Here is a 144,179-nt window from a genome sequence, read left to right on the forward strand (position 1 = left end):
AATATTGTGCTCAAGAAAGTATTGCTCAGTGAAAATAATTATGTATGCACTTTTACATATGTTAAACAGAAACAGACATGTGATAGCAAGAAGAAGAAATAATTAGAAATCACGATCTTTTTATATTTAGTATATATTTTTTGCACAAAGAAAAAAAAAAGAGCTAATTTTCGCGCACATCCATAAGAGAAAAAAATCACACATTTCTCCTTATTCACTCTTTGCGATATTTGAGATTCGTCGTTGATAATAATTCGATATATTTATGCGAAAATTAAATAAATTTTTATCAAAAATGCATATGTAACCTTCAATTTTCTTTAATAGTTGATGTATCTATTGCTCAAAATAAGTAATACCTTTCTTGATTTTATTCAGTTGGCTTTGGAACTTACTTCTCAATGTGTTAATATTTAATTGCTTATTTGTTTAAATTAAAGATTCTTATTAAATGAAAGATTAAACGAAAAATTACCATAAAGTTCACATAAATCAGAAGAAAAGGTTGTTTCTTTGAATAATATGCCTTCATTAACAGTAAATATTTAAATATATCAGTCAAAATATTTTATTCATGGCTAATGCATATTTATCTGGAATAATATTAAGCATATAATTGATTTAAAAATTATTTCGGGAGATAGATTTCGAATAAATAAATGTTCATTAAACATGAATAGCTTTTAAAGAGTATAATAAACTTGTTTATGCTCTAAATATATTTGACATACATGTAAATTTCAATTAAATTTCAGAAAAATGTCCGTAAGAAAATGTTTTAGAATTTCTTAAGCTACTTGGCTCACATTTCGAAGAAAATGTTTAGAAAAAAAAATTAATATCTGAAATATATATTCTCTAGAAAATATAAAGAATATTATATAATATTGAAAATCTGAAGAATATTTTAAGTTATTTGGCTCACATAAACCTATATTTCAAAAAAATCTTCATATTATATTTTGAAGATTTTCTTCAGAATATCTTCTTAAAATTTTCTTCAGACCATATTCTTAATAAAATCTTAAGAATAAGTTGTTCCAATAACTTGAGCTATTCTCAAGATTTTCTTAAAGAAATTTTTGAGATTATTTTTAACAGGGTACATAATACGCCAGGTTAATTGGCCAGCATAAAGTAAGTCTGTTAGATAGCCTAGCCTTAATATGCTGAAATCTAATATATACCTTAGTAGGTGCATGAAACTAATTCGAAGTTGTTGCTATGAGCCATATAATTTGTATAGAGAGCAATGGCAAAACGGTTCAAGATTAGTTTAGCAATTATTAGCTACTGAAAACTATGAAAAATTCTTATGTAACTGAAAATTATATTTACCAAGCATTCTATAATTTTTTTCACGCGTAGAAGTGATTCAGAGTACGAGAATTTGTTTCATTCTTAATACATTGCTCTTATGAAATCTTTTTAATAAGCCCTTCAATTCTCATTAAAAATTACCAAGTTCTTATAGAATATTCTGGGCATATAGAATCTGCTATTTTATATAAATAAAGAATATACTACTTTTTTTAAACATACTAGGTTCTGATTAGCCTTTAGATAGCTGGGCTCATTTCCTCAAAAATATAATTACTGGAGACAATTGTGCTCTACCGATAAACCATTATTTTGTGTGAAACCCTTGATTTTATTTATGAAATTGAGTAGAAAATTAGTAATATGATCCAATATTTGTTTTGGTAAAGTACGAGTGAGTCAACAAATGTCTATCTAAGTCACAGAATCGGGGGTCGACCCCTTAATGAGGCAGTGACCTAGACGAAGTAAAGGTTATCTATAAAGTGGCGTCAGTCTTTCCTCTACCAAATATAAAATTTGCACATCTTGCAAATACTTATTAAAATAATTAAAACTTCATAGAATACTTACTTTTGGGACCGAATATATGCTAAAAAAAATTTTTTCGCACAGGAATGGAATAATTTAATAAAAATTAATAAGTTGAGATTTCATACGTGAATTATTATAAAGAATATATTTTTCTTAAAGTCTTAATACTAGTTTTTTCAATAGTCTAAAAATCAGAACTGTTAGTTTAAATATTTAACTAACACTGTACGGAATTCCGGATGAAATTACGGTAGCTCAGGGTGGCTTTTTACCATATAATTTTACGGCTTAGAAAATCTGATGTATCGTAATTTTTACAGTAAAAATACTGAATCACTGTAATTAAGTAAACATTGAAGTTAAAACTAGAGAAATTAAGTATTAATCTAGAAATTAAGGTATAAAACTGAATGTTAAAAATGGATTTTACGGATGCTGCGTTTAGGGTGCCTTCTGACCGTAATTTAATCCGGAATTTTTTGCAGTTTTCAAATTTTATCTGGATCCTCTAAAAAATTTAAAAGTAATGTTAAATAAATATTAATTTAAAATTGTGTAATTGTATTTTGGAATTAAATTATTTTTGCTTAAAATTACATCACAATTGTTAAAAAAAATAAAAATGCACATGTTCAAAATATTGTGTAAAACAAATCAAACGTTTAAAAACATCTTATGAGAGATTTTTCTGGAACTATTCCTTAAAAAAATTTTTTTTGAAGTTTATAAACTTCAAATGTGATAATTTAAATTAGTTTGGTGTTGAGGCACAATTTTTACAGGCCATGTGATCTTTTTCACTGCTCATTTACTAATATTTTTCTTATGTTTGTTTATTGATGATTCATGTGCATTAGAATCAAATTAAAAGCAAAAGCATTTCGTTTAGAAAGAAACACATTTTTAATAATATACGCACATCAATTTTTTCAAACAATTTTAATATTTTTTCAATTTTATATTATTGTTTGCAAGGTAACTTGACACGTTCGTTGCCTAAAATAGTAACGAAAATGTAAAATTGTTACTAATACATTCCCAAATGTAGAATTGTTACAAATGCATTTTTAAGTACTGATCTGTAATTATAGTGAGAAAAATAATATAAAATTGACAAAATAAAAATTGTTTGAAAGAATTACAGCAAAACTGTAAAAACTGTAATATAACACCTATCCATATTTGTTGTTGAAAAATTGTGTGAATGATTATTTTATTTCAAGTTAATACCGAATTGATCGGTCTTTAAAGAGTGTAGTTAAATCTTAAATTGATAAAGCTTGCAGCAATCTGCATCTCCTTGGTAAAGAATGCTGTGTTTTGCGGAGATCCGTAAATTAGGCCAATAATTCATGTATATTCAAACTATTTAACTCAATTTCAGCTTGAATTGATGGTAAAACATGTTTTAAATGTATAACAAATGCTTTTGGGCTATTATTGGAAGTTAAAGGAACAATAGTGCAATTTCAAGACAGTGACAATATGGCGGCCACGATGGCGGTTCTGACCATCAAAATGATGGCACACCTAGAATGCTCTTTTACGCTACTTAGTGTAAAGTAGCAGCCAATAGTACTAAAATTTATAATTACAGTCAGTTAGATATGATAAACGTAAGAACCAGTTAAGGTTTTTTTACGATACAAGCTAAAGCAAGAATCATTAATTTAAGATGCACATATGCAATATTTTTTAAAATAGTTATTTTGATAATTAAACATACACTCAGTACAGGCAGAATATTAATATGAATTCTAACTGAACTGAAGTAAATAGAAATTAAATATTATTAAAGCATTTCATAATATTGACAGATGTATATAAGTCTTATGAGAATATCTTTTATAAAACTAAAAACATACAAACGTACATGATTTTTATAGAATAACTTTCTCAAATCAAAAGTTAAGAATATTGATATCACTTAGCAAATAATCGACCACAGTTAATATTTTTTATCAAACAGTAAATAGGATTGATTTGATATTAAATACGCTATGAAAATTTTGTCAACCAAATCCAATAAAAGAAAAAAACTCACCAGACCAGGTTTCACCTGAACACTTCCTTGGTTTTTGTGTAATGGAACTCTTAGTTAAATATCACTTGGGTGTAAAATAGTTTTTGATGTTCAGATCCGCCATCTTAGCCGCTATATTGTCATTATCTCGAAATTGCACAATAATTTGTCTTTATAATTTTACAAAAATGATGAAAGCATCTGTTAAAATATGCATTATTTCAAATAGGAATTTGGTTAAGTGCTTGAAATATGCATTAATTGTTTGGCAAATTTATGGAGCTCAGAAAAACTTCTTCGCCAACGAATTGGTGTAAGCTTTATCAACTATTAGTTTTTAGATTTAACCCTATGAAGTGTATTTCCCAGTGGAATGAAACATCACGAATATACTTTTACACGAGTTGGTGCAAAGTAGTTATCACCACCTATTTATTCTGCAACACTAAAATTTATAATTACAGTAAAATATGATGAAGAACCAGTAAAGTTAATTTTTACTTGTTCATGAGCCAGTAAAGTTAATTTATACCATAAAATATAAAGCCAGAAGAATTATTAATTCAGGATGTACAGTCCATGGCCAAATTATTAAACGCACTGTAAGATTTGATGTAAAATCTTAATTACCACGTGATACTATACAGTTTTATTCTCTTTACGCAACTGAAACCAGTTTGCGCTTGTTTACCATCGTGTATCAGTTGGTTAACACTGCAATGAAATATGTTAAAAATAAATACAAATAGAAAGTATATAAAAAAATCTCCTGAATAAAAACCCATTATGTTTAAATAAAAAACCATTGCATGTAAACGCGGGCAAAGCATGTAATTATTAAAACACAACAGTACGTCTAATAATTTGGTCTAACTATTATAATGTACAATATAATACCTGATATAATAAATATTCTATACTTATATAATATATGGTCTAATTTATCCGATCGTCGAATTTATATTATATATCGCCTAACTTAACCAATTGATACACGAACGCGAACTAGGGCAAACCGGTTTCAGTCCCGTAAAAACAAGAAAGTTGTATAGTATCACGTGATAATTAAGATTTTACATAGAATCTTATAGTGCGTCTAATAATTTAGCTTGGGACTGTATATATACATAGATTTTTAAAATGAAATTAGTAAACATAATAGGGATTATTACGATGAATTTGAACTAGGCTTAATAGAGTAGACTCGTTAAGAACAAATATTTAAAAACAAATATTTAATTAACAAATATTTAAAAAACAAATATTTAAAAATTAAAATGCAATTGTCCTTATGACATAATTAAGAACAACTAAATTTCCTTTATTTACAAATTTACTTTACGATTCTCACCATCACTTAGTACATATGTGTGTCTGATACAATACTCTCATTTGAAACAGAAATCGTAAGGTATTTACGATTTCTGTTACCAGAAACTAAAAAGGTTGAAAGTGAAACTAATAAAACAAGATGTATTTTATTATGTTTGTTTTTTTCACAACAGCTTTCAATATTCAAATTCAATAATTAAAAATATCTGGCAGGAAAATATGATATTTTGAACTTTAAAATTTTAAGTAAAAGGTAACTTCATAATTACAATATTGATACCGCGTTTTTTTTTCTCTCTTTAGAGGATGAAGAAACTTTGCTTCAATAATAAAATACGCTACAACGAGAACAAGAACATCTAGATTCATTTACTTCCTACTATACGACATATTTCAATAGACTTAATATTTTATACTTTTTTTTCTTATTAGTTATGAATTACTCAAGCTACATAATTTAGTGCATGCATGCAGAGGGGGTTGAAAAGAGTTTAGATATAAGGAGCTTCCAATCAACCTCTAGGGACAATAAAACTTTTTTTCCATTATTATTTATGTCTAATATTATTTTTAAAATGGAATTAAATGTTTAGACAGGCAAATATTTGGCTGAAAGAAAACAATTTATAAAGAATAAAATATAATTTTTTTGAAAAAGTGGAAGTTTTAGATCATTGCAATTTTAATATACTTTACATTTAAGAAAAAAAAGAGTACTTTGTTAGAAATATTAAATTTATAACAATGGAATATTTACCGATTACATTTGCATAAAAAGGAATTTTAAATATTGCTTTGGATTTTTATAAATCTGTGTCAAAAATGTAGTCAAAAAGTGTACACATAAATAGGGTTACTAATCTATATTTGAGTAAGGATCAAAATCATATACCAAATTGAAATTTAACCGATCAACTCTGAGCGATTTCTGAACTGAAAACATCAATTAAAAATGTGAATTTGTGTTCATAATTTCAGCCAAAAAGTATGTTAAAAATTGCTAAACATGCTAATTGCATCTATAAATAAAGCTAAAAATGTCTTAATATATCTTATTCTAGTAGAAAAAAAAATCTGAAGTATGAAAGAAAAATTATGTATATATGTATGTATGTAAAATTGACACTATATCTCGGAGATATTGTGTCGATAGCTTTGGCTGGAGAGCAATTGGAACCCCTTAATATTAATTTCACTTTTTGCGTACTTTGCCACCTCAAGGAAGTCGCATTTTCAAGTTTTTATTTTTCAAAAGCTATTCAACCAATTTCCTTTAAATTCAGGATTTTTGTCATTTAAAATTGCATGCATGAAATTGGTATAAAAGTTTTATACCTTAAAATTCTAAATTTTTTCAATTCTAATAAATAATAACTATTTTTTTGCATGGAATTATTTTTTATTAAATTGTTTTATTATAGTGTGCAAAAAAAGTTTTGATTCAGTTTATTAGTTATTAGTGCCGATTGAGACTTTATACGTGAAAATCCGATCATTAGATCCGAAGTTTTTCAGCTTATTCCCTTTTTTATTTTACGGGCTAATGACTGACCTCACCACCTAATCAAAACTGCTTAGCAAAAGCATCATTCGTCTTAACAAAAGGTTTGAAAACTATCAATAATTCTATATTCACAGTCAATATAGAGAAAAAGCCAGAAACTACAAACTACAATAAAAAAAAGATTGTTGGGTTCTTACTAATTAGATTTACTCTCAGGAAGTTAGGTCAAAGAGGGAGCATCAAAAAAGATGACAGACCCTAATGAGGCTTTTTCTTTTGGCATCTGTGGGAAGAGAGGAAGTTAAAAAGGGATAAATTTACAAAGAATTTTTTTATTCCCTCGATTGAATTATGTCTTATTTTTATGGTGCTCATCACAGTATTGTATTGATATATTTTGCTTTGAATATACACTGTTAGAATTCTAAAATTATGGTAAAATAACCGGCAGCTGTCTGTCTATCCGATTTACCGTATAGTTTACTGTAAAGAATATTTTTCACCTTTATGGTTCTGAAACCGTTTACAACTAGCATGGTTGTAAAATCATAAATACAAAACTATACGGTTTTTTTAACCATTTAGAGCTATCATGGTTTCAGAACTGTAAAAAAATGAAATTTAATTGGACATAGCAGTTATGTTTCCCGTTAGATTACGGGCATTGGATAGTGCCGGACACTGCAAATTCTTCATGTGTGTTAAATGGAATGGAGGTGTCAAAGCTGGGATTCGAACCCCCGTTCTGTCTGTCATGAGATTGACAGATTAGCTCCCTCGGCAATAATATATTCGCAGTTGCAAGGAACTAAGTTACTTCATTAGGTGGGCTTAGTTGGTGCAGTAAATTCTTGTTGTTTAGGAAAAAATAGTTAGTAAATGATTTTTTTCCCCTGTTAGTAGATTCATTACTATCTTATTTATGGTTATTTGACTGTTTTGCTTAAATATGGTAAACTAACAATTAAATAGATTGTTATTTAGCCATTTTTTATGGGAAATTTCTAACGGTGTATTTATGCAATAGCAAAAAGCACTAAATTTTACAGATATAATCGTGTGAGTTATAAAGAGATTACATGTTTTCATTACTAATTTGAAATTAATTAATCTTCTTTTAATTTTGTATAATTTTTATACTTTTTTTTAATAATAAACCTTTTAAATATTTTTTACCTTACTGTTTTCTGTGTTATTTTCGTATTTTTATTTGTAAAAAAACATATCTATACATTAAAAAGTTATCTTCTGATGATATATGCATCGAATTAAGAATTTTTACGTAGATATTGATTGTCTGTTGATTGTCATCGACAAAACAATTTCTCGAAGCTACATTTTGCAAGTTAGCCGAACTAGTAACATAACCGAAATGAATCATTTCACTTTAAAAAATTACGCAGGATATTTAAAACCGTAAAAACGCTGGATAATTTCATTTTATTTTTCAATAACAAAGTGCTAAAAAATAGTAAAACAATGGCTCATTTCTCAAATTGGTATCAGAATGTATATCAGAAAATGTGACAAACTCTATATATCGTAATATAAAACAGCTATTCTATGGTTAAATATTTATACTTCTTTAAAAAACATTGCATTTATACTATTTTCACGCTAGAAGATATGTCTCATTTTGCAAAATTAGGCTCTAAGTTTGACAAACAGATAAGAATTTTAAAAAAAGTTTTCTGGAATTAAATTTTTATTATTGATGCAGTCTTTGCTAAAATCACTCTTATATTAAAAGATGAACAAAATGCCATTATTTTGCCACAGAGCATTGCTACACCCTTAAGATTTGCACTTGACAATTTGAACTTTTTGAAAGAACTCGTCTCTTCAAAATCTACTCATTATTTTAACTTCAACTAAATTAGATTTGTCATTTGTTTTCATGCCTTCTCATCGTACCGTGTATTATCCATCCATAGTTTGACCTTAAAAGTGCAGTAAACTGAATATTAAAAAAAAAAAAAAAAAAAAAAAAAAAAAAAAAAAAAAAAAAAAAAAAACATTTCGTATAAAAGGGACACATAATAGTTCAGGTTTTTATGTTTTTTAATGAAAAAACTATAAGCGCAATAAATTTGCGCATTCCACTTATTCCACAGTCTGAAAATTTTGTATAATATTATTGTATCGAAATCCTCGAGATTTTAAAAACCATGTCGAAATAGGTAACAATAACTGCCGAAAAAGCGTTTTACAAAACCACATGAATTTACAAGAAATAGTGGCAAACATCAAGCATTTGTAACTCGAAAGCGAAATTCATCGGTAAAAATTATATCGTTTTTAAAATACGGAGATTTTTCTAATGATGTGAAAATGATCGAAAAAAGCTTACTGGCTGTAATAACTGCCAAAAGAATGATTCCTAAGTGATGTTGATTTAAGACGGCATCGTTGCCAATTCAGCTCATCAAAATGCGATTGCTCAAACTTGAAATTTGCGTATCTTAATAACATCGTATTAAAAAATTGGAACAATCGTGTAAAAGGGCTGTAAAACGATAAATAACTCTTGAGAAAACGATTATAAACCGATGCACATTTACAACGGAATCGTCAGGAACCGAGCGCGTTAAAAAGTGATTACCTGAATTAGAAATTCACATGTCTTCAAATTTTTTAAATACCGAAATTTAAAAAATCACATGAGAACAGGCGAAAAAGTCACAAATAACTGTTTAAAAAAAACGATCGGAAAGTGAAGGAATCGTCACGAAATGAGCGATTCAAAAACTATTTATTTAAATTTAGAATTCGCATGCCGCAATTGCATAATATTAAAAATATCGGAATTTGAAAAACGACGAAAACAAGATGGAAAAATTGCCAAGGAAACGATCTATAGCTACATATCACAGCATAGCTAGTAGTAATAGTATAGCTAGTGGATATATAATATAATAGTCACGAATTAATTGCGTTAAAAATGATCATTCAAAATTGAACTTCGGATATCACAAAAAAAAAGTATTAAAACTATTGAAGTCTGAAAAACCTCCAGGAGATATCTCAGATAATGATAAATAACTGTAAAAAAAATGATCGCGAAATGTCGTGGATTTAAGACAAAATTGTTTCAAATCGAGACTGATTACTTAAATTTGAAATTTGCGAGTCACAATAACGTTGCATTAGAATTATTGAAATTTGAAAAACTGCGTGGAAAGGGACGAAAAAAGGTTAAAAAACCAGACACGTTACTAGAAATTTTTGCTACTGCGTTTTCTGTAACTATCACTTTGCTACTAGTTAATCGACGAAATTGTGCCCTGATATCATTTTCTTGTGAAATTTATTGATTTGTAATAAGCGATTTTCTATCAAATTTTGAAATTAAATAAAAAATATATACCATTTTTGAAAAAAAAAAACAGTATGTTAAAAAAAGAAAAGAAATTTATGTCTTTCTACAGCTATTCGCGTAAATAACTGGGGGGGAAAAAACAGGTATTTTTTTTTAATCCGAAGTTAAAAAATGGAAATGCTGGTAGTTGTGCCCTCCTGAGGGAAATGCTTAGTAAAATATCGAGTTGGCAATTAGGTTCCAGCCATTTTGTTAACACTCCGCATTTTAAATACATTTGGATTGATGTCCTCAATCATTCGAAAGAGGATGTTCTATTGGAAACAATATTTTTATGCCTATATTCAAATCATTAAAAATGAAGCGTATCTGAAAAACGAGTATTTTCGATACTTTCTTTATGCTTTTTATATTGGTTCCAAATACATATAAGTAGCACGTGTCATTTTGCAGTCCAGTTGAATTCTATTAAGAGTGATACAACGAACTTTTTTTTGCGTCAAACATCAAGGTAACTAGAAGCGAAAATGAAATGCTCCCATACTTTAAGTAAGAATTAAGCTGCTAACTCAATACATGTTTGTTCTGTTAAATTGTGAGTCTCTTTAAATGAGAAGAGGTGTGTCCCACCCTCGCACGGAGGAATGTTTCTAAAAACATACCACAATCATCCCGACACGTTGTAAAGAGGCTCTCGTGTGAATATCATATGATTGAAGGGAAAATGTTGTTTTTGCTAAGAGGGAAAAATATGTTCGTTTTGACAGGCTAATAGACGCGCTGAAGAGTCGTAAGTTTTGCGGAAGCAGAGAGGAGGGGGAATTTCCTACGCTTGTCTATCAACGCTTGACTGACTTCCCCATTTTGTGGAGAGAGTTTATTTTAGAAGAAAATCAGATTAATGTCTAATAGCTTCCCTTGTATATTTTATTGTCCTAAACTGCCAACTCAATTACGAGTAGGGGTTGAATGAAGTTACTTGTTAGTGGCACAGAAATAAATAGAAGAATCTTGTTTTTAAAATAGGGCGTAATTAGGCAGAAGTGTTTTTATTTCAGGTTAAAGGATACCAATTAAAAGATTCTAGGCTATTGTCGTATCACACGTTCATTTAAAAAACCTAATTTATAATTGATTTTTACTTTCAATATTGACAGTTAAATTACTTTAATTCGGTTTTGGGGTTGTATATATAAGCGAGAAAAAAACTCAGAAAATATAAAAAGATTTTAAAAAAAATTAGAAAAAAGTAATTAATTTATTAATTTAATTCTTTTACATATTAATCTTTTTTTTTTACTTTTGTTAAACTTTTTGTTCTTTTCTTTTTGGTATTCTGAGATTTTTTCTTGTTTTCTTTGTGTCATTATGTCACAAGTTCTACGTACTTGCAATTTATACAACTTATTTATAACCTTTTTAAATTTTTTCTCTTAATTTTCCGTCTTAATGCTCTCTGTCTTTATGTGTGTATACATTTATATGGAAAACAATAACATTAAGTTTAATCTGAAGTAAATAGAAGTTGAAGTAAACATTATAAAAAGCAGAAAAGCACTTTCATACTCAACGAAATTTATTTTAGTATACATTTGGTTTTAGCTATTGCTATTTCGGATAGAATTTTTCNCCAACGAGCTGCTTTTAGAGAAACTCCTCAGTTTAAGGAAAAGGCTCGGAGGATGCCAAGCCAGGCTGCTGCGGAGAGCTCAGTGTTTCTCTCACACCCAGAGGTGCTTTCCCCATATCTGTCCTAAGGCTGTTACAATATATATATATATGTATATATATAATATATATATATATAATATATGTCATCAGCTCACTCGATTATATCCGCAAAAAGAAGTGCTTTCTAGACTTCTAATATAATATTAATATAACCAAGGCAAAATATATCAATACAATACTGTGAGGAGCACCAAAGTAATTGAAACGAAAATAGAACATATTAAGTAAAAAATACGAAACAAAATATATCAAGCAAAAAATACAAAATAAATATTCAAGAAAAATACAAAATAAAACGCGAAAAGTAACATATAAAGCAAGTAGCGAATTCAAACGTACTTCCACTTACCGGCGTCTTTCAAAAATGCTTTAAAATATTTTAGTAACAAGTTTGCCAGACTATAAAATATGAAAATAAAAGCGTCAATTTAGGATAGTGGGAGGCATTTTATGGCACCTTCTTACTGAAGTACAGAAGCATATTTGATTTGTTAATTTCCCTGGATTGACTCGAAACTGGTTTTGCGCAAAGTAATAATATTATACTGGATAATTCAAGTTAATAATTAATAAGGTTGAATTTGAATAATAAAAATTTTAATTTTGAGGTTTTTTACAGAGACTAACATTTATTGTGAGAAAAATATTGAAACAAATCTTTATTAAATATTAGAAGTTTTGTAGCCACAGATTTACCCGAATTGAATTTGTACAAGATAAAAATATAAATTTATTTAACTGAGAAATTTTTAACAATTTATTAATAATTATAACATACAATTAACTTAATTATTTTATATATAATTTAATTACATTATTTGAATATTTATTGCTTTTTTCCGAAACTTCTGAAGAGTTATCCAGTCAATTTGGTTTTTAGATAAATAAGCATTACTACAAATTCTTTTAGTTTTATTCATTTGATTGAAAATAGTATTTAAATTAATGTTTTTCGAAACATTAGAATTTCATGTAATTAGTTCATTTATATTAAATTTAATTTTTTGTCGAAGTCAAGAATGCAGATATTTTTTTTTTCTTTTTTAATACTTAAATTCAAAAAATTTAAATTAATACTATCAGCATGATTACGAAGTCATTTTAGCGCTGCGTGCCAAAAATATGAAAGTATCACAAAGTTTCATTTATATTTTTCATAACAATGTCACATTAAGCTTCCACCACTAATACTAGGCTTCTGTTTAAGTTATATATTCAAAAGACATTCCATAACTGAGTAGCAGTTTAGTGAAACTAAAGTGATGTGCATACTATACAAATTAAAAATTCCATAATGTAAAGGTAGAGTTCCTCAGAATTAAAAAAAAAAAAAAACATTTCTTCAAAGCTTATGCTTTAAATATCGCTGTTCGATGGTTTACAGACTTATAATTCACAAGTAAACATATGTCATTAGCCCTCTGGTGGGGAGATTTCAAAATTAAACGTACCCCACCTGATAATTTTATTAATGCTCCTCATCCACCACTCAATCTACCCACCATGGGAAAATCTCAATAATAAATTTCCACGTATTGCTTTCAGAAGAAATAAAATTTTGAAATTCTTCTCTAATAACAGAAAACCTTACGTCTTTTGAAACAGTCATCAGAATAAATAGTTCTACAATTATTTCTTCTTGTCATGAAAGCTAAGATAAAGTTATTCGTAAACAAATCAGTTCCAGATGCGCAGCTAGTGCAACTGCAAAAGTAAGCTCAGATTGCAAAAGTAAGCCCAGATTTCACAAAAAACAAAATTTCTACGAAAAAGTGATATTAACTCCACTATGTTATGTCCACTCCACTTCAATGTCCTATGTTTTTCAATGATCAAAAATTCAGGAAATTAGTAGTAGTTCTTGGTAGTAATATAGGATTAATTGCTTCAAGACCCTCTTCAGATTGAAACAATTTACTATAAATTCTTAACATCTGTTTCTTGAGTGTTATAACAAACATTCATATATTCTGAATATATGTTTATAATATCTTCATATAATTCTTAATAATCTTTAATGTTTGCATGAAAAAATATGGAGTTATTTTTTATATATTCCTTCTTCATCAAAATTTTACTTTCTTCTTGACACTTTGCACATTCTCTATCAAAATATCTTCGTTTGATTCTTTAAATGAACTTGATGCTTGTCAGAAGTTATGAATAAATCTCTTTGACCAAGCAAATATTCTTTTCACTTTTAACAAAAAAACTATAGATTTCTAAAATCACAGAAAGATCCTTAGAATCTGTGAGGCAACGGTGTTTCTAAGTTCTAAATCAACTGAATTTTGATTAACTTAAGTATTTTCTCGGGACCATTTACTTTTATCCTCTATGAGCCAATAGGGTCCGAATTTCCACGAATTATCATCTACAAGGCTTTTTAATGAATTAATTTATCGGCAGGATTCGAACTTCCTGGACAATTTTGCCAAAGCTTAAGATTTGTCCCAGCTTAAATTTCAGACACTCTGTTTTCAAAGAGTTATTATTTTTTTTCCAAAAATGTGTATTCTTTCCATTTGTCCACAAATAAAATGTTTGCAAATATTACTCAACAATTTATGCGCATAATCATATATTCTAGTTCCCATAACTATCGCCATAAGCATTAAGTGAAGCAATGTTAAGGTCTTGATTAGTGCTGGTACTCTTGATTAGTACTCTGCGAAAATCAGATGACAGTCGATAAGCATCATTAACCATATCAGAACATATCGTCCAGGTACAACGAAGAAATTAGCACAATCGGGTTCATTGTTGGCATGTTTTTCAATGTGGTACTAAATGGTAACTCTGTATGGAAACTCTGAATCATCTATCACTAGAAACACCTTTTCAATATCACCTGAAAACCAAAAATTTCGTATGACATAATCAGTTTCGACCTGACAATAACAAAAAATTTCGAAACAATGACCTACAGACCAGCATTCAAACTAGATGTTTCTTTATCGGATCAGCTGTATACAACATGAAATAACAAGAAGTAACCCATTTATCCTTACACTGTTTAACGAACGATTTCCTTCCTTACCTGATCCTCAATAATTTATGCACATTCGCTAAAAATAATTTTATCTTTATTTAATTTTATTATTAAATAATCAAAGCACTTTTTGGCAGTAGTAAAATTATTATCAATATCGTTGGGATTGGAATTCCAAAGTTATCCAGTTTTATACAGATTGTTTTCATATTTTAAATTGCTTTCAAAATTATCAATAATTTCTTCATCTTTTAGAGATTTATGGCCATACCCTGTATGTTTCCCCCAATTCACTCTCAGTTGTAATCGAGTGACCGAAATTGTCTTAAATCTCACATATCACCTGAATCATTTACATTTTTCAAAACCACAATATTTTGCACTAATGCAACAAGATAATCACTAATGCACAATGCATGACAAGAGCTCTAATTTTAATTCTAAAATTCGTGCTTTCATTGTAAATTTCAAATCAAACAGCAGGATAAGATTTTTCAGTAGTATTCCAAACGAATGAAACCTCTTAAGCAAATTCTTTCCAACCCGTTCCAGAAAAAATGAACATTATCTAAAAGAATTCTTGTCAATTGTGATGAGAAATCAGATTTAACTTTAGCAGTTTGCGATTAAATCATTTTACAATATATTTATTATTACATTGGAAACTTATTTATTGGATGGGGGATTTTCATTAAAAACTGCAACCAAATTACAAGATTTATTTAACTTTTTCATTAACTTTAGAATTGCTTAGACTTTTATTACCTCCTAAACAAACAGACTCATAATCCTTCACAGTTATAACAAGGAAATTTATTTACACGGCAATTTAAGTTTGCATTAGGCAATTTAAATATTTGAAACAATGATTTGAATTTCTCAACAATTTTAACTTGTTTTGGGGATACATTTGTACACGTCATAGGGTTCAGTACAAAAAGAGCATTTAGACTACGTCATCTGTACATTAAGCACAGTGGATGAGAGTGTGCTTTTATTAAAATTTCTGTTTATATACTTATCTTGCTCTCTACGCAGATTATCTCGAGGATTATAGTTAGTCTTTCTAACATTTAAAAACGCAACCGATTCACGACATTCTGTTTCATTCTTTAAAAACAGTAATAATTCATTAACACCGATTTCATTTTCCGATTTCCATTTACGTTGAAAATCCAAAACAAAATATTCAGGTAATAACTGTAAAATTATTTGTATCCGAAGTATACCATAAGATTCAGAATAAACTTTCATTGAATCTATATTTTTAACTGTGATATCTAAATCATCATACAATTTGCTTAATGACGTAGATTGAAGGGTTACCTTGTAAGTAAATAAATAAACAAAAAATAAAATAAAAAACGGCGTAAAGATTATTTTCAATTTGAAACACAGATAGCACAATTTCACGAAAGACAACACAAATATTCATTAAGTGTTATAGCGGGATTTGAATCCACTATATCGAAACTTCACAACGGTTTGTGGAACAGCAATACTGCACCGTGAGTTACAAGTAAAACAAACCTATATTATTGGGGACTCCATTGCCGTGGGGTGTTGTCCTTCCTTAAACCGAATTTATTCATTTACTGATGCGCTTTCATTGTTATGCTTTGATTTGAATTCCAAAGTACGATTTATTACAAGAGCTCTTTTTAAGATGGAACAGAATTGCTCAAATTAGAAGAAAAAAAACATTACAATTTAACGATGAGGTAACGGTTTTGAATCCCATCATGTTCCAGGATGTGCATTTGTACTTCCTTTCTCGATCTTGTCCTATCTGCATTTCGACTTGACAAGGACATATAAACCAAGGTTTATGTGTGCGTAACAATAAATAAATATAAATAAATAAGTATAAATAAGTAAATAGATATAAATAAATAAATATAAATAAATAAATAAAAATAAATAAATATAAATAAATAAATATAAATAAATAAATATAAATACATAAATATAAATACATAAATATAAATAAATAAATATAAATAAATAAATATAAATAAATAAATATCAATAAATAAATATCAGTAAATAAATATCAATAAATAAATATCAATAAATAAATATTAGTGACTAAATATGAATAAATAAACATAAATAAATAGTTAAATCCAGGGTTACGGTGGAATTCGTATTCGACACCCCTACGATTCCATATTAGAATATTGGAAAAGCTTTTCTGATTTAGTTTAGCCCTTTACAGGCATTTGTACGCGTTTTTATAGTTTTTTATATTCTTTTTTCTAATGGCAGGCACTGAACTTTGACGTCCTTCGCCTAGTAAGATGCCATAAGTATTACCCATTTAACGTTATCCAGTGAGCACCTGTGAACCTAAGTCACGGAGGCGAGCAGCATTACCCACGCCATACTGCCACAGATACCCGTTTATTGGGTGGGCCACATTCACACATCACACAATAGAGAACAACACACACAGAGAGAAACATCTATGCCCTGAGCGGGATTCGTACCCGCTCAGTGCTTCGCAGTCAGGTCCGCTAACCGCTCGACCGTTTGGCCGACCTATCTTATAGCTTATGAAGGAAGAAAAAAAAACAATTTACCGAGGAGATACAAACTCAACTAATGTTTGCTAATTAAAACAGAAGTTATCAAACTGAACCTTTTTGCGTCACCTCAAACTGTACTAGTACTGTTAAAATTACCAAATATTACCACTAAACAACATGGTAATGAAACCATATTTTATTGCTAACTTTACCAAAAAGTTATTACCAAATTGCTTGGGAAAAAATTACCGCGCTTTTCGATGATTTCATAGAGCCAGAACCACGGTAAATTTGACCATATTCTGACAGTTTTGACCATAATTTTTTTCTCGGTGAAAAATGCAAGTAAATCCTATTTCCACTTAAATATTCAGCCTGAAAGAATGTAAACTTATAAAGGCGATAAAAAAGTTTTTTTTTAAAATCAATTAATATAAGTTTTTTTAATTTTTATTAATTACTTAAAAAATTCTAGGAGTTTTTGTATTGCGTAGAATATTTGCACTTCTTTACATTTTGTTCATGAAGCAAAACTCAAGTAATAACATATCATACGCCATAAAACTATCGGTTATTTGAATCGATTTAATATAGAGCACAGTGACAAAACATATCAGAGAAACAAAGAAGTGAAATTTCCTGATCATCATCAACAAATATTTTTACGATTTTTTGATCAAAACAATTTTTTTTAATTGAAAAATAACATAGCACATTAGATTTAATTGGAAATAAGGATTCATCACTGTGCGCAAAAGGATTTAAATTAAAGTGATGCTTTAAAACAAGCCAAACCAAATTTCACTTGATAACTTTTAAAGACTGGATAACTTGAAAAACTATATTGATGAAATTTTTTTCTCGATTTCTCGACTAAATTAATATGCTTTTCTATTTTATTTCTTCACTAAGGAAAAAACAAATTCCTTTTAATAGCACATTAGGCAAATAATGCTTCAGCACAACGTGCAAAATAATAATTTCTCGACGATTTCTCGACTAAATTAATATGCTTTTCTATTTTATTTCTTCACTAATGAAAAAACAAATTCCTTTTAATTTTATTATAATATATTTTATTATATTTACTTTCCTTTTAATTATTTTAACAGCAGATTAGACAAATAATGCTTCAGCACAACGTGCAAAATAATAATTTCTCGACTGTTTCTCGACGATTTCTCGACTAAATTGATATGCTTTCCTATTTTATTTCTTCACTAATGAAAAAACAAATTCCTTTTAATAGCACATTAGACAAATAATGCTTCATCACAACGTGCAAAATAATCATAAAAAACTAAATAAAATGAATTAATTTCCCTCTGCTTCAGCTCAATAAACAAGAATAAAAGATCTGTTTATCTTAAATAGTATCATAATTCTTTCGAAAAAAGAAAGGTGTGTAGTGTGGAGGCGATAGCCCCAATTAACCCTCGAGCGGTTATTATCTGAGACGGAACTCTTTAGAAACAAGCAGAGGACAGCAGCTTTCATCATCAATCAGTCAATTACCGAAACATTCTGTCCAATTCTTTAAGGCTAATCATTGAAAACTGTAAACATGAACATCACGGCCGCATTTGGGAAAATACATAAATGATAAATTTGTAAACGCCATGCTCTCTTCTTTTAAAAATAAACTGTCGATAAAATTCTCTTATTACTTTAACTATAAACAACCGAATTTTCTCATAAATTTTTCGTACAAATAAAGATAAATTTATCGATATCAATATTAAACTTATTTTCATGTAAAAATTATATTAAGAGGGTATTATTCGTTTCTTTTAGTAGTAAACATTTCATAAAAACCATCGAAATATTTGGATAACTTCTAGAAACCCTTTCACAAATAACCTGGAACAGTTTTAAAAGGAAAATTTCTGCCTTTACGAAGCTGTGTAAAATATTTCTTTGTTCTAAATAACTTTTTTGATAAATTCATTAATTTCCGTATTTATTAATTAAAAATAACTAAAAAGTTAATTAAGTGTAATTATTTAAAAGCTATTTTATTGAGTTTCTAAACTACTTATTTCTTAATAAAAATCCCTCCTTCTGCTACAATTTAAAGCTCGTATTGCAGGAGGTTAAAAGCTGCAATTTTCTTGTTTGAAAATTCTTGTTTGAAAATTTTCTGCATTTTGCTTCTTGTTTGAAAATTTTCTAGCATTTATCGTATTTATAAAAAAAAGATTTAACTGACATAGTCACCCCGTTTCTTAAATTAAAGAAATTAAGAAAACAATTCAAACTATAAGAAGAAAAAACGATTATTTTTTCAAAAAGATAAATAAATTAAACTTATGAAAATTAGGAAATTTATTTATTGTGTTAACTACTCTATTTATTTACTCACATTAGCGCTATTCTACGCTATTTTATGTATTTTTATGCGGGGGATGAGACCCCGATTGTGCCGAAATACTGTATTATACACTCAAGCAACTGTATTGACACTATATTATATACTCAAGGTATCGACAGATAAATTTGATTTACTCTAAGACAGCTCTCTAATGTTTTTTAAAATATTCGCATTTTTTGGTCATTACAGTCACAAAAATTATTTTTAGCTGTACTTCTTATACGTTTACTAAAGATTCATGGATATAATAAGGATAAGGAGTCTATGCTGGGATGTCCTCAAAGTTTAGAAGATTTTATTTTTGTATTTTGTAGAATCATTGAAGACTCTTTATACAAAATTGTAGCTTTTATATAAATATCAATAATAGCACTGTTCGTTTTGATAGTCTCCAAATTTAAGAGATTTTATTTTTGTATTATGTAGAATTGTTGAAGACTCTTTCTACAAAATTGCAGCTTTTATATAAACATCAATAATAGCACTGCTCGTTTTGATAGCCTCTAAGTTTAAAAGATTTTATTTTTGTATTTCGTAGAATTGTTGAAGACTCTTTATACAAAATTGCAGCTTTCATATAAATATCAAGAAATTATTTGCAATTTTCTTTTTAAAAAATTAAATAATAAACGCTAGGTTTTTTGTACGAAATTTTGTTCGGGCCCTTTATAGTCCTAGACCCCGGGACAATTGACCTTCTCTCCCCTCTTGAGTATGACCTTGACTACATCACATGTAAAATACATGCATATTGTTCCTTCTCATAATGTCATCGTTGTGTATTCTCATATTGTCACAAAAAATAGAATTGTCTGCTACTTTTTCACTAAAATTCTAATATTTCTAAATTCATCCTGGTACCCAGTGATTTGACTATTTCTATAAAAAAGTTATTTATAAAAAGACTAGTATATCTACAACTTTTCAGAAATTGTACAAAACTAAACAATGAATATCTTGATTAAATGTATCAGTTTCTAGGTCAAATGTTGCATCTTAACATTGTGACCGTATAAATTTAGAATTAAAATACATTTACGACTTTTCAGGAAAGGTATATTGTACAAAACTAAACAATGAATATCTTGATCAAATTTGTCAGTTTCTAGGTCAAATGTTGCATGTTTACATTGGGACCGTATAGATTTAGAATTAAAATACATCTATGACTTTTCAGAAATGGTGTCGTACAGTACTGCTTGAAAGAAAAGTAACTATTTAAAATAAATTTAACTTAGTCAATGATCGCAAATTTTTAGTGTAAAATGGATGTTCACCACAATAACCCAAAAAAAGGATCATAATACAAATCTAAAAAACACAATACATAATACCTCTTCCATTTTACTTGAAAAAGATAACCCAAAGTCATGACAATCATTAAGCAGCCAGTCGATTAGTAAAAAGATCTTTATTTTGTTCTGGTGAACGTCTTTAGGCCCAACAATAAAGGTGGTGAAGGTGATCTGGCACGAGAACAACAACAACAGGGCACACTTGGAGATCTCCTCAGAAAAAAACATTCTAACCCAAACATTCTACGAAGCTATTCAGGAATTGAATCGTAAAAATTGCATCCATCAGTAGCACAATGGCGGGTTTGAAAATGTGAAATCATTTCGGTGAAATAGCCGTTACGACATCATCTCGTCAAAAAAACTCAATTAACAAAACCGTACAGGAATCGCATATTTTATCGTCAGCACAATGGCTGGTGCGCTGCTGCAAAAATCATTTTGATGAAAAGGCCGACGCAACACTATGTGCTATTATTCTTCCCAGCACTCTTAAATGGGAAGGGTAAAACGGAGAAAACGGTCCGAATAAAACGGAGCCATGAGATGTACTTCTAGCTAATACAAAAATCAAATGTCCCGAATTCCTAATCCTAATCCTGTCGGTTGGTCGGGGTGCCTGAGGTTGAGATGACCCTTTACTTTTTCATCATAGGATGCGGATCCTTGAGGTCCTTGAAGATAAATGTTTTGATTAAATGTGCAAATGAATATCATTTGAAATAGTTTCTTAGCTTGCAAATAAGCAATCATTAAGATGTTTGAGTGTGTAATATTGATATCTAGCTCTTTTCTTGAAATGGTTTTGCCCTCCCTCAATATTTTATACAAATTTATTTTTCAAAAATCATTTCATAAATGGTGAACATTTTAAAAAATTATAAATTTCTGAATAGTCTAACATCCACAGCTTTACACACACAGCATCCACAGCAATTAGGATTTCTTCTGATTTGTACTGCCTTCTATTTCGTTATGAAACTGATCTGCATTGTCAAAATTCTGAAAAATTTCCTTCGTTTTTGACGAAACTATTTTCTGGGAAAGGCTCCGAGATCAAATCTCGTATGAAAGTTTAATGCTACGCAATTGATTAAAAATTACCTTGAATAGCACAAATTTTTCATTGTCACAAAAATCTTCCCTACATATTTGCTAATAGAAAATATCTCTTTTAGACGAATACGGTAACTTCCCGAAATATTTTCTTTAAAGAATTTAAAATGCTTTTTTGAATCCCATTTTTTAAGAATTTATGACTCATTTCATAAAAACCGAAATAGAAATATTTGAAACGACTGCATTGTGCATTCACTGTGAAAAATTTGAGTGCATCTTAACACCAAAAATTGTGGTTTAGATGAAAGCGATGTTCCACAACACTAAGAACCAAGAGTAAACATTTAGCAGCCATCATTTTCAGTATCATTCAGTAGCCATCATTCAGTAACACTAAAATTTATAATTAGAGTACGATAAGTTACACACCAGAATCAGTAAGGGGGAATTAATATAAAGCAAGAATTAGAATTTTCGAAATAAAATTAGTTTTGAACTCAAACATATGCTTAGTGCAGAGAAAATATTAAGACGAACTAGGCTTAACTGAACGGAAAGAAATTATAAATTATACTTAAATTTTATTTCTAAAATTATACTTAATTATATAATTTAATGTATACTTAAGTTTATATTAATACTATTTCTGTTGACCTGTGCTCTAGTATACATGACATATTTTTAAAGGTGTAGATGAAATATTCACCTTAAACTTCAATACGGCCCAACATTCGTGTGTTCGAAAATAATTATAAGTGATTTTAATTACACTCCTTTAAGCTCGATTTAGTGTTAAACTGCAGAATTGTTTTTGTTTAACGTTAAATTTGGAGAGTTTTTACAGATATGCTTGAAATATAATTACTGTGACGAATAACAGTATTCGGGGGAAAAAAAGAGAAGAAAACGATGGAAGAGTATTATTATTTTGGCAGAATTGTTAAAAAATATCACCAATTTTCGATATCACGAAATTTTTAGTGTACTCCATCGAGTTTTTAAAATTAAGCTTCACTGTAATTGAGTTTTAGTGAATATAAATTCAAATTTGCGTATATATTTTTAAAAAGGAACATGACTCACTGAGTTAATTATTTTATGAATTAACTTTTCGAGTTAACTTAAAATTAACATTTTGAGCTATAAAGAGAGGTTTTTAATTATAAATATGTCGCTTCGAAAAAACTCGTTAATGCTATAAAATATCTTTGAAAAAAAGTTTTAAACATCAAAGTTTGTTTAATAACATTTGTTTCGTCATTATTACATAATAAATTTTAATATTGTGAGAATTTTTAAACAAGCCTCAATTAATAAGATATGCCATAAAACTGTCCAAAAAGTTTTGAGTCTCTTCTGGAGTCACTTAGTAGAGGAAATATAAAATATTATAAATCTCCAGAAGATATGTCATAAACAGATGATACATTTAGATTTCATGTGTTGGTCTTTTCAAGACATTTGTTAACGACCCTCTTCACATCTGGGTAAAATACAATTTGTTAGAAAAATAATGAGGTCTCCGGAATCTCGAAAGAAAAAGCATAAAAATAAACTTTCAGAGAGATTCCTCTTTCATAGTCTTGCAAAGACATTTTTACTAGAGAGGAACGGTATATTTATCATTTTCATCAAAATGTGCTTTAAAACGCAATTATTTCAGTTTAATTGAATTATTTGTAAATCATGCAATTAAATAAGCCAAACACGTTTAACTTTATAACAAAATATTCTTCTAAATAGTTTTAAACGATCCTAATGTACATTAGGATCGTTAACTCTTCTTTAGAATTAATACTATAATTTTTTTTAATATTGTAAATAGGATTTTACGCATGTGAAACACTTACATTTCTAAATATTACACTAAATATGGTATGATGCCTTAAAGTCGTATTATCTAAATAGAGATTTTATTTTAACTTTACAAGATACGACCTGTTTAAATAATTACTAAGTGCTTCAAATTTTTTAAAAAAAAATTACGGAAAATTTCGATTAATTTTAACACGTGAAGTAAATAAAATTATTCCATTCGAAGGAAGTTTGATAGAATTGAAAAATCTTGTGCGTAAAGTAAAAAAAATTGGATTTAAAATAAAGACAAACACAAAACTTTGAATAACTATTTTTTAACAAAATACTTAAGTTTGCAGGTAGTTCAGGAAATGTTATTTTCATCGAGTGGTTTTCAGTATTTTTGCTTTGAACATTTTTTGAGTATTACTTGATGTCAAATTGTTAAAAAAAAGGGTCTCAACATAACTATTTCAAAAAAATCGAACATTTTGTTAGAAAAAATCACGATAAGGTTTAGTAAATACATCATTTAAATGTTGCTTCTTTGCCGTTGTTTGAACAACACTTTGTATTAAATAGTAGCCTAAAAGAATGAAATATTAAATTTGTTTTCTAATAGATCCAAAAAAGGCACATTAAAATTTTATGAATTCATTTTGAGTCTAACTACCGCCTCATTTTATTTGAGTACTAAGAAATCACTCGAAAAATTCCACTTTAAACTATATTTTTTTCAGAAACATTTTTAACATTGCTAAAGACAAAAATACTCATACACATTTTATAACAGGTTATCAAATCTTTAAAGATGCTGAGAATGTTGGATGTAAGGAACTAAAGAAAGAAATACCTGTTCTAAAACTGCCTCTCACAGGCAGTTGAATGCTCGATTCAGACATAAAACTAAGGTCAAAACGAAAGCATGTGATAAAATGTCAAGAGAATGCCAAGCGAAAGACTTCAAGCGAGATTTTCGTCGATAAATATTATGTTTTATATTTCAAATAAATGTTTTGAGTTTTTAAGGTATATTTTTAGTTCCATTTTGTTCCTTTATTTATCTAAAATAAAGTTAAATTTGTGAGTCTGTCTGAGTGCCTCATCTATAACTCCAGAACCGTTGCGCTAGCGTCCTGAAATTGACTATTTTTACGATCAGTGGCAAATTTAGTCACCTGAGAATTTTTTTCCTAAAATCGTTAAAAAAATTCAAATGAAGAAGAAGAGCAGTGGTGGGTCAGGAAATAGAGGGTTCGCTTCACAATGAGGTGAACCGAGTTCGGTCCCGGCGATGGCTGGTTGATTTGAATTCCACACCCGGCTCGCACCGATCAAAGTGCTGACGTAAAATATTCTCAGCAGTAGATGGATCAGGGGTTAGAGTGCCCTTGCCGTTAGGCTAACCGTGGAAGGTTTTCGTGGTTTTCCTCCCCATGCGAAGCAACTTCGGGTTAGTTCCATCAAAAAGTCCTCCACGAAGACTAATTTCTTCAGATCCAGGAGTTCCCTAGTCCTCTGGATTGGGTTCAAAATTACAAGGCTACGCAGTGGAACATCTGTAAATCTAAATAACATTAAGCAAACGGTAATAAAACATAAGTAATGATTATCGTAAAGTTAATTGAAATATTATATTGAAAAATTTATTCATTGAGCTTAATTTTAACTATGATGCTATAAGTGTTATAAATAATATTTTTTGGGGGGCTGAATGTTACTAAGTAAAAGTTAACTTTTCGTAATAACATTCAGCCTCAATTTTAAGAATTAAATTTTCTCCTCATATAATGTATAATGTAAAGTCACGGAAAAGGGTAACAATTGATTTACTTTTTATTTTCGTTTATTCTTTTTTTCATTCCTAATTCAGAACGGGTATTAAACTAGTTATTATGAATAATAATTTTTTATGGAAATTAATTTTTTATGAATAATATTTTTTGATGAATAATATTTTTTTATTTTTATAGAAAGAACAAGAATTAACAACAAAGAAAATATCTTTGTTGAAGTTTTATCTACAGAGCAGCAAAAATGTAAATACATGCGCAGCAAAATGAGAATTTTAATAAAATATTTTATAAGCATTTTAGAATACTCAAAGGAAGGGTCAAAAACTTTTTACTTTTAGCGATGGAAACTAACGGAAAGAAATTTAACATGGGAGAGTCTTTCACACTTAGAATCCGTTTTCTTATAACACAATATATGCTCCAGAATTTACCTGCTTTGAATTAAAGAAATTATTCTTAAAAATTCTTATTAATATTTTTAAATATTTATAAGTATTTTTGAAATATTTCATGCTGACAGTTTAATATGAAATGAGATTAAAATTGGGCCTTTGTAGAAAAGAAATTATTAAAATTCGTTAATTGTCTATTATAATCTATGCTCCAGAAAAAACTTGTTTTGGACTAAAAAATATGTTTCAAAAATGTTTATTTTATCGCCAAGCATTTATGGATATTTTCAGAAAATTTAACATGCTCGGTTTAATGCGAAATATGTTTCAAAAAGATCCCTCGTACAATTTTGTTTTTTAACAAGAAAAAGAAATTATAAAAATATGCTCAAAAATTATGTTATTTTTGACTAAAGAATATGTTTTGAAATATTTTGTAAATATTTCTAAATATTTATTATCATTTGCTGAAAATTTGACGTGTAAAATATACATTCTCGCACAACACAATGCACGCTTCAGAATAAAACTGTTTTGGGCTAAAAAAATATTTTTTTAAAAGATTTCTATAAGAACTTGTAATCGTGTATGAGTATTTTCGGAAACTTCGTCACCCACATTTTAGTAGGTCACCGTTCAAATTGATCAAAAAAGCAAAAAAAGTTTTTAAAAAAATATGCTTAAAATGTCCATACTCATGGAATACAAGAAATGGTCCAGAATGAAGTTGTTTTAGACGGAAGAATATTTTTTCTAAGATATTTCTATAAACATTTCCAATCCAGTTTCTTTTTGAAAATTTCAACAGACGCATTTTAATATGGAGCCAGTATATAATTGATCACTAGTAGCAAAAAAGTTTAAAAAAAATACGCTTAAAATGTCCATGCGCAAGGAACACAAGAAATGGTCCAGAATAAGCTGTTTTTGTCTTAAAGATAATTTTCAAAAAGTTTTTTATAAACATTTCTTATCACATGTGATTATTTTTGGAAACTTCGACACACATTCTAATATGGAAATAGTAACAAATTAATCCATAGCGGAAAAATATATGTACATAAAAAATCTGTAATATGTTCATTTCCAAATAATATATCGCACGTACCAGAATTAAGTTTTTTTGGACTAATGAATATTTTTTAAAAGATTTCTATAAATTTTTTTAATTACATGTGAGTGTTTTCGGTATCACGTATTTTAATATTGAACCAGTTTCAAATTGAATACTTGCAGCAAAAGAGAATAAAAAATAAAACGTAAGATCTCCATTCTCCTATAACATAATTCATTAAGCAGTTATTGACTAAAGAATATCTTCTAAAAATATTTATATAAATACTCTTTATCATATATGGGTAGGTTTGAATGCTTCTATCACACTTTTTAATATGGAATTAGCTAAAAATTGATTCCTATCAGAAAAAAAGTGTTAAAAAATTTATAAAATTTCCATTTTCAGATAATACAATACTTGCTTCACAAGTAGGCTGTTTTGTACTAAAGAATATTCTTTAAAAAGGTTTTTATAAATTCTTCTAATTATATATGGATATTTTTGGAAACTTCGACTCACATATTTTTTATATGGAACCACCCGTTTTTAACTAAAGAATATTTTTTTAAAAATTTCTATAAATATTTCCAATTATATATAGGTATTTTTGGATACTTTAACTCACACATTTTAATAAGGATGAATTTTATGAGTTTTTATAAGGATTTTTTTAATGAGTTTTAATACTAAAAAATGAACTTGGTTTAAGTTTTAGCGATCGATACTAAAAATCATTCACTAAGAGATGTTAGAAATTGTTCTCGTATGTTTACTCTTTGTCAAAAGAATATTTTGCTTTTTCAATTACTTAAAAGACAAAATCTTATTGAATTAATAGCAAGTTGATTCCACGCTGTTCTATCAAGCAACGTGAAGTGATCGAGATTTTAAAACTTTCTGAAACATTTTATTTTGTTGATAGTTACGCTTTCAAAAAGTATTTTCATGAATTTAAATAACGTGAAGTAATATAATAATATGTACTTTAATCGTAAAGTTAAGTTTATCAGAAAAATTGTTTGATTGTTGTTAAACTTTAAAACTATGTATAAGGGCGTCATTCGGTTCGAATGATAGTTAACATAAAGTTTTTCAAATAATTTTCTTAATCATATAATGTAACGCCATGGGTCAGAGTTACAAATTATAATGTATAAATCTAAAATGATTTAAATTACAGGTTATGCTTTTCAGTTTAATGCATAATTGCTTTAAGCAATGCAGATTTATTTAATCTTTCTGTGTTCCTTTTTTTCACCTCGCATCAAGAGAAGGTATTCTACAGGTTAGTCATATTAGGAATACATATTTTTGCAGAATTTCCGGAAAGAAAAAAAAAAGTTATTCGTTTAATTTGAGCAATAAAAATGTATATTTTCGAGAAATGTGTCTTACAAAGTATTTTTTACTTTCTCTTTTGGGTACTTAAAGGGTGGGTCAAACTATTTTCACAATTCAACATGAAAAGGAAAGAAATTCCATCTTAGTCAAAATCGAACCAGAACAATTTAGGATCACTTCTGTCATTTTACAAGCCTTTTAAACTGTACTAAACCTACCACCCGTCGAAAAGATTCTCATCCAATATAATCCCGCGACTTGTAATAAACAAATTGAACTCTACTGGTGCGTTTTTTAGAAGAAATTGACTCTGACGAGATCCAGAAAAGTGATAAGTTGTCAAGTTATAATCTAGTAATTACATTGGTAAAGAATGTGAAGCTTCCATCGAACCTATTTTTAAAACCTAACAAACGGTTATTTAAAACAGGAAAAATCTCTAGTAACTGAAAGATATAGTTATAAGATGAAAATAAGAGTCAACTTGCTTCTCAAAAATAAGCGCTCATTCTGAAGACTCACGAGACGTAAATAAAGAAAACGTTTATAACAGAACACGTTAAATTGCCGATGAAAAATGGAGAAAGCTGTTGAAAAGAGTGGAATAGAAATTAAAAGGCTAACCATGGGAGTTCTTCGTGCTTTTCCTCTTCATGTAACGCAAATGCGGGTTAATTCTATCAAAGAGTCCTCCACGAAAGCAAATTTCTCCCAATATTTGATCCAAGAGTTTCCTTGTCTTCAGCATTGGGATCAAAATCTGAATTTCAGTTTATTTAATCTTTCTATCTTTAAATCACTTCCAAATTAAATTAATTGTAATTGTTTTTAGAAAATTAGTATACTAAAAGCAATTAACATACAGAAAAATTTGGAATTTTTACACTGATAACCAGTTAGATAGTAAATTAATGTTTAGAGTTTCATTTTTTTATGTGAATAAGTAATAAAATTCTTTTTAATTAGTTTAAAGTTTTGATATTCTCATTTTGAAAGCTCGTTTTGCGTCGTTTAGTTTTAATGATGTTTGAAATGATTTACATATATGAGGCAAAATGAATTTTTAGTCTTGTGTTATCAAGATCTGTAGGTTATCTCACATATCCCCCCTTTCTTAACCACTTCTCTTACCAATTATTTTGAGAGAAAAATCAACAGATTTTTTTTTATTTTATTAAAAATACAAGGAACTAAAACAAAACATAATGCGCAAGTTTCAAGTTGAAATTTGAATTTTTTTATGTATAAGAAACCTTTAATTTAAATCCAGAGTTATTTCGGGCAAATGAAAAAAGTCAAATATTAGTCTTTGTATACAAGTTCTTAAAACAAGGGACAACACAAACTGATACTTTTCAAGCGTCAGAGAAGGAATACGAAATTTTTTTTTACTCCTATTGTTATGTAAATTCAGCAACCATATACAATAGCACAAAACACATGTGCAATCCCGCAATCCAAAATTTAAACTCCCAAATAAAATTTGGCAAACTTCCAATCACAGCAGATTGTGTTTTTTTGATTCAACCCGAGTAAAAACGTGATAAAACAAAATGTACTGACAAATTCTGCTAAGCCCAAGTTTTCTTGGGATGATAAATATTTGCAATATATACGTACCCGACTTAACTCGGGATGATCAGGGAAGCGGTTAATTTATCAAGCTGATTAACAGTAATAAAATATCAAAGCTAATATTATTCATTTTGATAGGAACCATTGATGAGACACCAAGAACTGTCAATTTCATGACCACTACAACGGGGGTTGGAATCCCAGCGTTGGCGTCACAATATTTTCTCCGTTTCCTTCAACACATGAAGAGCTTCAAGTGTTCCCAATTTGGGACTTTAGGATATTAGAATTCGATACCCTCCTTCAGGCATAGATGGCAGTACTATAAGACTGCTAAACTATCTCTAATGTCCAGTTAAACTTATATTTTTTGGTTTTGAAACCATGCTAGTAGTAAATGGTTGAAAATCGTATAGTTTTGTTTTCACGGTCTCATAACCATACTAGTTGTAAACGGTTTCAAAACCATTCAAATAAAAATTTTCTTTACCGTAAACTTTACTGTTAATTGGATGGACAGACCGCTGCCGGTTATTTTACCATAATTTTAGAATGAAAATTCTAGTAGTGAGATATTTTTAATACGCCTTACATACTGAAACTGCGCTGTGTAATTTTTCAGTTTAACAGGATAAACCTCGTACAATAAATTCTGTCAATTTAGCAGGATGAACCTGGTAAGAGAAAGTTTATCAATTTAAAAGGATTTGCCTGTCCATACTACAAAGAAAGTAAATATAATTTTATCAGGATTCCTCTGTCTGTTCGCCATTGCAATAAAAGACATACCAAATGCAATAAAATACACTGGATTTTCATTCCGCTAACTTTTAAATAAGTTGTGAGTCAGAATGTTATTTATCCTTCATTTATGTTGATGAGATTCTAACAAAAAAGAATCTTCTATGCATTACTATTTTTTTTTAAAACTACAAGTATTGCCAACATTTCATATAATTAGTAAAAGCGTAGTTAAATATTTTTTCTCATTTCAGGTAAGAAAGTGTTAATATATAAAAGTGTTCAATGGATACTGCTTTTATTATTCGGAATAACTTCCTAAATATGAACTTAAATTAATCTGACCATGTTTTGAAGTTGATTCGAATAAAATATCACTCAATCCAATAATCACTAAATATCATAAAATTTTGTCACTTTTTCTATTTTGACTAAAATAAAATAAAAGTTAAAAAAAGCATAAGGAATTTATTGTTTTTTAGAACTTTATCTAAATAATTTTATTATGGTTAAGGATAAATAAAATTCACCCCAGTGATTAATAACTTATTTAGAATATGATAAAGAATTTCTGAGTTTCTTTAATTGCATTTTAACTGCCGTATTATGGAAATTTCGCGATGTCCGTATTAGTCAACTGGTTTCTCCTGTCTGTACTACAGAGAAATTCTGTTTTTTTACAGAAAAAGTCTGTATGGCTAACAAGATTCCTACGACTTTACTACAGAGAAATTCAGTTTCCTATATTTCTTACAGACAAAGTCTGTATTGGTTAACAGGATTCCTCTCTCTGTTCAACAGTAAAACTCTATTTTTGTTATTTTTTAGAGCAAAAATCTGCATTGGTCAACAGGATTCCACTGTCTATAGTACAGAGAAAGTCTGAGCTGAATAACATTAGAGTGCCTAGGCACTCTAATGTTATTACAGGCACTCTAAATAACATGTTTCATCTGTCTATACAACGAGAAATTTTGTTGCATGCAGATAAAAATCTGTATCAATTTAAAAGAATTTCTCTGTTCAAGCTATAACGGAAAGCTGGAAGGAGAGCTGACAGTCCAATTTTTTTTTTCAGATTATACACTGACATTTTAAAAGTCGTAAAGCAAGTATTTATAGTAAAAATCGTTCATTTCAAGCAATTAATTTCACTTTTTGCTGAAACATTATTGTTATATCATCTTTTTATCTCTCATGTGTATCCTAAATCAATGTGTACCCAGAGAACAAATGGGTACAAAATAGTATTTTTAATACATAAAGTATTATTATATCTTGTAAACTTCTGGTCTTATCAATTTGGGATCGTTTGTATTCAAATCAGCGAATAAAAAATATATTAGAAACAGTACCTCATTTGTCTAAAGCGGAATATTTTAGTTTCTTTATTTGAATAAGAGAAAATTAAAATCTAACAAAAAGAAATCTACACTTGGTTTTTATTTTAATTCATTCACAACACAGAATAGCTTAAGCTCTTCAACACGACTTTAGTGTATCACAATTTGATTTGATTTGTGGCTATGAAAACTTTCAATTTGTAAAAAATTAGTACATGATACAATTTTTCGTAAAATCAGCATTCAAAAACCAACTCGAATCAAAGTATTGGTTTGCATTTGCTGTGATTAAAAATGATTTATTACGAATTATATTACTATAAAACAAACCATTGTGAAATATAGTCATATTTGTATGACGTTTGAAATTCTTTCAACGTTCTATGTTATAAGTCGACAATTTATGTCACAGTTAGGAATTACCTAAGTATATATTTTATAGTAATGAAAAGCTTTTGTGTGTAGTTAAAATGATAAATTGCAGTTTAACACGAAACTTATTTTAAATGAAAGAACAATTTCTTTTCTAAATCATTTATGATTTAATAGAATTTATTATTTGAGCATGAACGAAATACATGTTTCACTTTCAAATCATATTTAGTATTTTTAAAACTCGTATTTTAGCTGTCTATAAAAGATGTCGTACAATCTCTCAAGTCACGTTAGATTACATAAACATGTACTAGCAGTATATTCTTTTAATAGTGTTTGTGAGCGTAACAATAAATGTTATATGTTTGTTATAAAAATTGTGATATTTAATTTTCTGATTATTTTTACTTAAATCAAAATGTCATACTTCTTGATACCCTTCTTAAAATGTCCCATTTTTAGGAACCCTCTAAATGTGTCTGAAATTCTAATAACCTTAATTCATAATATAATTTTGTCTACAGTCAAGTTTATTTTGGGCAATAATCAGTTTAAAATAAGGGGAAGTTATCCAACCAATTAAATTCAGTTATCAACCGAGTTATTCAAATCTGATACATTGTATTTTAAAACCAAAAATCATCAAAAATTGTGAATCAAACTCTAAATATAGAAACAATTCTTTTAGCCGCCATTTTTGGAAACTACTGAAGATCTCCATTTATTTCTGTGATAGTAAGCAATGATTCTTGAAATAAAATTCAACCAGAACGAGTGCATTGTTTGAAACTGTACATTTTCTAATAAGAATATATTTATTGCCCTACTATAAATTTCGTATCAATTAATGTCTGTTTTTGTTTAACAGCTTTCAAAATGTTTTCAATTTACGAAAACTGGCATCTAATACAATTGAGAGTGACCTTTTCTAATAAGATTTAACTACACCAAATTGATGGTACCATGCAATATTTAAACACCAAATTCCACAGTATCGATGTTTTTAGGAGATTTAAGCTGTCATTTTCCCTTATTTTAAAGTTCAACGTTTTGTTTTTAACAAACAAAACTCTCTTGCAACTTTTGAGTTACAAAAAAATTTTTTCATTTATGAACTATAATTTTAATTTATAAATAATAATTGTATCATACGTCATCTAACAAAACGAAAGTTTAATCATAAATCTTTAAAATAAAAATAAAATGTTGCTTTAATTTTCCATACGTTTTAATAAAGATTGAGTGGTGTTTGAGGGACAAGTCAAATACTGGAAGCAAAAGAATGTTTTTGATAACTCTATACATGATTTTTTGAAGTCCAAATACTTTTAAATGTACATTGTGATGTAACCCTATCATTACTGAAGGTCACCTTAAAATATAATACAGTGCATGCCTATAATTCCAATTTATTAATTGGTTCTAGTTATTTATTAATTTTTTTCAATCTTTATCTCTTCACGAACTTTAGATTCGTTGTTTTGTGGTTTTCCTTTTTCGCAAATAAATTAATACAATACAGTTTAACATNCTTTTCTTTCTCCTACAGTTACGTCAGTCCTGGAAATTAATAGCCAGACCTTGTACAATACTCAAATCTGTGATATTTCATCTGAAGGATTAATTCAGTCAAATACATTTGCTTCGATTTTCAGGAGTATATTGCCTTCATCTTTTATTTCTCATTCCTTCCCGGGGGAATGTGTCACAGAAACAACACTGTTAATGAGGTCATGATGTTAGTACTTTTTACTTTGTAAATATGTTTTTGATTTAATATTACTTTAATTTACTATCACTTCGACTTTTATTAAAAAATAGTTTTCTCATGGGAATATATTTGTATCAACGAATTGTATGCGGACATTTTTTGATTCACATAAAAATATGTCGAGGAAAAAGTGAAATTAAGGACTCGATCACTCTGACTAAACTATCGGGAGAATATTTTCCGGCTACCTTTCATATTTTGACTGAAAAAAATTTATAAATAGAAAGTACATTTTTATGTCTAATTCTGTAATTTAATTAATAGTTATTAATGATTAATTAGTATGTCTCCTTTAAACTATTATTTTAGTTCGTGAAAATCTAGAACATATGTTATTCAGGGCAATACCATTTTTATTTCACGCATTGTATAAAGACTTTATTTAAAATTATTCTTCATCACAAAAAATATTAATAGGATCACTTTTAAAATATCAAGGATCTCATATTATTTCATGCTTAACTATAAACATGAAGTCTATTAAGCAACTTAATTAAGACAAGAATAAAACGATGCTATGTCATAATAATACAATATTAGCATATTTTCAATTGAAACGAAGCTAATATTTTTGGTAGCACAAGCGGCAAAGTTATTTTTACGGTTAATGGAAAAATTATAAATTAAACACAGTAATCCATAAAATCGTAACACGCTCATCACCGAGAGAATGAATATTAATACCAATTCAAATTAGGCTGAATGGAACAAAACCGAAATCAAGCAATATTATTCAGAGGTAATTATAAATTTAAAATATCTGTATTTCCCTGTTGAAATACCTAACGTAGCAATAAAGTTTTAAAAATATTTTGAATTATTGCGGAAAACAACTATCACTTTTTTGTGCTTAATTATGAATAATTTAAAATTGGCATTTTTCCAAACACTCGCAAAAATAGGAGTGAATGAGGATGAACTTGGTGTAAAATATTTCTCATTTCATTCAATTACTCTATAATGTATATGAACGCTTGATTCGATGTTAATTTTAACCATTGCTCAATTTTTTGGGTTGTTTAGCGGTTATTAAACCACAGTTTTTACTGTGGTGAAATCAAAGTTCATCACTATTTGATATAATTTTTAAAACTAACTAAAAATGAAAAACAATTGAATGTCTTATCGCATTTATAAGATTACTTTTTTCCCTGTTATTTATTTCTAAATAAAAACAATATGCAATTGTAACAGAAAATGCAATTGAAACTTCAATATTCAGAAAGTCATAAATAGGATAACATATTTTTTTTAAGTATAAAATGCAACTAATTAAATCTAATTAGTTTGTTTAATTACTTTTAATTTTTGTAAGAAAAAAAAACAATAAATTTTATTTGTAACATTTTTTGCATTGTGTGGAATATTTTTAAAGTGCATTTTTTTTTCACTTTTAGGTCCAAATCCACCAGACTCAAATAATGAGATACACTGTCCGATCCAATCATTTTTGACTATCATACAAACAGCAAAATACCAAGTGATAAAATTGTACCAAATCTTGTCCATTGTATTCAAGAGGATCTGTTATTCATTTCACGAGTAAACTTTTTATTGTGCGTAAATCACGCTAAGTAAAAGAAAAGCCCATAAATATTCGCTTTTTTCCACCGGATTTTATCGCCTCAAACCCTGAATAATGGCAGCAAATGTGATTTTTACTATGTCGTTTAAAAGAATTCTTTTATTTTAATTCTTTTTAATTAATATAAAAAGCTTCATTGTGTAGGATATTTTTACAGCGTATTTTTTCACATTTAAGTCATGAAACAAAATCCACGAATCTCAAGGAATAAAATATTTATAAACCATTAAACTATCCAAATGGTTACTTGAATCTAATTTTTAACTTTTAATACCAAATGTATTTTTATGAAGACGATCGCTTTGTGAAGGAAAAACAAATCTTAAACTAACAATCCTTAGGTGACAAAATTATGTGTCCTATATATTGGGTCTCAGGAGGTAAAATTAAAAATAATAAATTAAGATAAATAATTCAAAAGGAGAAAGTTTTTTTTTTTGGCATACCTAACCTTAACTGAATAAAAAAAGATATAGTAGAAGTTCATTGCGTAAAGGGTGCACACTATGTTTACTGTTTTACGTATAGCATAATTATTTATTCTTTTTAGCTCACTCGAAAAAAAACAGTTATTAGATTTCTATTTTATTTCATTATTTTGTTTAGCTTCATGCATGATAGTTTGCTTACATTGGAAAGTGGTTAGCATTCCTATTGATGAATCAAATGAATCAATTTATTCGATTCCCATCCACTTGCCCTTGATCTTTCTAGTAGGATCTTTCGATTGGTCGAACTTAAATTATGCCAAATTTATTTGGACAATGTTTCACCGTCAAGCAAAAAAAAGAAAGAAAAAAAAGAAAAAAAAGAAAAACGAAAACATTATTTATACACACACATATAAACACAAAAATATATACATAACATGACAACACAAAGAAGAATGGAAGTAATTATAGAACATAATAAAACTTAAATAAACCTTTAAATAAAACTGAATTATGTTTTGCAACTTTCTCAATTATGTCTCCCGTCATATTTTGGTCAATTCCTCACTCTTCAACGCATTATGTATTCTAAAATTCGATGATTTTTTTAACAAGTTTAAAAAATTAAACAATTAAAGCATAGAAAATTTTAATAGAACTATTTTATAACTTTTTACCTATATTTTTTTCTTTATCGAAATCTATTATTAGTGCAGACAAAATAGAGAATGCTCTTTCCAGCGGATTCTTTTTTTAGTTCTTTGAAGGGAAAGTTCTTAATAAATGAAACGATAAAAATTGAGTGTATCCAGATTGACCTCTTTTAATTCTTTTTCTCGCGTAATATTGAAATTTCCATTTACTTTTTGAATCTTAATTCACAATTTTTAGTTAAATATTGATTCATATGTTTTAAAATATTACAACAGATGATACAGTTGCGGGTTAAGTAGAATTTAGATTAAATTGTTCAAGTAGTTTTCGAGAAATCAAATCTTAACTATACGAGTTTTTAAACTTGGATAAATCAGAAACTATTCGACCGATTTCATTCAAATTTTGCAATCTATCAATTAAAATTACATACTTTAAAGTGATGTAAACCTTTTAATTCCAGTTTTTTTGCAAATATTGCTAAATAAAATAAGAAAGTCTATAGATAATGATTGGAAAATATTTTTACGTGAAATTATCTTTGTACATGGAAATTTTATGATTACGTGTAATTTTTTTTAAGAGAAATGTTCGAGATATAGCAAAAACTTAAATTAATAATAAAGAGTAAAAGTTTCAATTGCTCTCCTGTCTGAACTATTGGAATCCTATTATCTAGATTCCCAATATTTTGAGGGTCATGAATTCTGATCCGTCGAAAATAAAAGAGTAAGTTTATTCTGAGACATATTTGTGTACGTTTTATACAAAACATAAGTAACCCTAGAATGCGAAAAAAAACATTTTTCTGTCTGATTTCTTTACCAAAAATGTCACGCGCCCTTATTAATTAGCATATTTAAGATTAAGTCTCGAACTATTCAGACTGAATTTTACTACGAGAAAATACAATCATTAGATCAAAAATTATTCAGCTCACGATCAGTACAGCAATTGATTTTGTTTAAAACAATGATTAAAAGGAAACTAAATGTTTTGAATTGGCTTAAAAAAAGATGCAGACAGATTAATTTTATCGATAAAAATAGTCTGTGTGTGGCTTTGTATTAAGGAGAGTGAAGTCTTTTTTATTGGATGATAATTATAAAAAAAAAAAATTGTTTTTTCATATGTAGCAAAAATAGGATCGTTAAATGTCAAAAAGGTGTTATTCCAATATTAAACAATAATTCTCAAGAATAACAAAAAGGGATTTTTACTGAAGTATTTGGGATCAATTTTACACCCAATCGGTCTTAACTTTTAAAGGTTCACGATCTCGTTAGCGCAGCAAAGGTAACCATAAAAATTCTCCCATAAAAGGGACATGAGATATCGTTGGTGTTAGGGGGTGAACTCAATATCTTTACAAAAAAAGACATTTTTCAGTCTGCTTTTTCCACCGAAAGATAATATCTTTTCCACATTTCACGACACCAAGTGTTACTATCATTTGTGGGGTTAAGAGAAGTGACATCTCGCGTGCTCTGGAAGAAAAGCAATTATATAAATTTAACGATCGATTCGCGATTTGCACCGTTAAAATTTAATTAAATCCAATTAAATAATAGTTCGAACTAATAATAAAATATTATTTTTAACGTAATTAGATATTTTTTAAAATACTAATTAGTAAACAAAGTCTAATTTGAAAGTGACAAAAAGGAACCTTAAATATTTGGTATTTTGCTTTTCACTGTAAATACAATTGTAGAAAGTGAAATAAAATTCTTATGAATAATGCATCAATAAACAATAATTTCTCTTCCAATACTATGATAGCTTAAAAATATTAAAATATATCAACTTAATGTAATTTTTTTTTTAAAATCACTAGTTGAAAAAATATTATTTGCAATCATAGCACAATGTATAATCATTGAAAATTTTTAGAACCGTTTTTGAATTATCGTTAAATATTATGATATGCAACAAGTTCCTATTCATAAACTTTAAATTAATCCTTAAATAATTTTTCAAAAAATTATTAATTAGGGCAAACCAACCAGGGAAGGAACACTACCCAGTGAAGGAACATTTCATATATATTGATTAAAAATAAGAATTTGAAAGTTTTTCTTTAGATTGATTGGTAACAATAGCTTACCTGCCAAACAATAGGAAGTCATCTAGCAATGTTTTGGATTACCTGGTAAAATAGACTTCTCTGGAAAAATTTTTGAATTTGTTATTATCTCTGCAACACCTTGTTTCTTTGAAAAAATTATAAGGTGAGTGTTTGTATTTATATGTTTCAAGTGGAATTAATTGCATGTAATAGTTTTATTTTACTCACTGTGAAAAAGAGAATTCAAAATATAGTTATTGAAGTTGCGTTTTATTTTTTTAAGCATAATAAAGTACTGGTGTTTATTCACTGGATCACCGAACGATGAAAAACCAGTGAAGGAACAAGTGTTCCTTTACTGGTTTTTTTCTAAGTTAATGAAAATTAAAGATAAACTTTAATTTTCTTGTACCTTTAGTGATGTTCCGCATTAAAAGTATGTTAAAAAATACGAAAAACAACTTCTAAATAGTGAGGCAACAGGCATGTTCCTTTACTGAGTATAGATTTCCCAGTGAATGAACAGTATGTGTTAATATGTTGACACTTTAATTTTCAATTCATGATGACAAAAAAAAGTTAACATTTTCCAAGTATTTATACGTTATATTTCAAGAATAGGCTTGTTTTAAAATATTTGTATGGCTTATAAATTCATAAAGAGCATTAAAAAGTAACCGAAATTAAGTGTTCCTTTATTGGATGTTCATTCACTGGTAAGAGCTGTTCCTTCACTTGGTCTTCTTACCACTTGTTATTTGAACCTCCAAAACTTTAAAACAATATTAATCTCTACAATTTTTTTACATAATTTGCAATTCGTAACAAATATATTGACGCTGTCATTTAACTAAATTTACGAATTATGAAATTAATATGATTTTTTAAAAGGCAAGCGAAGCTTAACTTAACTTTACTTCTTGCATATTTCGTTATGTCTCCAAAACCAAAACAGTGATTAAAAAAAGACTTTTTCCACACGAATAAGAAATTTATTTATCCGAAGATAAATCAATACAAAAAATATTTTAGTAGTTATTTATAATTTGTTATTGTTTTATTCAATAATAATCGAAAATGCTCGACTTTTTAAAAATTTGATAACTCAGAAACTATTCGATCGATTTTTTTCAAGTTTCGTATTTTCCCATATAAAATGACTTTCTTTCAAATGATGCATAAATCTGTATACATTGCAGGATTAAATTTTTTGACTATTCTAAAATTAAATAATGTAAAAAAATAATGACAAAAATACTTTATAAAAATAATTTTGTGCATGGAATTACCTTTAGATAAACGAATTTTATAATTATATGCATAAATTTTTCAATTCACTTAAAAAGGTTTCATGAAATGGCGACATGCGCAAAAAAGAAAATTAACATAAACATTTACACATTACGAAAGGAAAATTATCATTTTGATGTAACTTTTAAGTTTGAATTTTCGACTGCTCACCTGAACAAACAATTGTTACCCGATTTTCAGAAGTCCGACGAGAAAATTTTGTGCATGGAATTATCTTTAGATAAACGAATTTTATAATTATATGCAAAAAATTTTCAATTCGCTTAAGAAAGTTTCATGAAATGGCGACATACGCAAAAAAAAATATTAACACACAATTATTATTATTAATATTAAAAATATAATTGCTACCCGATTTTCAGAAGTTCGACGAGAAAAAGGCATGTTTACTCACAGAAAGTATAGTTTTCTCTGATTTCGTAACTTAAAAAATCGTGTGCTTTTAAGAGCATTTAAGGCGAGGATTTTGAACCATTAAACTTGATTCCTAGGATTTTTGATCGTCTAATAAGAAGGTATTTAGTGTATTCTTTTTTTATTACACACTGTACTTGTTAGTTTGTGGAAGAAAATAATTTTAACAACAATCCTTCATCAACACTTTAAAGTAAATAGAATTATTATTTGATGAAAGCATTTTTATTAACAAGGAAGTAATATTATTAGAAGCCTCCAGCGTGTTATTTTAAAAGCCTTGTTCTAAATTATTTTCTAGTGGACAGTGATTGAGTAATAAAATAAGCGAAATTAATGGAATAGCCAATAAATGAAAAATAAAATCTTATTAATCTAGTTGAATCTTATAATATCTTGTAAAGTAGAATCGATGCTGGTTAGTCGAACCATCTGATATCGTAGTGATTTTCGTCTAAATTTGTAAGTTATTATTGCTTGAAAGGTTACATGTCTGGTAGGTCATGTAATTGCAAATAATGCAAATTCAGTCAGAATTTTTACATGACTTGTTGGTCACTATAATTTTCGAGGTCTGATATATATATTAATCAGAAGCTAAATTATTGAGTAAATTTCTCAAGAGCGGTGATCGCACTTAAGAGCATCTCCATTGAACAATACATTTACAATGTATTTCTAAAATAATGACAATTGAAAAAAAAAATTGCCCAAATTTCGGTTATAATATTGTATGGATATAAAAAATTATAATATAGTGCCTCCCGCAAGTACCCCACTTTAGAGCCATATGCATTTGGACTTGATTTCATGGAAAAAATAATTTATGTGGAATTTTTAGTAGAAAATTTTTATTACCCAAATTTGATAATTGCTAAATATTTGGAAATAATTGGAAAACAACTTTATGTTATTCGATAGAAGATTACAAATTAAGGTGCCTGTCTACATTAAAATTTACAATAGCCACTTTATTTTAACGTTTTTTTTTTCAGCAATGTAAGTATGAAAATTTTTTAAAATAATGTCATAAATTTGCTGTTTTACTACTGTTTATTTCAATTAAATTTTAGTTCAAAACACAGAGAAGGATTTAAATAGGATATATAGTGTGACTAAAATTAGATTTTGTGGATTATGTGAGCAGTGTCAGGCGTAAAAGTATGACAATTTTCTTACATTTTGTACCAGTTTTTTTTTTTTCAAAAAAATTTGAAACTTATCTATGATAAATCAATATACTTTCAAATGTATACTGCATTTTATATATCAATCAAGTAAACTATGCATACGTTTTTTTAAAGAATTATCATTTTAAATAAAATTTTATTCAAAGATAGCGAGTCATTTTAAATAGACGCAAGAATTAAATTGTTTTCGATGAAGCAACCATTTTTCTCAATTTGACAACAACCCCTTACACGAAAGCGGTAGTTAAACTGCAATGAGCAGTTCATTAGCGGAGCTTCCATTTTTGTTGTTATTGAATGCATCTCAGACCACCGGATAAGCGTAAATATATATTTTTTTTATGTTCTACTCCAGTCTGGGTGTTGGACATCTTTTCATTTAATCTGAACTTAAATCAAAACTCATTGTTACATTCCCTAACAGTTTTTATCGATCAATTTCACTGGGTTTTTTATTCTTATCACGAAGTATGCTATAAAAATTAATAGAATACTCTATAAAATTTAGTTTAAAAGCAGGAAATGGTGGGAGAAAGTCTTTTTGAGACCTCTGGAAGTGATTAATGGAAATTATCAACGTTAATATGCTATGTAAAGGAAACTGCAGAATTTTACTGACCCTTTCAGAAGGGATTTAAAAAATAAATATATAATACACGAGATTTTTCTTATCGTTAGCGTGGATTTAACATCTCATTTGATTTTCATTTGAATTTTAGCTTCAGTCAATCTTTTTACATTTCATTTAAACTTTTTTCATGAATGCTTGTTTGTACTATTTTATTTATTTATTTTTTTCAATTTGTATGGAAAAAAAATTCCTATTGCCTGAGAACTTCGAAATATTTTTATTGGCTAGTAATAAATAAAACTCCCCGAGAAATCACAGAACATTATTTCATTTTTTTATTGTCTGATCTAAACTTGGTTGCTTAGCAACGGAGAAAAACTGGGTATTGCTCTTTTGAATTTGTCTTTAGTTATTTTGAATTACTCATTTGTGGCTGTGACTTTGCTTGTTTTTTCTTTTTTTCTTTTCTTTTTTTTTTTTTAAATTTACCATCGCCAGATATACAAAGTTTCCTAATCCCCCAATTTGTGATCCAAACTTTTCGAATTTTTGTCTACCCTCCCCCCTTCCAAATTTTAAGGAGCAGGAGTCCAAATATGTAAAATATATATGTTTATTCAGAGAAAGCATGTTTTTATGTGCGATTTCGTAACTTAATCAATAGTTAGCACTAATTAATTAGCTTATTTGAAGTTACCCTCTTGCACCAATAAGAATACATTACAATTCTAAATTTTTTAGACTATTATCAAATAAAATAATAAATATTTACTAAAATGTATTTCTCGTATGGAATAATATTTGGATAAACGAATTAATGCAAAGTGATATTTTTACTGTTCTATAAGAAAAAGAGACGCTTAGATATTTAAGATTTAAGAAGAATCTTTTAAGTGTTATTAGTGAAAACATCATAAGCCATATTTCTTTTTTAATTGCATATCAAAATACAAAACTGTGGCCACTTTTTCTAATCCATTCCTATTAGAATCAAACAAATTTTGTTTCAAATTTAATAGTTGAACGATATTATCGTTTATTGATACATCTTATGACGGAAAAACTTTTATCTTAGAATTTCAGTACAATGAAGTGTGTTATTCTATGATAAGTTTTCACAAGAACCGTATAATAAGCGAATAAAATATGTTTTATGCAGATTATTATAATGAAGATAAAATTTTTGTTGACACCCTTATTTATCGCTTTAACGACACTCCTTTAACGACAATTATTTAACGGAAAATCTCGTTTTTTTTTTAATTGTATCCCTCCTAAACAAAATTAACTTTTTAAAATTTGTTTTCATTAAAAAACTATGAAATAGTTTTAAAAAGGATCTTAATTTTTGAATAAATACGAAACATATTTCAAAATACGTATTTCAAGTTCTTTACACATTTTAGCCCATTTTCTTAAACAAAGCTGACCGGTGAGCTACCTGGTCAGATAAAATTAATTCATTGATGTCGGGTGATTTTTTTTTTTTAAAGTTTGTTCTAAATCTAAATTACGCTATATATAGTTTAAAATTACAGGCTTTATTATTTTTCTTCTTAACATATGATAACCAAGGATATTTACAATAAAAGAAATCAGTGTAATTTGAAATAAAGCAAAGTTTATTTAGGATACATATAGTGCATCAATCATAGTATTTAAGATAATTTTGGCTTAATGGGACTAATTACAGTAATTTATATCTATTATTCATACTAACTTATGTGATTCATGCAAACATGCTTAATTATCAAAACTGTTTTTATATACATAAAAAGTGCATGCTGCCTTCAAAAAGGATAAAAGTCAGCTTTTGGAATCCAAGAAAAATAATGAAGACAATTGCTTGCGGCTTTTTCTGCAGACAAACAAGTATTTTAAAAACTTTTTCACCAATTTAAGATTTTCAATCAAGGAATATTTCTCCAATTTTCCAAATTTTTATGCTACAAGAGAATAACTTTTAAATATTAAAAATATTTTCTTCACAGTGGCATTTTCAGAATAAACATAGGCTTAACATGAATACTCAGCAGTTAAGAAAATAACTCTTTTCTCGACAGCTAATGTTTATTAGCTACTCAACTGTTGTTTATTACTTATTTTTAATGTTAAATAAAGTTTCTCAAAATTATGACTCATTAAAATTAAGGATTATAAAAGAACCGTTTCAGCACCAAAAGTGGTGATGTCGTAAAACGGATAATTCTTGGTTCTTGGGGATTTACTCCACCAAAAGCAAGAATAGTTTTTTTTACTGTGTCAATATTAATCTACAAAGTAAAAATGTGATGAATTAGTTTTTAATTATATCTAGTGTTTAATGCGTTGTGCTACTTCAAATGAGTGTCTTTTTAAAAGATGAGTTTTTGTTTAGAGAATATTTCGGGCAACCTCGTTAAATACTGTGAATTTAAGAGATAATCAATGATGCGCATTAACTTGATGGACTGACCGCCAAGGAGAACAGGAAGAGTAGCAAATTGGAATCTTTTCACTTGTCATTCCACAAATCAACGGTCCTTATTTCCTGCATCACGATAAAAATGTTAGCTGTTGGCTGCGCACTTTCAAAAAGGCGTAAAAGACTTCTCAATCAATAATATTGTTTAAATTTCGTTGTTAAATTGGGTTCTCTAAATGGTGCAAACGGGGCAATTTATTTTAAAAAAGAAATGTTTAAATTGTTCAAATAGTATTAATAAAACAATCAGCATCCTCCTAAGACTTTAAAAAGAAAAAAAAAGAGGGAAAAAAAAGAGAGAGAGACAGAGAGCGAACTGATCGCTAAATTTCTAAAAGAACATTAGAGCTTTTCTTTTAGCTTCCTAATTATTTGTACTAATTATTTTTCCTAATTGTTTTTTTGTCCCGCAGTGGACTGATCGTTAAGGCGCGGTTCCCAACAGATCACCGAAGTCAAGCATCACTGTCAGTGTGAGGGTGAGTGACCACTTGGATCAGTTTGCGTAGGGACCGAGGGTGTGCGGTATTGGTCCTCGTTAAACTGTTCTACCGTAAAGTGCTCGACTTCGCGTGCAGGTCGTCGGGCTACTGAAGCGGGGGGGGGCACCCCCTCTGCAGGTGATCAAAATTGTGACAGCATGTCTTCGGATCATCCTCAGGGATGTTTCCCAGACCGTCGCCCATGGCCCATTGTTCAGCTCTAGTGCGACGTAAACGAACTGCAACTACAGCAATTATTTTTAAAAAAATATTTCTATTAGGGAATCACAGCGAAGGATTTCTGTTCTTAGATTATTAAATTGATTAAAAGATCCGTATTTTCCTATTAGTGTTTTTGAAAGACGGTGGCCATCCAAGTACAAAATAGAAGGTTATAAAAATAAGAAATCATAAGAATAGTTAGAAGGATGGATAAATATAGGATTTTCTCATGCGTTATATGATCTAGCTTTGATTTTTTTACATTTACAATATACTCTCTTTCGTCATTACAGCGCCTCTTCCTTTCTAACCATCGATGCATATTTTTTATTTATAGACACAATTTCATTAGAACTAAAAAGTTCATTTCAATATAGTTTGTCTCGTTCAATATGAAATCACGCTAGAAAATTCTTTACTCAAATAATATATGGACTATAAAATTCTCATTTTATTTGCGCTCTTCGCGAAGCGTTCACACACAAAAATGTTCTCACAAAGCACTTCTAAAATTACAATCTCCAAACTCGTATAGATGGAGCTCAAACACAATTTGATTTAGAAAAAGTTTGGAAGAAATTATTTAAACCATTATTTACTTTTTTTTATAAATACTTAGTAAATGTAAAACACCTTTTTTTTAAAAAAAAAACTACATTCTCTAACATTATTGTGATAAAATATTTCTAGCGGTATCGAGCAAAATCTCATTTGAAGTAATAAATAAAATTTATATTTCCTAGCATAACATTTTTAATTTAATACAACCTTTACAATATTATTTTAGATTCTCTATTAATTTTTTCATTCAAAATTATGACAGTATTATTTTACAGTCAACAGATTTTGAAAGATATTTAAATAGTTAACAGTTACTAGATTTTTGATACGCATGTTTGTTTTTATGTATTTTTAGCGTCGTTCAAATAGCTTTTCATCAGTTTAAGCTGCAATAAGATTAGATTTTAAGAAACTTAAAATCTGAGAAACGCGCAGTTTTAAATTACTTACTCAAAACCAGAAATCGCTCTTTTTATTGTTTTAGAATTTTGAGGAAAAATTCATGAATGTTCTGAAAATTATCTAACGTTATTTCTCCTACTCCAATAAAACCATTATTTTTTACCTCTTTTGAAAGGCGCTGTCTACTAATACAATCATCCAAAGTTTATTAACTACAAAAAATATCGAAAAAAAGATTAATCTAGAATCCAAGAAGATATAGGCCTCTTTAGATTTGAAGAGTGTTTAATAACAGAAATATATAACACTTTCACCCTCTTTCTCGGAGGTGAAAGTATTATAAATATCTATTTAATGCAAATAAGCTCACAAAAAAGTGGATGAAAATTTCCTTAAATGTGTTTTGAATACTAATTGTAAATGTGTATACTATTTCATATTTTAATAGAAAAGAATTTAGTCGTTGACTTGCTTGTTTTAATTTATAAAGTAATACTGTGTGGAAAGATTCTGCCAAAAATCATTGTGCTTTATGGTCTCACATAGCTGAACAGGTATATATATATATATATATATATATATATATATATATACNTCTCTATGGAAAAAAAATTTTGAGTCAAGTTTTGATACTTTATATTAAAAAATAGTATATTACTTACTTTGAATTTCAGAAACAAAGAAATATTTAATATTTTAATTATAGTTATTAAGCGTGTGATCTGCTCCTGTAGCGAGCGTGACAATCCACACTTGCAGCATCGTTTTAAATTAAACGCAAATGTAATTTCAGCAAACTATTTAGCAAATTTATGTTAAAATAATATAATGGAAAATATGTAAATGACAACATTAATTATGTTGTTAGCATATCTTTTCTTTTTTATTTATCTTTTTTTTAAATTATATGTGATTTCTTATTTCTTATTTAATTTTAAAAAAATATTAAAATAATTTTTAGCAATTGCGTTTTAAGTATACGTGCTTACGTATACGTTATTTTAAATAAAAACAAAATTAAGAGTAGAGTATATTTTTACTTAGATTAAATAAAAGAAAGAATAAGAATTATTGAAATTGTTACTGAATGTTTATAAAGTTAACATGAAATATAGATTCGGAGTTTGAAATTAAACAAAATTTAACGATTAACTTTTTTCTAATTTTGAATCATTTCATTAAAAATATTTTCAGTTTGTTAAATTTACATTTTAGGACTTCTAGAGCTTAATTTCATGCATTTATACATTCATTTCGTTCTCAGAAGAAGGAATGACACAAAACGCTCATGAAATCCTGGGGAAAGACAAAGCAAATGTTCTAAATTTGCAGCGAAAAGTAATCCTACACTGACTTCATAGGCAAGGTACTCCATGTTTTGATAGTTCCTCGGTATATGTAAGAAATTCAGATGCTTTCAATGACGTGACTGATATCTAAGGGGATGGTCTTCCTCTTTACTGTATTTTTATAACAAATGGGTAAATTCCTGATGATAATTCTATAATTAGAATATACAATTCATACTTACTTATGAAGTATGATTACCACGTTAGTGTGAAGTATTGTGAAAGTATAATGGCATGTAAGTGCCTTTTTAGGCATGTTTGTAAAAGACATGACAGAATTTATGTAAAAATAGAAAATTTGAGTTAACGCACTATTATTAATGAAATAGATCATTATGTTGACACACATTATGTTGACACACGACACACTGCATTGGCCCCGACAACAGTTTATCAATATCCAAGAAAGTCGCGAATCAGATGCATAACAATCAAAAAATTGTGTTACTCAACCTATGGCTTCTTTTAAAAGTTGAATTCTGATAATCTAGAAGCAAGATAATGCAGGTATATTTCAATTCTCAAACATCATGTCTGAATACAATCTGATCATAAATGGAAAAGAAACGCCAACGGGAAGATGATAAACTTATTGTACGTTTGTAAGCAGTTTCTTCTAATGATTGTGAAAGTTTTTTCCTTAAGTTTTTGCTTTAATACGTTTCTGGACCATGTTCTTTAACCAATATCCGAACTGTTAATGGTGAAGAATTTATCACTTTCTGAGAAGCTGCTTATTATCGAAGTTATAGAGAAAAGGATAACAAAGTTGAGGGAATTATAGAAGAATTTTGTTATTACTTGTTATTATACATAATTAGATACGGCTAAAGAAGTAAAAGTATCGTATTACTATTAGTATCGTAACCATGGCTTGCTACTATTTGAAAATATCTCCAATATATGTACGCCTCGATCGTAATAGTTATTTCATGGCCAATGATGCTTATTTTACGGACTGTTCCTATATTTGCTACATTATAAAATTTCGTGTGATTCGTAAGTTAAGGTTTAAAAAATTTTTACGAACATCTTCTGAAATCTCTGCTGCCGGAGTAAGTCCGTATTTTCACATGGATTTTTTTGCTGTTTTAATTTCACTTTCTGGCAAATTTCACTCTATATTTCAAACAATGTAAGCAAACAATAATTTTCAAAAACTATTATGAAATTAGTGAGCCGTAAAGGATAAGTGCTTAAGGTAATGAACTCTCATTGTGAAGGACTAGGGTTCGACCCCCAGAGGCGGCTTGAAGCCCACCCAGCTTCAGATCGATGGGAACTAGCTTGCCTGGTAAGTAAGGCATACAAGAGAGCAATGCTGAGCACAATGTCAGGAAATTGTGGATCCTTAATAATCTATGGCCCACAATGTTCCGTTGCGGAAACGCTTTTTATTATGAAATTCGTATATTGCCGCACCGTTATTTGCTTAAATAACGTTGCATGCTTCAAGACAATTCCCAGAACTATTAGTACATAAAATTCTAATGACAAGAATTTTTTTTTCCGTTTCGGGTGGAAGATTCAAAGATTATTACAGACAAAAACAAAAAGAACCATATAGGGAATAATAGAGAAGCGGCTATAGTGATAGACTATGAATCCGAGTCTATCCGATGTAGTGATAAACTATGAATCCCCTGGAATGTTTTTTTTTTTTGATCGATTAATAACTGGTTTGATTCCAAAAGCTGCTGCACTGCGTAGTCCTTAAAAGAAATTTAAGAAAGAAAAAGAAAAACAATTAATGCAGGAAAAAGCAATAAAAAGCAATAAAAATGAAAGATATGTGCGTTGGCAAGACAGTACTTCATCAGGGGACACACTGCCTGACAACACACAGGAGCCTTTCAGTTGTCAGTGGAAAAACCATAACTGACAGTGCCCCGAGGCCCCATAATGGATAGACAAATAAGAGAAAATCATTATAAGAATTGAAATGCACAGAAAAATAATGAGCCAGCAAACACAACTTAAAAGTACATATAGTGAGACTTAAAAATGATACGCCAACTTATAAATAAAAATAGTTGCAGTTACAGTTTGAATAATCAAATCAAAATAAAATATAAATTGCCAAATCAGTGAGAAAATATTATAAATAAATCAAGTGCTGACCCCTATTTGAAAATCTTGAAAAAGGAAACCAAAAAGATAGATATTCAATGAGCAAAATTTTTTTAAAAAATGCTGCCATTTGCTTTGGAAAATAAATCCTAAATTTCATCGCATAGGCCTATTTATGTGGGCTTCAATATCGGCCAAACTATTTAAATGTATTTAAAATATTTCGAATTAAAACATCATAATTATAGTAACTAAAAGGAAAATTATTATTCTTTAAGGTAATCCTGAAAATTCCTATAGCTGAAAGAAAATCTGTTTTATTATTACAAATAAATTTAAACCTAAGAATTTGACTAATCACAATATACTTAAAAATCCTAAAGTACAAGTTGGAATTAAAATATGTTAAACTAGTTACATTAAATTTAAAATCCCTTATTTTATCGTATAATCCAATGAAACTTTTTTTGTTAAGAATTTTAATCTTAAGATCTAAAAAATATGCACAATTATCTTCTGTATTTGTCTTAATTAAATTTAGTTCTTTAGGATAAATATCATTAATTAAATCAAAATCATTGCAATCAAAAATAATTAAATCATCAATAAATCTAAACTAAATTACGAAATTATGTTGTAAAAATTTATGTTCACAATAATGTAAGAAAATATTAGCAAAATTACTTGAATAAAAATTACCCATTGAAATACCTTTAATTTGTCTGTAAAAACAAATACCATTAAAAAGATAATTTTCGAAAATGTTTTCATTACATAAATCCAATCCTCCTTATTAAGGTCTTTATTAATTAAATAATTATCAAAAATTTCTAAACAAATATTTGTGTGGTATATTGGTAAATTTTTGCGTGGTATATTTTCAAAATCACATGTAGGAATATTATTGATATTATTGTTATTTAAATGTTTAATAAAGTCTTGGTTGTTATTAGTAATAAAATGCTTATCCTTTGAAATAATCTTATTTAAAATAATGTTTAAATAACTAAAAAATCTTTTACGAAAAGCAGAATTATAACAGCCAGTACTGCAAGTTACAAATCTAAATTTAACTAGTGTTTTGTGGAACTTAATTGTAGGAAATAAATAAGGGTAATTAAAACTATTGAGTTTTAATCCTATTTTCTTCGAAAAAGTCAAAATTCTGTTATCAATTTCTTTTTTAGAATTAATAATTTTGACAAAAGTATTATTGTTTTCATATTCTTTACTTATTAAATGTTTAAAAATTATTTTTGCACATAAAGCAAAAAATTATTAGAGTTATTAGAGGCTTTATCAACGACACAAATAATAAAATTATAGCTCAATTCCTTAATATATTTAATAAAATCAGAATTCAAATAAAAACCCTGGTATTTTACATTTATTGTTTAAAAAATTCTATTTGAAATCATACAGTACATAAAATTTCCATTCACTAAATCCCTCTAAAGGCCAATTGAATTTTCTTGAACATTTCGCACAAAAACAATCTAAATCCTTACTGATTGAAGCAAGAATAAAACTTAAGTAACATTATTTGCATTTTTTTTTTTTTTTTAGACNTTTTTTTTTTTTTTTTTTTTTTTTTTTTAGTCTTAACTTAGTCCAAGTCCCATGAGAAATCTTAAATCTTTATTATTAATTAGGTTAAGGTCACCAGTGACAATGTGCTTAAAATCATTATTAACAAAATCTTTAAAATGCTCTTGTTCGCACAAACAAATATCCTCCAAATCTTTTAAATTTTTACAATAGAAATTATAATTACAAATTCTTTTCTTTAAAGTCTTACAATATCTGAAACAAAGAGAAACCCAGATCTTCTCTTTAATTGGGAAATATTCGGAAAGTTTATTAACAGTCATAGGTAGCAAACCCCTTTCAAAATCTTTATCAAGAAAATTAATAACACACAATTCTTTTTTTAATTTTTGAAACATTTAATAAATCAAAATTGTTGATTGCAAGTTTAAACTTAATAAGATCTAAAACAATATATTTAAATTCAGGGGTAGAAAATTTTATAATTTTTAATTGTTCTTTAATCATCCATTTTAACTATAAATGAAACTCCTAATCTTTTTAATGTTAAAATCATTGGCATCCAATAAGCAGAAAATTTTGAAAACTACCAAAATAAATTTATTTTTAATTTCACCTTTACGTTTACCCCTTGCATCCTTTCAGTTTGCAGGAAATATTATTATTAAAAATTCTCAATTTATTATAAATGCACACACTATTTAAATCTAGGTTACCTTCTCCATTTAATTTACAAAAGGTTTAAAGTTTACGCCCATAGGGGTTTAAAGTTTTTAATTTACAAATAAAAATATTTTCATAATCTAATCTTAAATTTAAATCCTCAATTTATTTAGGAATAAGTATATTAATATCTTTGAAAGAATGTTTTTGAAAATGAACCACTTTAATATCAGAATTATCATGTTTAGGAAAGTTTTTAATGACTGATCTGTGACTATTAATTCGTTTATTTAACTCAGTACCTGTTTGTTCAATATATTTAAGTGATCACGTTTTGCATTCTATAAAATAAATAATATTTTTCTGTTTGCAAAAAATAAATTTGATGGAATCTGAAATTTGGTTAGAATGGGCTGTGGGACAAGTTAGACAATTCCTACTGATTTGGCAATTTATATTTTATTTTGATTTGGTTATTCTAACAGTAACTGTAACTATTTTTATTTATAAGTTGGCATATCATTTTTAAGTCTCACTGTGTGTACTTTTAAGTTGTGTTTGCCGGCTCATTATTTTTCTGTGCTTTTCAATTCTTATAATGATTTTCTCTTATTTGTCTATCCATTATGGGGCCTCGGGGCACTGTCAGTTATGGTTTTTCCACTGAAAACTGAAAGGCTCCTGTGTGTTGTCAGGCAGTGTGTCCCCTGATGAAGTACTGTCTTGTCACATATCTTTCATTTTTATTGCTTTTTATTGCTTTTTCCTGCATTAATTGTTTTTTTTTTCTTTCATAAATTTCTTTTAAGGACTACGCAGTGCAGCAGCTTTCGGAATCAAACCAGTTATTAATCGATCAAAAAAAAAAGAAAAAAAGAGTTTATCATGAGAATAAAAATGTAACATAATTTAGAAATGTAAATAAACACAACAGTTTTCTTGAAAAAAATCGCAAGTTTCACTGGTGCTTCCTTGTTGCATCAATATTAAATCTATCAAGTATTTACAGTACATCAATGATTAACAGCAGCCAGCATGACGATGATTAAAAAGCCCGCAATTTTTTTAATTATCCGAAAATAAAAAAAAATAAAAAATGTCAGCAAAAAAAGTAGGGAAACATTTAAAAAAATCACAAATCCAAGCAGTTAGTTCAGTATAATAAAATATAAAATCTCAAATGCTTAAAATCGAAATAAAATGCTAAATTTTAATAAGAAAATTATAATAAAAATTTATAATAAATATTAGATATGTTCAAAATTTTGTTTAGTAAATTAGGAATTACTAGGAACTCCATCCCCTGCTCGCCAACGCTCGTCGAACCATGGAACTGCTTTTGCGGTTCCTTTCGAATTGCTTAGCTCGCTCATTGGATATTGGATACGTTCATTAGTCATTGGATACGTTACTTCCGTCTAGCTTTGTTTACTTTTTAAAAACTAAAGTTTAGAATAAATATTTGTGTACAAATATATATTTCTCTGTGCAAATGGTGAAGTCTATTGTGGTCCAGCATTTCGGTCTGTTGATATTGTTCTCCGCATATGCCGTACTAACATAATTTAAACAAAATTTAACTTTCAATAAAACATAATTTAAATTAAAACAACTACTCAGAAGAAGTTTCCTCGACCGCGTACTTATAAGTGGTTTATATGTTATTTATATGTGGTTTATATACCACTTCGTTTAATTTTTTTAAAAATTTTCTTTTTGAAATTTTTTCTTTGTTTTATTTTTTAAAAATCTCATTGATTTTATAACCACGTACATGTATATAATATAGATTGTCCGCACTATTCCCCGGTATGTAATTATTTTGATGTTCGATAATTTTATTTCAAATTAGTTTACTATTTAAAAGTTTTCAATTGTTGTGAATAGAAGCCAGCTTTAAAGTCCGAAAAATTTTCCTACTATCAAAGAAACTGAGAATTGTTTCTCATACCTAAAAGAGGATCTTCAGAACGACGAAAAGGGAGGCAAGGATATGTCAACACTCATCCAATGGGAGGACCTTTATAAAACTTAACCACGCCCATTAAGGTGGTGCCTCTTTTTACACACAGCACCTATTTAGTTCAAGGCGGTTACTTCATTTCTCAATTAATTTAAGAAAAAAAAAAAAGGTAGGGAGTTTTTCTCCCCAAGAGAGGGAATTTTATTTTGTTGTTACGGGTATCAGTTTCGGGCTGAGACTACTGCCCCAACCAGTTTGCTTCGGCCGCTCATTCAATGCAGGCAGCCAAAAGAAAATTAATTTTTGAGCAAAGTAAATCAACGAAAGGGATTATGTTAAGAAATTAATTTTTGGAAATGGATACCCAAACAGATTGTTCACGAAGTCCAAGTCCTGCGTTAAAAAATGTGGATACCAAGAGTGAAATATTAATGGGACCCACTAAAAGAGAAACATCGGAATTAATCTCGAATTTCTCGGTAGCTTCTCTACTCTCAGATTCTAAGACAAACTCACCAAGACCTACTCTTTGGAGTCCTACTGAATTTTATTTGGGTCATACTACAGGACATGATGCCAATTTTAGACCCAAACTAAAAACTGCAGACGACATATCCGGACCAGAATTTTTTTTAATGGATCGAATTTTGGATGACCGCCGTTTCATGACTCCACATCACTCAAGACTACCACAACCTAATGTATGGTCTTCTCACTTGACAACCGGTCAAAGGGCTCTTGTACAACCACAGTGGAATTCTGCTATTGCTCTGCAAGCTGCAAATGGACAAGGTATTTTTATATTTCTTTTACCAAAGACTCTTGAAGGATATTATTTTTATTTAGAAGAAATTAAATTCAAGTGCGATAAAATAGTTTATATAAAAAAATCGATAAAATAAACGTAATTAATTTCCTTAGCAATTTTTAGTTATGGTAAAAAAATTATTTATTTTAATTAGTAACATATTTTGCACATTGTAGGATATTTTTTATCGTCTTCACATTTTAATAATGAAACAAAATCCTCTAAATTCAAATAATAACATATTTGAAAGGTTATTTGAATCGAATTCCTTACCATTAAAAACTCAAGGGTAAATACTATTATATTTTACAATGATAATCACTTCATGAAAGCAGTAGTAAAATTGTACCAAATGTTGTCCAATCTATACCGTAAAATTACCATACTATACCGTAATAACATTTCTGGTTAAAAAAAAGAAAAAAAAAAAAAGAAATTTTAAAAAAAATTTAAAAACATAATTTAGGTTAATAAAACTAAAATATACGGTATTTAAAAAATTTATTCGGTAATCTTTTCATTTATATGGTAATTGTTTACCAGAAATTCTTAATTTCCAAATTTAGTAAAAAATATTTTTTTATATTATCAAAATTTAGTATAAAACTCATTTAGTAAAAAATACAAAACTGAGAAGTATTAATAATGGTTTATAATAAATAGTTTTTATGCCAAGCTCTAAGGCATCATGATAAAATTACTAAATTTTACCACATTTACCAAATTTCCTCACACATAATAAAACTATGCTTCATTGCTAATTCTACCAAAATCATTAAAAATTACCGAGCTTTTTAGTGTTCCTATAAAGCAAGGTTACTTTTATCATATTTTGGTAGTTTTGTCCGCACTTTTTACTGAGTGAAGTTGTGGAATTATTTATAGCTAATTTTGTGGTTACTAATTTACATCGGTATAAACTGTTGGCTTCTTTTGAGTCAAACATTGGATTATAAGTTTGAATAACTTTTCTGTAATTGGCGATTCAAAAACGTGGATTTAAATATTTTGTATTAAAAAAGATAAAATTAATATAGTGGGCAACATTTGGTACAATTTTATTACTTAAAAACTGAATTTGACTTAATTGGTCAGAGTTTTTAGCTACAAAAAGTTTTATGAAAGGAGAGTATAAGGGCTGTAATTTTGTTTTCTTTTGCAAATTTAAGCATTTATTTTCGTAAGTAAAAAAAAAAAAAAACAATTAAGTAAAAAGATTTATAAGACACAGTCAGCCCATTCTTCTCAGCTTCTTAAATTCAAGAAATTAAAATAGTTACTCATACTATAAGAAATAGGAAAGGAATTTTAAAAAAAAATAAGTAAATAATGCTTACATAAACAATTGGGTAAAAAAGTTCTCTGAGGGACTTTTTGTTTTCCCTTTAAAATGGAAAAATATATATTTCTAAAATTAATGTTGTGGAAAGAGGAATTAAAGAATATCTATTTAAAGATACTCAATATTAATAATTCTGGAGTTGATTTGGTTTGAGACACCACAACATTGCATTTATGAATGATTTAAAAGATTATCTGTTGTTGCACGAAAGTAGAATGAAAATGCATTGTTCGTTTGTTTTTTCTGACACTTTCTAGACTGTCTTTCAGAAAAATTTTATGGCCCAGATAAGTCTATGTTCTCACTAAGCTTCTATATTTGCCGATTATAAATTTATTCATACCTATTCCAAATAGAATAACATTATTTGTTAAAAAAAACTTTGTTATTATCCATGCTAATATGCCTAAAATATGTACGAATTGGAATCTGTTTATTTATTAATTTTTTTATTTAAAAACCATCTTAATGCGACTATATATTAAAGAATCATTTATACATTTTTAAGGGCAAAAATGAAAATCAACGGAAATTTAACTGAAAATTAAACAAAATAATTGAAGTTAATAGTAAAAATAAAAATTTTTAATAATGTCATAAAACTATTAATTTTCCATTTAATATTATTGACATAATAATCAATAAAGGTAGTAAAAATTAAAATTTAATGGCCTTTAATTCACATCCTTAGAGGAACTAATCTATACAGCTATTTCCATATATCTATACAGCTATTTCCTATATTTTGGTATATTTGAATTCCTCTTTAGAGTCTTACATAAAGTGTCTCGCATCCAGGCTAAATATTTAAGTACTTTAAAAATAAATAAATAAAATCGGGAGGAAAAAAGAACAGTGTAACTGAAAAAATATGATTAAAACTGATTATGACACAAACGATTGTATTGATTTCGAATGAACAGAGACTAACACAACATAGAAAAGCCAATAATTATTTGTTCTGTTTAAAGAATATCTGATTCACTGAATAGAGAACAAGAAAACTTATGAGATTCACTCATTTTCTCTGATTTATTTCATTCTTTTCAGAATTAGATTTTAATAAATCTTTTAATATTTTTTATCGATACTAAACTATTTTATTTGTGAAATTCAAAAAGTTTTGTTTGTCATTTTCCATACAATACGAATCAACTAATTGCGAAAATCATAACATAAATATTCCTTTGTTATGTTTGCAAAAAGTGTGCTTTTACTTCCTAATACCGTAAATGAAAACTTTCATTTACATTTTTAAAGCATCAAAATAGTTTTAAATAGCTTTTATTTTTACTACCAAAAAATTTATTTGCATAATAAGAATAAAATAGTTCTTCAAAAAAGTTTTTTTTAGATTATTTTTAAATAACAAATTTTATATAGTGTGCCCCAAAGTATCATTTTTCTATGAAATGTTTCGTAAATAAAGTAAGTTCTTCTCATCTGTTCTTATTCGTTTTTAACATAAAAATTTTCACAAAAAGTTTACTTCAATGTAATTTATTTTTATAAATATTTCAAAAACTTGTTCTCCGTTCAATTTTTAAATTATTCGAAACTATATTACTGCATAATTTTACTGATTGTAAACTGCTTTGAGTTTCTTAAAGGAACATTATTTGAATAAAGACATATTTTGTACCTAATCATAATTTAACGCAATTTTAGTCGTTTTATTATTACATAGTTTTTTTTTCAATTAAATAATTTTTTTAAAAAACTTTCTTGCTCTTTTTTCTAAAAAAAAAAAATTCCGGCCAAACTATTAGATGCAGTTACCCGCGTTTCTCTGAAAAAAATTGGAGGGAACTTCGTTAAAAGGCTCCCCGATTTATGTTTCGAAAGGATTTCGTTTAAAGGAACTGTATTTTTAAGTGTAAAAATTTATTTTACTTCAAAAATCATTTCATGATACTCCGCTTTTTGTTTGTAACATTTTTCAAAACATTAGTTTAAATAATTCTTCATTGTATTAAAAGTACTGTAAGAAACAGCTTTACAACATATGTTATAAATTCTAGAGTCAGTGAAACCTTCTTTAGTACTCAATTAAGATAGGTGGTCCTGATGATTTTTAACATATCTAAAATCATGTTATCTTCATATATACTATATAATTCTTATGTATCACAGAATAAAATAAGTAAAATTTTTTTAACATGTCTTTAAAATTTGATTCCGAAAATACTCCACATATTTTTAAAAATAAGGTAAATTGCACAATTAATTACAATTTGTTTATAAAAATTAAAACAATTAGTTTTAAATATTACATATTTTTATAGTGATGCATCCCAACATTAGAGCATATATGCAATTAGAAAGCATTGCATTTATTGTAGTTTCATTTTTCTTCTATTATTTTACAAACTTCTTCGGTACAAATGTCATATGTTTGGTTCATCTTATGGTCAATTCATAAGTAGGTTAGTCTTTAATATCATTTCACAAATCTTGCAAAATTTTTATGCGTAATATAATAATATAGAAAAGTTTTTAAAAAATTTCAGTTAACTTATGAAGGGTTTTCTATAATATTCCTAAATAAGTTTGACAGCTGTCAACATACAAGATAGGCAGGTTACAAAGCATTTTTATCACATGGGATCAATTCGGTTCTTTACTGATAATATGGTTCAATTTTGAGCCATGATAAGATTAAACGATATTCTGTCCTTCTGCAATTGCGCAAATTTTTAGTGACAAAAAATGGTTTTCAGAATATAAATTGAGGAAATAAAATAATTTGTGATATTTTATTTACTACTCTGCACTGAAGAACTATGCTTTTCACTGTATATTGATCAAAAGGTGTTTTTCAAATGACTTTTTATTTATTTGAAGAAATTTCATTCCATTCCTCCTACACTTCATAAAAAGCGTGATTACAAAAATTGATTTCATAAGAAACTTCTCAAATACCTCCTTGAAATAATTGCATTCAAATTAATATTTTATTTCCATAAAAAAATTCAATAAAAAAAATTTATTTGATTTATTCTAATTATTACATAAAAATTATGCATTGCACATCGTAGTATATTTTTATAGCTTCAAATCATAAAACAAATTCTATTAAAATCAAATATATATATATATATATATATATATAGACTNTATATATATATATGGCTGCTAGACGGAGCAGCCGGCCTTACATTAACTAAATGGTAGATCACTGCGTGCAGACATGTCCTGAGAAATTGAAATGTTATGTAACTATGGACTGTTATTTTTTTGTTATTAAATTTGTTATGCTTAGATTTATCAAATTTAGCAATAACTTTGAGGGTCCACCCCACGATCAGATAAATACAGAGCTGGATAATTTTTAAAAGATCGAGTAATGGCGTAACGAAGCCATCAGTGTCGCTATTGAGTTACGAGGAAGTGAAACAACCAGAAAGTGAAAGTTTACTGCCCTCTTGGATGAAAAAAACTATAAGTTTGCCAGATTCATCCGTTAGAATCAGTTACTAGAATCATATACTAGAATTAGTTGCCAGTATCAGAAACAACAACCATCATTGGAGTAGCAATTGATGGAATCATAAATCGATGGAATTGCATCATTGGAGTAGTGATTAAAGGAATTGCGTTACTGGAGTAGCAATTGATGGGATGCTAGTTTGCTGACTTATTTTTGGACTTTTTGTTGGGAGTAGCGAAGTTTCTGGAAGGTCAAACTATGAGATTCAGTTTACATTAGAGTTTACCTGAAAACCACTGAAAGAGAGTGGCATATTGGACCTAACTTAACTTACCGAAACTAAGTGTGTGGGCCACACATTCGATAAAAATCCTTTTTGAGCTCTGAATTTTATAATATAGTCAATTTTCATTGATTAATCTTGAAAATAACCAACATTAACATTATGAACAAGCTGAGTTATAAGCAGTACAAGGAAGAAACCTCAACGTACCTTTAAGACTTTCTTTTTAAAAAACTTTGGATGTAAATTATGAAAACTAATCTCAATTAAAATGCAAATAACATCATGCAGAAGCTAACACTTGTCAGTTGTAATTGATAGATAGAAAAGATCATCATGGAAATATTTGACAAATGTTTTAACATGCACAATGTAGATTTATTTTTTTTCATAGAGAATTTGATCCAATTTTAGCCTTTAAATATAATTAATCAACATTAAAGTTATTAAATGTTGATTGACTATGTTTGAAAATAGCTTAAATGACGAACGTGTTAAGTGACACTTTGAACACCTTATTAAAAAAAAGTTTGATTCCTAACTTTTAAAAATGCTTATCTTTTTATCTATTTTTTTTATTTATTTCAAAAACTTACTAATATACCAATTAAGATAGGGATGCAGAACTCTTTGAGTGTAGGGCCTCCCGGACAGCAGATTGACCAATTAAGGGCAGCATGCCAAAGTATTTAGACAGACATATGTTGACAGCAATTGTAGGTAGTAATTGTTATCTAAACATCATTGTTCTAGGCATTAAATTTCTTTCATAAGTCAACCTTGTATTGTATTTGCATAAAATCAAATACCTTTGAATGCTTAAAATTAGTAACTGCAAAACTGATTACTTGGGGAAAAAAAAGAATCTGAAAATTCGAATCAATTTATCTGTAAAAAAGATTCAGATAAATTGAAGTAGTTAAACACAATGGGAAAATTCATGTTTTTTTTATCATATTACATAATACGAAAGTCCATTTAAACCTAAATTTTAACATTAAAAAGTTTGTTCATTAACTTAAATTTAAGAAAAAATATTCTAGTTATTAAAATAAATGCAAGTTAAACACTTTGATTTAAAGAAAATTTATAGCATTAAAAATGATTAAAATTAAAGCAACACCCTTCAGCGCAAAATAAGATTCAATATTTAAAAGGGAATATACTTTAACTTTAAAACATTTATTTTAAATAAATTATAAGAGGCGGGCCTGAGAGAGAAAAGAACCTTAATTTTGAAGGAGCTATTTTCCTTAATAATAAAAAAACTATTAAGATACTTGTTTACAACTTTTTATGACCAATACTTTTTTAACATGGCACTTACTATTTACAATTTATACACATCTATATTAACAATTAATTAAAAGTTACATTACTTTGCGAAACTAATCTTCGTTACATTTTTTACAGTAAAAATTTAATGATATACAAATCACTTCCAAGCATATAATCATAAATGATATAAATTAGTACAAGTAGGCAGAAAATGGTTTAAAACATTTCTTAATGGTCATTCTGCAATTTGAAAATTTTTAAATATTGCGATAATTTTATCTACTTGATCATGTGATAGCTTTTGCGAGCCATTATATGAAAATGTAATGATTTTGTTTGCAGACTGCTTTGTAATTTTCGACATGCCGAATTCATTCTGCAAAATAGTCTTTCGACAGAAGCTGCTGTTTTGGACAGTATTAAACTTAGGGCAAATAACTTAATCAGTTTTGGAATTTGTCCTAGATGGTGCTCCTCCTTTCCTGATGTTCAAATCGCGTGAATAGAAATAGTGATGTGTTAATTTTAAATTGCTTGTATACGAATGCTATGCGTGATTTTTAAATTGCGTGAATAAGTAACGTGATGCGTGGTTTTTAAATCGCCTGAGTGCGAATCGGGATGTGTGGTTTTTAGATTGAGAAAAGACTCACAACGTGTGATTTTTAAAACGCGTGGATATGAATCGCGTTGTAGGATTTTTGAATTGCGACAAGAGTAACAGCCAATGATTTTTTAAACGCCAGAAAACGAATCGCGATATGTGATTTTAAATCTCGTGAATACGAATCGCGATGGATGATTTTTAAATCTCGTTAATAATAATAGGAAATGCGATGTGCAATTTTAGATCGCGAGAATACGAATTACGATGTGTAATTTATAAATTGCGAGAATCAAAACGTATGATTTTTAAAACGCTTAAATGCGAATCGCGATGCGTGATTTTTTAATCATATGACAACGAAAAAGAATAGGTTGGGTATGCTTTGTTAAACTTGCACGTGTTCACGGGGATAAAGAAATATGCACGCGTATTGAATTATTTTTCTGAAAAGGGACCGAGTTTAATATAAATTTACACATCTCGTCTTTTTTAATTCTCTCTGGGAAGGTGTCGATTTTGCTAAGATACGTAATAAGATACGTAAGTTTCAAGAAAAAACATTAAAACAGAATAGAAATTTATGAATATCATTTCTTCATACTTTCTTAAAATATCAATATATTTTAAATCACAAGTGGAAATTCAGAAATAACAGGGAAAAAGAGTTTCAAAAACCTCTTATATTTATGTTAAAATCGGCACAAACAGAGAACGTAAAAAATAATTATTTTAATGCTTGATTCAAAAGCTGTCAAACTATAGTATTTAAAATATCAGAAATTTTTAAATCACGGAGAAAAGAGCAGTCATAGCTACCAAAAAAACTATCAAAATCTCTTTATATTTACGATGAAATCGGCATAAATAAAGTACGTCAGAAAATGATCGATGTATTTTAATACGGGATTCGAAACTGCCGCAAGAGCGTGTAAAAAATATCGGGACTTTCAAAACCTTGTAGAAATGCGTAGCAATAATTGCCAAAATAACAATCGAAAATTTGCAATAAGATTGGCACAGATAAACCACGTCAAGTAATGGTTATTTAAATGAGCGACTCGTAATAATATTAATATCGTGCTAAAAATATCGAAATTTTAAAAACCATACTGAAATGAGTTGCGATAAGTCATTTAGATTTGCTACGAAGTTTGCGCAAATAAAGCGTTATATAACTTTCAAGACGTTAAAACATATTTAAAAAAATCGCGATAGCAATAGCTACCGAAATGTTATACAATTTACGATGAAATCGGCGAACACGAAAAGCGTCAAAATTGATAACTAAAATTCGAGATTCGCGTATCGTAATAATGTCGTATTAAAATATTGGGATTTTCAAAATTATGCGGAAATCAGTAGTGTTAACCATCGAGCAATTGAAGCAATTGAAAAACTACATTGATGGAGTTTGGATGAGTCAAAAACTTAGTTTTTTTATTTTCAAAAAAAATAAAATAAATAAAAATATATAAAAAAAAATTTTTTTTATTATTATTTTGTTCAGATTGCTGCTGCGGGCCGCACATTGAGAGTTGGCGGGCATTAGGTTGTGCACCCCTAATTTAAGACATACTTCTTTTTGGTACTTTAATTACATTTAAAAAGTGAATGTTAGTACATATCCCGCGCACCTTGAAAACTTTAAGAAGTGGTAACGAAAATGAACAAATGTCAATATTTTAATTTCTGTGTTCACCACTAAAATTGCTTTTCAAAGAAAGTATATAAGTATAAAAATTCCAGCTTTCTAAAGCACTTATAAGTGGTATATTGAAATAAGAAATAACTTACTACCACTACTAAAAGTTAGATAAGAACTTACTGCCACTACTAAAGGTTTTCATGGACTGCGGGAACTCTGTATAACAAAATACTACAACAAACTGTATTCGAACATATTATTACATATTATAACAAAATTTTATAGCAACGTATTAGAAAAAGTGCCCTGAAAGAGCAAAAAAATTACAGCTCTAAATTCCGTAATATATAATTTTGTTTTAAAAAAATTGAATGTTCAGTAAGAGCTTTTTGTTTAGCAGTATTGTTAATTTCGCAATTAATCATATTTGAAAATAGTTCTGTTGCAATGCAGTTTCTGCAATTATTTCTGCTATCAATGTTCATTTTTAAGGAGGTATTGAGAAAGGTTTCTCTCTTTGGTTGAATTGAATTTTAGTTCTAAAAAAGAATATTTTTAACAGATGATCTGGACTTTTATATTAAATCCCATTTCAAATGTCGGAACCCAGCTTGATTTGAAAATCGAACCATAACAAATCATTTTTCAGGACGAGTGTTAGAGCGGAGTGATTTACAGCAGTCTCACGTCACTTTCGATCGTGAAAAATCGACTAGGTTGTAGATTCCTGGGTGTGTAAACAGTACGGTATAGTGATGCACTAATAACGTAAATTTACAGAACTTTACCATTTAGCTTAAAAAGCGAGTCTTGCCCGTAAAACGATAAATGGCCATTAAATTACATATTTTTTTGACAGTATTTATCAAGGAATATTTAACGTGGAATCTGTTTTTGTAGCAAACATTTAATTTTAAAGGTTTTTACATGAAATTGACGAATTCAATTAGGACGTTATATCACAGCTTTTAAATATAAATTCAATAATTAATTATTAATATCATTAGAATATCATTTCAATGGGGGAATGCTGACAATATTTTAAGTTAAATGTCATGCGTCACTTGGAAGTTAATTTTCTTACATTAATATTGATACATTTTACACAAAATACAAAAATAAAACGCATTTAAAATGCATTTTACTGACTCTATAAACTACTTTCATGCACCTAGATTTTGAATTTCTTTAATAATGAAATAAAAAAGATTTAAAACTTAGAACTATTTTTTTTCCTTAGTTATCGTTTGGTTATCAAATAGAACAGTTTTTTCTTTGCATTTAGCATTTATTGCTTCATTAAAGGGGTAACAACGCAGTAAAATTTTCAAAAAGTGAAAAACAAATATTGCATTTTTCGATCCTTTTAAAATTCTCGTGCAAAATATTGTATTTATATTTGTAAAAATGTAAAAGTTACATCATAATATGTCATATATGAACAAATAAACTCGCAATTATCAGAGCATTTTTTCTATAATTTTAAATATTTTATTGAAATAATTTGTTAAAATTATGTATGTTAAATTACGTAAAAAAATTCAAACGGATTCAAATTTGTATGTTTTTATATCAACTTATGAGTGCAGTAATTCATGGATAATTTAAAAAATTAGTTAGAAGTATTATATTATGTAAGCTTTTGAATTTTTGTATTTGTGTAAAATGAAGATTAAAATATGTATAATAAGATTTTAAAAAAATGCATTAAGTTTATCACAATCATTGCAAAACTCATTTAAAAAAATCCTTCTTTTTTGCAGGCTTCCACTTGTGTTGTTCCCCCTTAACAAAATTTTGAACTTAGATATTATCATTATCGGAATTTATTAAGTCATCGGAATTTCTAATTAACAATCGTACTATACCTGGAAAATATGGTTTCAGAAATGCTGTGCACCTAAATATCTCTAGATCTAAAGGTTATGGACATATGGCCCAATTTAAGATATCGTTTACTTTTTATCGATCATTCATTTCATTTTAGTTTTTGTAACCTGACGAATTATTCAAAAGTTACAAATTTGAAAACTTTTATACGGCCCCTAAAGAAAATATGCAGACATAAAAGTGTTCCCCGCAAAAAAATACTAAAAATATTAATTAACGCTTCATCCTGACTGAAAAATTAACCGAGAAATCAATTATAAGAGGGCCATTTACATCGTACACGTTGGATTGATACACTTCGAGAAAATTCAATAATTCGAAGAAAAATAAATTACAGGGAAAATCGCTTGATAAACATGAAATTGTACTAAAATTTATCATAAAAATTTTCCATAGAGATGCTTAATGGAATAAAAACATAAATTATTTGAAAACACCATTACTTTCATTATTTCGTTAATGATTAAATGTCTTTTTTTATTTTAAAAATAAAATATTTTATTAGTCGCTCAGAAAAAAATGAGGCTAGTACTATTTTCTTACTTTTGATATTTACTAGTGCAGAAAACTTGAAAGAAATATTAATTTTTATGAAACATGGTAGTTTTTTCGTTTTATTTGGCATTTTTGACAATGATATAGAAATTTCGAGGTAGTAAGTGTATTAATAACAAGCATCATTAAGATTTTTTTTGTAATTTTCTAAAGTTTTTTTTTTTATTCTAGTACATTAGTAAATGCGTAGCCTTTAAGAGTTTCTTCCTAATAAGGAAACACAGAGAAGTATTGTAGACGATTCTCTGTAATACAAAAAAGCAATTTTTTCTTTTTTGTCGTTGCACGATAAAATTGAAGATAATGTAAATTTAAAAAAAGAAAAAGAAAACGACAAACTAGAGCGAATTTCTTAAAATCAAACAAAGAAACATAAAAAAAAATAGATAAATTCATTGTGCATCTAGAAATTAATCTTTCCGCCGCTGGGGGGAGAAATATAAGTTTGTCCCAATTTGGTTGCCATATTACTACACAACTACAAAAAAAAAAAAAAAAAAAAAAAAAAAAAAAAAAAAAAAAAAAAAAAAAACAGTTGTTTTTCTTTATTGGGTTTATTTTAACGAATTGGCTTAATTAAATTTTCGATTCTGATACCTTTTACATCAAGCATAAGTTAAAAATAAATTTTTGACAAGCTTGAAAATGATTCTAAAAAGAGGATATACTAAAATAAAGAACCGTTTGCCCATTTCTAACTCTAAATTCAAAGTATTATTTAATAATAAGAGAAAACTAAAGTCACTGTCAAAATAAACCTTTTCTTGTAAAAAATAATTTCTTCGAGCAAAATTAAAAATCAAATTTTACCTATGCATTATTAAAATTTTAAATTACTTTGTGAAAAACGATTATTCTGTATGTAAGTTTTTATAGTTCTTATCAATTTTAGATCATTCGTTTGCTTTATATTTTATTCGCTTGAAAATTTGTAGAAGTTCAAATTGGTCTCCTGATTTGAAAAGTAAAATTTTTTTCATAATTCTTTTCTGACGAAATTAGCCGCACTAGACAGCTGTTAATATGAAAGTTTTTAGTTTTAAAAAAAAATTACATCACCTTCATATCAATATGCCTCGTTATAGTAAGGAAGAACTCTTTGATCTATGATTCACACTCTATTTATGATTACGATCTATGATTGTTATGATTAATAAAGTTCCATAAGTAGCAGTCATGAAATGTCATCAAAGATATCCAAATAGGCCGCCACCATCAAAACACTTTATACTGCGCTTAATGAAAAGACTACGAAGTCTTTTCACAGACAGTATAGCCCAGGAGGACTCATTAATCTAACAGATAAAGACGAAATTGATATTTTGGGTTTCTTTTTTTTTATTAGCTTTCTTTTCTCGCTACAAAAGTATAAGAAGTGTCTGCAAACAATTAAATATCTCACGCACTTGTGTCCGGAGAATACTTCTAATATACTTCGATGAATAATATCCGTTTACTATTCAGGCACTTCCACCAAATGATTACCACCTAGGACTAGATTATTGTAATTGGTGTTTAATCCAAATTTTCTTCAATCAGTTGTCTGGACAGACGAATTAAGTTTTTTCAAAACGGTTCAATATCGCGTCCCAATCAGCATTACTGGAGTGATTCAAACTCTTTTTATGTACGCCAACAACAAAAGTTTTCTGTACGCCAACAACAAAAGTTTTCAGTACGCCAACAACAAAAGTTTTTTGTACTACAACAACAAAAGTTTTCTGTAAACTTATGCTGTGAAATTTATGGGATACCAGATTTTGGGCCCTATATTATACCCAGGCATATTAATAAGTATGCGTTACTTAAACGAAATTCTAACTTCTGTAGAGGAATTTAGAGAAAACATTCCACTAGATAAATACAAGACCAGTTAGATGGTGCTCCTCCGCATAAAACTTTGCAGGTGAAAGAGTCTCTAAATGAATGTTTTGGTGATAAGTAGAGAGCTATTTATTAATAAAAATTGAAAGTAAGTAAAGAAAAATTAATGTAACCAGGGTGATGTATAAAAACAATTTCTAATCATTGTAATATACATTAATAGCTAAATATTAATTTTACCTTATACTGAGATATTGCATTTTATTTACTCACTTATATTTCGAATATACGATGAAATATGTCGTTAAGTGCTCAATTTCTTAATATAGTAGGTACAACTTTCATAATTTTACTTCATAAATAGTACAATTTATTTTAATTCAGAAAAAATAAAGTTTGTGTGATAAAAATAATTCTTTTTTATATTACATAAATTAGCAGTAATTAGGGGCTAATCGTAAGAAAATTACGGCAAAAAAATGAAATATTATTTATTTTTATTTATCATTTGAACTCATTGTTTTAAAATTTAGAATTTAAGATGAAATGCGTTACAAAGTGGTGTATTTTTGTATATTGTTGTAGCGTTAAATATTATTTGAAACAATTTCACTATTTTTTTTAGTACTAAGCCAAATTCCAAGTAATGGGAAATAAATAGTAAACATGTAATTGCCAATTATCCGTAAAACAAACTTCGTAAAATTATTTAAGTATTATTTTTATTTAATTGAGATTTTAGTGTTTTTATTTCTTATTATTATTCTTTTTCTCACCGTAAAACAAACTTTGTAAAATTATTTAAATATCATTTTTATTTAAATGAGATTTTAGTGTTTTTATTTCTTCTTATTATTCATTTTCTCATAGTTCCAACGCAGTTAATTTATAACTCAAATTTTAGATTTAGTAGAACAGCTTTCATAACTTTTCTTCAGATTATTACGCGAAAGTTTTATTGAAATATTCCAATGAAATAGAATAAAATTGAAGTAAAGCTTTTGTCATTTCTTTCCAATTTATAAGATATTACAAACTGTTAACTATTAACTTCTTGATAAACTTCGTAAAAATAATTAAATATTAATTTTAACTACTTTATTTCTATCAATCTATTTGACGTATTCATTTTAAACGCACATTGCTTTAGATAATTTTAACCAAATAAGAATAAATTATACAATGCAATCCATTTAAAAGTAGCTTGCATTTAAAGATTTTTCATTCTTAGATTAGTCAGATTCATTTTTGTATTTTTATAAGTTTAGTTCCAAATATTTTATTCATTTAATGATAAGCTTAAAATATTCAGCTTAGCATATCAACGTATCTTTAATTTCTACAAATTCATTCAAAATAAGCGTCACTCACTTCAGCTGTGATTGAAGTCAATTCCTATCAAAAATTGCCTTCTCAGAGCCCAGATCCCATAGAACAACTTTGAAACGAATTATAGAGCAGATTACGTAGCCAGCCAAATCGACCTCACTGTAAACACTTACTTCAGCTGTGATTGAAGTCAATTCCTATCAAAAACTGCCTTCTTAGATCCCCGATCCCATGGAACTCCTTTGAGACGAGTTATAGCGCAGCTTACGTAGCCAGCTAAACCGACTTCACTGTAGACGAATTTAATAAGCCTTTGATTTTAAGTAAGGCCTGGGAAACATGCATTAAAATTATATAAATAGAGCTATTTAAAATTTTGAAAAAATTGAAACGAATGCATGAGAAAGCCTTTTAAAATTGCTATTTGTTTTAATTCAATTAACAGCTTTACGCTAGAAGAGGTAAGGAAATGCCTTTGTTTTTGCTACAAAGAGCTGAATAAGTATTACTTAATTGGCCAAAGACAATTTAAGATACAGTGATGTGTATGTACTTTTATTTTAATATTAAATTTAAAATAGTGATTAAATTATTTATTTAAAATTACGTACAAAATGTTGTAATTCAAATAAAATAATAAACGTGTTCAAGTTTTAATTTCTAAGATGATCTTTAAAAACGTAAGTATATTATAACTGATAACAATCTACCAATTCATAAGCTTGAGAAAATGAATTATAAGAAATAATTCAAAGCTTTTTTAATAAGATATTTTAATATTTAAAGTGTGTATATTTTTGTTATGTATAAAAAACATTATTAAATTTTCACAATTTGCTTGCCCTGAATATCATTAGCTAAGTTTTTTCAAATAAGAAATGTATGAATGCATGTACTAAATTAAGTTTGAAAGGAAAATCACATTTTAGTGGAAGAATAACAGATAATCGAACAAAATATTGTCCTCCACATAACGCCGTTATTAAATTGCAACAGAAATGCGACAACCACAGACACTCAATTGTAAAGACTCCTGTGACTCCTGTGACGTTGACGCGTAGGTTTTTTAAGTTTACTATGTCCGCCTTTAGTGACGTTGTATTTTGACTTCAACAGACCTCAAATTGGAACTATAATGAGACATTTGCCAGTTGCAGTGACGTCACCGTATGTCGAAAATGTGACACATTCGCATCTCAACAGGGTAATGGTGCGACGAAACTGTGACGTATTTACATCTCAACACGGTCACCATGTAACGAAGATGTGACATATTCAGGTTTCAATTTGGTCACCGTGAGATAAAGATGCGATGTAGTCACGTCTCAACATAGTCACAATGTGACGAAATAGTGACATTTCCGTCTCAACTGGGTCACCGTGTGTCACGGTGATGTCACTGCGACAATTGAATATCACATTGTGGTATGGATGACGTCAATAAAGGCGGACATAGTAACCTTTTAAGACCCACGTCTCATTCTTCCTTAAAGTGTGTATGAAAGTCCGATTTGGAGTTACTCTTACAACATCTTATTCGAAGACCTATCACATTTTACTAAAGAACTCGGTGAATAAAACTTAACAATAACAAACAAATAGAACAATATAAACTTCATAAAGATATAATTTTCCCTAAAATAGGATATTTGGGTTCAGGTCTCGTCACCTTCGGAGAGAAGATTTCAACCAGAAGACGAAGGAAGCTCCCTTGGCACTTACTGACAACCAAAAACATGATGACAGACAATCTTAACTATGCCTAAAGAGAGATTTTTAAGTTATTAATTAGTAAAGTAGAAAATTGTGATATGCTCTTGTAACCAATGGCATTGCTTTCTTTTCTGCTTTGGTACCCATCCATCTGAAGCTGAATGAATTGGGAAGGAACAATTGAGTGCCATAATCACTGAGCCATCACGGCATTAAGGATTTTGAATATATTTTCTTAAGTTTTATTTCTTGAAATGGATAGAGTTTCAATATTTTAAAGTATTTTCGAAACTTTTTGAAGTCTTAAAAATTCGAAATTTAAAATACTTACATTCTTAAATTCGGTAACATACTGTACAAAATTTTGGTGCATAGTTATCACCATTTTTTGGTGCTTTGATGCATTTTTATATGTATCTAATGTACCTTTAAAATGTACCTTTTAAATATACATTTTTAAATGTAAAAATACAGAACTGTAGTTATCATGCAAAAAATTACATAAAATAGACAAAATAACAATTATTTCAAAAATTTAGTGCAAAATGTTACAAAAATTCTGCTTGTTTTTTAAATGGAATGTTTTTGCAATGAAGCCATAAATTAATTCTAATGCCAATAAAAGACAAAAAATTTGCGGTTAGTTATGACACAAAACCAAGTTGGTTTTATTTGGGTGGGACACATTGTATATGTTATTTGAAGGCTTGGAAATGATGCCCTATAATTAACTAATTTTACTTCCATATTTTCAGTTTTGTAAAAACTTTTTCAAAAACTGAATATCGTAGAATCAAAAATTCTATACAAAATGCGAATGTTTTCACTATAATATAAAAATATGATTTCTTCAAAATAGCGAAAAAACATTTTCAATGCTAAATTTAAAAATCATGCTTTTACATTTATACGTATGTGAAATAATGTAATCATAATATGAAATTATAATATGAATATGAGATGTTTTTCCGAAGAAGTTTATTATGATTATCAGTATATTATTTATTTTGTATAAAAATGCTTGTTAAAAGTACAATACAACTTGGAAATTTTTCAAAACTGAATGCTTTAAGACTGTCGAGTAGGCTTCTTTATGGAAAATGAATGTTGTGGCAAAGAGTTTTAAGAAATACAATCCCTGAATAACTTGAATAATCCCAGATAGCACCGATTGTCGCAGATCCGTCATGTTAAAGTCAAAAGCGGTCACAGCTGTCACAGTCATAAATGTGATTGTTTTATATTGTCCCAAAGAGGTCATAATGCGACTTTTATGTTATCTTGTGATACCACATAAAAGTATTACTGATCATTTATTGTGAATTTTGTCTGTTGGTAGTCACAACTATACTTTAATATATGTATCATAAATTATAGATGTATATACTCGCATTTTCTTTCAGACTCAATTTTGAGTTTTACCAAATCGTATAGCCACACACTTGATAAAATTTATTTTATTGAAAAGTATTATTTCAGAAGCAGAGCAAGATTAAAAGAGGGAGTGCTGGGTCCCAAATGTTGTTAAGTTCCCTAATGTCCCTAATAAAAGGGTTTCAGGGACCAAACCATTATGGGATACTGATAAAAAGCGGAAAGTAAAAAATATGATAATAATAATAAATAACGTAAATTTCATAAATATTCTTAGCTGTAATCCCAAAAGCGATGCTGCGGGGGATCAGCTGATACAGCCTCCCAATGAGGTGATAGCCAGATTCAACTCCTAGCGGTGGCTGATTGGTCGAATTCTTCTACCGGGGACTGATGCTGTACGTCTGTCGTATACGGATGATGGGTTAGAATCCTTGATATTGGACTAACCGTGGGAAGTTTTCGAGATTTTCTTTTCCATGCAACGCAAATGCGAGTTAGTTTTATCAGAAAACCTTCCACTAAAGCAAGTTTGCTCCATTGTTTCTCGATCTTCTGGGCTGGGTTTAAAATTACAAGGCTATATGGATAGTCGTATACTCAAAATCAGGTCTGCTGTATAACGCTGCTTATAAAATAAAATGAAATCCCAAATGCGATATTTTATGATAAAAATTTAAACATTTCATAGTCCAATAATTTAAGGAAAAAGTTAGAGAGAAAGAAAAAAAAACAACTATTTGCATTGCAATGTTTCTTGCATGATACTCACGGACTAAATGATTCGCAATAAACGTTCTTTTCTGTAAAGGCAATCAAAGCTGCGTAAAATTTCCCTGCAATAAGTGGATAAATCAATGACAGTCGATATTTATGTTTTAAACTAAGCTTTTTAAATAGATAATGAGTTTTATTTAGGAATTAAAATGCTAAAGGATATTGTTTATTGTTCGTCAGCGAATGTTGTATTATATAAAATTAGCAAAGCATCCGTTTTTTCGCAAAACAAACGGTCGTGTAGTAAAACGAACATCATTTGTCTTGTGCAAATTAATATAGACCAATTATAAAAATATGAGGGTAAATTTAAATCAGATGTCATTAAGTAAATAAAATTTTTATTAGTTTCATATTAGTAAAATAAACAGTTTAGTTTTATTTCTAAAAGAAGGGGGAAAATAATAACAATGTTGATAGGCTTATTAGGCCCATAAAATTGATAAGCTTATTTTTGAACCGTATTTATTATTATCAACAGCCTAATTTTATAAAATTTAAATTCTATAAATATTTATATTTGCATGTGGAGATAATTTCTATTCATTAAATGAAAAATTATCATAAACAAATAAAAGAACCATGTTTACTCATTTAAATTGTTTGTGTAATGTTCTTAAAATAATTTTAATGAAATGTTTTTGTTGGTTTTTCTAATTTCATGTTTCTGTCTCACACAGATAAAAAGATTATGTGTTTGATAAAAATGATTAAAGATAAGCTCTATGTAATTTTTACTACGTTAAAATTATTAGATTCTGTAATTTAATTTTATACATACATATGTAATATATATTTACATACATACATACATATATATATATATATATATATATATATATTGAAAAATAATTTATTGCTTTATGTAAATTCAAACTATCCTATTTTATTTTAATAACCTATACAAAAACAAAGAATAAAACATTATTTTTTATATATCAAGTTTTAATCAAATCTTAAGAATTAAATGTAGTGTTAAATATACTATTCACATATTTTTTCCGCATATTTTTTCCACATTTACATGTTTTTCATATGAATTTGGATGAGTTAATATCAAAAAAACTTTAAAACAACAGTTTGCGCAAGCTCATTCATTCAAATATATCTCATAAGCAATGTTTTACGAAATCAGCTGATTAAAAAACAATTTTTTCTTGTTTCTTAATGTGTGTAATTTTTTTATTATTGAATAATAACTGCTTCGATATGAATATTTTTTTCCTGAAGGAATCACAATTTTGTAATATTTTTTTACAAATCTGTTAGTATCTGATTTCGAGAATATCTGAGTCTGAGAGTATCTGATCGAGAGAGTATATGAATCTGATAATATCTGATCAATAGAGTGCATCTGAGTCTGATGATATTTGATCGAGAGAGTATCTGAATCTAATAATATTTGATCGAGAGAGTATCTGAATCTGATAGTATTATCAAAACATTTATATCTTAGTATCAACTTTATTTGGATATACTTTACTTGTTTTAATAGTACATTAAAACTGAAAAAAGGCTAAATTTATATTTTTAAATAATAAATACTGTTTTACTGCTTTGCACTCTTAAGGATAAAAATATTTGCCTTGTGCTTATATTATTTCCTCTTGGAATTTAATTGCTTACCATATAGTTCTGAAATTCAATCGAACTCTTTTGAAACAGCAATTTTATAAAATGTGCCAATAAATTTATATTCTTTTCTTTTCATAATGAGTTATTTTTTTAGTCTTGTAATTGTTTCTTCGCAAAGGTATCATTTCTTATTTTCTAATGTATTGAATATTTCATTATGTATTATAAAATAATAAATGATATATTTAATTGAGGTTCATTCCTTTGATGATATCATTATTTCGAAATTATAAATAGTTGATCACTGAATTATGCTCTAAAAGTGAAAGAAAAACTTTTATTATGGAATTATTTTCCATTACGAAATCCAAACAGTATTGCTTCATAAGGACTTCAGATAGACCTGATTAAGTTTAATAAAAATAATTGGAAATAATTTTATTCACTTAATTAAAAGCAACTTTAGCAGGATTTGAACAAATTATTATAGTTTTCTATTCTTAATACCAATATGAGCTTCCATTTTGGAACTCTTCTTGTAAAGTATTGCATTGAAGTCAGTCATCAGTTTTTAATGCCTAAAATATTTTATGCAACTGCATTATTCTATGTTTTTTTTTGTTTTCCCCTTTAAAGTTATGGATTGTTTTAATATCAATCGTTAACGCATCCAACAATCACATTTTCTTAATCATTTGGATTTTTTTGCTAGCGATTTTTAGTAATTTAAATTTTTTTTCAAAAATGTATCATTAATAATTTTTATCGTGTTGATAGGGATGTTAATAGATGTGAAGTGACTATTTCAGATAATGTTATTCAAGATACTCGTAAACGTTTATCGGATATTGAATTTTTTTTACTTGCCAATTCTTTTCCTCAGTTTGGTACTTTGGAAAAATAAAACTATGTAAATTTATAAACATAGCGAAAAATTGAATAATCTCTTTTCGGAATCAAAAAATTGAATAATCAGATCGGAGAATCGCACTGAAACTTCTACTATGACAAGACACTAGAATGGGTCGCTGCGACTTCCTTATATCATTGCTTCATTTGTATCACAAGAGCAAAGTTTTCTCTGTTGAAATCGATACTTTCCGACATTTCTAACATTATGTAATCTCCCTCAAAATGTAATGTAATCTCCCTCAAAAACATTACCATAATCACGTTGTCTCTGCAGCAATTAAGGATAAAATAAACACTATGCCATTTCAAATTATGCCTTTCCTAAAGTTCAACTTGCTTTTGTTGAATTCCATGCCAACTGAAACCACTAGTGAATTTTTTATTCTTGTATTTGGTAACATTTTAAGGGAAATTTGTTGCAATTTATGAATTCAAAAGTAATTTTCTGGAGTTATGCATGATTATAGTGAAATTTTATCATAAATAGAGAGCATTCATAATTTTGACTTATTTAACCAAAAAAACTGTCTATTTTAAAGAAAAATAAGTTATTAAAAATATTACGATTTTACATATAGTTTGTTTTATATTGTAAAATAAATTGTTCCTGAGTCTAATTATGCAGTGATTATCGTCCAAAAAAACATTTTTTTTAAAATTTTTTAAGTCAAAAATTATCTCAAATATATATTGTCCCCTCTGTTACAATTATTCTTTTAAGCTAATTTTATTCATTACACAAAAAACTTTTTAAATTAATATTTGGCTTTTACAATAAAGTCAATTAGTATAATCCTGTTATATTATATTTTTGAAAAAAAAAATTTAAAATTTCGAAGTTTCTCATGTAACAGAGGGGATGTAGCAGAGAGGACAAAACTAAATGTCCTCTCAGTCCGTTAGCCCACCCACCAAAACAAAGTTTGACTAATTTTTGTTCTAGAAAGCACAAGTTTACATTTTGCTTCCAAACGTTATCCCATTGTATGAAATCGTTAGCCCATGTTAGCGCATCAAAAATTTTCGTTAGCCCATAACCAAAAAAAGTTACGGCCAAAAGAAGTTTCAGCAAATTTTTGACCTGGAAATCATAAGTTTGAATTTTTGCCACCAAGCGTTAACACATTGTAGAAAATCGGTATCCCACCAAAGATTTTCTTTAGCCAATACACCAAAAACTAGTTATAACCAACGCAAATTTTGTCCAATTTTTAACTGAAAACCAAAAATGTCAATTTTGCTTACAAACATTAGTTCAGTATAGGAAATTACTAGCCCATATTAGCCCACCAAAAACCTTTATTGGAATATCTACTAAAATAAGTTATAGTTTATAAACAAATTTATAAACAAGTTTTTGCTAACTTTTGATTGAGAAACCAAAAATTTAAATTTTGCCTTGAAACGTTACCCTATTTCAGGAAATCGTTACTCCCCTCACCAAAAAAAAAAAAAAAAAAAAAAAAAAAAAAATATGACCGAAACAAATGTACAAATTTAAGCAAAGTGAAGTTGGCAACCACAAATTCTGCTCCAATCCATTTTTCTCCCTTTTACTTCAAAATATACTTTGAGTTCAACTGATTTTTATGAATCTTTCAAATTTAACAACGAAATAATACTTGAGTAGCTAACCTTTTATGTTCCATAGTTTTTTTTCTTTACAAATTTATGAAAAATTTGTATCATTTTCAAGTGTTGATTTTTAACTTTAAATGTATTCTTAATTTTGTTTTAGAAATGAGTCAATTTTATGAAAATATCAATTGAATTTGTTAGCTTATAAAAATCATTACTCTAGTCACCTGTCATTTCACTTTCGTCATTTGTAAATTATCATACATTATTCAAATAATGAAATTGTGTTACAAAAGCAGCACTATATTTTTACCTCAAATACGTGGAAAAAAGTTTCAACTATTGAAAAATGGTTTATTTCCCCGCAATCTTAAAATATATTTCCATGAAATAAAGCTTCATTTAAAAATTCATACATAACTAAAATAAATTATTGATTGAATTTCTAAATTGCAATTTTTAAGTAATAATTGTGATAATATAGAAAAAGAATTTTAATGTAACCAAATTACTTACTTTCCTAAATGTCCTTCCTTCTTTTTTCAATGAAATTAAATAGCGAAATACTTACGTAACTTTATTCTCTAAGTATCTGAAATTTTACCTAACAAAACACCTGAAACAAAACACCCGACGAAATTGTTTCTGGAGATGAAGCCAGGAAAGCATCAAATAGTATAAGAATTGAAATTTTTTATAATGCAAAAATAATTTTACGTGGGTATATCAAAATGTTTCATTAATTGTATAATTATTTAAAGCTACTATTTACTAAACCAACACTCTCTTCCAAAAAATCTATGTAACATTTAAATTTATGTATACAAATTTTAAATATATTCAATTGTTTTCATTAAAATTAAGTACTACCGTAAAAAAATTTCCAGCATTATAACTTATGAATTTTTTTAAATGCATATATCAAACCAGCCAAACCCCATTTTCTAAAATTCTGAAGATTTATTACAAAATTGCAGAATACATTATTCATTACGGTAATTAAGACAAACATTGACATGACATTAATCATGACAAACATTGCAAATATTTTCCAACATAACAATTTTATTTTAAAACAAAATACTCTATAAAATAAGCTTCATTCAATTATAAAATCAATATATTCTTATCTTTAAGTCATTAAAATAAACAAAAAGATTTTTATTGGTAAAACCATTATAATCTATTATAATTATATTATAATCTATTAACTAACATAATCTTTTGGTAAAACGTAACTTAAAAATACATATTTGTTTTAAATAAAATAATACCATGAAACTTCTCGGGAGCGTCCACTTTCCGTTCTGCAGTTAGTTGTTGATGGAGGTTCTTAGAGGCTACCTCCATTGACTTCAAAATTGTTATCGAAGGTATATGATTTTTCCTAAAAGACTTTAATTTTTGTCAGTACATTTTCTTGGCTCATAAATGCCACTTCTGTTGGCGCCATTAAAAAGACTTATCGATGAATAAAATTTAGCGTCTATAAAAATGATCCCAACTCATATAATTATGGGTAAAAATAAATTTACCAATTATGAACGATTAAGCTATTTTAAATAAATAAACAATTATGTGTTTTGTTTAAGTTTGCATTTAATTTTGTGTCATAAAAATTAGTTAGTTTTGAAAGATATGAAGATGTTTGTTTGTTTTTTCTAAAATAACTTTTTTTTCAAATTTAACTTTCAACTTTAGAAGTAAATCATTGATAGTATCTCCTTTAGTGCCCTCTGACAGCAGCATGACCTTGTATCGTCATAAAGAGTTCTCTAAATAAGAGCATCACCCAAATGTTTTGAATACATTTTTATCTACTTAGTTGCTTTGTTAAATTTTTGTTTTTATATTTTTTCGTGTCTCCCTAATTGACCTTTTCCGCATTTGGTGCAGATGTTTGTCCGGTCGCTGGAAGATATTTTAATGGTCTCTCCTAAAGGTTTTCTTCAATAAGTCTATAGAAAAAATTTCCAGCCTTTCAAGAGTGGTCGTAAATAGAGATGGTCGTTATATAAAGACAGTCCATCATGGAGGTTTCAATGTATTTATTCTTTATTCAAAAAACCAACTGTTGGATTAAGGGCTTCTATTTCATATATTATTATTTATAAATAAAAACTTTTCCTATGAATTTACAAACATTTAATACAGTTTAAGGTTTACTCCTTCAATTGCAAGTCTTTGTTTACTTGCANAATAAGTCTATAGAAGCCTTTCAAGAGTGGTCGTAAATAGAGATGGTCGCTATATAAAGACAGTCCATCATGGAGGTTTCAATGTATTTATTCAAAAAACCAACTGTTGGATTAAGGGCTTCTATTTCATATATTATTATTTATAAATAAAAACTTTTCCTATGAATTTACAAACATTTAATACAGTTTAAGGTTTACTCCTTCAATTGCAAGTCTTTGTTTACTTGCATCTATATTTCCGAGCAATAAACTGAAAAATCTGTAATGATCAGCAACATTGAATAATGCGTGTTCCACACGTAAACATTCACAGCAGAGAGATGAATTACGCAGGTTCCTCTCTTTTCAAACTTCCACACAACCAACAAGAAGTCTTTCAGTCACGATAGATTTAATGTGCATCTTGTTGCGTATATATTCCAGTTGTTTTGTTTGCTGCCAGGATTGAACTTTCTACCCCAAGATTTCCTCCAAAGTGTGTCATTTCCATTTCCAATTTCCAGCAGCCCTTCTTAAAATTTAATTGGCACCTAGTAGTACTTTATGCTCTTGAAAATAAACAGTATTTCCTTCCTAGTAAATTGAATATCAAGAGCTGAAATTATAAGAGTAAAAAAAAAATTACATTGAAACATTGAGAACTATTTATTATTGAATATTTATTTGAAACTTAAATCATAAAATTTGAAAAGTTTACTAAAAAATTTTAATATCCCTTACAATAAAATTGAATGGGTAGATTTCCGTACCAATAACTGCTCCGAAAAATCCCGGTGCACAAGAAATAACTAAAAGAGTTTAACCGCTCCAGAGCCATATTCTTTACTTTTAAAAAAGAAAAATTGCTACAAAACCTCATTAGTTGGAATGAAAATATTTTGATATAGAAATATCTCAAATTCAATACTTCTAATTTTAAGATAATGACACTATCAAAATATTTTAGTCCATTGCCTTGCTTAAATAAATATCGTACTTATTTTTTAATTTTCTAAAATATACTTATAATACTTACTTTTTAAATTTTATCAAAATAATTTAGTTTATTGCATTTCTCGAAACTGTTCCAGTATTACCAACATTCTCACACGTAAAAAATATGATAGTTTGTTATTTTTACTGATAACTAATCATATTTTTATTTTAAATTGTATATATTGTTATTCTAGGATTAATTAGTTTCTATATTCTCTGTAATGAGTCAGTAGATTTTTTTTCCGCATTTATATTAGCTTGCAACCCCTAATATTTTTTTCACTTCTTTTTTTAAAGGCTTGAAAAATGTCTGTTATATTTGTAAAAAAAATCCTAGTAGAAAAGGAGAGGAAAATCATGAAGTCTTTAAATAGAGAATTTTTTTTAAAGAAAAATCTCTTCAAAAAAAAAACAACTTAAACAGTGGAATCTATAGGTTATTATTGATATTTTGTGTTTATTTTTTAATTATTTTCTGTGCTACAAACCCTCATGAATAGCTTCAACAGCCTTTCCATCTCACTTAATTAATTTTGATTCATTAACAAAAAAAAATCAAGGCAATAATAATTTTGATGCAAAGTGAATTAGAAGCTTTTCGTTGGATGACGAAGAATGCCATAAAAATCGTGACCATCATTCGTAACCGAACACATTATAAAGCGAAACTCACGATTAATCTTTCATTTTTTACAATTTAGCAAGCTTCAAACTAAAAATGAATAATGATAATAAATCAAACCGATTATTTTCTATCAAAATCAGATCCATAATATATTTAAACTAACTTTTGTTATTAAAATTGAACGAAAAACGTATGTCACTTTAGTTTCAGTTACACCATGTTAAAATTCGCTTCCATCTTATAAATGAAGTGACGTAGCAAAAATCCTGTCTATGGGGGTGTTTGAACACCCTATAACTTACAATAGTGTGTCACCCAGTGGACGGATCGTAAAGACACGGTTTCCAGTTGAACACGGAATTCAAGTTGGAAGGCTTTTAGCAACGGAGTTCCTGAGCATCTACCATCACTGGTTGTTATCAGTAGACCACTTTAATCAGTCTGAGTGATGACCGACGGTGCTGTCCCTATTTAAGTCTACTTAAAATTAGATCTTTATAAAAAGTGATAAATTATGGAGCACGTTTTTTTTTTTTTTTTAAACCAATTGATATAGCTGTTATAGACCAAATACTCACCGATTGCATTATTGCAAACTACTTTTAATAAATTAATAGTTATAATTAATTTCCTTTTGTGTGCGCTTTATATATTATGCATTAAAAAACTTTTTATGTTAACCTTTTATTAACCTTCAACTCACCACAGTCAGACCGGCAAAATAACAATTGTCTAGTTCTAGCTAAAATATTATTAAAATAACAGACATTTTGCGACGATGTCTTTAAAAATACATGTAACTTCTTCCTTTTAATTGTCTTCAGGATTCTGGATACTTCATACGTAAAGATAATCTTATACAGTCTTATTTTGAGAATTTTTAATGTTTCACAATTAGAATTTTAGAAAAGAATTAAGATATTCAGATAATATATGTTCTTAATGAGTTATGTTTTAATAAACGATTTTTTATAGAAGCCATTAAATAGGTATTATCGTATAATAAAATTTTCCATTAGAAAAAAGAAGATTGATATCCTATTTTTTAATAAATAATAATTATAAAAATGAAATTAACAAAAATATTAAAGTAAAAGTAATTGCAATGGTTTATTTTTAACTTTGGAAAAAATAAAGTTTTTAGTGAGAAACTAAATTAATGTTTTGAACACAGTTGTGCTCGTTTAAAATAAACTCGACACATACATGCATTAAAGAAATACTTCAAAACTTATTTCAAGTGCGTTGAGACTACTTGGTACAGTATTAAATACAGTTCTAAAGTTTCGCATTTTAATTTTCGCATCAAAAATTTCTTTCCATTTCATATAGGTAAAAAAAATTTCGAAAGTTAAATAAATCAAAAATAAACAAATAAAATACATAGTTTAATTCACGTTAAAAAATACTAGGATTAATGCTAACATTTTACCAATATCTATCTTTTAATAAAATATTTTTTTAATCAAATGAAAGTTTATACAGCAATTGTAATTCTGTAAAAATTTGAAGCAATCTTACGAAATCGTAACTAATAACCAGTTCTTAATTTTATTTTCCGAGTTTAATTGTCCTTAAACTAAAATACAATGATGCTATAGCCTCAAATCGATTATTTTTTATCCAAACAAGCTCCCCCCCCCCANGCCCCCCCCCCCCAATGTATTTAAATAAACTATTTAGTTACAAAAAATTTGACGAGAAACATACATCACTTTACGTTCTGAGGGAAATACCATATTAAGGATTCAGTTCCAGACTATGTTTAGAAAGCTGACAGGAAGACGATGACGCTCAATGTCATAATCTACGTCATCACTAACCTTATATAGGACCAACTGTTCTACTGTAAAGCGCTCGACTTCGCGTGCATATCGCCTTGCTCCCAAAGCGTAAGAGTCATTCCCTCTGCAGAAGATCAAAGTTGCCATGGCATGTCATCGGATCATCATTAGGGTTATTTCTCAGACCAGTGCGACGTAAATAAATTGTCTACCTACTTGTAACGTCGAGGTAGCGGGTTCGAAACCCACCGTGTCTCAAGTTAGATGTTTATGATTTCTTTTCCACCTTGTGATATCTGTATTTCAACTTGACAAAGACATATAAGCCGAGCTTTGTTGTGGGTATGCAAGCTTGCGTATATAATGCGTAACAGTAGATAAATAAATATAAATACTTAGATACATCCAGGGTGGATTAATTGTGGTGGTATTCGTACAAGCTACCGTTACGCTTCCATTTTTGGGATGTTCGGAGAGCCGTGAAGCGTTACATTTAAGTTACTGATTTAGTATAGCCATGAGCAAGCATTTGTACATTTACAAACGCGCATTTTTTATAGTTGAAAAGTTTAGTAGAAGTTAACTTATAGCTTATATAGGAAAAAAAAATAATCAACTGGCGAGAAACATAGTAAAAAAGTGTTTATTAGTTGTTTCATCTATTGTTTGTTTGTTTGTAGTCTTCATTTTTAAATTGGGAAAATCAAACTGTTAACATTTTTACGTCAACTTAAACTACGTTGGTACTGTTTAAATTAACGACTTTCGGTTAAAATTACTAAACTTTACCAAACAGCATGGTAATAAAAATCATACTCTATTATTAATTTTTCCAAAAAGCCACTTCCAAAGCACTTCGGTAAAAATTACCGTGCTTTTGGTGTTCCCATAGAGTCAGAAGCACGGTGAATTTACCATATTTTGGATTTTTTTACCATACATTTTTTCTCAGTGCTTTGTTTCAAAAATGCTTACTTGATGTATTGTGAAAACTGACCTAAATTGACACCTTTTTAAACAAATTTCATTTTTTGCCAAAACTAATTTTGAAAAAAGTAACAACAGTTTGGTAACTGTGCTGTTTGAGTAACTATCTTATGTTTTGACGAATCTTTTTTCACTAATAAGTTATGCCCCAATTTAACTATCCTCAGTTTTTCCCCACCTATTTTGAGGTCAACAATGATCAAAAAACTTGACCTGAAAAGACAATTTCTAGAAAAGAACAAATTGTGTGGCATTTTAGATATTGTTGTCCTAATTGCCAGTAATGTTTGAATTATTAACTAATGTATTCTTTTAAATAGAACAAATCATAATGGTCAATTTAATTCTCAAAATTACCCTTTAGACGGAATTTTTTTTTACAGTACGGACGCTGAAAGTACAAAACCCAGTATTACCATATAACACCTGGAGGTCATTCAGTAAAATGGTTCATAAACATTAAATTGTAAAAATTTTAACATTCAAAGCCAGAAAGGTGCCTTTAAATACAATATTTGAAAAAAGAAATTCTGATTAATATCTGTAATTGTTTTATTCAAAATTAAGTTATTTTTAAAGCAAATATTAAAATAATAAAAATGAGAAAAGGTAGGAAAGAATATTTCCGAGTACTTTTTTTTTCTATTTCTATCGTTTAATTAACTTTTCACATTTTGACAAAAACATTTCTTTGCTTCTAATTACAATATTTCATCATTCTTGATTGTATTTTCTCCCCCTCATCAAGATTGATTCTAAATTATCCCAATCATCATCTTCATTAGCATCTGCATTTTCATTAGAATTTTCTTCCGCAAAAACTTTCCTATATGAATGTCCATTAAAATTTTCACAAATTGTAAAACCTGATTTTCACTAGCTCTAAGCAACAACCTTTTCGGCATTTGCAAAAAATAATCTTTAAAAGTGCCAGTGGAGCAGGTAGTACTTTGATTGTGGGAATAGGGGATGGGCTGAAAAAAATTTCTAGTCCCTTAAGAACACCATTTAAAAAAAATAAAACCAACTTTCACAAGAAACAAGCAAACAAACTTTTTTTTTCAAAAAAAGATTGTCGCTAAAGCATCATCGTTATTCAAACCATTCTTCATTTCAGCATTAATTTTGAATAAAAATTCTTTAAAAAGTTGACAGTTTAATTTCCCCAAGTAAACGAAACAAAATATATCAAAATGGTACTCATTGTATACGAAATTCACAGCTTTTTTTATTTCCAATACTAAATATGATAAAAAAATATTGCTTTTCAAACCTCACAGGAAGGGGCATTCATATTTACGACGAATTTTCCTTTTTGTTTTCTACTACTGTTTTGTTCCATTACCAATCGACATTTTTACCAACCTAAAACGAAACATCATTTTGGAAATAAATAATCATATATATAAATAAAAAATAAATATTTTATTTTTAGTCCAAATATTATTATAAGAGATTAGAAAAAGCTAACTTTAATAATTTCAACATTATGCAGCATATTTAATGGTATTATTTTTAATTATTAAGAAAATCTTTTTCTTTTAAATGAAAATAATAACATTATAAGACATTTAGTTAGATATTAACGCATGATTTAAAATAAAATTTATAAACAAAAATTTCTTAGCATTTTCCACAAAACTTTATTGTGCCGTTTTTTGGACATCATTTTTGTTTTGTGACGGCAGAACATTTTCAAAGTTTATTACTTGTTTGATAAAAGTCAAAGGAAGTTTCTTTGGGGCAATCGCCCCTCACTGACAAATGAAGGAAACTTGTGAAGAGGCTTTAAAAAGTTTTGGAAAATTGGCAAACATTGAAAAATTAAAGTTGACAAAAATAAAATTTGCCATATTCCAGAAATCATTCATGTTGCTTACAATTGGCTTATTATTAGGGACACGATAAAAAAAAACTTACGCTTTGAAAAAATTTACTTTCTCAGGGAAATTCTTAGAACTATAAACTTTGTTTGAAACTTCCGCAGTTATTTATAGTACTTAAGATACAGTTTTTTCTTTCAGTTTATATTCGTACATAACAATAGATTTTTGATCCTGCGCTAAAATATTTTTGAAAAAGTGCAAGGTAATATGATTTGGGTGTTAACTTTGACTACATAATTTTCTACAATTTAACCTTATTTTATCAACTATTGAAATTCCTTTTGCCCATAAAGAGTAAACAAGTTTTTAGGATGAAAAAGATTTCCGTTGAAACGTTTCTTGCTTAACACTAAACATACCGACTCTTAATATATACCTATTTCTACCATAGACGGTCAAATGACCGGCTTGTTAATCAATGTTTGACCGGCTTGTTAATCAATGACCGGCTTGTTAATCAATGTGAATCAATGTTTCTTGATTGAATGTATTAAATATGGATGTTAGGAAAGAAATAAACTAAACAAAATTTTTCATAATGGAAGAAAATTGTATATTGCCAATTTTTATGTATTGCAAACACAAAGAATAAGAATTCTTAATTCATCGCTCAACGCGTCTTTTACGTATACAGGGTGTTTCCATTACACATTTTCCGCAAACATATTTCTTCTAATTATCATTACTTCTATAATTCTTCTAATTATTCTTATAACTATATGAATATATAAAAATAATTAGAATAATTATAATTATTCTTATAATTAATATTATTTCTTCTAAGAACTTGTGTTGTTTTGATTGTTTCGGCATTTTTCTGGGTAAAAACTAACAGTTGGTTAGAAATGAAGCAAAGCTATCAAAATAAAATATAAGCTACTTACCAAAGCATTTGGTTTTTGCCACTTTTTCTTACACAAAAATGCCAATCTAAAATTTTAGGAACTTTCTTGAAGTTTGAATTCACAGTTATTCTCATTGAACTAACTACGCAACAGTCTTTGCAGAAATGTGCAGCTAATCGATTGCAATACGTTGAACATGCATTACATCGTAATTTCTGATCCGATGACCTCATACAGCAATAAATTGTTCTCCCGGTCAAATGACCGGTTGTGGAAGAAATAGGTATACAAGTATTATTCGAAATAATAATAATANTGAACTAACTACGCAACAGTCTTTGCAGAAATGTGCAGCTAATCGAATGCAATACGTGAACACGCATCACATCGTAATTTCTGATCCGATAACCTTATAAAGCAATAAATTGTTCTCCCGGTCAAATGACCGGTTGTGGAAGAAATAGGTATACAAGTATTATTCGAAATAATAATAATAATAATAGAATATTAACTGTATATAATTGTTAGAAAAATCATGAAGTCAAATGTGCAAAAACGATAAGATGATAAGCGCCTTTTCGATGTCAAAGTTATTAAACGGTTATTTGACCAGTTATGGCATGTTTGGTGTTCACGTTATACATAATGATATTTTAAATTGATTATATTTGATAATATTGATTTGATTGATAATATTGATTTTAAGTTCCCTAGCCAGTCAGAAATTTAATCCTAATTTCATAGTATTTCCCCTGTGTACTGAATACATTTTTAACATATGTAATTTTTAATGGCAATAGCTACTTATTGAATAGATTTCCCTGCCATAAAATACAAATTTTTCACAAGAACTAATCTTTTCCTGGACAAGTTTGTCATTTCAAGTGTGAGAATGTGGCATTTTGTTGCAGAAATATGATCATAAAAACATAAGAAAATACTTAAAGCTTAAAGTACTTATTTTAATCCATTTCTCTTAAAATAATAGTATGTTTTCGTATGTTACTTTTTTGGCATTAAAACACTGAATTGCATTTTTTTTAAAAAATTTTTCTCAAAGTAAAAACGTAATTAATGTATGGATGGCATTTATTTAGAATATTATCAAGTAGCCGTCTTATTTAAATTCCTATCTTTATTTCTAAACATCTGAGCACTATTTTTTTTTTAAATTGCTTTTGGTGTTACGTTGACTTTATCACGAATCCTATACTATAGGTTTTCGCAATAATTCATGTTTGTCACTAGACAGAACTGTGAATTAAACTGTTTTGTTCTGAGAAAAGTCTTTTTGAAACAGTGCAGTCCAGTTTTTGCAGTTAAGCTTACGTATTAGTTAAATGCTCCTTAAAACGTGATCTTAGCATTAAAAAAAATGGAAAAGTAATTACGTTCAAAGAAAAAAAAATCGACAAAAAAAGGCAGCTGCGGTTCTAATTAATTGTTAGTAGTCGACTGTCAACGTAGAATCCCATGAAGAGAAAACATATCTTAAATAGATTATGCTTTTTGGATTGCGCGATTCTCTTACTATGTCGGTGCGCCATGCGACAAAAAAGAGAGGGGCTGACCCCGGGGGCTACTTCATTTGTCACTGTCCTCTCCAACTAAAGACTTGTAGGGGAATAAGAAGGGTCAAGGGAAGAGGTTACTAGTTTGCTTTCTTGTACACGATTTATATGCTTCTGTGAGGACTTCTAAAGAGGAGGAAAATATCGCTTTAAATCAATCAGCTCTATTCATAAACTTATGAAAAATGCTCCTTCATTTATTTCACATCAGATTTTCTTAATCGTTCATGTTATTTGAATTCGGAATCAAGTGAAACAAATTTTACGTCAACTGTACGCCAAAGATGGTTAATATTTCGCCAATTCAATTAGTAATTTAGTTCTATTAACAGATGGTTTTCTCAATATTTTAGAGGGTTCTTTCCTCGTCATTGTGGATCGTAAATTAAATTTTCAATTATTTCGCGGATTTTAAGGTATTTCAGGAAAGATTGGAAATAAAGAGGTCACATTATAAATTATCGGTATAATAGTGCTAGTTTTTTGCTTTTTTTTTTCAAAAATGTTTTTAAAAAATGTCAATATTTTTATGCATAGCATAATAAATAAATACAAAAAGGACAGGAAGAAAAAAAAACTAAGAAAATTACGAAAAACAATAAGTTTTATTTACTGTGCATAAGCTGTAAGTGCGTGTGTTCCATTTTATTTATTGTAAATTTTTTGTAAATCGTTTTGAGTGCTCCTCTCACTATTGTATTCATATCTTTTGCTTTGGCCATATTGATACAATAATATAAAGCACTACTTTTTGTGGATATAATCGTGTGAGCTGATGAAAAGATGAAATCTTTTTTTTCCGGATTTTTTATTATTTTTATTTATTTCTATTTTTCCCTATTTTCAATGCTCTGTAAATTTTTTTTCCATATTTTCTCTACATTTTGAAAGCAATTAAATTATGCGATTTGTGGTTTTAAGTAAGTCATTAAATCTTCGTTTAAGTTCATTTTTAGAATTTTTCAAAATTTAATTTTATAACAGTTCAAACTAATGAAAAATAATTGTGATGCTAAAAATATTTTTTATCACAAATTAAGCAAAATAAAGACATTTATCGAAAATCTAAAATTTGACAAATGACTAAACTAAATTTCAAAAAATGTTGATCACCGAATTCATTGTTATAACTTTATTAGAAAAAATGAATAGGGAACTTGTATCTGAAATTGCGATCGCAGGGGGGTGACCTTAATATATTTCTGAATAGAGTAAGCATCTGTGTTTGTGAAAATTAAATAAAATGATTCAATACAAAATTTGTCCTTCCCCATTTACACCGAGAGTTTCTTCCAACAAGGGTTCAAAGTTGCAGACATCAAAAAAGTTCACATTTTCTCTAAAAAAAATAATAAAATGTTTGCTTTTCAAGTTCATTCATTCATTAGAGGTTTTTAATTAATTTTACATAATTGCAGTTCAACGTGAACCTTTTAATTACACGAATTGAAAAAGCGAAAATAAATTGTACAAATTCTTATGAGTTTTAATTTTTTTCATTGAATTAAGGCATTTTTCGTCATTTTTAATATTCAAAATCGCATAAAAAGTGTCTCAAAGAAATCATCTTGAATATTTTTAAAATGAAATATCATTCTCACAAATATGAAATTAAATTTTAAAAGAATAATATGATATAATGAATAATAATAATTAAATGAATAATATTCAACTTTAAATGATTCATAAATTATCAATTTATAAATTTTTAAGATGTAAGATTTATTAGATATCAAAAAAGAAAAAAACAATTTAGTGTAAGTATACCTCTTAGAATGTAAAGTTACCATGTGTGTTAATTTTTGAAGCAGATAGATCATTAAAAAAATTTAATTACTTGATTTTGTCTATTGATGTCTGATTGTTTGACTTTAACCATTAATGTTTAATTATTTGTTTTTGTCATTTAATATTTCATGTAGTATTTGTGGAGTGACCTACCGTTTCCTAGCTGTACAGCCCATGAGAATCTTGGAAAAAATCAGTAGAAAAAAAGAACTGAAAGTAAAAGCCAGAATAAAAAATCTGAAAAAAAAAGTACTCTAAAAGGACCAGAAAAAAACACCTCATTAGCTATTACAAACATTTATCATGCAATTCCATTCGAGAACCCGAATTTAAGTTAATTAAATAATTATTCGAAGGCAATTAAATATTTTTGAACAATTAACTAATATTGAAAGTTTAATTTGAAAATGAAAATAAATATTCTACTACCATGGTTAATATTTAAAGCAAAAAAGCCGAAAAAAATCACGACAATGAATCTGCAATAAACAAGTCAAATTGAAATTGAGAAACAGAACATGCGTTCAGTTCACAAATGAAAGTGGTTCTTTCACTCCGTAGTTACGTTTTAGCGGGCATCATATTTCTTTTCGCAAGTTTAACAATTCTCTAATCTAATTATTTCATTATATTCCCTTTTTTTACACACCTTAATAGTTTCCAAATCTTTTGCGCAACAAAGCAGCCCTTTTATATAGAGATTATTATACATACACACACACACTTTATTTTATTTCTTTTATTTATATATTTATTTTATTTTCGTACTATTATTTTATGAGTTCTATATACTTGCAGTTTATGCGTAGTAAATAAAACTTATTATTATTTTTTTCACTTTCGTCTTTAATATCTCTTTTTCTTTTAATCCTTTTTGCCTTTATTATNTATATATATATATGAAGAATATTACTTCAATTGAAACTTCCTAATAAGTAAAGTAATTTTGTTAATATCTAGAAAAAACATGTTTAATGACAAACAAATTCGTGTTTTTTGATGCAGTTGTTTGAAGAATCGTTGAATTTAATGAATGAGCATAAATGAATTTATTTTCAAAAAACTTACTGAATTAAAAAAAAAATCTGCATTCAAATGAAAATGTAGCATCCAAGAAATGCTTAAGAAGTGACCTCCCCATTTTTCAAACAAGGCTCTTGAATATAAATTACACTTTTTTTCCCCTCGATTAGGTGTGAACTTCGTGACAAATTTACATGCCTTTTGACATGAATTATTGCCACCAGTTGTTTGACAAGTGTATCAATGGTAGCTAACGAACTCAAATACGGTTCTCACTTAATAAGAATGTTATAAGTAAAGAACACAAAACTATTTTTAAAAATTTATTTTTTTTCCTCGTCGTGAATCTAAAATTATCACACAGTAGAAACAATCAACAGATGAAATTCTAACTATATTTAGATTTTTTTTAGCTTTTAAAAAATAAGAAAACTTTAAGAAAGACGTTTTATTCTCCTGAGCTGCGCAAGTCCTTTGTCGCAAATGGGACACCGGTGTCCCTTTTATGTATATTTACGATAATAAAATAAAAATATTAAAAACTAATTGGAAAACAAAACATAAGGGTTCTCTTCAGGTGTTATGAAAATGAGGTATTTCAAAATAAACAACAATTATCGTAAGATTAATCTTATAATCCCTCGATACCTCAAAAAAATATGAAGTAGCATCACATTTGTAAATTAGTTTAAAAATAAAGAAGGAAACAAAATTATCAACAAAAAGCAAGATAAAAAAGATTGAGAATAGATTGACTAAACTGAAAGTTAACAAAATTGCAAAAAAGATAGGGTCAGCTTGGTAAAATTATCAAATTAGTTAAAAATATTGGATTTTACGAATTATTGCTGCTGACTATATTTAGAAAAACGTCAAAATTTTTCTATCCAGAATAAGTCAAATAATAAAAAGAAGGGATTTAAATTATAAAGTAAAAAACATATTTGTTTATAAATTAAAATAAGCTTTGAAACATATGCTTAAGCAATTAAAAATTTTACTTAATACCTAAAATAAAAGCATTCATATTAGTAATATTTATAGGACTTTGCAAAGAAACTACTGTATATATGAGTAGAATGCCGTTTACAGACTAATTTTTTTTCATACGTTCTTTCATAACAGTAAAATTTACACGTAGCATTTGTCAGTGATGTTTGCTTGCTTATAGCTCTCATTAATTAGAGGAAAAAGAGTTTATTGCACGTTCTTTAATAATTAAATATTTTTTATTCGTCAGATGAACTCAATAATAAAATAAAAAGAAGAGATGTTGAAATGAGATGAAATATGAAATAAGCTAAGTACTAAAGAGAAAAATTGATGAGCAAATAATACTAATTTTGTTCTGAGAAAAGTAGAAAATTGTCATACTATTACTAATGCCCATGATGCTTAATTAATTTTGGTTATAGGTACTAACTGAATTAAAAAAACTATGTGCTGAAAAGCATAATTGAAGGAGAAATGAAACTAATTCGATTAGAAGCGTAGCAAAAACTCGCCATTCTCTATTTGACGCCAATCATGTCTTATTAATCTTGGTGATAGGTACAATAACTAAAATGAAAGAATAAATTTTGTACTAAGTAGCCAAATTGATGGCGAAAGGGTACTAATTTATTTAAGACAAAAATAAAAAATTGCCATACCATTATTGAAGCCAATGATTCGTTTAGTAATTTTGGTAATAGGTACAAATTAAAATCAAGCTGTAAGTGTTTTTAACATGTTTTAAAAGGAGTTTTGTTCAAGAGGATCAATTGTACAGTGCGCCAAAAAAAAATTTAATTTTAAATATACAACTTTTTTATCGATTTAGATAGTTTCTAAGAAATCGAATTTTAAATATACTACTTTTTTTTAAATTTGATTTCTACTATTTATTTTCTTTATTTGACTTTAAGTGTCATAAAAATACTTATACTAATCTAAAATGCATCTGGATACAATGTTTGAGTAAATCTTGAAATGTAAAATTGTAAATTTTCAATACTCGTGATAGACATCCTTACTCCTAAACTGATGAGAATTTAATTATGAAATTAGTTACTGTGTTTTGAACAAATCCTAAACTTCTGTTAAAATATTTGGTCATTTTACATCTAAGTATATAGAAAAGCCTTGAAAAAAAATATCGTAAATATGCTGTTTTCTAACGTTTTATGGCATAACATAGAAACTTTTTAAAATTTTTATAAACTTTAATATAGAACATACATAAGGATCACAATAATCAGCATCGAAAAGGAAATAGTATTTTATTTCTTAGAATTGAGTGCACAGTTTCCGTTTTATAATTTACTAATTTTAGGTCCATTTCCTCAAAAAATTTAAAAAAACTATGTAGTATATAAAAATAATTTTTCGTGTTTACGTCATTTTATAGCACACATATATTTTTTCAAAATCTATTCTTTTAAAATTTTTTTCATCAAACACAGACATTAAGCCCTTTTCTTCTCGACTCAATTTCAACTGTTTAATAAACAGAAGAACATTTATTTCATTTTCTCAAATAAACCATCATCCAATCACGAATTAAGAAGAAATGTTTTCTGATAAAATTATTCTACTACAATTTTATCATCAGCAATTTATGAAAGATATTTTAGTCTTATACATTTCTGTCATTTACGCCAAAAAATTTTTTTTAGCATCATTCAAATTGCTTTTCATTTGTTTAAACTCATATATAATAAAATTTGTGAAAATGCAAAAACGGACAAATGTGTAGTTTTAAATAAATAACTAAAAATCAGATTATTGCTTAACATTTTTGAAAGAAAAGAAAATCTATAAAAGTTCTGAAAATTAGCAAGCACTATTTCTTCTCATTTGATAAAGCAACTCCTTCATTTTCAATCTTTTCTGACAGGCTGTAGAATGATTCTCTATTATTAAGTTATTCTCATCTTCATTCGTTAAGTTCAGCAAAAAAATATTAAAATTGTAAACTATGTACGAGCAGGACGCACTCTACATCTATTAAATAAAGTACTCACAAAAGTTGGTTCATTTTGTAGTTCTTGTTTCTTATACTAACCGCTTGCGATTCAAAGAAAAAATATTTTCAAAATGGACCGTTCTTCTTTTCAATTTTTATTAAAGGGTTGTTCTTTCTGAAACCGATTGAATCCACTAACTACACTGTTACAAAAAATAATGGTCAAAACTACAAGAATATGGTAAAATTTGTCGTGTTTTTGGCTCTGTGGAGACACCAAAAAGCACTTCAATTTTTACTGAAACTTTCAGTTAATGACTTTTGATAATATTAACAATAAAATATGGTTTTATTACCCTGTTCTTTGGTAGTAAATGTGGAAAAATTTGATAATTTTATCATGATACCTTAGAATATTGCCTAGAAACTATTTATATGGTTAAATCAAATTTGTATTTCTTACTAAATAGATAGTAATAAGAACTGTAATTTTGAAAACCAGAATTCTTGATAAACCATTACCAAGCTAACAATTAATGAATGGTTTAAATACAGTATATTTTGGTTTCATTACCATACAAGTACGGTAATTTTAACAGAATTCATCGGGTAGCACGTGATTTTCTCTATGCAATATTTGGGGTAAATTGCAATAATGTCAGCTATTTTTAATTATTTATTTAAATATATCCAAAATATTAGAAGTAACTGAATAAAGGCGGGCTATCTTCAACAGTCAGTAATGAAATCCATTAATGCCTTTCAAAAGGAGTAAAGTTTTAACCACAGTAATGTTTTTTATTGCTTTTATATTCTTAATATATGTATAATAGCGAGAAAAAGTTGTTTTTAAAATGCAGATCTATTCCACTAAAAATTGATTAATATCGTTGACCGATATCACTGAAAATATCTTTTATTACTTTTAGAATCTTATTACACAAGAAAAATTTATTCTTTAAACAAAGAAAACATTCCTTATATTTCGTAAGAATCCTTTATAACGTAATTCTCCTTAATGCTGCATCCAGTAAAATATTTATTTTATCAATCCATCCCTCTTTTCCATCCCTAAAAGAGTGCAAAATTCAAAAAAGAGAAACAAAATTACATTGCATGGACATATGTTTTTTATATACTTATTAGAAATAATTATTTATTCTGTCCTAATTGCTTAGCTTAGAACTTAGTAAAATAATTTTTAACATTGCTTAAGAGTTCATGTTAAAAGGAAAATCGAAAAATGCATCGATGATTTTCATTTATAATAAATTTAAGATTTATTTATAATGCGACATATGAATAGAATGATTTTTCTATGAATCGATCGGATAGCCAGTAATGAGATCAGTTTTCGTCGGTGACCATCATTATGCAAATTTAGTATTTGCTAAAACTTTTATAAATTTTGCAAAATTTCAAAAATTTTATCTATGATTTCATTTTATTCTCTCGACAAATTTGATAATTCACTTTCTCGATCGATTGTAGAACAGTAAAAACATTATGGACAAACATTTTAAAAATTTTCATTTGGTCTAAGATACATTACACCGTAAAAAATTTTTGTGTATTTAGTTGCCACCATTTTTGGTGTTGAGCAAATCTAAATACATTTTTAAGTACAGAACCGTAGTTATCGAGCAAAAAATTGGAAAATAACAATTAATTAATTAATTTTTTAATAAAAATTCAAAACTAACAATAGTTTAGAAGAATTAGAGTAAATAAATTGCTAAAAATATGTTTGTTTTTAAGCAAAATGTTTTTGCTATGAGGCCATAAATTTATTCTAATCCGTACGAAAAAATGTGTTGTCAGTAAAAAAAAAATTAAAAACTAGATAAAAGTTGCTATAACAGTGTAAAAGTAAATTTAAAAGAATGTGATACTGTAAAAAGTTTAGTTTATTTCAACACCAAAATTGGTGGAAACTGTTCATCAAATTTTTTACAGTGTATAAAAAATATATGGTACATTTATTTCCTTCAAAAAATCCTAGCAAACATACATAAATTTTTCTTCCTGCTCCTAAATTTGGACAACCTAATAAAGAACATAAAAAATTACATGGAGAAACACTTTATTTCATGTTCATATGAAATCGAGCTTTAATATACACTTTAAAGAATGTAGATAAATCTAAACACTAATAATGAAGACTGCTTACACCAAGTTCACGTGCATACACACCATTCGTCAATTATTTTCACTTCTGATTTTAGCGTAGTTTGGATATCATCAGATGACAACAGTAGATTGATTACAATCAAGTTCGAGATGGCGTGAGGGCTGCGATACATCTATTGAAACAAAAGTTTACCGTTAAGAAATGCATGTTCTTATAATTGGATTTTTTTAAAGAAATAAATGTGTGTGTGATGAGGTTAAGTATATTTTAATTTTTAAATATTAGTCAATTGTATTGAATAATTTTATATTATTTCATTCCTATCTACTTTTGTTAAGCTTAATTCAAATTCGTTTTAATATTCTCTATGTTAATATGTGATTTACTCATTTCATTTTAAAATTTAGTGTATACAGCCTAAACTATTTCTTCTTGCTATAAATTATATTGAAAAAATAATTTTACAAACTGTATCATAGCTTATTGTTTTTATAAACTTTAGTGGTCTGAGCATCAAAAATAGTGGCAACTACTTTTATCATAAGTAGGGTATTAAAATCTTAAAAATTTAGAAGCATTTAAAAGTCTTAGATTCAAAAAATAAAAGACTACAAAAGAAATATTTTGATTAAATATGAATGAAAGAACAAAAAAACGCAAATCATTACATCTTAAGTGAAGTATTTTTCCACAGTAAACTGAAGATTGAATTTAGTATTAAAATTAGTTGGACGAGTTATTCAATTATTATAAGAAGGCCATGCATATTATATTTCGTGATTTGCTTGAATTCTTATCGCCTCTAAGTACAGTGATAGTGAAGCTAATATAAATAAACCTGAAATCAAATATAAAGTAAATATGTAGTTTAAAAATGAAACGAATAACTATAAAATGCAAATACTTAAATACCTATCTATTTTTGTAGAAATAATATGAATTCTGTATTTAAATCACGTAACAACTTTAATAAGTTGACTCAATTATTATTAGATCCTATGTATTTTTTCGAGAGTAAAATTCTTTTCCCCACAAGAACAGTCAGAGAAAAACGTGTTGCTACTATTTTTAAATTCAATTTTTCGGCTTTTCACTGAGTAACATCGTTTAATTAATCTATCAAAAGAAGTGCCGTAATATATTTTAAAATACTCAGATCTTTAAACCTAGATAGTGGAACACATCAAAAACGTTGGAGTTCTACTCGGAAAAAAAAGAACCGATTTATGATCCGACTTAGATAAAAATTAATTTACACGAAAAAAGGCGAGAAACATTTCTTTCTTATCTTTTTCTTTCATCGCAAGAGCATTCAAAACCAATTTTCTATTCTTAAAGTATTTCAGCTTCTTTAGGGGCGTTACCAACGTCTTCTGTGTGTTGGCCATAGAAAAAGAAAATACGAATTGCGTGCTGCTGAGTAATCCGTTATTCTGTCATGTCTAGAAACAAGATGGCAAAAGTAATAGATGTTTTTTTTTCTTTTTTTCGAATGAATTTGCCGGTAAATAGCGGAGTGAATTGTCAACAAAATGCAAGCCAAATAGTAAGATAATATTTGCAAGTCATATTAATCCTCAATGACAGAAAACAGTTGGAAGTCGTTTAAAAGCGTTCATTTATTATTATTTGATTCGTTTTTGCTGCCCTCTAACAAATTATTTCAATTTATATTTGTTAATTTGGTTCTGTCTATCTCCAAAATGGATCGTTCAAACTGAAAAAAATTCTATATCAACTTTCTAATCAAAGAAAAACGATTATTATCTTTAAAGTACTTCGAAAGAACTGTTCTGAAGAACTGTTTTCTCATACATTTTGGTCTTTCTTTGTATGAGGCGGAATATCCACTTTGAACATAAGTAAATGTATTTGTTAATCACACCCCTCATTCTAAATACATTCTATATTATTTTAATTAAATATTATTATAAATTAATACTTAACTTAATATTAAATAAATTTTAATATTATTTGAAATTTTAAATTAAAATTTTTATTTTTTCATAATTTGTTATCTTTTAGCTTCATCACTAACTTTTTACATTCATACCTATTGGTTTAATGTTTGATTACTTTTTTTTGTATGAAGCGGAATATATAAAGCGTATATTTGTTAATTACTTCTTTCAATCTAAATTCATCATTAGTTGAGAATGTTACATTTTCCTTTGAATTCAAAATAGCATTTTATTTTAATTTTATCGTTCACTTGATTTTTAATTTTTTCTTCCCTTTCATAATTTCATTTATATCGTTATCATGTTTGATTACTCTCTTTGTATGAAGTAGAATATCTGTTCCATATCTAACATGTATAAAAGGAATGTTTGTAAATCAGATACTTCAATCCAGATTCATTATCAACTGAAAAAGTCAAGGCATGAAAATGTTATGAGTTTTCATTTTTACTTGGATAATCGCCTTTTATTCGATGCAATTTAAATTCACAGACTTAATAAGCTAAATAGAGGCTTTCAGGAAACATTTCAGAAATTTTCTTTGATTCTGACGAAACCTTTTCCTTCTCCAATCGAATGGTAGAATGAGAACTTATATACTGCTCATTATCTGTAAAGAATAAATTTAGGTTATGGTTTTCTGAGATGAGAATACAGAATTATGTTACCCGTACTTACACCTGTACCATCCAGCACGGAGAAGAAAATTCTGGTCAAATTTCTGTTCTCTATGGTTATGATATTTCTGGTAAAACAACATATTTCTGTTTAATAAAACCAAAATATACCTTATTTTTACCACTTAATTTGTAAATTTTCCTTTCATATGTTAATGGCCCAGATAACACAGATTGTTGCAGTAACGTCATAATAAAGTTTAAAACGGCTGGGGAAGAAAAATAACACAATTTTTATGTGAAAAATTCCATAAACTAAGCATTTCTGTAATCGTTTCATAACCTTTTAAATAAAATGCTTTATTCAACTGAGCATACATTTGTACTAATATTGCTTACGTTCGCAATACGCAGATTTGAAAAAGAAATTTTACTATGAAAAATTCTTCAATTTTTATTGAGTAAGTTTTATATGTTAGGCGCTCTATGTTTTCCTTTTAAATGTTTTTAGTAGTAGTTTAGTTATAGCTTTTTTGCATAAAGTTTATTTATTTGGTGAAAAGAGTGATGCTTTAAATAGGGTGATAATCTTTCGTGGTGGTGATTTTGATAGATAAAAATGAATATTCAACTTAACTAATTCCGTTTTATTCTGAATTATTATTTAATGTTCGATGGCGCAAGAAAGAAGTTACGACATATAAAAGGGGTGAGTCCTTATTTTGTTTTCTTGAAGATATTGATTCGGTTTTTATTAAATCAAAGATTCGATTTTTATTCATTTTCGATTTTCATTAAGTGGAAGTTATTTCACTGTTGAAAGGTTCTTTCGTTTTTAAATATTTCTTGAGTGTTTATTTTCGATTCCTGTGTCAATGTTATTTCATTGTGATCACATTTTTTTAGTTTTCTCTTCATTTATATAACAATGCATCCTTATCAACAATTTCAGCAAGCACTGTTATACATATATGGTTTTTATTTTCTATTTTATATTATTTGCGTTTGTAAAATAATTAATATATTTGCCCATTTCTACAACATTTTAGGCTTTCTTTTTGAAGAAAAGAACAGTTGAGAAATTAAAATATTTAAAGGTTTTGTAATTCGAAATCTTGATTTTTAAATAGCAGTTGTAATTTATGTCCTTCCAAAATTATTATAATGGTTCAATGTAGAAGAAGATATATTTCACTCTTTGAAAATCGTCCAAGGAGGATATTTTTTACATTAAATTTTCTTATTTTTTGATGCGACAATAATTGTACCATTTTGCATTATAATAAATACACATTGTCGCAACTAAATATCTACTTAATTTCATTTTTTCAATCAAGGTCTATTATTAATTATTCCAAAAAATGTAACTGTTCCTTAGCAATTGCCAAGCAGTGTATTGTAATATTTTAAAATTAAATGAACACAATTAATGTCAAAATAAATGTTAAAAAAAATCTCTATATTATAATATCGCAAGCGCTACCACCGCTGCTTTTGGGAGTTAAACTACGAGCATTTCGTCTGCACATAAACTTAATGCTTTGAAGTACGATGTTGAGTATAAAAATGCACAGGGAGTATAAGAAGAGATTAATATTCAATTATTAGTTCGAAAATTAATAAAAAATTGTCATACTTGCGGGAAAATATTCCATATGAGCCGTTCTACAGACCACTGAAATGCAACTACAAGATTGAAATTTGACAAGCAGAAAGAGTGTTTTTTATTTAAAAGCTTAACATGGTTTTTTTTTTTCGTAATTCCAAATTGTTTAGAAGTTATTGCAATGTTAAGTTCCTTTGTTGGAAATTTTTTCTCCCTTTTTTTTACCTTTCATCACTATTTGTTGTTTTGTTGGGGGGAAAAAAATAAGACTTAGAAATTTGAAATATTGAAGGCATGTAAAAAATTTAAGGGATATGAGGGAATTAAAGAAAAAACTTAACATTCGATAATTATTAACTATTAAACTTGTAGTGAAAAATACTATGTAACCACTTTGCAATCGACTTAACTGAAATTACTAAGTTGAAAATTGACGCGCTAAAAGAAGCATTATCATTTATAAACCTAAGTGGATTTTTTTTCTTGCTGAAATTTTAATTTTTTCTGAAGTAATTGCCTCAAAGATAATATGAATTGTCACAGTGATGCCATAATAAAGTCAAATACCCTAATAATACCCAACGATAATACCCTTTTCCAAATATGAAATAATATTTGAATAAACTTATTTTAAGATTATCTATTTGAAGAAAGAATTTGGAGGCATTTTCGATCTGTTTTTTGAACAGATGTATATGCTTATATTTTCTTGAAGATTTATGCTAAAAAGTTCAAATTTTACACATTTTTTATAGCCACAATTCTGACAAATTTTACTTTTTTCCAAAGTGTTATTGCGCAGGACGAAATTCAACACAATTTTTGAGTGAGCAATTTCAACCAAGCACTTCTAAAACTTTTTTGCAATCCTTTAATTTTGAATAAAATGTTTTATTCTATTTTGCATACATTTGGACTCAGGGGTCATTCAAATTTTAAGTAAGCATCTACCGGGGGAGTTGTTGCTGACAAAGGGAGTACAAAATTGCCAAAAATAAACTTACGTAATGCTTGAACTGCTTTTATGTTTGATAAAGATTTTTTTCAGGAAGAAATGTTGACCAATTTCGATAGAATATGAAGAATTTTGCATTAAAGGCACTTTTTGGTATGTTAAATAATACGTAGATTGAAATTCATGTAATGAATGCATATAAGCCACGATGATTGCAATTTGTTTATTTTATTTTTAAAAATATTTCAAATGGAATCGCTCAAAATGTCTGTTCCAAAAATATTTAAATGTTGAAATTTTAAACTTACCAGCTGTGCTTTCCGTTCATGTACTGACAGTATAATAGTTTATCAATAAAACTATATTTTTTGTTATTTAAGAATTGACTTTATATTGAATTTTATAATTTTCATATAATTAATTTTAAATATAATATTTTGTAAGTTCTTACTTTTTCTGTTTTTCTTTGGTCTCAGCCTCTTAGTCTGTACTTTGAATCTTTTTAGTAATATTATTTTAGTTTTTTTTTCACTTAATTTTAATAAATACTAATTATGAGGAAATGAACCTAATTAGTTTTAGAGTGTTCTAACAATAGCATTTAATGATTTCAAATGTATACTATGACATAAATTATGTTATTGCATAGTTCGATTTTTTTTTCTCAAGTTTGTCTAGCATGTTAAGTTTTTGTACCACTAAATTTTCGTGGCTAGTATGAATCCTATTGATAGATTGTCCACTAGAAAATAGAGCTAATTTTGCCACAATCGGGGTTGTACCTCACATATTATAATGGTTTAACTTTGTTTTAGTAAATGCATATCAGAATGGAAAACAACTCTCGACAACTTGTAAACAATTTACAGACGATAGGGTGTGATAGGTGTAAACTTTTCGCATTATAAGAGGGTTTTTTACAACCTATAAATTGTATATGAAAGCTCGATATCGTATAAAATAAAGTATTTTTTCAAATAATATTTTGGGTACACATGCCCGATATATATTTTTTTCAATTGATGAAACAATTGAATTTACCCATATATGTCGAGAAAAGTTATATAATAAGCAATATATCAATACTTTTATTATAAGTGCACATCAAAAATGTTTAGTATCATTACTTTTTAATTATTAAGTATTATTAACAAGAAAGCACGAATAAACATTGATGGTGTACATGCAAATCATACTATTAATATAGAAGAACTATTTGGTACTATCGCTCTTACAATGCTCTATCTATCATTACATGTTATTTTAAAATAATATCAATAATATAACTTTTAAATAAATTTTTTTCTAATGCCCAGCAATTGGAGTATACATTTCGTCAATAAAAATAAGCATGACTAGAGGACTAAAAAAAGTTAGTTTAAAAAATTCTTAAATACAATAATGTCTTATTTCTTCCCCTTTGGTCCCAATTCTCAGCGATTTTTGTTAAAATTTGTGAGATCTCTGTTTGACGTGATCGGTATGGCATGTCAGGGTAAAAATTAGAAATAACCATATTGAACTGATATACTCTGGGCATATCGAGTGGCAGAATTTGTGAGATATTTCTAAAAACGTTACCAGAAAATAACGTATGAATCCAAATAAAATACTCTACAATTTAGATTTATAAAATTGCTTTAAATTATAATTGTTGGACAATTCTGAATAAGTATGTTAAACTATTACAGTAGTTAATCATTACTATTGTTATAATAAAGGTAGGAAACCTCTCATAAGGAGGAATTTGTTACACACTGTTGATGTTTATGCATGATGAAACATGTATTCAAGAAATGGTTACAGGAACTTAAAAAGGCAACCAGTTGAGAGTGGCCGAGCTGGCCCTCACTAAGGGTGGCAGGTCGAATCGGGGCACAAGTATTACTTGAGCTATTTCAAACTTGCGAAACTATCAATTTTCAGTATTTTCCATCCAAAAATATTGTTTACTTTTCTTTCCATTAATTACCCTCATTTATCGAGAAATACCTTCTGTTGCGACAGTTAATTTCCTTAGGCAGCCAAAGAATTAGTTTTGAGTATCGTCCCACTCATCTTCAACTTTAAAGACTCATCGAAGTCTCACTTTCTTGTCTTAGTGTAGGAAGTTAAGCACTCCTTTTTTTTCCTAGAAAAAAATTTTCCCTTTGTTTTTTTTCTCCTAAGCGACATTCCTTATTGCGATGTACACTCAGTTGAATTAGTTTTGTCCTCTTTGCTCATTTCTTATAAATGTACTGTCTTTTTTTTCCCTCAAAGTTTTGTATATGATAGTAACTTTTACCCATAATTGAAAGGTAAGTACGCACTGGTAATAGCTACTCGTATTATTCATGCGGTTATTTATATACAGTATAGAGTAATATAAGCTATATTTCGCTGTTTTAAATGTATCCCACTGCTCAATTATCCTATGCATTTGAAATAATTTAACAAAAACTCGTATTCAAAGTTTTGCTCTACTTTCATGCGAAATGAAGTAAAGACTTAGTTGGAACAAAAAGTAATTTTTACTCTATAGTACGAGGCGATACAAAAACGTGTATAATCGTGCTAATTAAAAGAATGCATCACTTCTTTAATTAGATTTTGAATTTAATAACTAAGTAAGTTTTTAAAATGCATTTATTTATTTAAAATTTTCGAAGACTGATATTGGGAAATTGTTTTTTTGATTATATGGTCCCTGTATAAACTTATATAATTTGTCCGCAGTTGTAACTCTTTTTCATTAAAAAAAAAGCCTTAAATTTATAAAACGCATTTTTAGGCCTGAAGGTGTTGCTTACTTTTATTAAAATTTCTACTAAAGAATCTTGTCTGTCATTACTCAATTTTTTTCATAAATAAGTATAGTTTTAAGTGAAAAAAAGCATTTTATTTGCATAAGTGACATGACTTGAAGTAAAAATTATGATATCAATTAAACAAGTTTCTACCGTTGCTAAATTAAATAATAAAAATAATAATTATTAAATATTTTTTGTCTTTAGATAAATGATTTTAATAGCTATATTAAAAAGACTTTTAGTCATGCTGTTAGTTTCATGACCTAATTAATTTGCGCCGAAGATAGTTTAAGAATTAAACTGTAGACTAGAATTTCTGATCATTCAAGAGATGAAATTCTCTTTAATGTCAGCAACTTTAGGAGAATTTTACAGGACTTCATATTCCACAATTCAACTAACCAAAGTATCAATGCATAATAATCTTAATTAAAAGGAATTATTAAACAGTCACCTTAGCAACGCATGCAATGACGACGCATTGCTTGCTCTTAAACATAATCCCAGCCTTGAAAATTAAAAACTTAAAATTAAAAACAATAATGTTTGCTCGATACATATATAAAACATGTTGATGTGGTAGGTAAAATAAGGGTTTATCTTTGAGTTTCCTAGAATTAGATACTTTTTCCATCATGTTCTTATTCACATAATCATTTAATGTTTCACGATATTGTAAAAATAAATTTGGAACCCTTTTGAATCTGCGCACTAACGTATCAAATCTCTTTTTGGCTACTGCAGAATTATCGCTAAGTTTCCTCCAACCTCGTTTCCAAGGTAGTTTAGCTTCATAGTGGTTATCTTTGTAACGTACAGTTTTTTCGCGCTGTGCTAATGATTGATCTGTCTCATTGTAAACAATCATTGCAACATCTTTAATTCCGATGGATTCCAGTTGCTGAAACTCTTTAATATGTTTTTCTATTTCACAGCAGACATAAACTAATCCACAATTAGCTTTCTGCTGTGATTGGTCAATTGAACTTGAGATACTTCCAGTGACTATAAATCCAAAAACAGGGTTTTGGAATTTTAATTCTGACTTAGGTACTTCAACCTGACCAAATTTTAAGAGATGGTAAAATATTCCGGCCCTAATAAGTTATCGCCTCTCCCAGGCTCCTAAAAATAGGGATCAGCAAGTTTTATAATTTGAGGAAAGTACGCAAAAGACACTTGAATATAATTTACTGGTATTGCATCTAATATTTTAGGTATAACATAAAAGCTCCAATTGCTTTTCGAAATCAGTGTTATTTGAAATTATCGAGCAAATTTTTGTATTCACATTTATTTTTGAATTATCACATTTATTTTCGATTTTATTTTATTTTTGTCCTATAGCTAGGAAGATAAAAAGTTATAAAACTGATTTATAATTTCAACAACATCATTAATTCTAATTGCAATTATAAATTCCCACTGTTTTTCTAATGTGTCATGCAAGTAATTAATCCAGTTTTAAATTTTCTATCTTTTTTTTTTGTGCCGTAACCATAGTCATAAATAGAAATGAAATTATAGAAAATCATTAAAACTATTTTAGATTTGAAGTATGATATATTCCCACAAAGAAAAATTAATAAGAATCGTTTTCTTACAGGAGCGGATGGATCTTCATCAAAGCCTCTTACTTGTCACTTAAGAAGACACAAAAGTAATAGGAAACCCAGGACTCCTTTTACAACACAACAATTATTAGCCTTAGAACGAAAATTTCGTTCCAAGCAATATTTATCAATAGCAGAAAGAGCTGAGTTTTCATCTTCTTTAAGTCTTACGGAAACTCAAGTAAAAATTTGGTTTCAAAATCGAAGAGCAAAAGAAAAACGACTTAAAGAAGCTGAAATAGAAAAATTACGCATGGCATCTAGACCTTATCCTCCACATCCAAGTCACATTGCTGGTTTACCTTCTACCTTTTTTTCCCCCATTGTGTCTTTACCGAATCTACCGTATTGCATTCCTTCAATGACTGGATTGACAATTTGTCCTAGATGACGTCAAATAATCGTGCTTTGCATATCACCTGAAGTCTTTCAATATTTTTCAACTGAGTTCTTTTTGTAGTCAATACTGAAATTTTTATTGCTGTACTAAAAAATAAAATATAAATTATCAACAACATCATTCAAAAGTACTCTTAAGACTGATTATATGTGAGCAAATATTTGGTTTGTATTAGTCAGCCTCATATACGCTGACTCAAATATTTAGTTTATAGTAGCCAGCCTCATATAAGCTGACTTACAAGGTGAGTTCCATTTTGTAATGTAGCACTGAATAAAGCACTTTTCAATGATTGCATCTCTTATTCACCTTTTCTTACAAAAATTGAGGTAAGTTCTTTTTGTTGTACGAGCTGTTTTGATTAGTGTGTCATAAATAGTTTTATTTATTTCGCTTTCATTAACGATTCTCTTTATAGCATAGATTTTTTATTAGTAAAAAACTTTTCTAGTGGGTTGAATACTATTGGATTAGACATCTAATTTAACATTTAACTTGTATAACTTGTAATCAGTGATTTTTTTAAATCTTTTAGAAGAGAATTTTTTTATTTGTCTGGAATTTATAATAATGTAATTAATTATATTAATTTTTATTAATTTTTATATCATTAAAATGGAGTGTCACGATGAGAAAATGCGCATTTATGAAACCTATAGTCAAAGTTCTAAGGCCGAAAAAGCTGATCGTGACATTTGTGCTAGGTATATAGAGAATGCCATAGAAGAGCTCGTGATTGGTATGCGAAGTTTAAAAAATGGACCTCAAAAATGCACCTCGTCCTGCCCGTCAAATTGAGTTCGATGAAGAATGATGAAACCAACTTTCGTACGAAAATTTGCAAAGGAACCGGGAAAGAAAACGTAATACTTCCACACATATACATGAGAAAATTTGAAAATACGGGGAAATTTATTTGTCAACCCAATACACTTCTAAAAAAATGTTACCTACAACACTGTGTAATTACTTTTGAAATTTAAATTAAGTAAAATGTTTCAAATTTTTATAAAAATTGAAGTTAATTTAAAATAATATTAATTATACATTTAGTGAGTTAAACACTTCCTGAATTATGCTAAAATACTATTAGATAAAATCTTATACGTCATTGCCCAATTCATGACTAGTTGAAGCTATTCACAGGTAGGTTTCCATAAATGCTGTTTTGATGTCACTACAAAATGTTAATTCAGTTCAGTAAGAAGTTAACTGAATGTTTTTTTTCAAATGTTAACTATGCTTTTGGTGGGGGGACAAAATGGCCTCGTTTTGCATGATTTTTATGGTAAGTATGAATACCCAGCTAAGAATAGTCAACATGATGTCAACAGTACGGAGATTTGAAACGCGTACATCAGTATACGTATATTCTCATGACATCCGGACTGTTGATAACCGTATAATGATATCCACACAAGTATTTATGTCCTTATATCAAATCTCTGTACAATGTACTTCATTATAATATCCATACTAATAACATCAGGATTCAACTCTTGTAATGATGTACATGAGTTACATCTACAAATTATTCATAATGTTGAAATATATAAAATCTCATTATCTAGAGCATAGAATTTGCTAAAACAAACATTTTTTTGACTTGTAATAGATAAATTATCGTAGAAAATCAAATTTTTTAAATCCTACAAGTCATGAAATTCACTTTTTATCAACAAAAAATTATAAAAAATTTGTATGACATATAAAAAATAAAAAAATATCAAAATTTTAAAATATAAATCTCAGTTTGCTTTAATGAATCAAAATAATAAACTAATACGATTTACTATACTGCTTCTCATATATTATACTGTTTGGAGTTCCCGTAGCAATACAACTGCAATGAAATACTTAAAATGCCAAAAATTAGTCTCTATTACATATTTTATTAAACTCAAATAAATCAACACACAATATTGATATTATTTATTTAACAATTAAATTCAATTATGTGAGATGCTTTTTCATGCAGTTTTTTTTCATGTATTCATTGGGGAATCTATTTTTAAATAGTATTTCAAATGTTCATATTAAGCTCTGTTGCAACAGTATATCCAAGATTTTGAAAGTAAAAAACTTACATATTCATAAGATAACTAAAAGATGCGTGTGATTAGCCTAATCAGTCATAACTTACTGTTTATTTTATTTTATTTTTGTAAAAGATTATTATGACCAGATTCCAGAAATGTAACATAACAAGGGAAACCAGTTCTTAGATTATACAACTCAGATACCTAATGTAGCTCACATAGTCAGCAACACCTCAAACGAGTCCGATTAAGAGAAAGTTTTCAAGACTTTGTCATTTAAACCCGCATAGGAATTTTCTCAGACTTCAATATTATTTAGTGTATATAGATGTATATGTTACTGATAAAGAACGATATCAGGAGAATTTCCATAATGACATGGCAATAATTTTGCAAGATGATATTAAAAAAAGTTAATGCTAAACTTATTTTTTATCTTTATCTTAAACAAGCATATAATTTTGTCACATAGCCTTAAAATTTTAAATTAATTTCATGAAAACAAAGGTATTTAAAAAATTCAAGGTAGTTACTCTTTATTAAAAATAGATCTTTACCGGGGAAACCAATATGGAATAAATTGCAGGGGAAGAAATTTGTTTCTTTCAGGCAGAGTAGAAGAAATTCTTTATAAAAACGAAAGATAATAAAGCAGTTTATTATCGCCTCTTAGTTTGAATAACAGTTTTAACTTCCAACCTATTCTATGCATAATGTTATCACTCAACATACCATAACCGTACCAGAACTTTGCATCGAAAATGCGTTTATCATCTTATCCTTTTTGCACATTTGACTCCATGACTTTTTCTAACAATTATATACAGTTAATATTCTATTATTTTATTAAATATATTTTGTTTGTTTCAAATAATATTTGTAATATACCTATTCCTACCACAACCGGTCATTTGACAGAGAGAACAATTTATTGCTACATAAGGTCATTAGATCAGAAACTACGATGTAATGCGTGTCCAACGTATTGCATTCGATTAGCTGCACATTTCTGCGAAGACTGTTGCGTAGTTAGTTCAATCAGAATAACTATGAATTCAAATTTTAAAAAAGTATCTAAAATTTTCGAATGGTATTTTTGCGTAAGAAGAAGTGACACAAACTAAATGTTTTGGTAAGTAGCTTATATTTTATTTTGATAGCTTTACTTCATTTCTAACTAACTGTTAACAATCTACTGTTAACAGTCATAACAATCAAGACCACACACGTTCATAGAATAAATAATATTAATTTTAAGAATAATTATAAGAGTTATAATTCTTATAGCTCTTATACATTCTTATAATTATAAGAATAATTATAAGAACTATAGAAATAATAACAATTAGAAGCGGAAAATGCACAATGGAAACCCCTGTATATGTAGAAATTGCATAGAGCAATGAATTAAAAATTCTTATTCTTTGTATTTGTAATACATAAAAATTGGCAATATACAATTTCTCTTAATTCTAATAAAGTTTATTTCCTTAATAACATCCATATTTCATACATTCAATCAAGAAACATAAATATGACTGGCCATTTGACCGGCTATAGTAGAAATAGGTATATATTAAGTGCTAAGATAAATTATTGAAACCCAATTCAGAAACCAATCTAAATTAATGACTATCTCGAGAAATCAAAACAATTGCTATTTCTTTCAAAATTTTACATAAAGAAGTGTAAAAAAGCTCAATTTTATGAAGCAGTTAAAATAATATTTTTTCAAAATAATTAAATTAAGAAATCAAAAAAATAATCATAATTACAATAACAGATCACATTCAGTATTCACAGTTAATAATACCATAATAACTATTACAATCAAATACTGTTAAGTATGAATACTTTCAACGATTTAGATACTATGCTAAATCTGTACAACTTTAATCTTTCAGTGGTCCATATTATCTGAACTAAGCTTGCTGAGACCAAAATATTAATGATAAACAACAACAGTGTTAATATACAACTCCAGAACTTAATAAGGTGCATACTAAAAATTTAATACAAAACAAAAGCATACAAAATAAGAACTGTAAAAAAGTTAGGTGTATGGCTACTTTTGGTCTTGAAGTGAACTATTATTTTTTACTCTTCTTATTTACTTTTCCATTTTTTCATTTTTTATTTCTTTGTTTGTTTGCAGTCCGCACATGAACATTAGAATCAATTTAATGACTTCTTTGCAAAAACATTTTGCTTAGGAAACAAGCACATTTTTAGAAAAAAATATTTACATTAATTCTATTCAACAATTGTTATTTTGTCAATTTTATATGATTTTTTGCACGATAACTACAGTTCTGTACTAAAATATGAATTTAATTTCCATCAGCATCAAAAATGATGGTAACTGCGCACCAAAATTTTTCGCTGGATTGAAGATCAAACGGAAATTAAAATGTATAGTGACAAGTTAAGAAACCTTTTTAACACTGCATAGCATGGATACCCAACCTGCAGCATAGGGACTAAATAAAGCCCTTCATTGTTTTATACGCCACCTCATAGTTCAAAAATAATTTGAAAATTGCTTAAGAAATAATATTTTTTTTAATTTTACATATAATTTAGCAAAACAAGTCTTAAATTTATTCACTCATTTGAAACATTTAAATAATCTCTTTTCAATCATAATTTTTTCAAAAAGAAAATGTATAGTTTAAGTCTTTAAAAAAGTGTTACCAAAGAGTCTATAAAAGTGTTTAAACCTTTTTATCATAGAGAAATCTATTTGTTTTTAAAAAATGTACAATCTGCATTCTGTGCATTTTTTTGATGTGCATATATTCGCATTCTTTTTACAATAAATATTCTAGGAAGAAAGTAAAGTTTAGTAAAATATTTTTTAAAAACAGTATAAACAACCTTTTTCAGAAAAATGCCACAGTAAACAAAATTGATTTTCATTGATCGGTCATTGATCATTCAACACCCAAAAAATGTAAACATCCAAAATTTTTTTGACTTACTGATTATTTTTTTTTATTAATATCTCCAATTAAGGTTTTCATTTTTGCTGTGCACAGAATGGCATATATTTAATAATATGAAACAATAAAATTTAGCCAAATAAAAAATAATCAATAAATAATAGAAATTCAGATTTTTTGATAAGTCTACATGTTTCATAATCTTGGGTTATTGTTGATAATCTTATCAATAACTGTGAAATTGGTTAAATTTTGTTGACAGTATATTAAAATATTTAAAGAAAAACCAAAATATTAAATCCATAACTATTAAATAAAATATAATTTTAAAAGAAATTCCTTTAGGATGCCCATTAAAGGCATATCTCCAACAGTAGATAGTAAAAATAATGACATTAATTATTATTAGAAGTAAAAAAAAATTATAATTTGCTCATACAGAGTTACTCAAACGATTATTGGCTAAATATAATGCAATATAACTAAATATTATGTGTTTAGTTCTTAGCAACTTTTAAATTAAATAGAATATATTATTAATTACTGAATAGCTTTTAGCTCTAAGGGTTTAATAATACACGCAAACATTGAAATTAAACATACATTTCTACTCCATTTTTATTATACGGTATATTGCGCATAACTTAAAAGGCAATATTTTACATAATATTGTAAAAATCAAATTCACGACCTAGATCAAATCACATCTAGTTATAAAACAACAATAAAATGTTAGAACAACAGATTTTATAAAACATTTATTATATATTTCATTAACTAATTAATTTATACTTCTTAAAGGGTTTATTGTAAATAAATAAACGTCTCCCTCAATATCCAGTTTGCTGATCGTCAGAGGCGTAGGAATTTATGGCTTCAGAATTACAAAAACAACTGCATTATGGTAGCAATGCGGTCAGCATTGCTACCTAAATGTAAATGTTCTCCGGTTAGAAAAGTGTTGGGAGAGGGGATTCTAAAGTTACAAAAAGTTACATGTAAGAGCGAAGGGGCTCTAAAGTTACAAAAACAACTGCACTGTTGCAGCAATGTAGTTAGCATTACGCGCCAGCCGCATTAACTTCAAAACCATGCTGGTACCTATCAGTCAGATGCTCTGAGAGCAAATTATAAGAAATACTTTCAAATACAGCAAATTATTAAAAATAACGCAAATTATAAGAAATAACAAAAAATAATAAATAAAAGATAATAACAAATAAAAGAATACAGCAAATTATAAGAAATAACGGAAAAGGGAATGAACAAAAACTTGGCAGAATTTCTGAAATTTTAACCAGTTTCTTGGAAGCGTAATACTTATAATTGTGTTTTCAACAATATCCAAATCTAAGATTAAATTAGGATAATCTAAATCTGATAATAGACTTCTAAAATTAAAATGTAACTTAAAATAACTTTTCATATTTTAAATACCTTTTTCGACTTTGACATTTTGAGTATTTTCTTAGTTGTTTTACTATAAATATACAAAAGATATATATTTGAGGGAGAAATGTTTAACGAAAATATATTATTTTAATTGGGGCATGGTCACTTAACAGATGTTTTATTTAAAATTTACGTATGAAAAATTTTAACTATTCTGCTGTCAAATGATATGTTGCAAAAATCATTATTTGGTAGTTAAAATTATTAAATTAACAGACCTTATTTAACCAGAACATACTACTCAAAACTACCAGATTATGGTAACATTTACTGTGTTTCTGATTTTATATCAACACCGAAGAGCTATGTAATGGTTACCGAAGAGCTTTGGCAATGATTTAGGTATAATAAATAAATAAACTTTGGTTTAAAAGAATGTGATACAATTTTGTAAATGAGGTACCATTTCGTACTTTTATTACGATACCTTAGAGCATGGCATAAAAACCATCTATTCTTTTAAAATTTACTTTTCAGTTTTGTATTTTTTACTAAATATATGATGATAAGATCTATGATTATGAAATTTCAATCTAATATTTATTGAAGAAGAAAGCTAAGTATAACTAAATTTTTAAGTAGCAAAACGTCAATATCTTACCTTCTGAGATACAACACTTAAAAAACTGTTCGTATGTTGTCATGTTAAAATAGAATTGTAAGTTGTAATTACAATAAAATATTATAAGATTTCCTTCTAGACAATTTGATGGCATATCTTAGTAGAGTCTAGTAGATTTTGTTTGTGATCTGAATGTGAAGAAATACACTATAAAATATCTAACAATCTGAGAAAAATATGAAAAATTAATATCTATCACTATTTAATGCAACATTAAAAGTAAGAAAACAAGCCTATTAAATTTAATCAATTGAAATTTTGTAAAAAAATATATTTTAACGTATTCATGAGTTCTTCTACATATTTCTAAGTTATCATCTAAACCGTAATTTAAAGCTTAGGAGGTTAAACTGGTTATTAATTATGAATTTTTCATGGGCAGTTTTATGCATGCATACACACTCTATAATTGATTCTTTCTTAACAATTCTTTCACAATCTTTTCTTAACAATTACAAGAGCGCATTTAAATAAAAATCATGTTAATTGCAAGCTCAATTTTATAAATCTTTTGCATATTTTTTAGTATAGGAATAAGTTGCACTGAAAATGTATCTAAATATTGGAATGGAACTTCTTCACTGAAAATAATTTCAAGAATTTATACATTACAAGGGTGGCAAAGTTTGTCATGACGAAATTTTATGCGACTTATTTCAGATTTGTGTGAAAATTGTTAAAAATGGGAGATTTTTTCGTAATTTTTCACTTATATTTTAACAGCAATTGGTATTTTTCTAAAACTTAAAATTGACGATATGAATCATTAAGGATCAATGATATGAAAATAGCTCTAAAGGGATCCTCTAAAGTAAGGAAATCTTTAAAATAATAAAGCTTCCCTAAGGTATGATAAAATTACATACGACAGATTTAGTTAGTCCGTAAACGTAACCAGAATATTTACTTAACTGAGAGGTAACACAGATACCTTAGTGTGTTGGGAAGAAAAACAATGTTTGATGAATAATTTAACTATGTAGACACAGTCAGCAAAAATATAAGGATATTACCCTTATGACTTTTTAATGGTTGGACGGATCTTCATTCTCAGAAATATCTCTGGAAAATCTTTTAAATTCTATACAACAGTTAACTGAAAACGTGCTCGAATATGCTTATTTTGACGCAAAAACCACTTTTTCTAAAGAAAAAAAAAATGAATTTTTTTATTGGATTTGATTTAGCGCGATTAAATAACCTCTGAAACCAAATTTCATAAAATTCTGACAATTAGGGAGATAACAAAACAAATAAACATATGGCATAAAAAATGGAATGTCGGCAAACTTTGGCAACGGTAGAAACAGATTTACGTCGACATCACAGGGAGCTGCTTTTAAGTCATTCATACCATCTACGCAGGCGGATAAGTAAATCCAGATTTATTAAATAAATATAGAAGTGGTCGTAAAATTTCTTTCCTCGAAAAACTATTTTACTGTTTTCTTTTCTGGCTGTTAGTATTAAATGAGTATAAAGATTTTGCAATTAGCGTAACATTCTATTGTCGAGATAATTTTTTTAATTATTATTATTCATTTGAATAGTACGAATTTTAAAAAAATATATGTTGGCAATTTGTTTCCCTGAAATTAATATACTTTTAAGGACATCGCATCCATTGAATAATTAAAAATTAAAAAGTATTCTCATAGCTTTTATCACATAAAAGGAAGAGCGTAGAATTATATACTGTGTGGTAATAATTAATATTAAGCTTTGTATAAGATATATTGAATTCCAAGCGTAACAGAGGGGAAATCACACATGTATTTTATTCTAAAAATTATATGAAATATTCTTGAAGACAAAAATTCTACTAGAATATGCTACTTTAGAGAGCAATGTTTAATTAATTGGCATAAAATAATAAGAGATCCTCATAATTATATTGCACGTTAATTAAATGTAGTTGTAACAGAGGGGACAAATAAAATCCCACATTTTTGACATGCACTGTTTTTTATGCTCAATTCTATGATTTGGAAAATCCTAAAGCTTTTTTTTTTTTTTAATTATCACATTTCAAGATAAAATAAATTATTATAAGACTTTTAAAATTCCAATCCCCCTTTTTTTAAGTCCAAATAATGAATTGATGCATCGTAACAGAGAGGACATGGAATGTAACAGAGGGGACGTCTTTCAAATTTGGCGAGAACTTAAAGGGAAATATCACTGCTAAAAGTGACTCTTCGGGTATTTAAAATTGGTGTTGGCAGCACTGTTATAATTGAAACCCGTGCTACATCTTTGTAGTTAGATTTGAAAGTTTATATTTTAGCAGACCCTGTTTAAAAAAAACAAGTGCATTGTTTGTTTTTTTTCTCAATTTCAGTTATTTGGGTAACAAAATTAACTACCCCATTTTTTCCTAGAACTTTTTAGTCTTGCAGAATTATCCATAGCAACATCAAAAGAATCACAGTGTTTTAAATGGTGACTGGTGTGCATTAAATATGTCGAGTCCCAAAGTCCTCCAAGTTCCTAAAACAAATCAAAACCCCTGGGGGTACTGATAGAGGAGTTCCCTTGTCTTTTGGATTGAGTTCAAAATTACAAAGCTGCGAAGTTAAATATAGGTAGCCGTGAACTCAAATTTGGGTCGGGTTTTCAACGATGGTTATGAAATAAAAAGGCAACTGAGCGATTGTCGCAAGTCGCTATATTTAAGAAGTCTACGTAATTATTAGGTAAAAAAACTGTGATTTTAATAGAAAATTCACATTTTCGTGAGTAACACATACACATTTTATATGGTGTTTTACCATATAAACTGTACTAGGACCTATCCATATAAAATATGGATAGGTCCTAGTACAGCAAAACTTGCCAATTTTTGCCTAGTACAGCCAAGATTTGCCAATTTTTATGTTTGGATGCATCTGCTTTGATACTTGATATGTTTCAATCATGGTGCGCATTTGACTTTGTGAACTTTCTGTCCATTTTCTTTGACAATCATGCACTCAGCTCTACCAGAAGTGTGGTAAGAAAGTTTATCAGATGAGTAGAAATTTATTACAAGTTTTTTTTTGTTTCATCAGAAACTTTGTTAATATGCTGTTTCTTTTGTTTTGGTAATAAGGTTACAGAGTTTGCATGGAACAGTATAACGTTTTCTTGGAGATAATGGTAATGCACGGTTTGCTTTTTTAGTATGCTTCCCCAATGCCTAAGGAATATTATAAAGAGAATATCCTTACTAAATTTCTACTGCTTGTATCAGAGCCTTTTTATTATTTCTTTGTCTTCTTTTTTTTCATTTTATCTATTTCTCTGTTAAGGATTTTTTTCAAAATACTTTTGTTGTCACAAATTTTAGTTTTATATTCCTTATCTTTCTTCTTACAAATATCTTCCATTTTTTTGGAAAATTCCAATTCTATATTCTCTCATTCTTTCTGTTGCTGTTTTGCCCATATTGATTACTCACTTAGGAAACTTTTAACTATAAACTAAACGCACTATTAAATAAGAATGGCAGAGTTTCGTATAAAAAGTGTGCTCTATTAGTGGAGGAACTGGTTTAAACTAGTTGAGTCAAGATGCATTAACACTTTTCTACATTCCTAGAGTTCCTTTTTAATGGTCAGCCTATCAATTTCGTGTAACTGAGGGGACATTTAGTTTTGTCCCCTCTGTTAGATCCCCTCTGTCATATGACTTTTAATTTTTTTTTCTTCAAAAATATAACATAACATGATTTTACTAATAGACTTTATTGTAAAAACCAAATATTAAGTAAAATTTTTTTTTGCATAATGCATAAAATAAACTTAAAAGAATAATTGTAACAGAGGGGACAGTATATATTTGAGCTAATTTTTTACTTAAAAACTAAGAAAAAAATTTTTCGGACGGTAATCACAGCATAATTAGACTCAGGAACAGTTTATTTTACAATATAAATCAAACTATATGTAAAATCGTAATATTTTTAACAACTTTAAAATAGACTGTTTTATTGTTAAAAGTTAAAATCATGAATACTTTCCATTTATGATAAATTTTACTTTAATCATGCATAACTCCAAAAAATAATTTTTGAATTCATAAATCACGACAAATTTCCTTTAAAATGATACCAAATATTGCCTAAACTTTAAAAATTCATTACTGGTTTCAGTTGGCAGGAGTTCAGCATCTATAGTAATGTCGTTATTAAGTTTAAGTGGTAGCTTAAATAATTGCTTAATATGCATTTTTTTCATTGATCACTTAAAAAATATTTTGACGTAACCATCCATTATTCACAACCGATATTTTTATAAAAAAGGTAGCGTTGTTCACATTTAAGCAAATCATTTGTATTTACCATAAAATATGAATAATAAAAAGATATCTCATTCTTTTTTGTTAATTTAAAATAGAAGCTCATTTAGTTTAGCCACTTTTATGATGTGAGCGTTTTCTACAGTATTATAAAACACCTTTGTAATCTTCAGTATTGAAATTCGTACGCTAATGTGCTCATTCGTAATTTATTTTATTATAATTTTTATCTTTCAATGGGTCATTTATTTCTTGTAAAGGTGGATTAGATTGCGTTTGAGATTGATGAAAGAAAAGAAACTAATTTAGTTTCTTAGATAAAATTAATTTAAATTACAGCGCCATTTTGTTTAATGATAATTATATTTACAAGTTATAAAAAGATAATGAACTTACTGACTATAAATTTTATTAATACTACAAACCGCAAAAACATAACTTTTTCTAGGTTTTCTTAAATAGGCTCCATTCGAACTTACTTTATCATCGTTGCTAACAAAGTAATTGAAAGTGGTAAAATAGTTGACTCTTAAAGTTGCTGGTAAGAATACTTACTACATTCTTAGAAAGGACCATACTTTAAATAAAAAATTCATAATTTGAATAAAAAAGATTTTCTTCAAAGAGTTTATTAATGTGTCTTTTTGGGTAACTTTCCTCTATTTATTACCTACGGAAGTTTCTCTTAATCCTCTTGAAATGTGCCAATTTAAAACATTAATAATACAATCGATGATATGAAATACGCTTATTTAAATGAATATTTACTTTCTTACAAAAGTGGTAGAATTATATTATGATAAATTCCTAACATATCTAAAACATTTTACTAGTGCACTGAGTGAAAGATTTTTCAAGCAAGCTTTGAAATTATATTTATAAAAATATATTATGTATCGTTATAAGAAATATGTATAGATAATATATATTATATTATCTGTCATTATATTATATGTTTACAAATATATATTGTATTATATATCGTTTACACAAACACATGAAGTTTCCGCACTCTCACGGCAATTTATTTTTGATTCTTTATCACATTTTATAACAAAAGTGGGCAGAAACTAACATTTCTTAACCTTTAATGAAAATTACGAATTAAGAAGAGTGTTTCAGTAAAAAAATACCTAGTTTTACCAATTCCTCTAAAATTTAAAAGCACCAAAGTGGGAAAATAAAGTTTTAATGAATGACCTTAATGAGGAAATGAAAATGAGAAATAGGACGTCATTTCAATATCATTCATAATTAAGTTTTTAAATTAATTCTTAAGCACTTTTTTATTGCGCAAATGGTGTCTAGATTTAGGTTTAAAAAAAATTTGAAAATTCTGATTGTATAAAATTTTTTATACCTTACAATTCAAAATGTTTTCATCATTAACAAACTGATTAATAAAAATTATTTAATATGTTTACTTTTTCCCATTATCTTACATATTTTTTTCGAAACGAAGGCATATAACTTTTAGTAGAAGAATTCTTGAAGCTTTACCAATAATTCAGAAGTTATGAAGAGAAATATGACACATTAACGTAACAAGTTTTTGAACTATCATAGCGGTTAAACTAATAAGGTCAACTTTTCAAAACTTTGCCCACCCCCTTCCCTACATGGGATGATAAATCCGAATTTGATGGAAAAAAAAGTATGTTTCTTCAGAAAAGTTCGTTTTTTGGTCAAAATAAGCATATTTCAGCACGATTACAATTAACTGTTATACATATATGAGATATTACCAAAACACTTTAAAAAATGAAAATCCGTTCAAAAATAATTACAGTGATCTTTTTCCTAACTGTGCAATATTTTGCACCAAATTTGTGCCTGTTACAGTAAAAATATCTTATAAAATTAACGGAAATTATTTTTCAGCTCTTTAATATATTCATATTTTTTTATTTGTCGAAATGTTTACACGTAAACATTAAATTTAGGTTCTTTTTTTCTCGCAACAGACTCATCATGTCTTACTCATAACTATTCAAGGACTTAAAATAAATATGTAGTCTTTTAATTTATCGAAATTATAAAAAAATTTTTTTTTATAATTACTTTTATACAGAAGGTAACCTTGAAACGCTTTCTTTAATTAACGATTATTAAAATAGTGACAAAAAGTAAAAGCGTGAGTAAGTAAATTGTGTCATTGTTCGTAAGTTAAGATAAGAGAGACGCCTAGCCTATTAAATTGCTCTCCAACCTTTCATTTTAAAAACATTACAGAAAATAACGAGAAATGATGGAAACTCAATGGATTCTTTCGTGATGCCTTTCTTAAAGTAATAAAAATTCGATCAACTAAAGTCATGATTTTGAACAAGATATCAACTAATGAAAAACGTGTTAACGTGACTCTGCTTTAAAAGCTCAACAAATGACCCTTTTTATATCCGCTTTCTTAAATATCTCGGATAAATTCGCTCATTGAAAAATAAATTAAATTTTAAAAAATGTCTCAGATAACTTAAAATGAATAAAATTTCGCTTATTTGTCAAAAGTATGATGTTTCGATTACCTCCTCGTACTTAATAACGAATGAGTTCTTTTAAAAATATTTCTTTTAAAGATATGTTCTTGTCATTAGGTAGAGGGAATAATTGAAAAAAAATACTGATTGAAAAAGCAATCATAGATTAAGTTTTAAGAGGAGCATCTGTCTCCTTCAGATAAAATTTACTAAAAGGGAATAAAAATTGCTCCCTCAAAGTTCTGTATCCTTGTCAAAAGTATGGTGCTTTCATTACCCCCTCGTAATTGATAACAAATTAAATCTTTCTTAAATATCTCTTTCAAAGATAAATGGAAGATAAATTCATATCTTTATGTTGAGGAATTCGCATCGTTATGTAAAGCAAGGAAACTTGTCATAAGAACAAAAAAAGATAAAATATTAAAAAAATCATCTGAATCCTTCAGATTAAAGTTATTAAAAATGAATAAAAATTTTGCCCCCTCAAAGTTCTGTGTCCTTGTCAAAAGTATGGTGCTTTCATTACCCCCTCATTATTGATAGCAAATTATTTCCTAAAATATCTCTTTAAAAGATAAATAGAAGATAAATTCGTATCGTTATGCTGAGGAATTCGCATCGTTATGTAGAGCAAAACCACTTGTTCCAAAAACAAAAAAAGATAAAACATTAAAAAAATCATCTGAATCCTTCAGATTAAAGTTATTAAAAATGAATAAAAATTTTGCCCCCTCAAAGTTCTGTTTCCTTGTCAAGAGCGTGGTGCTTTCATTACTCCCTCGTAATTGATAACAAATGAATTCTTTCTTAAATATCTCTTTAAAAGATAAATAGAAGATAAGTCCCTATCGTTAAGTAGAGGTATAATTGCGGAAACACTTATTAAAAAGAAGAAGATTAAATTTTCAAAAAATCATCTGTCTCCGTCAGATTAAAGTCACATAAAATCTTACACATAGTTTCATTTTTCAATTTCACGGCTTTAAATAATAAGGCTGAATTCTTAGAGTGGGAACAACAAGATTTATCATATTGACTTCTTTTATAAATCATGAAGAGAAATACCGACAAAAGAGAAACCTGGGGTTGTCTTAAAGTTGGCGATGGAATTGGCGCATCGTCTTATCATATTCTCGACATAGAGTTAAAAAGTTAGACAAAAATTTAATCAGAACTATGGAATTAACAGTATCGCTATTTTTAATATCTATTATAGAGATTTTTAAATGAATTGGTTTCATATTTATAGTAAATACATTAATTAAATGATATCAGAAAAGGATTGAATTAACGAAAACCAGCACACTAATGATTTGATTTCTTTACAATACCCACCACAGCAGTATAGTTGCAATTAATATTTATCTTGAAAATTATTTTTATCTCATTAAAAATTATAATTATCTCATTTTTTTCTAGTTACTTATTGGAAAATTAAAAAATTACATACTCCAAAAAGACGAATATTTTAAGGAACAGTTTTCAATTTCGTAACTAAATATTTTTTCTGAACCATTTTTTGAGAGTTTTCTGAGACATCAAAGATTTATTTTACCATTTAGTTATTTATCAAACCGTTAATTATATTTTAATGACTTTATTGCAAGTACCAATTATGTTTAAAAGATAGAGAAAAAAAATATCTTGTTTAAATATGCTAATATAATACTCGATAAATACTACTAAATATATTATTTGAAAAAAATACAAGTAAAATGTAAATATAGTAAACACTAACAGCGTAAACGCAATTAACAGAAATACAAGTAAAATATAAATATAAGTAAACACAATCAACGTAAACAAAACCCGCAATACATTAGTAGTTGAAACTTTCGACTCCAACTTATAATCAATTAAAATTTCAAATTAAAGATTTCAAATTCCAGAAATATTATGATTAATCAACTATTAATATCGATTTTTTCAGGAAAATTAAAGTAAAAAGCACTTTATTTCAAATTTCAAAACTGTATTTTGTATTATAATATAACAATCGAAGTAATAAATTTTTATAAGAAAAATATATTTGTACAAAATATTGAAATTGTGAAAAATGATAAAAAGAAACGAACTAAATTAGTATGCAGTTCATATTCTGATTCGGACATTTCCAAAAACAGATTATAAATCAAATGAAGAGTGAAAACTTTCAAGCATTCATAAGTGGTTCACCTTTGAAATTACCTTTGAAATTATTTATTAACAACTGTTTAAATTGTAATTCTTGTAAGGAAATAGTCGAAATTTTTCACTAATATTTTTTTCCCACCTACATTTGGCTTTAATGTGTTTCAAAATTTAAAACTTTCTGGCCAAACCAAGGACTCATATTTTACCGAAAAGGTGGAATTAGTTCGAAAAATAAATTTATGTAGGAAACATATAATTGAGGGTTTGTCTATGGGATTGCTCCCACAGATTAAGACATTTTTGGTTCTTAAAGAAACCAAAATCCCAATTGAATGGCTTACAATTGTTTCAAAAATAATTTATGATGTCCCAACTGTCTTATCTCAAAATGTAAACAAACATAAAGTGCCAGAACTAAAATTTAGTAGGTACAGACAACAAAATCAACAATTTCAAGACTGGATACCAAAACAGCCATTTATTTATAACTCAGCTCGTCCAAATTATTATAAAATTCAGGGACAAAATTGAGACTTGTCCCAACAAAGTCAAAATTTTAACCAAGAATCCCAAATTAGACCTAGATTTCATAAAGAAAGTGACAAATTTAATAAGAATAAACAAACAAGTCATTTCGCCCAGGCTTCTCACGAGTTACCTCCTAAGCCATGTAAATATTATGATAAGCGAGGAATTTTTAATGCTTATTATTGGGGCTGAAATTGCATTAACAAACAAGTTTTCGTAACTACTGAGAATCAATTCCAGCATAAAGATGGACTCGAAAGTGATCAACCACAAAATTGACATTTAATAGTATCCGCTCAAATTAAAAATGGAAACATTAAAAATAACAGATACCCGATTACGACTAATAAAGCTATTTTTTTTTAATGTCGACACAGGTAACACTTTAAATATTATCCAAACTTATACTTTAAATATTTTTAAATGGTGACTGGTGTGTCGGGTCCCAAAGTCCTCCAAGTTCTCAAAGCAAATCAAAACCTCTGAGGGTACTGATAGAGGAGTTTCCATGTCTTTTAGATTGGGTTCAAAATTACAAGGCTATGGAGTTGAATATTGGTAGCCGTAAACTCAAATTTGGGTGGACTGTTCAACGACGGTTATAAAATAAAAAGTCAATAGAGCGATTGTCGCAAGTCTCTATATTTAGTAATTCGTTGTAATTATAAGGCAAACAACTGTGATTATAATAGATTTTCGTCAATAGCACATACACATTTTATATGGTGTTTTACCTACGCATAAAATATGGATAGGTCGTAGTACAGCAAAACTTAGATTTACCAATTTTTATATTTGGATGCATTTGCTTTGACACTTGACATGCTTCCATCAAGGTGCACATTTGGCTTTGTGGACTTTCTGTTCATTTTCTTTGACAGTTAAGCGCTCAGCTCTACCAGAAGTCTGGTAAGAATGTTTATCAGATGAGTAGAAATTTATTAAAAGTTTTTTTTCTTGTTTCATCAGAAACTTTGCTACTAGGCTATTTCTTTTGCTTTGGTAACAAGGTTGCAGAGTATGCATAGAGCAGTACAACGTTTTCTTGGAGATACAGGTACTGCACGATTTGCTTTTTTAATAGCTTTTCCCAATGTCTAAGGAATATTATAAGGAGAATATCCTTCCTAAATTTCTACTGCTTGTATCAGTGCCTTTTTATTTTTCCTCTGTCTTCTTTTTTTTCAATTTAACTATTTCTTCTTTAAGGTATTTTTTTCTTCAAAATACTTCGGTTATCATAAATTTTCGTTTTATATACTTTATCTTTCTTCTGACAAATATCTTTTACAATCTACAAATTCTAATTCTATATTCTCTCATTCTTTCTGCTTCTATTTACCCCATATTGATTATCCACTTAAGAAACTTTTAACTATAAACTAAACACACTCTTAAATAAAAATAGCACAGCTTTGTAAAAAAAAGTGTGCTCAAATAGTGAAAGAACTGGTTTAAACTAGTTGAGTCAAGATGTATGAACACTTTTTTATATTTTATAGTTCCTTTTTAATGGTCAATCTATCAATTTTGTGTAACTGAGGGGACATTTAGTTTTGTCCTCTCTTTTACGTCCCCTCTGTTATATGAGAAACTGAAAAATTTTAATTTTTTTTTCAAAAATATAACGTAACATGATTGCACTAATAGACTTTATTGCAAAAACTAAATGCTAAGTTAAAAAGTTTTTTGTGTAATGAATCAAATAAACTTAAAAGAGCAATTGCAACAGAGGGGACATTATATATTTGAGATAATTTTTGACTTCAAAAATAAGAAAAAAAGTTTTTTTGACTGTTATCACTGCATAATTAGACACTCAGGAACAATTTGTTTTGCAATATAAATCAAACTATACGTAAAATCGTAATATTTTTAATAACCTATTCCTCTTTGAAATAGACAGTTTTTTGGTAGAAAAAGTAAAAATCATGAATGCTCTCTATTTATGATAAATTTTACTATAATCATGCATAACTCCAAAAAATAACTATTGAATTCATAAATTACAACAAATTTCCTTTAAAATGATACTAAATAGAATGATATTGCTTAAACTTTAAAAATTCACTACTGGTTTCAGTTGGTGTGGAATTCAACAAAATGTAATTCGCTACCTAAGCAAACTTGCACTTTAAATTTGAAATTGGGAAATATAACTAGGTCAGTTGAATTTTCCTAGCAATATTTCCAATATTGATTCTAATTACTGATTTACCCTATGTCATATCAGGTTAGAAAAGCGTATTGGATTTCAATTAGTAATTGATTGAGATTTTGAAAAACAGGTTGATATGCAAAATCAGAAAAAAACTCATAACTTTTTCTGATTATAAAAACTTTTTGTCCTTACTCATTCCTCCTGAAATCGAGGTTCAAAATTGCAATAATAATACCGAAAAAGAAAATAAAGTCATAAAGTTACAATGCTGAAATGAAATAAGGAAAAGAAAGAATGAGGAATTAAATTCTAATAACACCAGTGTTAAAGAAAATGTCATACAAAATGTTCATGAAAATGTTAAAGAAAATAAAGTTCTGGACAGAAAAATAGGAATTTCGAAAGTGTAAACATAGTAAATTTAAAGAAAAATAAAATACAAAAATATATTTTAAAATAAAGATTTAAATAACAAAACTGAAATAATCTCAAATATTCGTGAGACTAATTATGATAATGGGGCTTTACATTGGTAAAAAAATGAAAAAATTCTCAAAGTTAGGATATTTAACGAAATTTTTTAAATATTTTGCCATTAACATAACAAATATGAAAGGAAAATAATAAAAAATGGTCTACCAAAAATAAGCAATGGAGTTATATTAATTTAGATATCTTCCAATTTAATTAAATTATTCTGGATAAAGAGTTAACCAACGTAAATAAGGACCATACATAATTTCTGAAAAAATTTCTGATGTTAATTACGAGATAAATAAAAAGAATATTCATAATAAAAAATTACCGAAATAGTTCATGTATCAATATTGCGAATGTACCAGCCAAACTCAAATTATTTCATGAGTAATAAACAAATGTACTATTTTATATACTAATATGGTTTATCACTTAACATACCATAATCGATGACTGTTTAAGAACTTTTGCAGCGAAAATGCGCTTATAATCTTATCGTTTTAGCACATTTGACTTCATGAATTTTTCTGATAATTGTATGCAGCTAATATTCTATTATTTTTTTTTTTGTATTTTGTTTGCTTCGAATAATATTTGTCATATACCTACTTCTACCACAACCGTTCATTTGACCTGGAGAGCAATCTATTGCTTTATAAAGTTATCGGATCAAAAATTGCGATGTAATGCGTGTTCAACGTATTGTATTCGATTAGTTATCTATTTCTGCAAAGACTGTTGCGTAGTTAGTTCAATCAGAATAACTGCAAATTCAAATTTCAATAAAGTACCTAAAATTTTGCAATGCTTGTTTCTTTTTCTCTGTTTGAGGTCAATTTTATAATGTACATATCATTTTATTTGAAACTATGATTTTCCAGCACAACGTTGAAGAGATTTGGGACTGTTATCCTCCGTTTGGAATTATAGCTCCGTATCGAGCAAAAATGTCCCAAAGATGCTGAAGTCCTAAATTTCAAAATAACTTCCAAAGTGCGTGTGTGTGTGTGTGTTTTTCTAAAGCAATTCTGAACTTCTGAACTTCAGAAAAATGACCACTGTGTCATTTATTTTAAAAGTAAGCAATACTGAAATCTCTAACTTCAGATTGATATTTTTTTCTTACAACAAAAAATTTCTATTTTCATATTTTATTTCTCATGTTTTTGAATATTTGCATCTTTAAAGTGCATGTAGAAATTCACAGTTTTAAGTGAAAGAATTGAAAGTTGTATGAAGGAAGAATGGTATTTATTGGTGAAAAACTGCCTATATTGGTGAGCATTATTGTGCTAAATATTTATAATTTTTAAAAACGTGTATTTTTTCAATTCATATTACTTTTATATACTGCTTGAATGTTAATATTACAAATGTTAGCCCTTTCGTGTTAATTGTGCTTCTTAGATAAGGAAAGTATTTAAAATATTTTTAAATTTTTTAGATGGTAATGAAACTTTTGGGGAGTGGGATGTAACATAAAATGCTTTAACTAGTCTTTTTTATGTTATTTCTTTATCTAAATTCCCCTTCTTAAATTATTATTTGAAATTAAGCGCTTTCTCACATTTTATTATTCACATCCTGTCTTCTTATTCTATTTTTGGATTCAAGAATACAAGAATTACCATTTAAAGTTTTTGCCCTAATTAACTGGGAGAACCATATTATTCCCTCAGCTTATTTAATGGACCAATTGTAATTACTAACGTGTCCCTTTCACGAGAGTTCACAGGGACTTGTTTGCATTTGAGAGATAAGATTTCTTACTCTCTATATAATGATTATTTTATAAAAGTATTTTGCTTTGGCATACCCGTTTATTTCTCCTGCTCGGGCAAACTGCTATTTCATGCATAGGAGCTTGCAATTATATATAAAGTACCAATCAATAGAATGGGAATATATAGAATCAATAAAAAAAATGTGTCCGAAAATGCGACCACTAGCGGGGAATGTTCGCAGGTTGATCATGCGTTGCAGAAGAATCGGAACTTAGAATTGGCTGATATGACTTACGTGCTGCAGATAGAAATGTACATGCCGCAGATCTACCTTGAGTCCTTCTCATTCTGGCTTTATTTAGACAATTGTTTCGCAGATGGCGGGAGCTTTCGAGATACGAGAACATACTTCACTTGTCGTCAGTGCTGCGGGAATTTGAGAGGAACCCGGACACAAGCAATCAAACGCGTCTTGGGAGTACATCGTTTCAGCATTATGCGCACATTAAATCAGGACAGGCTACACATCCAAAGAGTACAAGCGATAACAATTATCCAAAACGCGTTGCATTCGCACAATGGAATTTTCAAAAAGGGGTCATACAGTCGTCATGGATTTTCGATGAAGCATCTCTTACAAGGGATGATATCCTTAATCTGCTCAACATCTTACCTACTACTTCTACTCCTCGACTAGAACTAGAAAGGGTGTTGCAGGATCTGATGGTTGACGTTCCAGCAGCTACACACCGAAGCATGTGGTTTCAGAACGATTGAGCGCTTTCACTGAGCGGGAATACCTTGATAGGGCAAATCCTGATCACCCAATTAGCAGGTGCCGACCAGTCACATGGTCACCAAAATCTTCAGACCTAACTCCTATGTATAAATGAAGTTTATGGTATAGCAAACGGCCCGTACTACCGATTATCGTCGGTGGAAGTGGCAGCACGTCTCCGTGACACACCTGACCATTTTGAACAGTGAATCCATACGCCGACGTTATGAAGTTTGCATTGTTGCTAAAAGAAAGAATTTTATTTTATTTTATAACTGTCGGGCTTACCAATGGTCAACTTCGTAGTTCTGTAATTTTGAAACCAATCCAGAAAACAAGGGAACTCCTGGATCAAGTATTGGGCGAAATTTTCCTACGTGGTGGACTTTTTGATGGCACTAATCCACAGTTGCGTTACACCGTAAGAAAAACCACGAACACCTAACATGGTTAGACTGATGGCAAGGGAGCTCTAATCCTTGATCTGTCTACCACTGATTATTTTTTTCGTCAGCCCTGTGTTCACTGTGCTGCGGAATATTCACCGACCAGCCATTGCAGTGATTCGAAACCGATTCACCTCATTGGAAGGCGAATGCTTTATCCACTGAACTATCATTGCTCTGGAAGAACTTTTAAACATTTTCTGTAATGCAATATTCATTAATAAAAGTCAAATTAACACAGTCGTTCGACATCATTTCTTTCCTCCCCTCTACGCCTCTGAATATTACCCGCGGTCTCAGTTTGCATTCTCGAACGTAAGTTCCTTTGTAAATCTTGTTCATCGTGATAAGACAGACCACCACACTAAGTTTGACAACCATCTTTTGATACCCCATATACATATATATATATATATTATTTCTTTAAGAGTGAAGAAAGCAGAATGTAAGATTGAAATTTTTTTATAAAAGTATTTGACAAATTTCTTCAAAATTTATTTAAACAAAAGTAGTTTCTTTAATGAATAAACAATGAAGCTGACTGTTTTAGAAAACAAAAATATTTATTTAACTAAATAAAATTTCCAAGCACACACTATGCAAAATAAAATAAAAACATATCAATAATACATTAAGCAAAAATATTCTTATCGAACTAAACATTTCTTGCAGTTAAGAGATTACTATAGATTAAAACATATCCAATAATATAAAATAAGAAAAATCGAAATTATTAAAAGTTACGCATTTGCTGAGTAGTAAAAAAGTGAGCACCCTACATAAATTTTGATCTAATGATCTGATTTTTAAGTACGAAAACTCAATCTTAACTGCTAGAAAAAATCAAATTTTAGAAACATAATTTCTTAAAACTGGATAAATTAGAAACTGTTCGATCAATTCCATACAAATTTTGTTCATTGTCATTTAAAACTTCATGCTTTAAAATGACTTAATAAATAAAGAGCTTAGCGGAAGAACTGGCTAGGTTACACTTAAGTGAATTTGAGTAAATAAACGCTAAAGTTTATATTTTCCTGCTTTTTGTTTCTCCGTTTTAATCTTTACGTTTTTAGTATGTTTGTGACGTCATAAATCACAAAATTTTCGCTGATGTATTTATTAGATTTCAACTCTTTTGTAAAGGAAGATTTTAATGATTTATGTGCGTAGCATTCGCTTGTTTTCATGGATGATTTTTATAGAATTGTTTTTATAGAATACAATTTTAAACAACCTTAATTTGAAACAACTGGTATCAAATTTTCTCTAACCTTACTTGTCCGAAAACCGATCAAAAACTTTTCAGAGGCAGCGTGAGCTAAATTTTCGCTGAATAGATGTTTCACCGGTGTGTAAACGTTTTTATTGGCGAGAATAGGGCAATTTTTGAGTTAAAAAAAATATTCTTTTAAATAGCACTAATTGTGATCAAAATGTTATGTCATTTCGTTACATCTAAAGGTATTTTTGAAGTTAAATGCAAGTATTTTTATTAGTTTTAATACAAAAAAAATATCTATGTATTGTTGTTGAAATGCAAATTATTTTCAATTTCTCATTAAAAATAATGCAGTTTCATGCAAAAATGACACAATTCAATTTATAAAAATGTTTATAAAAGAGTTTTTTGCTAAAGTGGTAAACTACGCTTTTATGATTATTTACGCGATTCTCATTTTTCATAATTTAGCTTACTACTTCACGAATTTCGGCCGTTGAACACCAATCCACTGCGTGAATATGCAGCCTTTTTTTTATTTTTAGCCTCTTAACCTTGAATCTAGAAGACAAGAGAACACCTGTCTAAACAAGCTGAGAAAACCTGTTTAAAAAACAAATCCACATTCACCTTCAAGAAGAGTTCTTTGATGTGAAACTAATTAGCATTTGCGCAAAATGTAGGTAAGAACCACGAAAACCTCTGGTCAACGCTATGCCAATGGAACTCTGATATGTTTCTACCAAAGTATAATTTGCATCAGCTCAGTAATCCCTGCTAACAAGGAACAAAATAAAGTTTGGCTATCTATCTCTGTGTTTCATTCGTATGAAAGACTTCATTTGTCCCCACTGAGCCATGCCAATTTTTATAAAAAAGTTGCCATTAGTTTTGTCAAAGTAAACACTTAGCATTTCGGATTTAACACTTAATATGTTAAGCTAGCTCACATATCTTAAAGATTGTTGATGGTTACAGTGCCGTAAACCGGGGCGAGTCTACCCATTTTTTCAGTTTGTCAACTTTCAAGTGGTTAAACTTTTCCAAATATTAAAGAAAGAAGGCTTTTAATAGGTGTTTCGGAATCGCTATTTATCCCTCTTTAAAGCTGTGAAATCGATTTTAGAAAATATTAACAGTTACGCTGTTACTGTATATTTTTATAGAACTGCTGACAAATCTCTCGTATGGGGCGAGTCTACCCATTCTACTAAAATGAATGTTAACATTGTAAATAATCAAATTTTACTATTAAATTGTTATTTTAGTTACTATATAGGATATTTATGAAGTAAAATTCATAACTTTATTATATATTCCATTTTTTTATTCATAAAATAACACAAATTGAGTATTTGATCGATTATCACATTTTGATCACAGTTTTGTTTTTATAATCATTAACATTATAAAATAACATTTTTTTCTGATTATTGTTGATAAAAATAAATTAAAATTAATATAAATTTACAATTAAATAATTAATAAATAATAATAATTAAAGATTATTAACAAAATCGAAATTCAAACATTGGGAATCATGAAAAATCCTTTTCCCATTCTTTTGGGAGGTAATAATAATTTATAAATAATAATTTATTTAACTTGCATTAAATAAAAAAAGTTAATTTTGTAATATAAAAATTGAAAAAATAGGTAAAATAAACATATTTTATATTTACATTTATATTTAACCTATAAATTTTCTTATTAATGATAAATTTATCAATGCAGAATTAAAATAATATACTCAAATTCATTTAAAATGACTTAATTTTAATATAAACAAAGTTCTAAATTATATTATTATGCTTTATTAAAACTAAATACGAATGGGTAGACTCGCCCCGCGAATTCTGGCTTTTTGTTTACAACAGCAAAACTTACATTCTTTTTGTTTTTTTTTATATAAAATTAATGTAATCTTAGTCTTAGATAAGTTTATCACTTAACCAAAGTGAAAATAGTAATAATAATAATATACTTACGGAGCACCAACTAAAAGTTTGCTGATTTTCAATACAAATCTCTCAAAAGACGTTTGAACAGGTCGGTTAAAAAGACACCAAATAAATAAAAACGGATCAAACTACTACAGCTCCATCTTCCTTAGAGTCTGAACTAAGTCCTCCGTCGGTAAAAGAAAATTTTATTTGCAATTTAAAATAGCGAAAATTAAATAAAACTAAAATGGGTAGACTCGCCTCGGTTTATGGTAATAAATTATTACAAAATGGAGTATAAAATTAAATGAAGCATAACTGAAGCATTTAAAAGCCTTTCCTTTTATAAACAAATAAATTTCAGATGTAAAGCATTAATAAAGTTATATTTAATAAAATAAAAAGGGCGAAAATAAATTCATTTTTAATTTCATGACCAACTGAAACATTAATTTTTTAACTTGTCCTTTATTCTAATTCAAAATGAAAATTATTCTAATGTTCCAATTAGGTTCTTAAAAATCATCAACTCTTCCATACTGTTTTCATCTTATTTTATATCCTAATTATATTAATCGATATGCAACACTAACTATTGCTGAAATTCTTGTATTCAAACGTGTCCTCAATTTGACGAAATGTCCGATCGAAGCATTTGCCTGGAATATTTTTTAAAAATAACTGGCTCTTGACTCTTTAAAAGAAATTAATTCTACGCAAATTTATCTAGGTTCGAACAAATTACCAAATCCGGTATTAAAGACTGAACTTATGACAAAAACAAGTATTGCATCCGTCCTGATACGGCTGCTATGTTTGGTCCTTCTTGAAGGTTTGGCCTTGAGACCTATTTAAATTAAAAAGCATTATTTCGTTTAATTATATTCATTCTTCTTATAATGAATAAATTATTTAATAAAAATTTATAGAAAGAATCAGAAAACGCTTCACTATTTAAACTACTATAGGGAAGAGCAACTTGGCCTACAGCATTCGTAACGTTGGTGTTAACAGCTTAAACAAAAGTAATTCCATAATATGCTACAACAAATTCAGTTTTCTTGAATTGAGCATTTATTAAATTAACTTAAAGATAGTTTTTGAAAATGATACATAAAATATTTAGCTTGTTAAAGAAAGTTACGTTTGAAAATTCTTATAATTTTGGAAAAATAAAGTAACTGAATAACGAAATCAATAACAGTTTAATGCATCAGTAGATTTGGAAATAATACATTTTAAGGGCCCCTTTTATTCAAATGCCCCTCTGGCCCCAGAGTCTACTTTGACAAAAAATTGGTAAAGCAATTCGAAGATTGTGAAGCCAGTGTAGAGCGAAAAGAAGCCAATAAGTAAAAAGCTAATAAGCCTGTGGACAATAATCCATCTAGATATAATCGGTCTCTTACTGACATTGACATAACCAGTTGAGGAACCACTTGCCTCTCATCTGGAATACTGAATAGGTTTTCGGAACGTTTTCAAAGAACTTATTTACAACTGTCAAAAAAGCAACTATATTGTGTTAGTTATTCCATTCTGTCTTTCCAGCATTTTCACTCCATTGTTTTTTGAAATGGATAAATTTTCATTTTGTTATCTATCTAGCCAAAATCATTTCATCACCTTCATTACAAGGATCTAATTTAGTTTCGTATTTAATAATTCTCAAAAATGCCTCTAATCTAAATTTCAAGAAACTCTCTTTGCTTATTTTCCTTCCATCATGACAAATTTATTTGTATTAGGCATTAAAACAATTATTTAATGCCGCAATATTCAGTTAAAGGCTGTTTTTAAAAGTATAACAATGATTTAAACTCTCGCTATAATTTAGAATTCACATAAAAAATTTTAGAGTAAATTGAGGGTTCTGTTTAGAGACAGGAAGTAACATAAATTATTGTGTTCCATTTCAAAAAAATACTTTTTTTCAACCAATTGCTCCAATTTGGGCTGCTCAGAAGGATACCATAAGATAACCATAAACTATGCGAAAATTAAAAAAATTCAACTGGGAAGGATTTTTTATAATAGTTAATACTGGTGTTGACTGGGAAGGACTTTTTATAATAGTTAATACATATCAAAGTTTCTAAGAGACAGATATTTTTTGGGCTGAGATTGTTTTCATTTTTATTAACCCATTTTATTTTCAATAAATTTGGTTATAATTTTTTAGGATATTTCAATGATTTTAGTATTTGAACTTTTTATATGACATTATTTGTAATTTTTGAGTTGTTTTTAACTCTTTTAAATACGAAGATTTCCATACTAAAACCAAATAAGCATTAATTTTTTTAATTATATACGCAGTTGTAGGGCAAGTTACGAAAAAGATCCAGTAAAAAAATGCAGAGGATCTGGAAAAGATTATAACGCACATAGGGTTTAAAACAATTAGTGAATATTGAGTGACATTTTAAAAAACATTGAAATATGTATGTTTAAGAATATTGTACGATTCATTTTTCAAAATATTTCTTTCTGCCACATACAGTTAGTTCCTGGCCAAATTAATAGACGCACTATAAGATTCTATGTATAATCTTAATTATCAGGTGATACTATACACCTTTCTTGTTTTTATGTTACTGAAACCGGTTTGCTCTTGTTTACGTTAATGTATCAATTGACTAAATTAGACGATATATAATATAAATTTGACGATAAGATAAATTAGACTATATATTATATAAATATAAAATATTTATTATATCAGGCATTATATTAATATATTATAATAATTAGATCAAATTATTAGATTCACTGTAGTTTTTTAAATAATTACATGATTTGCACGAGTTTATATGCAATACTTTTATGATTAAGCATACATGTAATGGGTTTTTATGCGGGGGATTTTTTATGTACTTCCTATTTGTATTTATTTTTAACGCATTGCATTATAATGTTAACCAATTGGTACAGGAACGTAAACAAATGCAAACCGGTTTCATCCGAGTAAAAGCAATGCATGTCGAATGTATTAAAGTACATCTGTATAATACATGCATGTTGAATGTATCTTTGTGCATAAGTAAAGTATATGCATGTTGAATATATGTATGTGTATATGTAAAATATATTTTGGTCTAATGTACGTACAATCGCACAGAAATTTGTTATGCATATTTCCATACACGTATTGAACATACATCTATCGCATATATGTACATGAATGCATTGGGCATAATTATGCTCTACATATATGTATTGAGCATATGTACAGACATATTGTTCATAAATAAATTGTACATACATCCATGGGACATACTTTAATTGATCATACATGCCTGGGGCATTCATACATTGTGCAAACAGTGTATGTATTTTCGTACAAACAACAAGTACTTGTGAATATATGCGTACACTAACACTGATATTCCCTTTGCATACACAAGTATTTGCATAAAATGCATGCATTCGTTGTGTACAAATGTACATGTCTACATTGTTTCCACACACATACATAATTTTTAGATAAATACACTCATGGACAGAAAAATTAGCGTACCAAGAAGGAGCCGTCAAAATGAAACGAAATTTTACATACGTAATGACTACTTTGATATAAGTAAATGATTAGAAAATCAAAGAAAAACGATAATCTTTGATTTTCTAATCATTTACTTACATCAAAGTAGTCATTGCGTATGTAAAATTTCGTATCATTTTGACGACTCCTTCTTAGTGCGCTAATTTTTTTGTCCATGAGTGTATATACGTATATATAATTTATACATACAATATGTGTATGTAACTAAAATGTCTGTATATATGCATTTACCTACATATGCATTAGATAAATACATATGTACACACATTTTAGTTATATTCATTCAGACATGCGTTGCATGTAAATACGTACAAAATGTATCATTATACGATACATCATACTATCTACTGTAAAATACAATCATATATTGGCATACAAGAGTCTTGTAATCTGTATATTTTCATTAATTGTAATCATAATTACTTGTAATCAAGGTTACTTTTAATCATGATTACATGTAATTGTATATTTCGATTACTTGTAATAATAATTACATGTTATTGATTACAGTAATTGGTTATGTAATCAATACAGTTGTAATCAAAATTATGAATATTTGCAATAATGATACCAAAGATAATTAATTTCTGTAATTGAGTATTGTAATCACGATTGTAATCAAAATTTGTAATCATGATTACAAGTAATTGATTACTTTAATTAAAAATTTAATTGATTACATTTTTGCCCTACTTTGATGTAATCGAAAATTATGATTACTTGTAATCGCAATTACATGTAATCGTAATTACAAGTAATTGATTATATGGCAGGAAATATATGTAATTAATTGCAGTTGTAACCGATTACTGTAATCGACGCCCAATTCTGCAAACGATAACGAGTTGGCGAGCATTTGCGACTGTCTTCAAGGTTGTTTTTCATCCGCAGAAACTTAAGTTCGCTGTTAAAACAAATGCATGCATGCATGCTTTTAATTATGTGCTAAGTATATTCATATTTTGATTTTTGAGCATCTGTAAACTGTATTAAATAATTTTGTAATGCATGATTTCTATCCGCTCCTGCTTTGTTAAACCTAGTTCAAATTCGTATTAATATTCTGGCTACTACGCATATGTTTGATTTCCAAACTCGTTTTTAAAATTAGTGTATGTATGCAACCCTAATTTCTAATTCTTACTTTATATTATTTTGTAAGAATAACTTTACGGATTCTTATGTGTATCATATATTACTGCAATGATAAATTTTAGTGTTACTAAATAACAATCATGATGGTTAGTGGTGGCTTCTTTACACCAAGTAGTGTAAAAGAGTACTCTAGGAGTTTCCCAGCACCAATAACATCCTTGGGTTTTGGTGTAGTGGAACACTTAGTAGAGCTCCACTTTGGTATGAAGCAGTTACTACCATTTTTGACATTCAGGTACACCAACATTTCTTACAGTGAGAGTAAATACAGGGCAAAATCCAAAACTTTGGTGTGGCTTGATACATTATAAATCTAACTTTTCCTGTGATGTCTTCATATTGAGAAACGATAAAGTGACTTTTTGAACTTTAAATTCCTTCAGCGTAAATTTACTACCACTATTATAAATTTCGCAACTTTAACTAAACACTCGCGGCAACCTTACAAAAAAACTGTCTTAGAAAAAGAAGAGAGAATATTTTAAGGAAATTTATCAAGTGATTTATACAAATGTACGATATTACATTGCGAATATATTTTTATTCATTAGTTTGTTCTCTATGAACAGAGTAATAGTCACAAAAGAATTTAAAAGTGAAATCAAATGTTAAGTCAATTTTCTTAAATAGCTATTTTCGTAAACATGCATTTCGAGCTATATTCATTCTCGTAAACACGCATTTCAATCTGTATTTTCGTGAACACGGATTTAAAAACTCACCGACAATAGAGTCGAAAAGTTTATCGTGACCCCTATTTACTGTATAAGGAGTGTCTAACACGAATGATTCTCCTATTGTCAACACTTGATTGCTTCCTTCCAGAAATAACCTCTTTAAATGAATCATTTGAGTAGCGTTAAAATGCGTGTTTTTCGCAGCTTCTTCGCTATAGAATGGACAAATATTAATTTAAAATTTCTTTTTTTCGGCAGCTAAGTGAGTTTTTTCACCTGAAAGGAAATTATCATAATCAATGAATCAATTTTTGCAACAAGTATTTATGAACCCAAATAAAGCAATGCTAAAGAAACTTAAAAAATTAGATCACAAACTTTCTGACGCTTAGCAATATTTCTAGAATTAGTATAGAGAGAGTTGCTAAAAATAGGCTAAATTTGAACTAACAGTCAAGAATAATTGTTGTAAACTCATAATAGTTATAAAAATAGCATATTATTCACAGATATTTTATGCGACTGCAGAGAAAATAAAGCCTTCACAAAACTCTTTTCTCTAAAATAGTACTTGCCTTGTAATCTATTTGTTTTATTAAAGTGGTTTGTTTTGTTACATCGAGTTAACAAGTTCAATAAATACTATAATATAGCTCAGCATAATACTTTATGAAAATTGCATTCATTACGCTTCAAAATTTCTAAAAGTGTACTGTTTTTCAACAAAAATCGTAATCCAAAACTCGAAAAATAAAATGTCTACATGCCCAATCAGGCATTTTACTGTACAGAATACATGCCCGAATGAAATATTTACGTACCCACACAACTTTTATAAATGCATGTTGATGAAAACATAAGATTGTACCGATTGTTATAATCAGTCTATTTTGGATCAATCTATAAATAGGATTTAGACTTATCTTGTACTAAACAGGCTATAATTAGTTTAACGATTCAGTCCGACAATAAGAACTCACATATCTTCAGTACTCAGTATGTAAACAAACCGCAATCTTGACCACCATATTGTCCCTATCTTGAAATTATACAACACCTTTTCATTTTCAATAATGGTTCAAAAGCATTTGTTTAAAAAATGCCCTACTATCATTTCACAAGCGAATTTAGTTAAATAATTTAAATATACAATAATTATTCACAAAATTTATGGATCTCCAAAAAACATAAAATAATTTAAATACATACTAATTAATCACAAAATTTATGGATCTCTGAAAAACACAATATTCTGCTGAAAAGAAATGTTATCCATGAAAGAAGATTGGAGTAAGTTTTATCAATAATTAGATTATAAAGGATAGGTGCAGTTCACTATTTGGTGTGAAGTTGCAGCCATCATGTTTGTTATTCGTGTTTGTTTGCTTGTAACACTGAAATTTATAATTACAGCAACATATGATACACTTAAAAATCATTAAAGTTATTTTTACGATAAAATATAAAGCGAGAATCGGAAATTTAGGAAGGCTGCATCCAATATTTCTGACATAAAACTTGTTTGTTAATAAAAAATAAATAAAGTACACGCAGAATATTAATATGAACTCGGACCAAACCGAAGTGAATAAAAATTAGCATAATAAAATTACTTTATAAAATTGACAGATTTATGTAAATTTTACAGAACATAAATATTTTATTCATGCAACTAAAAGTAGAATTGAAAATAACCATTCGCCTTATTTGCGAGTGGTTATTCTCGCAATTATGGCGAGTTCCTTAACTTGCCGCTGATTATTAGACATAATCAGCGGCAAGTAAACCAAAAAAGTGGTGTATTAAATATCTAACCGGTCACTTTCACCCATCGTTTTTTCTTTCTTTTTCTAATGACTTAAGTACATCAATGGAGTGATTCTGGGAAACAGAATTTTCATTAAATAATTCCATTCAAAATTTTGATCCTTCGGAATCAATCAATTTGTGTTAATGCAAAGGGAGAGTTTTATAACAATATTTAAAAGTTGTAATGTCTATATTAAATGTTTCATCATCACCAAATATTTTTAAATAAAATCAGTATGTTTAACTAAATTTCGTCTCTTACTTGTATTATTTTTATGATTAAATAAAATTTTCATGGCCGCTGATTATGTTTAATATGATTTTTTTTTAAAAATACAATTTAATCCAAACAAAATAAATATTTGCAAAAATTGGCTATTAAATTAATAGGATCTATATATATATATATAAGTTATTGACTCATTTGGTTTGAGGAAAAATTGGCTACTAAGTTACTAGTGTCTGCCGACCATTGACTACTAGCCGAAAATTTAGTCAAATCATTTCTAGTAGAAAATTAAAGTAACTTCGCAAATAATCGACCATGATCTACATTTTTTATAATCAGTAAGGAACATTGTAGCTTATTCTGTATGACCAGTTTGTCAATTCAATCCAACCAGAAGACTTCATGTTAATAAACCACTGTTCTGACCGTCATATTATCACTGTCTTGAAATTGCTTAATTATTCAATTTTAAACTTCAACTAATGATGCGAGAGAATTTGTTATACATTTCAAACTTGCTATCATTTCACACAAGAATTCATAAAATTCAGTCTCTAGCGGTCAGGAAGCGGTTGAAGCTTGCATTGCATTATCCAGCACTGAGTTCCATTTATTTACGCTTGCTAGTAGAGCATTCGGCGAAAATTCAACTGAAAAATTTCACATTCACGAAAGTAATTTAATATAAATTGAGTAAAAAAAGAGAGATGCAGTTTCAATTTACAATTATGTGTAATTGTGAAATAGAGATGTTTTAATAATATTGAATATAATATTATAATGAGAGAAAAATCTTTAAAGTTTAACTTTCAAAATTGCTTTTTTTTTAATTGTTAACATCTTCCTTTCATGCAAATAAACTATGTATCACATGTAGTTCAGTAATGACTTCCTGTCATAGATATTTTTAGAATATTTAACAAAAATTAAGTAAAAATATGCATAGATTAATGTATGAAATTTCACATTTAAGCAAGGAAAAACAATCTCCATCTAGACCTTTTGGGTCACTATAATGAGAAATTTGGGATGAAAAATATGAAAATCAATTTGAGTAGCTGATAAAATTTGGTATTCCTCATCTCAGTATCGGCTCATCTTTGTTCATTCTGGCAAAAAGAAATGATTACCTTATCCAAACTTTCTTTGTAATAGTTTGTCGATTATCGCTTTTGTTTCTTCCGGCTTAAATATTAATTCGCGACCTCCAATATGTGTAAACTTTATTATTACACTTTTGACAAATGTATTAGAGACAGTGATTACGGAACACCGTAAGGAGATTTTTTTCCCCAAAAAATATTACCTTTTCGATATATTAGTGAAGAAAGTTTTTTTAATGCAGCATGTTTTGTATAGTGAGCAAAAAAAAAAAAGATATCACCCTGACTAACTTTCGTTTCAATGATCGGATTTTCACGTACTAAGTGTCAATATTAATGGCTCCTGGTGGTGACCTTAAATATGCTGATCATGTAGAACTATTAATTAAGTGTTTTCAAATGTATTTCCCTAAAGCGTATTTTCTCTGAATAAACATATATATATTTACATATTTGGATTCGTAACTTTGAAATATAGGGAGTAGCCGCAATCTGGAAAATATGGTCCCAGAGTTTGGTCAGGAGAGCGATCCAAAGCTTGGTTTTATAAACATAATTTCATTTCTTGTGAAGTTATATTTATAAAACCAACTAAGCAATTCAAAAAAATAAAATCTAACCCACGCATAAAACCCGTTTACCCAAAAATAATTCATGCAAAGAAATATTTTTTAATAATTATTTATTATTTTTTATTATTTAATTTAATTATGGATGAAAATTTTTGAATTATGAGGTATAAATTTTTCATACCATATTAATCTACGTATTTTTCTGTTTCAAAATCTAATTTTCAGCAGATTTTATTTAGTCGAAGTCGAGAAAAATTGAAATTAATTATCTTTAAAAAAATAATTTGGCAACAATGATTAAATATTTAAATGGGGCGATTAATATTTAAAGGCAGATAACTTACGAAAAAGTTACGAATTACGTGCGCGTAGCATAAAATTTCATTCATATTTTTTTTGCTAGTAACCGATAGCTAGTCTTTTTTTTAATTACAAAACGTGAGTTTTCTTCCTTATATAGTCGTCTAAACATTTATTCGTAATTTAATAAAGAGATTTGAATAAAGCATTTTTTCAACGAATGTCAAGTCTTATAAAAGCATGTTTCTGATCAAATGTGATTATACATCAGCATTTTTTAATTAGTATTTTTTAGTTCGTTCTTTCAATAATTGATGCAATTTCAATAATATACGTACGTATGCATAGATTTGGAATAATATATTTATAAATTTCTTCGAAACATATATATATATTATAATTATTAATACGAACACGTAGTCAACATTTTAAGCATCTTAAAATTTCTTAACATTTTATATAATGTCTTAATCTTAAAATAAACTTTTTAATTACCTGTCCTCGCGTGTTTCGCAGAATTATTTTATCAACTACTTAATTAAATTTTAGTATTTTTCAAAACCTTATTCTCCATTATTTTCCATTAATATACTAATCAATTGTTTGAGTACTTTAATTTAGGTTTTCTTTTAAAGAAAAATTCCTTTTTAAATTATTGTCAAGTTTTTATTAAAAGTAAACTTAGAATTATTGCCAGCTAGCTGAGAATTAAATCTTTTTAAGAAATTAAAAACATTCTGCTAATCAAAATTATAAGATGCTAAACAGCATACTATTTTTTTCTTCAAAAAATGAAGATTAAATTATTGATTGTCGTTTGTTATTGTTTCTTATTTATTTGAGTAATGAAAAGTAAATGCTTATATGTATATAGCAAAAAATACAACAGTTTGCTTTGTTTTTTAAATGAGCAAAAAATTATGGACCTACAATTTTATTTTGATGTTCAAACTTATTCTTGCCCACTAGCTTTAAGAAAGTTGCCCTTCTAAAAATCATAATATTAATAACATTTGCTTGAAAAATTGTTAATATTATTTCTCAACTTTAGCACAATTAAAAAAATATTGTTATATCAGAAAAATGCTCGACATGCCCTATTTTGCTAAGCAGCAAATACTAAAAATGGAACATTGTAAAAAGATTTCAAAACCGTGATATTTTTTGAATCATCATCTGAAAAAATAGTTCTCTTTCTAACTTTAGAATTTCCTTAATGTTAAAATAAGATATATTAGGAGATTTTTGGATAACAAATTATGTTATGGATGCAATTAATATGTTTGGCAAATAGTTTTAATATACTTTTTTAAGAAATTATAAATAGAAATTATTCTCTCATTTCGTCGTAAAAAGGAAAGAATGCAAATGTTTCTTTTATGCTCAATTGAAATGTGAAAATGATTTAATTTACCCCAAAATTGAAATTCGTATGGAGGTAACATTTATTTCCTTGAAACAATTAGAAACAATTAAACATATCAAAATTATTAGAAATTGAATTTATTCTTTTATTTTGTTAAGAGCGGTTGGAAAAATGAGAAAAATCAGTGAAAAGCCCCGTTTACCATCATATTTACTATTTATGCATTTACTATTTATGCATAACTTGAGTTATTTAAGCAAAAAAATAAAATAAAGGAAAATATAAATTCCATTGAAATAAGTCCTTAAGTACACACCAAAACATATCTAGAAGAGATTTTGGATTGATGAATAAACAATATATTTTCCAGAAATTTCGAATAGGGCGGAGGCGTTAACTTGTTCAAAATAATGGAATTGTAACTACAAAATGAAATAAATTAAATAACAAGTAAATAAATGAATAAATAACAATGTACTGCTTTGAACTTTTTAGAAAGTTTGGCGAACTATGTATTATTATGTTTCTTTCAATCATAATCATTATCTTCATCCATAATCATTATACATAATCATTATCTTAAGTAAAACTATTTTAATATCGAGTTAAATATTTTAATTTAATGTACTGTGTCCTTAAATGAATAATCCCCAGAAACTAAAGTGGGAGGGAAAAAAAATTTATTATCTTCCAAAAATATGAAAATGTAAATAAAAGTCGACATGTTTTGAGAACTCAAAAATTCACGTCAGGAATCAAGTTTTTACCATCAAGTATAATGGATCTTTCTTGATGCTTATTTTGATCAGAATCTTATGCTGAAAGAAGCAAACATCTGTAAATTGTTATTTCAACAGGATTCATGCGATTCTCAAAGCATTTAGAAAACCGTATCACCTATATTGAAATAAAGAAATTATTATCAACTTTAAAATTAAAATTTCAAAATATTAGATTTTATTACCAGACATTTGAAGTTATATATTGAAATTGATTATTTAATACTGTGGTGAATAGAACAGTAATAAATTTATCTTCTTCGTTTCAGTTATAAATTTATCTTCTTCATTTATCTTCTTAGTTTTTCTGCCACTATTATACTTCTTAAGGACCTTACGAATTATGTTTAAAAGGAAAATATCGTATCAGATATATGTAATGATGGTAAGAATCGTAAAATAAGTTTGTAATAAAAAGAATAAAGCAAATAAATTATAGGAGCAATATTTGGTGATAGTAACTGTTGAACATGTTGAGTGACATTTTATGGTGAATTTATGAAAATCCGTTTCAAAATGTATAAAAACATCAGGATGTTATCTTATCTAAAGAAAGCCACGTAACTCACATATTCGGAAGAATGAAACGATTTTCTTAAAAAATGAATCGTACAATATTCTTTAACATACATTTTTCAATCTTTTTAAAATTTCACGTAGCATTCACTAATTTCTTCAATTATGAAAAATAGAAATATCGCCGTAAAGAAACAAGCGAAATGTCGAAAAAAAGAAATAACAGAAATATATATAAAACCTTATGAATGCGCATTATAATTTCTTCCAGATATAATTTTTACGAGATCTTTTTCGTGATTTGCCCTACAGCCCTGTATATAATTAAAATAATGCAAATTTCGCTTTAGTATAAAATCTTCATATTTAAAGAAGTTAAAAACTACTTAAATACAAATAATGCCTTATAAAAAGTTCGTGTGTTTAAATAATAAAATCTTGCAAAATTATAAATAATTTATAAATTGATTCAAATTTTATTTTCAAAGGAGATGAGAACGAAAGCAATGTTTGCTTTTTGGGCAGTAATCAACTAAATACAAATCTGTTACCTAGAAACTTCATGATATTTTTGTATTATTGCTATCTATTTATGATAAATTTTACTATAATCACGCGTAACTCCAAAAAATAACTTTTGAATTCATAAATTACGACAAATTTCCTTTGAAATGATACCAAATACAAGGATATTGCTTAAACTTTAAAAATTCACTGCTGGTTTCAGTTGGCAACCATTATTTTTTGACTTTTTATCTGACTGTTATTAATAAAATTTTCTCTACTATTGCCTAAACCGATTCCTTATTTTTCCTAACGAAAAAGGCGGATGCGTATAATCTATGCTTACGTAAGACATTGAAATCACATTATTTTAAATTTTTTATTTACTTTTTATTTATTTCTTTATTTATTAATTATTATTATTTTTATTAAAATACAAAAAAATAGAAAAAAATACAAGAAAAATTTCAAGTTCAAATAAAAGTTAATTTTAATAGTTAGGTAATTTTCCAATTTTTTTTTTCTCTATGAAGTAATTTAGAAATACGCATTTTTCCTTTCTATGTTTGTGAATTACATAATGGTAATAATAATAATAATAGGGAAAAAATCAG

At 27.9% G+C, this 144,179-nt stretch overlaps 1 protein-coding gene across 1 annotated transcript; it reads left to right on the top strand.

Moving 5' to 3' along the window:
- Positions 1-54,288: 54,288 nt before the first annotated feature.
- Positions 54,289-106,065, top strand: LOC107451624 (uncharacterized). Its single transcript, XM_016067781.4, has 2 exons — positions 54,289-54,936; positions 105,362-106,065. Exons 1-2 carry the CDS (start codon positions 54,501-54,503, stop codon positions 105,757-105,759), a joined length of 834 nt encoding a protein of 277 aa, XP_015923267.1. The 5' UTR covers positions 54,289-54,500; the 3' UTR covers positions 105,760-106,065.
- Positions 106,066-144,179: the final 38,114 nt, after the last annotated feature.

Source organism: Parasteatoda tepidariorum, chromosome X1 (genome assembly GCF_043381705.1).
Source record: "Parasteatoda tepidariorum isolate YZ-2023 chromosome X1, CAS_Ptep_4.0, whole genome shotgun sequence".
NCBI classification, from domain to species: Eukaryota; Metazoa; Arthropoda; class Arachnida; order Araneae; family Theridiidae; genus Parasteatoda; species Parasteatoda tepidariorum.

Excerpts from the sequence above, each read along its gene's own strand:
- LOC107451624 (XM_016067781.4), top strand. The coding sequence starts at position 54,501 with ATGGATACCCAAACAGATTGTTCACGAAGTCCAAGTCCTGCGTTAAAA. Across the intron at positions 54,937-105,361 it reads GCAAGCTGCAAATGGACAAG|GAGCGGATGGATCTTCATCA; the intron begins GTATTTTTATAT and ends GTTTTCTTACAG.